This window comes from Protopterus annectens, chromosome 3.part1 (genome assembly GCF_019279795.1).
Source record: "Protopterus annectens isolate FY-2018-M chromosome 3.part1, PAN1.0, whole genome shotgun sequence".
NCBI classification, from domain to species: Eukaryota; Metazoa; Chordata; order Ceratodontiformes; family Protopteridae; genus Protopterus; species Protopterus annectens.
The window spans coordinates 1330493975-1330638153 of NC_056732.1; positions in this window are offsets into that span (position 1 = coordinate 1330493975).

Consider the following 144179-nt stretch of genomic DNA (forward strand, 5'->3'; position numbering starts at 1 on the left):
CCTGGGGTATTGTTTTTGAAGCCCAGTGGAGAATATGCTCTATAGTGGCCAGGTTATTACCAGGTGAGATATATGTTCCTACTATAACTAGGTATTTTTTGGAGTTGATTTTCATTTTAGTGTAGATTATTTCGGCATTATTAAAAACTGGGATGGTTTGTTGTAATGGTTGCAATGTGAGATTAGTTTTAAATAGTATGGCTATTCCTCCTCCTTTTTTGTTTTTTTCTATCTTCCCTGAGAATATTGTTTCCTGGAGAAATAATTGTGTTGTCATCGATATGTGATTTCAACCAGGATTCTGTTAGTAGTGCTATATCAGGTGAGTAGAGTTCCTGAATTTTATTGAGCACACTTCTAATATTTGTATTTAGGAGTAGCAGATCTGATCCCTTTCTGGGTTGGTTTAAGAGACTGTGAAATGGGGGGAGAATGTGTTTATCAGTTGTGGCGTGCAATGTGGTGTGGGGTTATGGGGCCAGGGTTTGGGTGGACATTGCTAGATCGCAAGTTGGGGTGCTATATTTACAAGGGTGTTAAGGAATTTGGTTATGAACTTATACAGTGGATATAAAACATTTACACACCCCTGTTAAAATGCCAGGTTTTTGTGATATAAAAAAAATGAGACCACAATAAATCATTTCAAAACTTTTCCCACCTTTAATGTAACCTATAACCTGTACAATTCAATTGAAAAACAAACAAATCTGTTAGGGGAAAAAATATAAAAAATAGAAAATGTACACTATGCTGGTTGCATAAGTGTGCACACCCTTAAACTATTACTTTGTTGCAGCACCTTTTGTTTTAGTTTTTTCTGTACTCCTATGCTGTAGCCAAAATCTGGAGCAAAGTACAACTGTCTATTACGCACAACAATACCTGCCATCCTTCAAACACGCACTCAGATTCCTTTCCAAATCTTTGCACATGCTGTAAGCAAGCAATAATACCCAACAGGGTGTATGTTACTGTGTAAATAATACCTGCTGAGGGTGGTTATGAGGCCCGGCGCAACAGGTGGAGGGCTTCTAAACCCCTGGAAGGACATTATTTACACAGTAATACACACCCTGGAGGGCATTATTGGCCTTAGAATATGGGCTATCTGTAAAACTGTTGTTTTACATATATTTTTATTACATTATTTTTTTTTTATATTTTTGATATTACATGTTTCAAACTTGTTTTGTATATGTGAATGGTGTTGGAGGAACTATTTTGCATCCAATATATAACATTTTCAAAAAATATCCAGATATTTACTTCACTTTTTGGTCCCTTACTCTTAAAATTTGTAGTTTGTTGCCAATTATTTGGGATGAAAGTCACTAAATAATGACATACATTTGGGTTAAAGACTTTGTTTCCTTTAGAAAATGCATGCTAACACAATTCCTGTTGTTCAAGCAACTTTCTAAAAGAGCAATATTTAAAATCTGTTTGTATTCTTTAGCCTTTGTTCCCCCTTTATTTTAGGCTTTATCCAGATTTCTTGAGCTAAGAGGTCAAGAGGTATGCAAACCACTTTGTTGCTGTTGCCACTGATCAATGAATCTCATTCTCTGTCTCGCACACGTTCGCACATACAGAAACACATTTCTGCTTTCATGCATGTAAACATGCATACACGCAGGCAGAAACATAAAAGCACACACATTCTTCCTTCTTTTTTGTTTCTTTTAATTTTAAACTCAATAAACAGCAAAATCACTGCTTAGCGAGTGTAAAATAATGGCTCATTCAATGTCAGTCTCACTTTTATACATGCATACACACATGCATTTCTATTTTTTTTTTTATTTTGTACTCGCTAAACTGCAAAAGCACTGCATATTGAGATAAAATAATGGTCGTGTTTTCTTTCAGTCCAAGCTCCATGGCAGCAGACTCTATTTCAGCTGGCATTACCTTAACATCCTGCTGAAAAGTGTTTGTTCTTCAGAGTGCAATGTCCAGGTTGCCAGTTCTTTAAACCAGGTTAAATCCCTTAACCCTAACCGTGTCTCTCTTTCCAGTCTAATTTCAACCCCACCCCAAATTAATTCTAGTAAACTCACTTCTATATCCATTTCTTCTTCACTTATTCCTACCTTAGCATTATTTAAGATTAGTACTGCATTTTATTTATTTACTGCGGTGGTGGTGCTGCGGTAGCATTGACGCCTCACAGTTAGATGTTGCCCGTTCGATTCTCAGTTAGAGCATCTTCTGTGTGGCGACATGCGTGAATGGGCATTCCTTCATTGAAGGTTGTGCGTTAGGCCCAGCAAGCCAGCACATAAAAATCTACTGCCAATCATTAGCGAACGGAGTTCCGCTGTGGTGACCCCTAACCGGGAAAAGACACAAACAAACTGCATTTTATTTATTTGTTTCATTGAATATTAATTGAATATTGTGGTCTCTATCTTTCTGCAGTTAGTTTGCCATAAGTGTGAAAATGTAGCAATCTGGATTAATTGGAGGTTTTCTCTTCTTTTGAAATTCTGTATTAACTCTTAGCCTGGGGGTTTCTGTTTGCTTTATAATCAGTGTTCGTGACATCTCTGTGAATCATTTCTGCTTAACATCTGAGCTGTTGGCTAGCTATGATTTACCTGCAATAATCAACTGGACACACAAGCTGATTTAAGTATACTTTTCTCTGCACTTGGCATTATTTAAGATTAGCACTGCATTTTATTTATTTGTTTCATTGAATATTAATTGAATATTGTGGTCTCTGTCTTTGTGCAGTTAGATGTTCTTCGTGTTTCACTGTTGCAGTCATAACTGTAGGGTGCTCCTGCCGGCAGGCAGCCCGAGGTCGGCCAGAATCCCAAAGTCTGGGTCCGGCGTTGGCTGTACCAGCAAGCACCCTGATGTCAGAACGCAGAGGTATAAAGCTGACAGCCGATGCCATCTTCTCCAGTCTTTCTTGCCGTGCGGTGGAAAGCAGCTTGCAAGTCGTTGGTTGGCGTTTTCAGACAACGTGCTTTGATTGTCGTCGGTCCAAAGTTTTTCTACTTCTCTTCTCAAGCTAAGTACCCCATTGGGGAAACTTTTTTCTTGCTCCTCCGATGTCAGAAAAAGTTAATACTTGTATATCGTGTGGAAAACAAATACCTCATAAAGATTTCCACTCTTACTGTCTACCTTGCTTAAGGCCTGACCACGACGTTTCTTGCTGTCAGTTCTGTGCCAGGTTTAATTCTCGCACTATCAAGCGTAGGTACGATTGGGCCTTGAATTATTTCGGTAGACGATTCAATTATAGGATGTCGTCGGATACTTTACCGACAACCGGAATTCAAAAGAAACGCAAAGACAAGGATAGGCCTCGGAGGTCCAAACATGATATTTTGCAGCCGGAGCCAGCTTCGGGTTCAGCGGTCGTCAGTGAGGCACTTTTGCAGCCCCTGTCGTCCGCCACTTCGGAACCGATGGCCGACATGGACTCCCATGGGGAGCCTTCTAGGCCTAGTATTTCAGCTGCTGCAGGACCTTCGGACGTCGCTCCTTCAGATGGCTCCGGAACCACTGTGCAGGTACCGGCTTCTGAGGGGGTTTTCAGGCCTTCTAATATCACTATTTCTACAAAGACAAAGGCAAAGTCAAAGACTCCTGTTAAACCAAGGGTTTCTTCTCAAGCTTCTTCGGATACAGCTCCCAAGTCCCAGAAGCAATTACGCCGGATGGCTGAAGATTTACTTACAATGATTAGGGGTTCTCACCCTCCTCCTGAAAAAAGGCCTAGACAGGATATTCCTTATGATTCTTCTGATCAGGCTTCTGTGTCTTCTGTCTCTTCCTCTGACCAGGATTATTCTTTTCCTCCTTATGAGGATTCTGATGCAGAGGACTCTATTCCCTCTGCTTCCCCCCCTGAAGATTTCTCTTTTGGGGAAACCTTACATGAGATGAGGGAGCATTTTCATTGGGAAGGTCAGGATTACTCTGCTTCCAAGAAGAGACTTGGGGAATTTCTCCTTCTCCCTCAACACAGACCTTTGGCTATTCCTCCTGTACTTGATATTGTGGATGATGCTTTTTCTGAAGCTAATCTAAGTCCTGATTCCTTGCCTCCTGCTCCTTCTAAGCCTGATAGATTTTACAGAGTCCCTGACTCCCATCAATTCCTATTCAAGAACCCTTCTGCTGATCCTGAAACCATTTCTCAGGGTTCTAGGGCTGCTAAGGCCGCTTCATCAAAAAATCCTATTCCCTCTGAAAAGGATTCTCGTGCCTTGGACAGGTGGGGCAAAAAGGTTTACACTTCTGCTACCCTTTCTATTAGAGCTTTAAATTGCCAGTTTCACATGTTCAAGTATCAGCAATTTCTTTTGTCTGTTCTAAAGCAAAAGCTTTCTACCTTTCCTGCTTGTGCAGAGGACAAGGAATTACAGGATGTATTGCATGCAACTGAACAAGTTAGCAAACATAGTTTACATTGCGGTTTTGATGCCTTAGAAGCTTCTTGCAGGGCCGCAGCCTCTGGTACTGTTATTAGAAGACATGCTTGGCTTTGTGAGCAGAATTTACCAGAACAGGTTAAGGCTAAACTGTCAGATGCCCCTGTTCAGCATGATGTTTTATTTGGAACCAAGGCTGAGGAGGTTATTAAAAAGATGGAAGAAAAAGCAAAGTCTATGCAGACTTAAAGATTTTTTACAAGTTCAGCCTCCTAGATTTTCTAGAAATTGGCCCTCCAAAAATTGGTCCTTTCCCACGTCTGACAGGCCTCAAAGGGGTAGATATAGATGCTCCAGAGATCGAGGGCAGGCTCAGACCTCTTACAGGTCCAGACAATGGAGTGCTTCTTCACCTAGAAGGGGAGAAGACAGACCTCAATCACAAAAGAAGCAGACCCAATGACTCTCTCCATTGGGCTACAGGTCCTCCGTGCCTGGAAGCCCCTCTCGGAGGAAAACTTTCTCTTTTCTACCAAAATTGGACTCATATTACCCAGGACAAATGGGTTTTAGACGTGATTTTAAGAGGCTACATATTCCACTTTCATACTCTGCCAAAGTCTTCGGGTTGGCCGGATCTGCCAAAACATCAATGGTCAGAGGCCTTAAATCAAGTGGACGCCTTATTGGCCATGAAAGCCATAGAACCTGTTCCACTTCCAGAGATGGGAAAAGGTTTTTACTCCAGACTATTTCTGGTCCCAAGGAAACAAAACTCATGGAGACCTATTCTGGACCTCTCAGTGTTAAATACCTTTCTGGAGATTCCAAAATTCAAGATGCTTACTCTTCAACAACTTCTTCCCATGCTCTCCCAGGATGTTTGGATGGTGACATTGGACTTGAAGGATGCTTATTTACACATTCCCATCAGACAGGAACGCAGAAAATACCTCAGATTCAAGGCAGGTTCGAGACACTTTCAATTCTCTGTACTGCCCTTTGGCTTATGTACTGCACCCAGAGTCTTTACCAAGTGCCTGGCTCCAGTAGTAGCTTTTTGCAGACTCCAAGGAATTCAAATTTACCCCTACCTGGACGACTGTCTTATTCAGGCAGACAGCAAGGATCTTTTACTTCAACATCTGCACTTTGTGCAGCGCCTTCTCCTACTTCTGGGATTTTCAGTGAACACAAAAAAGTCACATTTGATCCCCTCTCAACAAATGATCTTTTTGGGAGCTCTTCTAAACACAAGCTTACAAAGGGCCTTCCTTACTCCAGAAAAACAAGTACAGCTGGCATCAATTTTCAACACCTTGGCTACTTCAACTCAGCTCACTGCAAGGAAATTCCTGCAGGCTTTGGGCTATATGGTTTCTTGCATCCTGTTGATTCCAAATGCAAGGCTTCATATGAGAAAACTTCAATGGCACCTAAGCATTACCACAGCCTGGAAACAATGATACCTCTGATTCCCTGCCTCCAAAAGGAGTTCCTTTGGTGGTCCAGGGCTTGTGCTTTGAACGAAGGGAATCCCTTTCGTCTACCTCATCCTGCTCAGATCATAACCACAGACACCTCGGATTATGCTTGGGGAGCTCATTACCTAAACAATTGCCAGCAGGGCTATTGGACAAAGAAGCCTCTTCCCTGGCACATCAACTTGAAGGAAATGTTGGCAGTCCAAAATGCTCTTCTAGCCTTCCAGAATCTTTTGCAACCAGGACATCTTCTGATTCGCACAGACAATACCACAGTCATGTGGTATATAAACAAGCAGGGGGACTCTCACTCTTACCCCCTTTGCAGACTAGCCATGAGTTTATGGGACACAGCTCTAAATCTGAATCTGCATCTACAAGCTCAATTCATTCCAGGAAAACAGAATCTCTTAGCAGACAGCCTAAGCAGAAATCTTTTGGATCCTCACGAATGGATGCTAGACCCCAACTTATTCAGCAGGATTACGACAGTTTGGGGTTGCCCTCGGATAGATCTGTTTGCATCCCATCTCAATCATCAGCTGCCTCTCTTTTGCACCAGGTCCTTTCACAAAACAGCTTGGAAAGTGGATGCCCTGTCTTTCAGCTGGAGGAATCTTTCGGGATACGCCTTCCCTCCTCTTCCTCTTCTGCTTCGGGTGTTACTGAAAATAAAACAGGACAAACCCAAGGTTATCATCTTGATAGCTCCAAACTGGCCTCGGCAGTTTTGGTATCCAACTTTAAGACACCTGTTCTTGGATCCTCCATGGATTCTGCCTCTGTTTCCTTCTCTTCTGTCCCAGCATCAGGGTCAGATGCTACACTCTCAAATCAAGACTCTTTGCCTGGCAGCTTGGCTCTACAAGAGCCATTGATTCCTTCTGCTTTTCCCAAACAAGTTTTGGATGTTCTCTTAGAAGCTAGGCGTCCTAGCACCAGAAATTCTTATGCTTCAAAATGGAAAAGATTTTGTATTTGGATGCGGGATCGAGGTTCTGATCCTTTTTCACCTGACATTTCTTCCATTCTACTTTACCTCTCTGACCTTTTGCTTAAAGGCCTCTCCTTTTCTTCCATTAAAATCCATGCTTCTGCAATCTCGGCTCATTACAACACTGATCCCCCCATCTTCTCTCATCAGCTGATGAGACAATTCTTGAGAGGGGCTAAGAATTTAAGACCTCCTAGAACTCCTCCTGTTCCTGCTTGGGATCCTAATTATGTTTTGGAGAAGCTTACTTTACCTCCCTTTGAGCCTGCTGCTGCTTCAGATATCAAGTTCTTATCCTGGAAGACAGCTATTTTATTAGCATTGACTTCTGCCAGAAGGGTGTCAGAGTTGCAAGCTCTCATGGCTGTGGAACCATACCTTGTTTTCCACCAAGACAGAGTTGCCTTGAGGACCAATCCTACATTTATGCATAAGGTGATTTCTAAAGTGGCCTTAAATCAGACTATTCACCTTCCTACTTTCTTTCCAAATCCTCAAAACAAAGGGGGAAGGATTTTGCATTCATTGAACGTACACAGACAACTACAGTTTTACCTGGACAGGACTAAAGATTTCAGAAAATCTGATCAGTTGCTTATCTCTTTTGCCTCCAGTTCTCTAGGCAAGGCTATCTCTAAACAAACTGTTTCCAAATGGATTGCCCATGGAATAAGGTTTTGTTATTCTCACTTTGGGAAGCAGATTCCAGGTACTGTTAGAAGTCATTCTACTAGAGCAGCTGCCACTTCAGCAGCTTTTCTCAGAGGTGTTCCTACCAAGGACATTTTGGAAGCTGCCACCTGGAGTTCAGTGCATACTTTTTCTAAGCACTATAATCTCCCTTTATATTCTAAGTCTAGGGCAGGTTTTGCCTCTGCTGTCTTGCAGGGTCTTCTGGCTGCCCCTTCTTCTGCATAACCTCCTCCCTCTCCACAGCTTTGGGATTCCACCCTACAGTTATGACTGCAACAGTGAAACACGAAGAACATAGTACAGTTGTGTACACCTACCATAAATGTAGATGTTCGAGTGTCTTCACTGTTGCAGTCAGTGTTTCCCTCCCACCTATCCCCTCTTATCTTCCTCTTCTTTTGTGGTGTATTTGTGTTTTCCTTTTTGGACACCTTTTGGTTATTTTGGGGGACTTCTGACATCTGGGGCAAGAAAGACTGGAGAAGATGGCGTCGGCTGTCAGCTTTATACCTCTGCGTTCTGATGTCAGGGTGCTTGCTGGTACAGCCGACGCCGGACCCAGACTTTGGGATTCTGACCGACCTCGGGCTGCCTGCCGACAGGAGCACCCTACAGTTATGACTGCAACAGTGAAGACACTCGAACATCTACATTTATGGTAGGTGTACACAACTGTACTTTTCCCACCTTCCCTCCCTCCCTGTTCTTGTTGTGGTGTTAATCTTGGTGGCTTTGGAATTGCTCACCCCGTCTGTGAATTTGTTTTTGGATACTCCTCCTGAGACCATCTCATTTGCGCACTCAACTAAGTACAGTGAGATCATATTTTGATTTCAGGCACTCCTACCCGTCCCACCTCTTCTGCTGTGTACAGAGAGGGCACTTCGGAAGGGCAACCCTTATAGTCTCTTAAGCTGCTCTGTTCCCTCCCTCTCCACTAAAAAAAAAAAAAAAAAAAAAAAAAATATATATATTTTTATACTTTATTCAGCTGCTCTTACTTAACTGTCTTCTACCTTATTACCTTAGTTTGCTATTGTGTGTGCAAGTTCTTATTCTGCACTTATTACTGCTTGTTAGTAGCACTTATTACTGTCCGTTAATAGCCTGATTAATATTCTGAGAATCTTAGTTTTGGTTGTAGCACTTATGCTTCAGGCCATTTATTTTACATTTAGGGTTTTTGTAGACAAACCCTTATCAAACCCTGCTCTCCCTAAGTCTGCCAAGTACTCAGAGCACTATGTCTGGACAATTCTCATCAGTTTCTCCTGCCAGCTTGGTCAACATGGGCATACTGAGACAGTGTAGCAACTGCCTCATGTTCACAGACAGTCCCCTTCTCCTAGCACATAATTCTTCTACTTGCGAGAGATGCCTCTACATCAGTAAGCTGGAATCCATGCTCTCTTACACCACAGTCAGTACTCCTGACAAAGAGAAGATTGCCAGTACAACCACCACATCACCGAGCCACACACTCACCTATGCAGGGGTCCTCAACAAAAACTTACCTAAACAACAGAGACCCCCCCAAAACACAAACTCACAAACATTTGACACACAACACCAATCACATCACACATAGTAGTCAGTGCACCAGTGTCTCACAAACACAGCCCATTAAGCAAAACAAGGCATAACAATAAACCAAACATACTAGTCATTGGTGACTCAACAGTGAGACACACTAATGTCCACCTCACCAGGTTCAACAAGGAGAAGGTCACGGTCAGCTGTTTGTCAGGCGCTAGAATCCGCCACATCACACATGCACTCAAGTCTCTCCACAACAGGAACAAGTATGACTCTGTCATTGTCCATGTTGCTGTGAATGACTTGAGATGTACCTCCCTGGACTATATGAAGAGAGACATGATTGAGCTCTCAGAGTATCTGCTCCAGACAGGTATGACCCTAGCCATAAGCAGCATCCTACCTTCACCAACAATGATACCACAATACCAACAAAAAATGTTTGACTTCAACAATTGGCTTAGTTTCTGGTGTCTTTCTAAGGGGATCCACTATCTATCTGCCTGGGATGATATGGTTGACAGGCCACGATGCTTTGCAAGAGATGGCCTCCACCTGTCACCCCTGGGGGTTCTGGATCTTGGCCAAAACTCTTGCCTCCCCCATCATGCCTTTTTTTAGGCCATGTCCCAAAGACAAATCTTCCACCATAAATGATCTGTCAAAAAGCAAATCAAAGGTCATTGCTGCTAAATGCTAGGAACCTTAATCTGAAAATGCACTCACTAGAGGGCCTCCTCACACTAGAAGATGCTGATGTCTGTGCAGTCACGGAAACTGGGTTCAGGGCTGCAGAGAGCACCCCTGCCTTCCCAGGATATACCTCATTTTACACTTTCTGACCCCAAAATTAAGTCAGAAAGACTAAGAGTGGTGGAGTTTCTATCTTCATTAAGGACAGGCACACCTCCAGACTGGTTTGCCAACATGATACACTGGATGGCAAAACACCCATCCAAGTTTTAGCAAGCTATAGACCCTCCTCCATGTCTCAGGACAGCCACATCTCCTACCTGAACCTACTTGATTCCATCAAGGTACCCCCTAACACCCTGATCCTTGGTGACTTCAAATACCCCTCCATAGATTGGGTAAACTATTCCTGCACTAATGTGCTCACCCAACAATTCTTGACTTCATCACTTCTAACGCACTAGATCAGCTGGTCTTATCCCCTACAAGGGGAGATAATACTGCACTTGGTTCTCACCAACATGGGCGACTGCTGCACCACTGCTATAGTATGCTCTTCTCTGCTGAGATCAGATCATCGGTCTGTCTCACCCAACCCCTCCCCAGCCATTCTCAAAAGCTGACTGCAACCTCCTGTGGGAGGGTATCAGCAGCTTCACACCACTGCCCCTATCAGATGATCCAGACAACTATGCTGAACAGTATGCCAGTGCAGTATACAAGCACCTATATAACTGCATGGATTCAGCCGTACCAAACAGAACTAAAATTTGCACCTCAAGGAAACACAAACCTGTCTGGTGGACATCTTCTGTCAACAGGCTTTACAACAAAAGGAAGAAACTGTTGTCCAAGGGTAAAAAGGAACAAATTCCAAATCAGAAAAACTCTGTTCTCTGCCTCAACAAGCAAATTAGATCACTAGTTAAAACCTCCAAAGCCAATTATGAGTTGAAACTAGCTTCCAAAACAAAGGGAAACCACAAGTCCTTATTCAGTTACGTTGGGAACCTCCATGGCAAAGCTCACGTTTGTTCTGAACTAGTACTTAATGGTACCACTTACACTGATCCTGATGACTTAGTCAACCTTCTGGCTGATAGGTTCAGTCCAAGCTTCACTCCCTTATCGTCCCCCAAAGACCCATTTTACATCCCTGATACTTGGCCTACACCTCGCATCTCTGTAGATCAAGTGTTGAAGGCCATATCCAAGGCAAAAAACACAGCTTCCATGGGACATGATAGTATCACAGGCCATATTCTGCACCATCTCCCGCAAGAACTAGCTTTGCCATTGAGCACACAATTCAACCACAGCCTAACTACAGGCTTCATTCCAGCAGAGTGGAGAGCTGCCATTGTCATCCCTTTGCACAAAGGTGGTGCCACTACTGACCTGGGAAGCTATCACCCCATCAGCTTGACAAGTCTGATCTGTAAATTCATGGAGCATATTATTATGGAGCTCATAAACAAGGGCATAGGCAATCTCCAAGCACTTGACCCCACCCAATTCGAATTCGTCAAAGGCGGATCTTGCCTATTGAACCTAGTTGACTTTGAGACTATCACCAAGGCCCTGGTTGAGGGGAAAGTCAGTACATACAGCTTACCTTGACTTGGCCAAGGCCTTTGACACAATCCCTCACTCGGGCATCATCAAAAAACTAACACAACTTGGTGTTAATCCCTATCTAGTCAGATGGGTGGCCAACTGGCTCACAGATAGGACCCACAAAGTCAAAATAGGTGCTGCCACCTCTGACAGTAGACCCATCAGTAGTGGTGTTCTCCAGGGATCTGTCCTGGGAACCCCTACTGTTTGACATATACTTCTCAGAGGTGCTGGCAAAGACAAAGGGCCTGTGGCTGACCAAGTTTGCAGATGACTGCAAGCTGGGTACTGTCATTGACTCCCCAGTTGATGTTATACTGCAAGAGGGTCTCACAGCTACAAATAACTGGTACCAAAGTCATGGACTTAAGTTAAATGCAAAATAAATCGGTTATTGTACCATTCGGCAAAAACACGGCCCCTCCTGATTACCACATCAACGGCAACCCCCTAAGCACACAACCTGTGGTGAGAGACCTGGGTACTCAGGTTGACAGCAATCACACATTCGACCATCATGTGGCGGCGGTGGTCAGGAAAGCCTTTTACTTGGTTTATCTCATAAGTAAAAGGATTGCATCCAGAAAAAAGGAGGTTATTACCTCTCTGTATTCCTCCCTTATTAGACCTATAATTGAGTATAATGCCCCATTTGGTATGTACCTCTCCAAACACCTGCACCAACTGGAAAGGCCACAGAAATACCTGACAACGAGAATCCATGGTCTCCAACACTTATCCTATGTGGACAGCCTTAAATCACTATCACGCTATTCGGTATCATACAGATTGCACAGAGGTGATCTGTGTCTCGCCTACAAGGCAATGTCAGACGCTACCCTACTGGAGATGCTCCATATCTGTAAGTCTAATTCCTTGAGCATTAACCGCTCTATAGGCCTTAATATAGTATGCAACATCAACAAAACCTGCTGGAGAGACAGGTTTTCTCCCAGAGGCTGCCCCATCTCTGGAATAGACTTCCCATACATGTCAAACAGAGTACCTCACTGATCCTCTTCAAACGCAACCTTGGTGAGTGGATGGGAAACCATAAATCTGTCCCAGGGGATCCACCTTTTTCCCTCATTGACAGGGGGTGATAGGTGCTGACTGAGGTTTCTTTTTTTCGGGGATAAACTCTTGGCTAGGCTTGTAATGGCCCCAGGGCCATTAGCCATGTAATCTCCTATGATCCTATGACATTACCCATCTTATGATAATGCCTCTGTTACTTATGTCCTCTCTTCCCCTTTTCTTCTCCCAACTTCACTCTACTCAATCCCGTCACCCTTCTCTATATTCACTTCTCACTTCTGTTCTCTGTCTTTGCCTCCTTTCTTTCCTCTTCCCTTACCCTTTCTGACTTCATTACCTGTATCCCTTCTTGTCTCTCTTTCTGACTTTACCCCTTAAAGCATCACCATGCATCTTTTCTAGAAGTATAAATATAAAACTGATTGCTATTCATATACTGTTTTGTGTTATGTTCTGTTCTTATGCAGCAACGTATATTGTAACCATAGTTTCCTAGATGTGAAAAAATGTATTGTGTAGTAACTATTGTCAGATTTTTTTAAATTATTTATTAATTATTTCTTCATTTTGTATTACATTTCTATGTATCTGGAGCTTTTCTCCCCAGGCCTCTCCTAAAAATGTCAGACTTTCCTGGTAAACGAATGCCTATATGGTTTGATACATGAGCAGTACTGCTAGCAAATGTTCCCTGCTCTATTTGTCTTTTAACTACAGAAAACCCTAAAATGTTATCAAGGCCCTCTGCAGGCAACAGCAGTGTTCAAAATCCTGTTTTTGGCTCTGTCTAGTAGACTGTTAAGATCATTCATGAGGGAAGGTAATTTGTCTCTCCTCCTTCCATCTTGTAGACCTGTAGGTTGGACCCTCTCAGTGCTGCTTTTATGGGTTCTGTGGAAAGGAAGCTGTTGTGTTGCTTTCCTCTTTTCGCTTCATAAGTCATGGATCGCTTCACTGTGAGCTTGTTACTGCATATAATATAAATGGTCATGTGTGCATACTCATAAACACAACTGTTCTAGTAAAGATGTATAGAGTGTTTGGTGTACTTGCACACTTCAAATGTGGTAGGTGGGTAAAACGACGAAGAAAATTCAAACAAGAATGTTAGAACAATTCCATTATATTAAGAGCAAGTTTTTGTCAGCCCAATTGCTTCCAGTCCAAGTAAACATGAAGAGAATACTACATAGGTGAGATATCTTGTTTTAAAATCCATGACTTCTTGCAGTAGCGGTAATATAGATTTTTTTTCTAATGTAGGAAGAACCATGACTAATTTTAAAATGTGATAAATTATTACCAGCTGGCTTAAATGAAGAATTTGGCCTTATTTAATATGAAATGTACTTCAGTGACTTATGTTATCATCATTGAAATGTGGTTCTTTAAAACTTTTGGTGCACATTAATTGGTAGCATTTTAAAAGTGCTTTGCTCACTCTGTTCTTTAAAATCCTTGAAGATATTTCTAGCATAGATGTCAAAGACATTACTGCTACAAAAACTGAGACTGTAACTCGTTGGTTTTGCTGTAGTGATCTTTACTTAATCTATATTTACACGTTTCCCCCCTTTACATTGCTTAAATGTGTTAACAGCTTGCTGTATTTTCTGTGTGTTGAAGTAATGGTGATCTGTTTCCCATTTTGTGTAATCACATGAATGAGGAGACATTTTTCAATGTGGAATTTCATCATTCTACTTCTGATACCTCTACACCCCGGACATTTTTCAATGGATTTTCTGCAAATCAAACTATTAGGTTGATACTGGGCTATCTGCCCTAGGGCATTTATAAGCCTAGCCAGAGTGTGTTTGGCTTTCGCCACCCTTTTAGATTAGTTGACTGTGTCTCTGTATAGTAGGTCAAAGAAGATAGCCCTTTTAAGGTTAGTTTACTTTGCCTCTGTCTAGTAGGGACACAGAAGAGATCCCAGGGGTAAACCTACGATCTCCCATCCACTCGGCAAGATTTCTCTTGAAGAGGGTCATTGATGGGCTCTGCCTAACATGGATTGGGATTTTGTTCGAGTGAGGGGAGCCTCTGGGATATGAATCTGTCCCTCCAGCATGTCCTATTTATTTCTGTGCTGAGGTTTAAGTCCCTGGAGCATGTAGCTCTAAGGGATTTGGATTTCCTGAGGTGGAGCATGTCCATTAATTCTGGTTTGGACATGGCTTTATACATCAGGCACAGATCGCCTCTGAGTAGGCGGTAAGCAACTGAGTAGAGCTGGAGTTTCTTTAGCCTAACTGCGTAGGGCATCTGTTTGAGTCCCTTGATCCTCTTGGTGAGGTACTTTTGGGGTCTTTCCAGTTGCTGCAGGTGTCAGGTAAGGTACATCCCAAATTGGGCATTGTATTCAATTATGGGCCTGATGAGTGATGAGTAGTGGGGCACAATGACCTCTCTTGATCTAGATGTGAACCCTTTCGTGATAAGGTGGGCTATATAGAAGGTCTTTCTAACCACTTTGGCAACGTGATTGTCAAAGGAGAGATTGCTATCTACTTGGGTCCCCAAATCCCTAATTACTTCTTCCGTATTTAATGGATTACCACCTATGTGGTAATTTGTGGGCACTTTGTTTTTCCCAAAGGGGATGACAATGCACTTTTTGGCATTTAGCTTTAGGCCATGGCTCTGGCACCAGTTATCCATCTCTGTGAGACCCTTTTGGAGGATGCTTGTGTCAGTCGGCGAGTCGATTATGGCACCCAGTTTTCAGTCACCTGCGAACGTGGTCAGCCATAGTCCTCCCGTGTTAGCCTGTACCTCAGAAAAATATATACTGAACAAGAGAGGTCCCAGGACTGAGCCTTGTGGGACGCCACTTGTAACTGGTTTAGAGTCTGACATGACACCTGCAATTCTGACCAGGTGGGTTCTATCCCTGAGCCAGTTTGCAACCCATCTTATGACATAGGGGTTGATATTTAAGCTGGTGAGCTTATTTATGATGCCTGAGTGGGGTATTGTGTCAAAGGCTTTTACGAGGTCCAGGTAGGCTGTGTGGACTACCTTCCCTTCATCTATGGCCGTCGATCAGGTTCAAGAGGCAAGATCTGCCCTTAACAAAGCTGAATTGGGTAGGATCCAGTGTTTGGAGGTTCCCAATGTCTTTGTTTATGAGTTCCATGATAATACGCTCCATAGCTTTGCAGACCAGGCTAGTCAGGCTTATAGGGCGATAGTTTCCGGGGTCTGTTGTGGCACCACCTTTGTGGAGTGGGACCACTGTTGCTATACACCATCCTTGGGTACATATCCTGTAGTAAGGCTGAGACTGAACAGTGACTTTATGTGAGAGTTCAGTTCTTCTTGGAGCTCATGTAAGATGCAGCCCGGGACACCGTCCGGTCCCATTGATGCTGTGTTTTTTGCTTTGGAGAGGGCAGCTCTCACCTGTGCATCTGTGATGTCAGGGAGGCTACACTCTGTTGGGCTAGACATTTGCTCTTTTGGGGGGGAAGGGGGGGAGTTTGCATTGAACCTGTCTGCCAGGATGTTGGCAGTGTCTGTGGGTTCAGTGTATTTTTTGGCATTTTGCATTAACTCAGAGCATATCTGGGAGTTGCCACCCAGGTTCCTGACATAACTAAAGAAGGCCTTGTGATTGTCTTTAGCGTCTTGTGCAATTTTTCTTTCAAAGCTGGCCTTAGATAATTTTATGAGGGATCGTAGTTTCTTGCTAGTACTGATCAGAGATGCCTTCCCTTTTTGGAATTTTGCTGTATCATGTAGTAGCTTCCTCCTTCTGTTGTATAGCTTATTTATTTCTGGGGTCCACCAGACAGGTCTCCTGCCTTTGGAGGAGTGAGTCTTGGTTTTATTTGGGATAGCACGATCCGTGCATTACTGTAGGTGTCCATGGAATGCGTTTGTAAAGGATTCTGCGGTTTTGGGCCTTATTTTCCACTGGCCTGGGGGCTTTGAAGGATTCCACCTCAGTTTTGAGAAGTGTGAAGTTTGCTTTTGAGAAGTTCTTCACAGTGGTTTCCGTGGCTGGGGGGGGGACGGGATATGGATGTCCAGTGAGATTAATTTATGGTCAGATCTTGCCAATGAGGGGTATACCTCTGGTATGGAACATAGAGTTCCCATGTTGGTGATGATCAGGTCCAATATGCTTTCCCCTCTTGTGGGAGTGGTGACCAGTTGTTCCATCGCATTTGAGTTTATAAATTCTAGGAAGCATTGGGTGAGGATGTTGGGGCTTGAGTAGTGCTCCCAGTTTACATTTGGGTAGTTGAAGTCACCCAATATGATGATGTTTGGAGAGACCTTCATATTCTCCAGTGTTCTCAGGAAACCTGAGTGGGGTTCCTGAGTTTGGGAGGGTGGTCTGTAGCAGGCTACAAACTGAAAGGCAGTTTTTCCCACTGTTAGTTGCACATGGATGGTCTCCGATGCTTAGTGCAGTGCCACTAACCTGGAGGTGTGGGTATCTTTGATGAATATGGAGACTCCCCCCTACTTTTGTGGTTCAGTCCGAGTTTTGAGGCCAAAAAGCATGGTATGAGGTATAACCTAGTAATGCTGGGCTGCTCTTGGGAGCCTTGAACCAGGTTTCTGTTACTGCACAGATATCAATATTCTCCATACTGAGGAGAGCCTTGAGTGCGTGCATCTTGAGGTTTAGACTTCTGGCGTTGAGCAGCATTACCCTTAGTTTCTTTTTCCTTGTGTTGTCTATGGAGGTGGGTTTGTCTTTTGAGCCTTGCCTAAAAAAGGCACTATGGGGGTGGCAATATTCGAAAGCCCAGGGGTGACAGGTGCAAGCTGTCCCTAGCGAAGCAACGTGGCTTGTCGAGCATGTCATCCCAGGCTGACAGACACTGGATCCCCTTTGAATGACACCAATACTTTAGCCAATTGTTAAAATTGATCATTTTGTCTTTATACTGTGGCATCATTCTTGGTGAGGGTAAGATGCTACTCAAGGTCAGGGTCATACTGGCCTGGGCCACATGATCAGAGAGCTCCTCTATGTCTCTTTTCATGTAGTCCAGGGAGGTACATCTCAGGTTATTCACACCAGCATGGACAATGACGGAGTCATATCTGTCCTTGCTTTGGAGTGACCTGAGTGCTTGTGTTATGTGGTGGATCCTGGCACCCGACTGCAGCTTACAGTGACCTTCTCCTTGTTCAGCCTGGTGAGTGGGACGTCAGTGTGTCTGACAATAGAGTCACCTATTACAAGTGTATTAGGTGTGTTGTTAAGCCTTAAAGGCTGTGACTCTGTAGCACACTGAAATTTGTGAACTATGTAATACGTGGGTATTGTTGTGGGATAGCAGTTGCTTGGATGTCTGCTTTGGAGGTCTCTGCTGCTTGGGAAGATTTTTATTTAGAGCCTCCGAGTATGTTTTTGTGTGTTTATGTGTTTGGTTTGCTGTTGCGATAGGTCTATGTGAGACTGGATTTGTGGTGTGTATGGTTACTTTCTCCACCTGACTGACTGCGCCAGTACTGGGTTGAGAGAGTTCAACCTCCAGTTTGGCTATATAGTTGCATCTCTGACATATATTTGAGCTTGTTGGGAGGAGGAGAGGGTGGTCTGTGTACATAAGGCAGTGGTAACATTGCCTCAAGATTCCCAGATTCACCAGCTGGACTGGAGAGTAAACCCGAAACTGACTTTTGGACATGCTAGAATAGCATAAGGAACTACTTTTTGACTGATCAAAAAGGACCAATAAGGAGCCAAGTACTTTAAGGGAGTATAAGAGGGTGTAGTGCTTTAGTTTATCAGTGCTTACTTATAAGATTACTTATACGAGCAACTGCAGGGCTTTAGAATGAAAATAGAGTGCTTACTTTGAGATTTAGAACAGTTCTAAGGGAAAAAGTGAAGAGCACACTTTGTGGAGCTGGAATAGTTTAAACCCGTTTAAGCGGCGCTGTCCGATGCTGCTCTATTCGCAAAATCGTGCAAAACTGCGCAAATGCAGGTTTTAAAGCAGGGAAACTGAGAGAGATAGGAATTGACCCAAAACGGCCAATAAGCTACTAGTTTCAGGGCTGAGACCACTCCTCCAGGGACAGATAGGCTGCTCAAAGCTCCCCACTCTCACTGGTGAACAGAGAAGCTTCCTCCTATCCAAGTAAGGATATGGGCAACACAGGAAACTATACCACAGTCCAGAATTCAGCAAAACCTGAAATTTGGACTAATCTATTTCAGCAAATGTGGGAAAATAGAATATATATATATATTTTTTTTCAGGAAACAGCAGAAAAACACACAGAAAACACTGTAAATGCTATAAACAGGCTAGCACACTTTAGTGTTTAGCCTACAACAGTTATACAATACAAAAATGACTTAAATTGATATAAAACATGTGCAAAAACTGTAAAAAGCAGAAGGCAAATGCAATTTAAACTTTTTAAAGCACAGATCAGTTAGAAATTCACTTTTTAGGTGGGAAAAGGCAGTTGGAGCAAAAAAACAGAGAAAAAAATACTTAAATCTGGAAAAGTCTCTCTCGGATCTCTCTGTTGCCTGTATCACTCTGCAGGACACCATGAGGAGCTGTGCAGAGTTGTATACTGGCGCAAGACCATGCAAATGCGGGTTTTAAAGCAGGGAAACTGAAAGGGATAGGAATTGACCCAAAATGGCCAATAAGCTACTAGTTTCAGGGCTGAGACCACTCCTTCAGGGACAGATAGGCTGCTCAAAGCTCCCCACTCTCACTGGTGAACAGAGAAGCTTCTTCCTATCCAAGTAAGGATATGGGCAACACAGGAAACTATACCACTATATTCTGAAGGCACTTGTAATTGCCTTTCTTTTGGTTTGTTTAAAATTTCTTTTGACCTTACATTATGTAACTCTACCTGCTGTGCTGTGCTGTGGATAATGACTATTTTTATTATTGCTAGCTTATACATATTATTTTTGTTTGATAGGATTGCATAATTGTAGACTGAGGACAAGCATTAAATGCTTTAGTATGGAGGGTATAATACTGTAGTAGGACAGTTGGATCCTATATATCTTGTTTGTTAAGCTTTTTAATGCCGTTGCATACCCTTCTGTTTTATGCATAACCACCTTCCAGGCTGCTATGTTTTTTGTCTGTCTGTGACTAGACTGACTCTGTTATTGCCTAGTGCCTGACTGCCTCGGCGTCCACCCACACTAAGACACAAAACCACACTTATTGAATCGGCAACTTTCTTCTTGCTTCCTAGTTACTCATAGCTCCTACTGCCCCCTGCCCCCCCCCAAAAAAATAATTAGTATTGGAGAGCTATGTTGTGTTACTTTCTATACCTGACTTGCAGCACTGCCTTCCTGCCTTCTTACCAACACCCTTGTATTACCTACTGCACTCCAGGAGTCCTGTCATCCCACTAGGGACCATAACCACTTTTCTTGATCATTAGTGTCGACATGAAAGATATCAAAGTAGCAAATATTAATTTGGGTAATATAAGAAATATATTTTTAAAGGCATGGCTTAAACCGCATGAGCTGCAAATCACTTAATTGAAACTGAGCTGGAGATTTTGATGACATTCTACAATCATTTCAAAGGCATTACACTCTACTAAGGTTAGTGGCCAGGGAGGGAAAGTATTGTTATTGGTCAAGGACAACATCAGTTGCATGCTTGTTCAACCTCTCCAAACGTGTCACAGCAGGAAACAAGCTGGCTTGTCTGCGAATGCCACCCAGATAGTGCATTCACTTAAATAGTATCCGTCTGCCCACTACCTCTCACATCACAGTCGGTGAAGTTATCATGGCTGTAACCTACATTTTAACAATTCAATAATTATGTAAGGTTTCAGCTTTTTCTGGGATACTTAGACTGTTTCTCCCTCGTTCATCCTTATATGATCTTTTCTTGGAACATACAAGACCTTACTCTTCTCCTGGTAAGTACTTGTACCCTTGGTTGGCTCTGTTCCAATAACCTGTCCAGACGCTTCAGTTATTTGATCAGCCATTGCATTATTGTCTTCAGGCAGAGTAAGATGAAGGTAACAGCATCAAAGCAAAACAATGTCATACAGATCCTTTCACCATGATATTTTATCACTGCTTTGGTTTGACTTTGCGTATATTGACTAATCATGTCATATTACAGTCTGACTGCAACGTAGCCCTGCACTACCTTATGCTCATCGCGCTACTGTTGCAGGATGGATACTCTCTTTTTAAAAAGAAAGTCACTGGAAATCTAGCACCCTGGATCAACCTTGAATTAAGCAAACCTTCACCTCTCACAAATCAACTAGCAGAAGTAAAAACACAATTTTCAGAAGTCTGATGATGAGTAGAACTTGTTAATTCAAGAACAATGTTAAAAAATGTTTTTCCTAACACAGCATCAGCTTTCCCTGCTTGGCATTTCAGAGAGGCCCTGGAGAGACATGGCAGGAAGATGAAACATTCTGAAATCTGCACTGTTAATGTGAATGGTTTCCAGTTCCTGAACCATAACACCTAGCTGATGTATTTACCCAGCATTTTGTTTCTTATTTCTTTGAAAGCAGCCAGCCCCTCTGGAGTATACCTATATGCACAACAGAGTATGTCTTTGTTTTCTTCACCATTGTCATATTGTCAGAGGCTTCGTTGGTGAAGGTAAAAAGATGTCTACATGAAATTCCTAATTGCAGCAATCACGCTGAATCTGATTGCATTTAACATAGATTTTTGAGGACATGCATGTTTATTGAAAGTCTAATATAGCATATTAGCTAATCTGTTTCTTCAGACATGGATCCCAAGTTGTGAGCAATATCCAGCATCATTCCCATCCTAAAACATAGCTCTGATCCACTTTCTCATCCAGGATCCTGCAGGCCAATAATTCTCATTCTGGAAAAAGCAGCTGTCTTGCAATTAGAGGCACAGAGTGAAGGTTATGGATTTTTCTCAAGCCAAAATGGATTTGAGGAAAGAGCAGTGTGAACATTTTTTACCCACACAAACTGTCTTATGCCATGGAAACTGATACGAGTTGTAGGAGCTGTCTTTATAGAGTTGTCATAGCCCTTTAATATAAGGGTTGCCACCTTTTCAAATGCCCAATGTGGGACATTTTTGGTACAAATGTCAGATTTTGCAGGGCAAAACATACCCACAGCCAGTACAAAAGACAGAACTTCACTTTTTTGCCTAAATAAGAGCTTATTCTTGTATCATTTTAGTTGCTTATTCTGTTTCTTATAACATTTAGGTGTTTCAGATACAGAATAACTGTGCTATGCAAGTATTACATACAATGTAGGAAATATTTTTGTCCTAAAATCTCAGGACATTTGCCATTTTTTCAATTTTTATGCAGGACACAACTGCCCAAAGAGGGACTCTCCCTCGCAAAGTGGGACAGGTGGTAACCCTATTTAATATGGTGGAACCCTTTCTCCTAGTTAGAGCTGTTAAAGGACTGATGACCTCTGCTCTGAAATAGTTTATGTACTGTTTCCAGCACATAGGCTTTTTAGATAATTGAGCAGAGCTAGTCCTCATTTTATCTAATAATGTCAGGAGTTCCGGCTCAGTAGTTGGAGTGTTGAATTATTTATTTTTATTATGTATTTATTTGCATATTGACATTATGCATGAATTCTTGTACCATTCCACTTGGCATGTGAAAGTGCTTTTTTTGTGCTGACAATACGGTTATATCAGCATCTGGGAAGTCTTCATAGTTTGAACAACAGCTACTTGGTTATTCTGTCTGTCTCTTGAGCAGCTGAGTTGGAAAGTTAATTTAGGTGAGAAAAAATTAGGATGTGGGACACCTGACAAAGTGGCTTTATGCTAAACACATTCTGTAAAAGTCTGTTTTCACAACACAAATGCATGCAGTCATCAGGGTCCCCAACAAATGTATAAACAGTAACATGTTCTCTGTGTTCATTAGGAGAATCAATATTATCTTTTTGACTATGGTACTTTGCACCATCTCATGTCTGTAATTTCGTAAGTGTTTTCTTCCTATAGTTTACAGATAATCAATTTGAACTTCATTTTTCCAGTCTAATCTTCTTCAGCTGTCAAACTAGATCCATGCTCTGCTAGTGTAGTTCTAAGTTTGAAAATATTTTCATTTTGAAGACTGTTCCTGTGCTAATGGGGCCTCCATTTGGACCAAGAAAAGTTCTGGATTATTTCATTTCACTCAGGATGCAATGGCACAGTTAAGTGTAAGGACAGTCCTCACTCCATGCTACTCCAAATGTAAAATGTTAATTACAGTCGCAAAAGGTATTTACAGTAGTGTCAGAAAAATATGTATTAATGTGTGTGCTTAATGCTAATTAGAAACTAAATGAGTTAACACGTTTTTCATTCTATTTTATATGCACAATTTTATATACAGCTTAATTTCATATGAGACTAAAAGATGCTTTTGAAACTGCAGTATGCTTTCTGAAACTTGCAAGATGCCCTCTGACCTAATAATTGCTAGCACAGCAATATTCATGTTTATGCCTTTTGGAAATGTACTTGAGAAGCAGGTGATTATCTGCTAGGTCAGGAAGCAATGAATGAACAATGCCATATTCTATAATGTAATGATTTTGAACAATTAGCTCTGTTCGAAGTATGAGAACACACACAGCTGCAGAAGAAAGAGATAAAACAGACAAAGGACTGTTGGAGAAATGAACTGCAATCTATACTTGCTTTGTGCTCAAATTAGCCATAGTACCTTGAATGGTAACATTGCATATATCTAACCGGTGGTAGCCAAGGCCACTTTGTTTTTCTTAGGAAGTTTCTCACAAAAATTGATAGTACAAGCAGAAATTCATGAAAACAACTGCTATCTAATGATGATGTTAAAACTTGTGATTTACTACGTCAGCTTGGTAGGCAATGTCTTATTAGAAAATGTATAAAAAATGCTTGCATTTCCTGATTCTAGTCAGACAAACTCTGTATTAGCATGTTTTTGTCTCCTTGCAGCAAGATTAAAGTGCCTTAACCTGAACCTACCGTGTATTGATCATTTTTAAAGTATATTTTTCCTTTGACAAGTAGAAACCAAAGCATTGCTTTTCCACACTAAATCCATTCATTTTTGGCAAACATGACAACCTGCAAAGGCAACCATACCATTCATTTGGTCTCAGCTTTTGGTTATGATGGAAATGCATCTTAAAAAGCTTCCAGAGACAGACACCACTTAATTTTAAGACTTGTTTGGCTGTCAGTAAGCTTTCACACTGTAGTCCCCACATGAAAGTGAAATTTAATTGAGCAGCTGGCTTAGAATAATGTTTTATGTTTGAGTTGCACTTTTTCATCAAAACTTTGTGGTCTGAAAAAAAAGTACTTCTAATATATTGACCACTTGCAGGTTGCATTTCTGCAAAACTGTATCTTGTGAGGTCTGCAAGCCAGCATTATGAGACCTCTGGGTAGAGCATTAAACTGCTTGGTTTATATGGTTTCATATTACAGCTCCATCTTGGACAAATTAAGAATATTCTACACTCTCTTCCTAATAGTAATATCTGTCATGAAACATGCAACAGTAGACAAATGGAATTGGACTATATATCCTGAAATGCTCTCACAATGCTGTGGATTGTTCTTGAAATGCTGCTTTCTCAGGGTTGGTTTTGAGAAAACTGCATTGGTTTAGAACAAAATTTTATGACAGAAGCTTTAAATCAAGACTTCTGAATGCTGCTGTATCTCAAGAATTTTTTGGTCAACCAACAATGATGCTTTCATTGACTTAGAAAATAATTTAAAACTAATTCCTCATTTAAAGGTATACATGTATCTCCTTCACCTCAGCCTCCAAATACTTTCAGTACAGCTAAGGACAATTTTGTAAGAAAGGAATTCATTTTCAGCACAGCAGAAGCAAAAAGCAGTCCAGCTATAACTTGGGTGTACCAGAGAAAGTGTAGATACAACCAGGTCCTTAAAATGACTGCTACCTTCCCTTTATCCCTTCATCAAGTACCCTATGAGGATTTTTTTTTTATTTTTATTTATTTTTTTGTCTTTCTGCCAAGTAGTCAATGATATGACATGAATTTCTTTGAAAACCTGAAGACTGTTTGGACTCACTAACCTTTAAGGTATATCTAGCCCTTCAACTGAATGACCTTGGTCTCATTTGACAAAGAAAACTGAACTGGCCAATGAGTTCCATCTTTTCAGGCTGTCTTGATGAGGCACACTTCTTGCATTTGTTGAATTTCCACAACCAACGTAGATATCATACAAGAAGGGCTAATATATCAGCAAAATGTATACGCTCTCTTTATTTTTCAAAGTCATTATTGGAAGCAAATGATAGCTAAAATAGAGAATAAGGACACATGCTTTTATTTTAGGCAAAATACACTACAGATGGGAAGTGCTTTTACCCATTTGCACAGAATTCTTCACTGCAAATTAAGTGGTGTCTTTTTTAATTTTATATTTCATACTTGACTACCTGTAAGAGCACTCAGTAGTACATATTTAAGAGCCTACAGACCATGGAAAGGACTATGATTAGTAAGTGTTCACCTATGTTTTTTTCAAAGGACAGTAAAGCTAGAAATTATAATAAGGACTAATTGTGCAGAAAGAATATTTAACTAAGTACTGGGGTACACTCTGCACAGAGGGGTACTGTGTTTAATGTAGCTGATATATCTGTTTATTTAGTTGTACAGGTAGGTGGTTAGTTCTGTAGAACAAATAATTGGGACAGAATCCAGTTCTGCTGCATTTTACAGATATGCAGACATGGCAAGAGTGTTGAGTAAGCCAACACTGTTCAAAGTGAACATTAAAAGAAGGACTGATATTGGATTTTGCCCTTAAAAGGAGGTCAAATGCTGTATGGTTTTGATATTATCACCATCAGAAACTTCTTAATGAACTTTCTACCCTAAAACTTAGACAACCTTCCCTTGCATGATTCCATAGTTACTTAACTGACTGGCAAAAGGTGGTCAAATGGCAATAAGACCTCTCATCCCTATTGCCTGTCAACATGGGTGTGCCCCAAGATTCAGTTCTAGAACCTCTACTTTTTAATATTTTTACCAACAGACTACATACTCTAGTCTCCATCGTTCAGTATGTAGATGATTCTGTTGTTATCTGTACTGCATCTTCTCTAAAACATCTTGAAGCTATGATACAACAGTCCTTCTTAGCTGTTAAATCCTGGTTATCAGCCTCACAACTAATACTGAACCCATCCAAAACTAAACTGATACTCGTTCACCCCAGTAAATCATGAGATCACCCAACTCCATTCCAAATTTATTCTTCCAATAATACCATAATAACAGCCATATCCCAAACAAAACTATTACGCATTCTAATTGACAATGTGAAGTTCAACAAAAGCCTATCTCAGACTATCAAAAAGACATATCAAACTAGGTTTACTCTACAGAATCAAGCCTTTTCTTATTGACTGTACAAGACGCAATTGCCAGAAATCATCTTCTCTTCACACTGCTATATGCCTCTCCCATCTTTGGTAACGTAAAGAACAACCTACACTTAGCTCACTACTACTCAGAGACTGGTACACCAACCTCAAAAAAACCCTGCTGTTCAACTAATGCTTCAACCTTATAGTAACACTCGTATACTCAGGTCCACAAATAAATCTTTATTACAGGTCACCAAATACAACAATAATGCTGGAGATTCTCTGTACTCTTCATCTCCAAAATATGGAATACTTTCCCTCAGGCCATCATAACTACTACTGAAGCTGCTCATGGTCTTCCTCAGTAATAACTGGCTCTGCCCATGTACTAGTTCTGGCTAAATCCTATTCCCTTGTCTAGCATCTCATCCACCTACTTTTCTACCATCTGCCTACCATACGTAACTTAACATGTTAAGTTGTCTCTCTCGCCTTCATTCTTACTGGTTGGGTTCGGAGCCGATCTTCGGCTCCGACTCGGCCATTTTCTAAAGCTTGAAAGCTATTTACTGGTTCAAGGCCTCCCTATATCCCACAATACCTGGCGCTAGATCCCCAGATCTCGTTTACCACTTCAGCTACGAGGTTGCACTTTACTGGCTCAGGTCGTATTCATCTTTCATTAGTTGTTAAATTTTAGTACTTATTTCAAGCTTTTTTGTTCTTAGTAGTGTAGTACTATTAGATTAGTTGTAGTACCTGTGTTTTCTGCCTTTTAGGAAACTCGTTTTAATTAGAGAGTTTCTCCCCTCCCCCCCATCTCCCTAAAGTAGGCCGTTTAAATTAGAGGCTATCCCCTTCCCTTTTATAAACCTTTTTTCCAGTAGGAAGTAGCATTTAGCCTTTGTAGTTTAAAGATAATTTTCTTTTTATTTTTGCTAGTATTGTTACTCTCTCTAATTTTTTTGTGTGAAGGTGTGGGACTAGTGTGTGTGTGTGTGTGTGTGTGAGCATGTGTTTATTTACACTAGTCTAATATTATTCAGTTGGTATCCCTTTTTCTTTAGCATGTCAAAGGATACCAAGGTATCAGGGTTCAAGAAGTGTGACTCGTGCTGTCAGAAAATGTTTCTGACAGACGGTCACACTTCTTGTGTTTATTGTTTGGGCGCCCTACACCTGCAGGACTCTTGCTCGGTATGTCATGCCTTTAGTCCGAGAGTCCTGCAGGAGCGTAGGAACAAGTTGATTCTCAGGGGGTTACTTAAACCCGAGGGGTCTCCAGCGAAGTCTCAGCCAGTGAAAACCCCTAAGCCCACCAAGCCATCTGCTCCCAGTACGGAGCCATCGCCAGGTGGAGCATCTGCTTCTATTTCGGTTCCGACCACAACCGAAGTATCTAAATCTCACTCGGCTCCGACCTTGGTGTCGGAACCATCAGGGAGCCATAAGCGATCTAGGTCACCATCCCTAGAGTCGATTTGCTCGGCTCCGGGGTCACCCTTACTACAATCTGAATGGAGCTATCGGTCCCACTCTTCTTGGTCCTCGAGACTATCAGATCATGACTTGGAGAGAGTGGTTAGTAGACTCCTCAAATCGCAGGCTCTGGCTAAAATGTTAACTAGCCCTCCTCATCAGGCTGTGGCTATTCCTGTTTCTGAAGTAGTTCCTCCTCCGACTCCTCCTGCCAGTTCAGAGCTGGAGTTTGTTGGGGCTCGGATCTTGGAAATATCGGCGCCGATGCTTCCCCTTTTGGCTCTGTCGTCTGCTCCGATTTCTTCAATGGTTCCGTCCTTGGAGGGATCTGGGTGCCGAGACTCCCTTGTCAGCTCCGAGGGGGTGAGTGGCATCAGACCCTTGTCCGACCCGACCCCGTTCTCCCTCTCGGAGCCTCGGCACAGCTAAACTCGGCTCCTACATCAGCCTCGGAGCCGTCCCTTTTGGTGCCGGGGAGGATTCCTGTCTCTTCGGAGCGGGGCCACTCTTCTCTGCCGGACAGGGGCACCTTCAAGGTCATGAGGAGCGTGCTGACTTCTGAGTCTGTACCTCAATCAACCCCTTCAGTTCCTCCCCCCAGGGTGCCTGCTTCGGTCTCTGCCCCTCCTCCAGACCCCAAGCGAGGGGATCAAACGCTCCAGGTCACTCCACTGGGTGTATCTTCATCTTCAGAGGCCTCCCCTGAGATTTCAGAGGAGCCCCCTCGTAAGAGGAAATGTAAGAGGAAACATGTTGACTCCCCCGAGTCTGTCACGTCAGATACCGACTTGGAGGATTTGAAAGGGTCCCCAAGATCCCCCTCTGAAGATGTCTCTTTCACAGACATCCTTGAGATCCTTAGGCAGAGGGGGAACTGGACTGCCCTTAACCCTTCTGAGGATGAGTCGGTATTCCTGGACGCGTTTGGTTCTCACCCCTCCACCTCCTGGGTGTCTCCGCCTTTCGATCCATTGATGGAAGTAGTGGCTTAAAAGGTGTGGTCAGCCCCGGACACACTGGAACCAACCCACCGCAGGCCCACTAAGTTTATTGCAGCCCCTCAAGATAAACAGGTTTTGACAAAGGGTGTCCCCGTTGATGCCATGGTGGTAGCAGCGGCCACGAAAAAGGAGTTGGCTGACACTTTTGTACCTGTCCATCCCCCTAATAAAGAGTCTAGGATGATGGACAGATACGGGAAGCAGATGTTTTCTTCAGCGACCTTCTCCATGTGGTCGCTGAATTACTTGTGCCACTTCACCCGCCTCCAGAGGGATCTCCTCAAGGAGCTAAGTGATACCCTTCAAGATCCATCAGCTGCGGGGGCTCAAGACAAGATTAACTCCCAGCTGGTGACTCTTAATTCTGTCGTCAACTCCTCCATGTGACTCATTTCATATGCGGCTGATGGGGCGAGTAGGGCTGCAGGCACAGGCATGGCTTTGAGAAGACATGCCTGGATGCAGTTATGTAACTTTGCTGATACCTTCAAGGCGTCTTTCACCAATACCCCTTTTGATGGTTTGGCTCTGTTTGGACCTCAGGTGAAAGATACCCTTACCAGGTGTGAGCAGGAAGGCAAGACTCTCTCTGCCATGGGAGTCCGTTTTTTCCACTCCCTCTAGACCATACCGTAAAGGTCAGAAGTGTGGAAAAATGTGGTTCCAGAAACCCGTGCCTGACACACGTGGCAAGTTTCCCTCCAGAGGCAGAGGAGGGAACAACAATAGATGCTGCCCGCGGGGCAGAGGGGGACTGCAGAATCAGGGCAGCAGAGAATCTTTCTCTGACAAGCCCTTCCAGTACCCCTGAGGGGCTGCCCGGCTGTCTGCCTTCGGAGGCAGCCGGGGGTAGGTTGTCTCTGTACCCAGAAGCCTGGTGTCTCATCACACGAGACAGATGGGTACGGTCTATCATATCCGGAGGTTACAAAATCTCTTTTGTCCACACCCCCTTAAAATCAAACAATCCCATCCCAGATGTTCCACCCGGTCTAAGGGAACATGCAGTACAAGAAATTTCGAAACTGCTAAAAAAACGGGCCATCCAACAAGTCCCAGCAGACCAGCAAGGATCTGGAATTTACTCAAAGTTCTTTTTGGTACCAAAAAAGACAGGGGAGTGGAGAGTCATTTTGGATCTCAGCAGGCTAAACAAGTCTGTTCAAAGAACGAAGTTCTAGATGGTCACGCTTCAGTCCATTCTACCCTTTTTGGGTCAGGACAATTGGATGTGCTCCATAGGTCTTCAGGATGCGTACTACCATATCAAAATGGACAGACATTCCAGAAGGTTTCTCCGCTTCCGGCTGGGAGCCAGTCATTACCAGTTCAGAGCCCTGCCCTTTGGTCTCACCACAGCCCCCAGGGTGTTCACCAAATGCATGGCAGTGGTTACCGCTCACCTGAGATGGCAAGGATTCCAGGTGTTTCCATATCTAGATGACTGGCTCCTTACTGCTACCACCAGACATCAGTTGCTGAGACCAGGGACTATACCATCCAAACATGCTCCAACCTCGGTATCTCAATAAATTTTGAAAAGTCTGCATTGTCGCCTTGTCAGTCTTTAACCTTTATAGGCACAAGATTAAATGTGAAAGATCTGTCTGCAAGACTTCCAATAGACAGAGTGGCAGACATTTGCCGACACGTACAGGTATTATTAGGATGCAGATAGATTCAGGCCAGATTAGTCCTAAAAATCTCATGGCAGCAACGATCATATTAGTTTCCCTGGCTCATTTTCACATGAGGATTCTCCAGTGGATGCTTTTCACCCAATGGTCCTTTCAACAACTTCCTATGTCTCACAAGATAATAATCACGCAGTCATGCAAAGACCATTTGGCGTGGTGGATGGTCTCCCCATCAGTACCCCAGGGCAGACCATTTGTCCTTCCTCCTCCAGTTGCCACGGTGACCACAGATGCTTCCCTGATCGGGTGGGGGGGGGGGGCATTTTCAGGGCAGGACTGTCCAGGGCACCTGGCAACCCCACGAGTACCACTTGCACATAAATGTCTTGGAGATGAGGGTGGTGCTTTTAGCGTTGCAAGCTCTTCAGAACTCTCTACCCACTGGGACCATTGCAATTCACACAGACAATATGTCTGTAGTGTGGTACATCAACAAGCAGGGTGGAACCAAGTCCTCTCCCTTATGTCAAGAAGCACTCAGGCTATGGCAGTGGGCGATCTCCTCTCAACAGTTTCTGACAGCAATGCACATCCCTGGGAAGTCCAACGTCATAGCGGACAAGCTAAGCAGAGCTATTTTCATGCCTCATGAGTGGTCTCTCAATTGGACAGTAGCAGACAAGATCTTCCACAAATGGGGTCAGCCTTGCTGCAACCTTTTCGCAACTCCTCTCAACAGCAAGTGCGACAGTTTCTTCACTCTCTTCCCTCTTCCCGGACACTCCCCCAGAGACACTGTAGTTCACAATTGGCCCCAGGGACTTCTGTATGCATTCCTACCCTTTCCTCTAATTCCCAAACTAATTCAGAAAGCTACCGTGCTGGGTTGCAAGATGATCCTCATTGCCCCCTACTGGCCTCGACAAATGTGGTTCCCATTCCTGCATCACCTTCTAGAGCAGCCTTGGAATCTGGACCCAGTTCCGGACCTCCTGATCCATCAGTCGGGCAGGCTGCATCAGTCTCTTCAGTCTCTCAACCTCACCGCTTGGTTGCTCCACATCCAACCTTAGCCAGGCTTCCCAGTATTTCCCATTCTGTGCATGAGATTATCCTTTCTTCGCACAAACCTACCACCAGGAAGACTTATGCTAGTAAATGGAAACGTTTCTCTTTCTGGGCAGAGGCTAGAACTATAGATCCTTTTACGGCCCCTGTCCATAACTTTCTAGACTTTTTAGCAGAACTTTTTCAAGCAGGCTCATCTTCTGCCACCATTAGAGTTCAATTAGCGGTAATCTCAAATTTCCATACTGGCCTGTCAGAAACTAGCATCATGTCTCATAAGCTTTGCAAAGCTTTTCTTAAAGGAACAATTTTGCTCAGGTCTCCAGTGAGAGATATCAAAAGTCAAAAAACAGATAGGGCTCACCACGGCTAATAAAAACTCTTTTATTCCTGCAGTGCAAGTAAGCGCTTTCGCATTCTCTCAACGCTTCATCAGACTTCAAAACAGTTACATTTCAAAAAAACATTCTTAAATATGGACACCAATACAAAGCACCCAATCAGCATCATCATAGCATCATCACATGTTTAAATCACTTAAAAAATAAAGGCATACATCATAAAATATATCTCTATCATAATAAACATAATGTGCCTTCCTAAAACATAAAAACAAACATAACATTTCAACAAACACATATATATATATATATATATATATATATATATATATATATATATATTTATATATATAAACTATATCAATAAAAATAGCAGAATCAAGGAAATTCACAAAATCAATGTTTATAAGGACGTGCTGCTAGAAAAGGTTTTAAACTAACCTTCTCATTAAGCCCTCGTCCTCTATATGCCTGTAATCTGATGATCCATCTATTCTCACATTCTTCCGTTTGATTTTTTATATTCCCTAATCTTTTCATTCTTTTCATTAACTGTAGTACACTGAACTTAAAAGAGTGTGATGTCCCTACACTTAATATGTGTCTATCTAAGGCATTGTGATCATCCTCCTTGTTGATGGCATATACATGTTCCCTCACACGTTCCCTGAGACTTCTGTTCGTCTTACCTACATAAAAACACGAACATGCCTGGCAAACAGCCAGATAGACTAAATCTCTTGACTTACAATCAGCATAGAAGTCAAAATTAAAAGAATTTCCCGTATCTGGGTGTATAAAGACATTATTTCCTGACATATATGTGCATTGATGACACCCTCTACAGGGAAATGTACCCTTCCTGTTTGATATAGTCACTCCCTTGTCATTGTCCTCATAACAAAGTAACCTCTTCAGAGATTTCATATTCCTATAGTTTATTGCCTACTATTTCAGAAACAGTATCATCAGTAGTAAGGATACTCCAGTTCTTATTTATAATATCCTTTATCTTCATACTCTTATTGGAATAAGGAATTATAATCCTATTAATAGCTGTATGATGTCCTCTGTTAACTTCAGCAGTATCACAGCCTTGGTGTCTATATAAATATGGTTTGCCCTTGCCTCTCCTCATCGAGTCGGTATTACTATAGATGTTTTCTACTTCTTTCTCATTATAACCTCTTGCTAAGAGATTGCCGACTAGCATCCCTTGTTTGCAATTAAAAACCTCATTTTCTGTAGTCAAACGAGAGACTCGCAGGGTTTGGCTCTCTGCTATATTACCATAAATATGTTGTGGTTGCATGCTACTACGATGTAGAATACCATTCCTCCAACAAGATTTCCTGTATATTTCTGAATGTACCACCCCATTTCTCTTTGATATCTGTACATCTAGGAAATCAATCACATCATTAGAGCATTTATGTTCAAAACTCAAGAAATTTGTCGTACCATTTATATATTCAATGAATTCAGTTAACCCATCCATAGTCCCATCCCATACAAAAAACACATCGTCCACAAAACGCCTGTAGAACTTGATGTTGTTAGCATAGTTCATGTTGGATGTGACATATGTATTCTCCCAGTATGCCAACACAAGGTTGGCATACGAGTTGGCACAAGGGGTGCCCATTGCAACCCCTTTTCTTTGTAGGTAATAGTTGTCATTATACATGAATACATTATTATTAAGTACCAAATCAAGTAGCATACTGATTTTAATAACCAGATCCCTGTGCACTCCTTTCTCGATAAGGTATAACCTTAGATATTCCATCCCTACATCATTAGGTATGGTAGTAAACAAAGATACCACATCTATTGTGACCAACAACTCATCATCAGTTGTATTGTGTGCAGAAAGATATGCACCATAATCCTAGGCAAGGGCAAACCATATTTATATGGACACCAAGGCTGTGATGCCGCTGAAGTTAACAGAGGACATCATACAGCTATTAATAGGATTTTAATTCCTTATTCCAATAAGAATATGAAGATAAAGGATATTATAAATAAGAACTAGAGTATCCTTACTACTGATGATACTATTTCTGAAATAGTAGGCAATAAACCTAGGTTCAGTTATAGGAATATGAAATCTCTGAAGAGGTTACTTTGTTATGAGGACAATGACAAGGGAGTGACTATATCAAACAGGAAGGGTACATTTCCCTGTAGAGGGTGTCATCAATGCACATATATGTCAGGAAATAATGTCTTTATACACCCAGATACAGGAAATTCTTTTAATTTTGACTTCTATGCTGATTGTAAGTCAAGAGATTTAGTCTATCTGGCTGTTTGCCAGGCATGGTGCATATCTTTCTCCACATCCCGCCCCCACCCCAAACAAAAAAGACCACAGTGAAGAACTTCTCTAAAGCAAACTTCACACTACTCAAGACTGGTGTGGTATCCTTCAAGGCTCCCGAGCCAGTGGAAACCACAACCCAAGCTGCAGAAGCCCTTACAAATGCCTTCTACGAACACCTCCAGGACTGCATGGATCAGGCAATCCCTAATAAAACCAAGACTATTTCCACCAAGGGCAAACGTCCAGTCTGGTGGACCCCAGCCATAAACAAACTTTACAATAAGAGGAGAATGCTGTTACATGATAGAGCAAAATCCATAAAAGAGAAGACACCCTTGATCATTATTAGTAAAAAAATACGAGCACTCATAAAATCATCCAAGGCCAAATTTGAGAGAAAAATTGCAATAGATTCAAAAGGCAATCATAAGGCCTTCTTCAGCTATGTTAGAAACCTGGGTGGAAACTCCCAGATATGTGTAGAATTAGTCCAAAATGATACAAAAATCACTGAACCCACAGACATTGCCAACATACTGGCAGACAGGTTCAGTGCAAACTTCATCCCCCTCTCCCCCCCCAAAAGGAGAGATAACTATCCCAGCGGAGTGTAGCCTTCCAGACATCCCTAATGCGCAGGTGAAAGCTGCTCTCTCTCAAGCTAAAAACACAGCATCAATGGGACCGGATGGTGTCCCCGGCTGTGTGCTACACGAACTCAACGAGGAACTAAACCCGCATATAAGGCAGCTGTTTAATCTTAGCCTTACCACAGGATACGTGCCCAAGGAGTGGCGTACGGCAACTGTGGTCCCACTCCACAAAGGCGGTACCTCTATGGACCCTGGAAATTACCGCCCCATAAGCTTAACAAGCCTGGTCTGCAAAGCTATGGAGAGGATCATAATGGAACTCATAAACAAAGACACAGGGGACTTGCAGACATTGGACCCGACCCAGTTTGGCTTTGTCAAGGGCAGATCATGCCTTTTGAACTTGGTCGACTTCTTCGAAACAGTCACCAAGGCCATCGATGAGGGAAAGGCAGTCCATACAGCCTACTTTGACCTTGCAAAAGCTTTCGACACAATACCCCACTCGGGTGTTATAGAGAAACTTACCAGCTTAAATGTAAACCCATATGTCACAAGATGGGTTGCAAACTGGCTTAAGGACAGAACCCACAGGGTTAGAGTTGCTGGCGCCATGTCAGACTCCAAGCCGGTCACAAGTGGGGTCCCACAGGGCTCAGTCCTTGGCCCCCTGTTGTTCGGCATCTACTTCTCAGAAGTACAGGCAAACATAGGAGGACTATGGCTGACAAAGTTTGCAGATGACTGCAAACTGGGCGCCATAGTGGAAAGTACATCGGACACAGATATCCTTCAGAGGGGTCTCACGGAAACTGATAACTGGTGCCAGAGCCATGGCCTGAAGTTAAATGCCAAAAAATGTATAGTCATACCCTTCGGGAAAAACAAGGTAACCCCAAGCTACCATATAGGTGGGAATCCATTAAGCACAGAAGAGGTTATCAGGGACCTGGGGACCCAGGTTGACAGTGGCCTTTCTTTTGACACTCACATTGCTAAAGTGGTTAGAAAGACCTTCTACATTGCCCACCTGATCATGAAGGGATTCACATCCAGATCAAGTGAGGTCATTGTTCCCCTGTACTCTTCACTTATCAGACCAATGATCGAGTACAATGCCCCATTCGGGATGTATCTCACCCGACACCTGCAGCAATTGGAGAGACCCCAAATGTTCCTCAACAAAAGGATAAAGGGACTCTAATATCTGTCATATACTGCCAGACTGAAGAAACTCCAGCTCTATTCAGTCACATACCACCTGCTCAGAGGTGACCTGTGCCTGACATACAAGGCCATGTCCAACCCGGAATTAATGGACATGCTCCACCTCAAAAAATCCAAATCTACCAGATCCACTAGAGCAAGCGACTTAAACCTTAGCACGGATATAAATAGGACATGCTGGAGGGATAGATTTGTCACCCAGAGACTCCCTATGCTGTGGAATAGAATCCCAGTCCATGTGAGGCAGAGCACCTCGCTGGCTCTGTTCAAGAGAAATCTTGACCGGTGGATGGGAGATCGTAGGTTTACCCCAGGAATCATCTCTGTGTCACTGCTGGACAGAGGCACAACAAACTAATGGGCACAGTATTTTTTAACATAAGGGGTGGTGTAAGCCACAAAACTTTGGGCTAGGCTTATAAATGCCTTAGGGCAGATAGCCTAGTATAAACCTATGAACCTATGTTCGTGTTTTTATGTAGGTAAGACTAACAGAAGTCTCAGGGAACGTGTGAGGGAACATGTATATGCCATCAACAAGGAGGATGATCACAATGCCTTAGATAGACACATATTAAGTGTAGGGACATCACACTCTTTTAAGTTCAATGTACTACAGTTAATGAAAAGATCGAAAAGATTAGGGAATATAAAAAAATCAAACGGAAGAATGTGAGAATAGATGGATCATCAGATTACAGGCATATAGAGGACGAGGGCTTAATGAGAAGGTTAGTTTAAAACCTTTTCTAGCAGCACGTCCTTATAAACATTGATTTTTTTTAATTTCCTTGATTCTGCTATTTTTATTGATATAGTTTATATATATATATATATATATATATATATATATATATAGATATATGTTTGTTGAAATGTTATGTTTGTTTTTATGTTTTAGGAAGGCACATTATGTTTATTATGATAGAGATATATTTTATGATGTATGCCTTTATTTTTTAAGTGATCTAAACATGTGATGATGCTATGATGATGCTGATTGGGTGCTTTGTATTGGTGTCCATATTTAAGAATGTTTTTTTGAAATGTAACTGTTTTGAAGTCTGATGAAGCGTTGAGAGAACGTGAAAGCGCTTACTTGCACTGCAGGAATAAAAGAGTTTTTATTAGCCGTGGTGAGCCCTATCTGTTTTTTTACTTTTGATATTGGATCTCAGAGGGCTCCTTATCCAGGACTGTTTGTTGTGTTTTCTCCAGTGAGAGATCCCCCGCCTCCATGGGACTTGAATTTGATCCTAGCTTCCTTGATACTGCCTCCTTTTGAACCGGCAGCTTCCTGTTCCTTGAAATTGCTTTCTTGGAAAACCCTCTTTTTGGTGGCCATTACTTCAGCGAGGAGAGTTTCTGAACTTCAAGCCCTATGTGTTCATCCTCCTTACCTAATTTTCCATAAGGATAGGGTTTCACTCAGGACTAATCCTTCATTCCTTCCTAAGGTGTACTCTGAAAATAATTTGAATCAATCCATTGATCTACCAGTTTTTTTCCAAATTATTCCAACAAAGCTGAACACAAATTACACCAGTTGGACATTCATAGATAATTACGTTTCTATTTGCATAGGACTGAGCAAATAAGGAAATCAGACCAACTCTTCCTGTCCTATCCGGAGGGTAAGCAGGGTCGACCAGTGTCTAAAGTAACCTTATCCAGGTGGTTGTCCTCTATTATTACCTTTATTTATCAGTTGAGGAATAAAGAACTCCCTGCTAAACCTAAAGGCCACTCTACTAGGGCTTTAGCTACGTCGGTAGCCTTTCAAGCAAGACTACCAATGGAAGCCATTTGTGTGGCGGCCACATGGGCCACCCCTCATATCTTCATTTCACATTATAAATTGGATGTGGCCTCTAGGAGTAGAGCTGATTTTGGTTCCACTGTGCTCAAGAGTCTGTTCTGATGAGCCACCAGGACTAAGGTGCTAGGGACGCTGTCCCAACCAGCAAGAATGAAGGTGAGAGAGACAACTTAACATTAAGAAGTTATGTACCTACCATAACATTCCATGTTAGTTGTCTTCTTCTCGCCTTCTTTCTTGCGTCCCACCCTCCATCCCCCTAGCCTAGATAGACCAAGAAGAGTCCTCTTACAAGTCTTGTCTCTGGCTGAGTCTTACCCGATTTATGTCCTATATCTTTTCTTTAGCCCTATAGCTGAAGTCTTGGTATTGGGACAGTTGTCCTCTTGTATTGTTATGGTGTTAGGTTCATAGGTTCATACTAGGCTATCTGCCCAAGGGCATTTATAAGCCTAGCCCAGAATTTTGTGGCTTTCGCCACCCCTTTAGTTTGGAGGATACTATGCCCATTATTTTGCTGTGCCTCTGTCAAGCAGTGACACTGAGATAATCCCTGGGGTATATCTGCAATCTCCCATCCATTGGTCAAGATTTCTCTTGAACAAAGCCAGCGAGGTGCTCTGCCTCACATGTACCGGGATTTTGTTCCACAGCATAGGGAGTCTCTGGGTGATGAATCTGTCCCTCCAGCACGTCCTATTAATAACCGTGTCAAGGTTTAAGTCTCCCACCCTTGTAGTTCTGAGGGATCTAGATTTTTGAGGTGAAGCATGTTCATCAATTCTGGGTTGGACATGGCCTTGTATGTCAGGCACAGGTCACCTCTGAGCAGACGGTGGCGACTGAATAGAGCTGGAGTTCCTTCAGTCGGGCAGCATAGGACATATTTTTGAGACCCTTTATCCTTTTGGTAAGGAACTTTTGGGGCCTTTCCAGTTGCTGCAGGTGTCGTGTCAGATACATTCGAATGGGGCATTGTACTCAATCATTGGTCTGATGAGTGATGAGTACAGGGGATGATGACTTCCCTTGATCTAGATGTGAATCCCTTCATGATCAGGTGGGCAATGTAGAAGGTCTTCCTAACTACTTTGGCAACGTGAGTGTCAAACGAAGGTTACTGTCAACCTGGGTCCCCAGATCCCTGATAACCTCTTCTGTGCTTAGTGGGTTGCCGCCTATATGGTAGCTAGGGGTAACCTTGTTTTTCCCGAAGGGTATGACTATGCATTTTTTGGCGTTTAACTTTAGGCCATGGCTCTGGCACCAGTTATCCATTTCTATAAGACCCTTCTGAAGGATATCTGTGTCAGATGTGTTCTCAACTATGGCACCCAGTTTGCAGTCATCTGCAAATTTTGTCAGCCATAATCCTCCTGTGTTTGCTTGTACTTCTGAAAAGTAGATGCCGAACAGGAGTGGGCCCAGGACTGAGCCCTGTGGGACACCACTTGTGACAGGCTTTGAGTCTGACATGGCGCCAGCAACTCTGACCCTGTGGGTTCTCTCACTTAGCCAGTTTGCAACCCATCTTGTGACGTATGGGTTTACATTTAAGCTGATGAGTTTTTCAATGATACCTGAGTGGGGTATTGTGTCGAAAGCCTTTGCCAGGTCGAGGTAGGCTGTGTGGACTGCCTTCCCTCATCAATGGCCTTGGTGACTGTTTCGAAAAAGTCAACCAAGTTTAAAAGGCATGATCTGCCTTTGACAAAGCCAAACTGGGTCGGATCCAAAGTCTGCAAGTCCCCTATGTCTTTATTTATGAGTTCCATTATGATCCTCTCCATAGCTTTGCAGATCAGGCTTGTCAAGCTGATGGGATGGTAATTTCCAGGGTCGGTGGAGGCACCGCCTTTGGGAAGTGGGACCACAGTTGCCATACGCCACTCCTTAGGCACGTATCCTGAGGTGAGGCTAAGATTAAACAGCTGCCCTAACTGCGGGTTTAATTCCTCATTGAGTTCGTGGAGCACACAACCGGGGACACCATCTGGTCCCATGGATGCTGTGTTTTTTGCCTTGGAGAGAGCAGTTCTCACCTGAGCATTAGAGATGTTTGGGGGGTTACAATCCTCTGGTATAGATATCTCACCTTTTGGGGGGGGGGGAGTTTGCACTGAACCTGTCAGCCAGTATGTTGGCAATGTCTGTAGGTTCAGTAATTTTTACATCATTTTGAACTAATTCTGAGCATATCTGGGAGTTTCCTCCCAGGTTTCTAACATAGCTAAAGAAGGCCTTATGATTGTCTTTTGAGTCCTTAGCGACTTTTCTCTCAAAATTTGTCTTGGATGATTTTATGAGAGCTCTTAGTTTTTTACTTATAATGATCAAAGGTGTTTTCCCTTTTAAGGATTTTGCTCTATCTTGTTGTAGCTTCCTCCTTTTGTTGTAGAGTTTGTTTATGGCTGGGGTCCACCAGACTGGATGCTTGCCTTTGGTACAAAGAGTCTTTGTTTTGTTTGGGATTGCCTGATCCATGCAGTCCTGTAGGTGCTGGTAGAAGGCATTTGTAAGTGATTCAGCGGCTTGAGTAATGGTTTCCGCAGGCTCGGGGGCCTTAAAATAGACCACACCAGTCTTTAGAAGTGTGAAGTCGGCTTTTGAGAAGTTCTTCACTGTGGTCTTTTTTATCTCCGGTGGGGGCGGGATGTGGACTTCCAGTGAGATTAGTTTATGGTCTGATCTCACCAGTGAGGGGTATACTTCTGGTGTTGAACATTGTGACATTGTTAGGTCTTTCAAACGAGATATGGGGATGTAGCGCCAGGCATTGTGGGATATAGGGAGGCCTCGAGCCAGTAAATAGCTCTCGAGCTTTAGAAAATGGCCGAGTCGGAGCCGAAGATTGGCTCCAAACCCAACCAGCAAGAAAGAAGGCGAGAAGAAGACAACTAACATGGAACATTATGGTAGGTACATAACTTCTTATTACTTGTTACTTTTCCTCCTATCCCCCTTCTTCTTTTCACTGTTAATTTAATCATTAACTTCTCTTCCCAATACTCTCTTACTAATACATACTAACTCTCACTGTCCTCTCACCTATGTCTTAACATTCACTCACTTCTCTTCCTCTCCCCTATTAATCCTTCCTCCCTCCTCTGTTCTTTTCTCACCTCTCTCTTCTTCCATATTCTACTTAACTTCTCTTGTTTATCTCACTTCATCAATATTTACTCAATTTACTTTGTGTATATTTGAGAGATTATACCACTCAATTATCTTAGGTCCATTTCAATACCCTTTGTTTATTGAATTATTGATTGTGTACTTATCGGACTTCATTTACAACCTGTAAAATTGTCATATTCTAGTCAATGTACCTCAATGTAACTTCTGTGATATGTGTAACTTGTGTAACCTATGTGATTTATTTGTTATTTATATATTACTTGTAAATTTGTATTTTTGTAATTTAATTGCCTCTGGAGCTTTTCTCCTCGGGCTTCCGCTGAAAATCAGCTCTTGCCCAGTCGGACTATCCCAGTAAACAAATGTTAAATAAATAAAGAAAGAATGTGGCAAAGAACTATGCACACCAGATGTGGTTCATTGTACAGCACTTGTATGAATAATACAAGAAGGATCAGCAGTTATTCACTTTCATGTCAACACTGTAAGAACAATTCTGTCACAAAAGTAGATGAAATGTGTTCAGTATAAAGGTTAGTTCTTGGGCAAACTTGTTTTAAAAGTATATGTATTTAGTGGTTTATTTGCATAGGAAACTTGTGGCAGTGATTGTATCAGCTCTTACAGACCTAAAACTAACATTTTGTATGAGTGAAATGTGCTTTGATGTTGTGCATTAATATTTTATAGAAATCACTCAGCAGTGGGCAGATGAAAATGTTAAATATCTGGTCCTGTTCTGGGTTATTTTGAGTACTCCAAAATCAAATGATAAATATATATATGTATGTATGTATATATATATATATATATATATATATATATATATATATATATATATGTGGATTAATATCAATTATTTTTCTGCAAGTGAATATGTGGATATGCACTTCTGTGCATTTAGTTTTGACTAAGGAATCTTCATTGAATAGTAAGAGTCTGTTGGGATGTGCCCATGAAAGGAACAATGTTTTATTTGCTTGACAATATGCACATAGTGCAAACTGCTGTACTTCTACAATGTGGCTAACATCACAGAGCATGTAACATTCTCAGTGTTACACCTCTGCAGCCTATCACTGCAGTACTAGTCATGTATGACAGCTTTTAAGTTTTGTGTTCACATAACTGAATGCTGCTCTGTCAATCCACTAATAGTCTACAAAGGTTTGACTGTTATGTGATTTTATTTGTATACATATTTGAGCATTTCTTTGTAATAAACTGAATATTTTGTTACCACACACAAAGATCTCTGTGGGTCTCTATTACATGTATAATCTATTATTCAAGACCGCTTTATTCTATCACAAAATATTTTTTACTTAATTTGGGATGCCATTCTTTATCTTTGTTTACTGTTTATTTATTTAGTTATATATTCATAGATGTCTGAGCTATAAACAGAAATACACAATAAATGGCATTAGGTAATGTTGGGAATTAAAACATTCACACATAATATTATCAATAAACTACAGAAAGACATTTTAGAGCCTCACCGAAATAATGACTTACGGAAACATTTTGAATGCAGTAGCCCCATTAAGTAACACCACCCATGCAACACTATTTTGCCTTCCTTTGCAAGACTAGTTTGAGCTGAAAACAGAATGCAGTTAGAATGCAATGCTGTTTGATGTCACTAAAAAGTTCCACTATGTTGTATCTTTGATGGCGAAGGCATTGGTTGAGTAAATGAGAGAGTGCTGTGGTATTATAAAAGTGGGATACAAAAGATTAGTAAATTTAATTATTCTTGAGTGCTGTTTACATACATATATATATATATATATATATATATATATATATATATATATATATATATATATATATTTATTTATTTTTATGGGCTGAATTCCAAATTGCCTTTGTAGTGGGGTAACTTGATACTCTGAGCAGTTACTCCATTTCCTGTCCAAAACCTCATATGCTAATGGGGACTGCTGGAGCTATGCAGTAGGTTCCAAAAGGAGAATTGGGTGAAAAATTTCAGCAATGCTACCAGTTTACAATGTAGTGGAGTAGCTCATTGAATTTAATAGGCAGAGTCAACAAAGCAGTTTGTCTACCTGTATTTAGGAACAGGTAATGCAGGTAGTACCTGGTGTGACATCAGACTACTTGCAAGTACCAAGTTTCTCATAAAGGTGGAGCTGTGCTGCTCAGTCTAGAAGCCATGGGGTAAAGACCTGACAGCTCTGATGTGGAGGTGGTTGATGTTTAAGCCATTTCTGTACCTCAGTGGGGATCACTTCTACAGAATTCTAAGTTAAAAATGTTGGCGAGAATAATAAAAAATAACCAGAGAGCTCCTAGAATTACACTCTTACACTTCCAAAACAAAATCTACAAATCGGATCTAGAAATAGTGCAGCTATACTCACGTCTTTATACTCAGAGATTTACTCCAAGAAAGAAGATCCATTTATTAGCAAACATATGGATTGCTTCTTGAATTCTATTAAATTTCCCTCCTTAAATGATTCTCACCGCTGTATGCTTTCTGCTCCCTTGAGTCTTCAGGAAATCTTGGATGTTATTGCTAATCTCAAGTCAGGTAAATCTCCTGGTCCAGATGGTTTTACATCTGAATTCTTTAAAACTTTTAACTTGCTAGTATCCCCCATTCTTTTGAAGGTATTTAACTATATAATAAAAAATGGTATATCAGATCTACACTGGTATACCTTGAAAACCATTCTAATCTTGAAAAATGATAAAGACAAAACTGACCCCCATAACTACCGACCCATCTCATTAATAAATATTGATATTAAGATATTGGCATCTCTCTTGGCTAAAAGATTGAAGAAAGTTATGCCCTCTTTAATCTCTGTGGAACAGGCTGGCTTTATGTCTTGTAGACATTCATGGGACAATACACTAACTTTAGACTCTCTAATTCATCTCACCAAAAAGGAGAAAAACCCGATTTATGCATTAATTTTAGATGCTTCTAAAGCCTTTGACAGGGTAAATTGGAATTTTTTATTCCAAACCATGACCCATCTCAGCATACCTAGCGCTTTCTCTGATATGATTAAAGTTCTATATAAAAACACATGCACCCACCTATGGATCAACAAAAATCTATCCAAACCCTTAAAGATCATGAATGGCACAAGACAAGGCTGTCCCTTATCCCCTTTTCTTTTTAACATATTTATAGAACCGTTCTTGCTGTTTATCGCTCAAAATACCTTCCATGCAATTCCTAAAGTCCTAAACACAAAAATACTACTGTCTGCCTTTGCAGATGATCTAAACCTTCATTTTCAATTTCCTAATACTGATCTCAGCAAAATAATCAACTCTATTAACATGTTTTCTAAGGCTTCAGATTACCAGATTAACTTCAAGAAATCACACATTTTCTCTATAAACCCTATGGGTCACAAACCTAACTACTTCCCTGATTCTCCCTTTCAGACGACCTTTGACACTAAATATCTTGGGGTTCATTTTGACCATAATCAACTATCTATGTTCCAAAATAACATGCTTAAAACTTGGTCAAAAATACTACAGGATTTACACAGATGGGAACTAATGAATCTATCTCTTCTGTCTAAATCAGGGATAATAAAGATGAATATACTGCCTAGACTTCTTTTTCAATTTAGTGCCTCGGATCAGATAGTATCTAAAACTTTCTTATCAATGATTAATAAAGAATTAGCCAAATTCATTTGGTTTCCCAAATCAGTCAGAATCTCATACTCTAAATTAATATCTCCTAAGAATAAGGGCAGCCTTGGTTTGCCAAATTTTCAGCTCTATTATACAATCATTTGTGCTAATAGAATTTTGTCCATCTCGAAACTCAGTCAGGAAGAATACAACTCCCACCCTACCTGGACCAAGTTATGGTACCAACACATTCTAACTAATAAAATCAACCCTGCCGCTCTCCCCTTTCTCTCGCCGGATGTTCTCGAGAGTTCTAAATTATCTATTAATTTAAAACATAAAATTAGATCCCTTCAAAATCTACTAAAACTTATCAAACTTGACAGTATTTTTCCACTACTCCAACCCCTTCACTTAAACCCGAATATCAAAATGAATAATATGTCAATTAATCTTTCTAACTTCCCTCTTATTAAAAATATTGTGGTCTGGGATATTCTTAAGCACAGAAATGTTTCACTCACTAATCTTCGTATAATCCTCAAAGTTAATAACAAATATGCAACTATTCTCTGACAATTACGAGAATTGGTAATTTCAAAATTTACTCACCTTACAGCTAACAGTCAAGATATCATCAAGATAGAGACAATTATTCAAACTCTGTTGAGCTCGGAGAATATGCTCTCCAAATCATATAAGCTCCTGTCCTTCATAATACAGGAGTCGAATTGTCTTTTCTCTAGCTATTGGGACAATTACAACTCTCATCTGTCAGAGAAACAAAAACTCTCTGCTATAAAAAATATATTAGATTTCGCCCCCTTTTTACACCCAACTAATGATTAATAACAACGCTTACTACACTCCCTCTATTTTAAACAAATTTGACTCAAAGAAATCCCCTTTTTGTCCATGTTGCTCCACTTCAAAAGCTGACCTGTTTCATGTCCTATGGTCCTGCAACCACACACATAAACTTTGGTCTTCCCTGAAAGTCCGTCTTGAGAAAATGGGCTACCATAAATCGACCCTCTACTGGGAAATAGTAATCCCCCATATTCCTACTACTAATCTTTCCAAACCTGACATACACATATTGATTATCCTCTGCTCACTTATGAAACTATATATCACTAAACATTGGACAGATCGTACTAAACTTTGTTGGAAAAATTTTAAGGACATGGCTCTCACACATATTGCTGCGCAGAAACTTATCATGAAAGGTCCCAAGAAAGTTGCCCTCTTTAAAAAAGTCTGAGATAAGACTCTAGACCTCATCCTTAGTGAGTAACAGCCCTAACACTCTTAACTTGATTTGAGACATATATTATACCTCATCTTCATTTTATTTGTACTCTCTCAATGGTAGCATTTTTGTTAACTCCCGGTCAACAAATGTAAAATAAAATAAATAAAATAAAAATAAAATAAATTATGTTGTAAATATTGTATATACTTCGTTAGGTTTTGTTATATGTTCAGCCTATACGCTTGTATATGTATCAACATTACGTTACTGGCTGTGTACTTTCTTGTTGTTATATTGCTTAAATAAATAAAAAGTTTTTTGAGAAAAAAAAGTTAAAAAAGGGATATAATTCCACGGTGCACTATTGGTCACCCATGCCCATACCATGACTTGGACAGGGCGAATGCAGACATGGCAGTCAGGTAGTGTGTCATTCCTGCATTCTTCCATCTGCACTACTTTGAAGAAGGGTCTTCTGACAGTGCAGCTCAAGCTGTGTGGCAAACCTTCTACTGCATGCAGGTTCCCTGTCTGTAATACCACTTTTGCCATACAGGTGGAGCTGGGAGCTGGACAACTTTGGCTGGACTTTGCAAACCTGCCAAGTCCATGAGTAAGTTCATGGTGAAGTACATCAACATAGCATGTTATAGCATACCTATCAACTGTCCAGATTTTCACAGAATGTCCAGATTTTTGGCTCATATTTTTGGTCTTTTCCTCATAAAATCCGTGATTTTTCTGGGAAATCACTAGGATGATCTGAGGATTAAAGTCACTAAATAATAACATACATTTGAGTTTCAGACTTCATATCCTTCAGAAAATTTATGTTAAAACAAACCCTGTTACTGTAACAACTTTCTAAGTTTATAAGAGCAATATTTAAAATGTGTCCCTATTTTTGGTCCTTTGTCTCCCTATTTTGTCAGGCTTTGTCCAGATTTCTTGCCCTAAGAGTTTGAGAGGTATGTATAGAATCTCATTACCTGCTCTCAGCACAATAGGGCTTTCATCTATTTAGTACCTTGGCATTGCACAGTACTGAATTGAGTGAACACTTTGCCTTAGGATGATGATAGCCCTGGAGGCAGGTTAGACAAGCCATTTAAGAATAGGATGACAGAGACTGTCTTTAATACTACTACACAGCTTTTATAATCTGTCCCTATATTTATGAGCAATCACAGTTAGGATTAAGAATGAGATTGTGTTAAATTCTAGAAAACTGTTTTTTTATGTAAGATACTTTGGATAGAATAATACAAAATATAAGAAATGATAAAAAATTAATTAGAAAGTTACAATTCTCTTTAGACATGCAATTATTTTTATAGGGTCTGTCAATTATGTAATCCGCTTGGGTGCATGGATGTCTGCAGTATCCATTTTTACTGATGAGAATAACTGCATGTTTGTCTAACCCTGATGCTAACTCATGAATTTAAACTTAATTATAAGTGTATCCTAAAAGTTGAGCTGGTTAAGTTGTTAAAAAGATGTGTGCCTGAAATAAGGCCACATTTTATTTATTTATTTAACATTTGTTTGCTGGGAAAGTCCGACTTGGAATGAGCCAATTTTCAGTGGAGGTCTAGGGAGAAATGCTCCAGATGCATGTTTTTATTTGTGCCACCCTTCTAAGACCATCCCAGCTGTTAGAGTTCAGATAAACTAACTACATCTTTGGCACTAATCAAAGACATTGTTTCAATAACCAAGCTTTGGCTGCTGACTAGGGTTATGCCTGAAATAAGCCTGTATATGCGTTCACATTGAAGGCTGGGATAGTCCTTCGCAAAGTCCAGATGAAACTAATACCAGCCTTAATCCTAAACAACCTAAAACTTTGAGAGCTTCAGTTAGACTGTGAACTAAGCCCAGATATATTGTTGAACTGCCACCCAGAGTCAATAATAACTCTACTCACTAGCCTAGTGTTACAACTCTGGCGGGGTTATGATGACACCAGGCTGTTAAGTATTTATCTTAGTTATAACTTAACCTTCACTTGTACTGCTGTTTACATCTAATTTTGCTTTCACTTTCAAAGTAAGTCCTATCCTCAGTCCTCAGCATAACCACAAGGGCTTCAATTACTGTTATCTTTGGGGTTATGCTTAAGATTAAGAGTAAAATTAGAGTTAAGTGCTTGCTTCAGAATGTTCAGTGTTAAAAAAGTTAGGACAACTGAGTGGCAAACCCCTCAGATAGTGGATGGGAATAATTATGCTTGTGTAGTATTTGAGACTCATATACAACTGTGCTCTAGAGAGGAAGGGAATGAAGGTCAGCAAGGCTAAGACAGAATATATGTGTGTGAATGAGAGGGAGGATAGAGGAATGGTGAGGATACAGGGAGTAGAGCTGACAAAGGTGGATGAGTTTAAATACTTGGGATCAACAGTTCAGAGTAATGGTGAGTGTGGAAGAGAAGTGAAGAAGAGAGTACAGGCAGGATGGAATAGGTGGAGAAGAGTGTCAGGAATGATTTGTTACAGATGGGTACCAGAGTGATAGGGAAGGTCTACAAGAGGATAGTGAGACCAGCTATGTTATATGGGTTGGAGATGGTGGCATTGACAAAAAGGCAGAAGTCAGAGCTGGATGTGGCAGAGTTAAAGATGTTAAGATTTGCACTGGGTGTGACGAGGAAGAACAGGATTAGGAATGAGTATATTAGAGGGTCAGCTCAGGTTGGACAATTTGGAGACAAAGCCAGAGAGGCAAGATTGCGTTGATTTGGACATGTGCTGAGGAGGGATGCTGGGGATATTGGGAAAAGGATGCTAAGGATGAAGCTGCCAGGTAAGAGGAAAAGAGGAAGGCCTAAGATAAGGTTTATGGACATGGTTAGAGAGGACAGGCAGGTGGTTGGTGTGACAGAGCAATATGCAGAGGATAGGAAGAAATGGAAACGGATGATTTGCTGTGTCGACCCCTAATGGAACAGCCCGAAAGAAAAAGAAGAAGAAGATACAACTGTGCACTTTCCTTGGATGTTTGTAAAACTCTGTGTGAGCTGTAGCTCTTGTGGTGCAGTGTTTGATTCCCTCAGACCTCATTTGCCTATTTAGTGACCTTGAGAAAGTCTCTAAACCAGCCATTGCTCCAGGTCACCCCTGGAAAGGGACTTTGTGTCCAGTGGGCCTATCTGGTTAACAAATTGTTATTTTTATTATTTAAAGTTCACCAGGTAATTTAATTTTGTAACGTTATAGTGTTTCACATTTGAAGTTGTAGGTTTGCTCATGGCAGTGTTACTAATTTAACCAGAAGAAGTATACATGCATACAAATATTTCAAGCTTGGGCATTAATGTCTTTCTAGCTTGTCAATACACCAAAACACTTGTTCCCATAATAAGCATGCAGGCTGTTCTAAAAAATATATTTAAACTAATGCTTGCTTTAATGTAATTTTGGTAGTCTACTCCAGCCATCAGCTGCTCTCTCAGAGAACTAATTAGTACAATTCTCATTCCTATAGAATCTTACATAGCTTGTCTGATTCTCTACTACTTTTTGATAACCCCAAACATTTCCAGAGGGAGTTGTTTCTAGATCCCCTATATACCTGAATAAGGTCTCCTCTTAAATATCTATAGGAGATGCTGCAGAAGTTCAGGTATTTTAGCCTTTCATAATAACTTAAGTTTTCTCATCCATTGATGCCCTTGGTATATTTCTGCCATATCATTTCCAGTTTATTCATGCTTGTTTTCTTTTAAGGTTTCCATATTGTTATTCCATACTCCAATTTTGGTCTAATGTAACTAACAAACAATGACTTCATCCTTTCTGATTTCCTAGATTGTATAAATCTTTTTTATACAACTTATCATTCTATAGCTATCACTACCCAATTGGTTGATATGATTAGAAAACTCAAAGCTGGATTTCAATATACCCAGGCCCTTAAATGAATCTACAGTTGCAGTCACTGTGTGCTGTATTAAATATTCTCCTTTCAATTTATATCTGCCAAATCTCAATGCTTTGTTTTTCATGTATTTATCAGCACATTATTCTTCCTTGCCTAAATGGTCAATTTAGTCACATTCTTTTGCAGACATGTCCTGTCTGTAACACATATAATCAATTTACTGAATCTCAAGGCATCTGCATGCGGACTGTAGAACACCTCAGAAAAAAAATAGATCTGAAAGATACAATCCAAATAAGTATGGGTGTAGGACAAAGCCCTTTGGGACACCCTGACTGCAACCAATAATTTCACCTGAACAGGTACTGTGCAGCCATCCGTCTTATCAAGGGTACAACAATAACTAGTTCTAATTTATTGATTAGTGTTTGTGTAATGACCCTGCCAAATTCTGAAGTTAAATCTGTATAAACTACATTACAGCAATTTTTTTCATTCATAGCTGTTATTATATTGTTATGGAACATCATGTTACAGGTGGTAATAGATCTATTTTAAACATATGCATGCTGATATATGGTTTCAAATCTGAGCTTTTCCAGTTCTGACAGTAACTTATCCAACATCACCTTCTCCATTATTTTTCTACAACATGAAAGCAGACTTAAGGGTCTGTATGACTGTGGGTTTGTCCTACTCCCCTTTCCCTTAAAGACAGATTTAATAAATGCATGTCTCCAATATAGAGGAACCTCTCCTTGTTTATATGACTTAGTAAATAATAAATATCATGGTACTATAAGTTCTTGCTGAAGTGTTCTCAGGTCATTATTACTAATTCCATCTCCTCCCTGTGCTTTGTTTGGATCTAGTTTGCATAGTTCTTTTTTAATATAATCTAATTTGATTTCAGTATCGGAGGTAACCTGGATGCTACTAGGACAACTTATCACCCCATTTGTGGAGCCAAACTGTTTTCTATCAAATTTTGCAAATGTATCTATAATCTGTTGTGTCTGAGAATACATTTTAGAATCTACACACAGTTTATCAATTTGTATATCTTTACTCCTTCTGCATCTTATGTATCTACAAAATGTTTTCTTATTATGCTCAATATCTTTTTTTTTTTTTTTCAATTTTTTCTTGACCTTGTCTCACACTATGCTTAATTTATTTGTCCGGCTTGTTTATTTCACTTTTCAAAGTTGTAGCTCTGACCTCTTTTCCATTTCTTATATTTGTGTCTCTCACCTTAATCAAGTATCTCAGTCTTACAGAAATACATCCTCCTGACTTTGTGTGCCTAGATCGTGATGTTAAACATGTTTTTGATTTTTTACATACAACCTCTCTTTCAAAACTTTGCACATTGCTTCTGCAGTTTTTCCACTGAACGCATCACTCCAGTTAGTTTTACATTGTGACTGTTTTGCTTTGATGTAATATGTTATTAATCTTATGTGCATTGTCTTAGATTTCAGTAGAATTCTCTAGCAACAAATTAACATTTATAACCCCATGATCATGGCAGATCAATGGTGGTAAAAGTTGACATGAAGTAACAGTAATTTCTTTAGGAATACAAACGATGCCTAGTATGTTCTTTACCCTGGTAATTTTTTTTTTTTACAGTCTGAAGCAATTGTTGTTTCTGAATATAGGTTGTGAATAATTTCCTTACTAATGTTGGTGAATCAATATTATTCCAGTCTGTTTCTGGTAAATTTAAGTCCCCACTCATTATTATTCTTACTTCTTTTGTTTTATGCAAGAAATGTATGAATTCCCCAAGTCATCAGCCCTTGACTTTGGTGGTCTACATACTCCAACTGTTATATCTTCCAGGGCTGTCTTTACTGTCACAGTTACACAATCTGTAGTATTGGTGTTATCACTGAACATGTAATAATCACAGGTCTCATAGCTATCATAAATCCCTGTTATAAGACCTCCACTTGATTTTTGTTAGAATGTCTGTTACAGTAAAAATATTTGTACCCTGAGAAAACTGGTTTCCACTCATTGTTCTTTAACTGTTTTACAAACAATAACAGCATCAGTCTTGTGGGAACATAACAAATTTTCCAACAAAAACATTTTTGTTAATGCTCCCAGCATTAACAACCATCAAAGATGCATCAAATGTTTCTTTGAACTGTTACCTTTTTGATCTGGCAAAAATACCGCCTTGTGTTTGCTAAGTATTGCAAAATGCCTGCTGCAGAAATTGTCTTCCTTGATCTCGACAAGTGCACACCATCCTGTCTGAACACGTGCTCCCAAAATTAGATCTTGGGTGCTCTACACATTTTCATTTTTTAAAACAACATTTTTCTCATGTAGGTATTTACCCCAAAAATCTTTTCATTCATGGTGATGTGACTCTTCTTTCTGTATGTGATTTGTGAAACATGCATCTTAACACAGTACAAGCTATGCTAAGAGGGCTATACGGTCCCTACTAGCAGTCAGAGAGTCCCTGTGGATGAGATCATGTAATTCCTTATGTTAAGGCATTCTAAGGCCTGCCTGACATCCTCTATTTTTGCTCCTGGCAAGCATAACAGTATTCAATGTTCATTATCTTTTGTGCTAATGTAAGTATCATTTCCTCTAATAATTGAATCTCTATTTACAAGAATGTTTTTTCTGACCAGATCTGAAGAGTCTTCAGCTTCTAATTTAGTAATACCTTCTCTGTCAGTGGTTGCAAAGGAATGATCTTCATCACTATTAACCTTATTAGTCACACTATTTTGATTGCTTATTACATTTGCAAGCATACAGTTCTCATCCAGCTGGTTTTCTTACAAAAATGTTCTTCAGTCCTTCTATGTTCAGTTTGATCGCTTCCTTTTCACATACTGCTTGCCTTTTTTCCTACCTTCTCATTTGGATAAAGTATGCCTTTTTCTGTAGACTGAAGGATTTCAAATAGAAAAAATGTTATCATCCGCAGTGATGTGTGTGTTATATAACAAAGACGTGCCTTTTTTATTATGTATTCTGTTTGCTTTACATTTATCAGTTTCTTTTTCTTCCTTATTTGTTGTGAACTTCTTCCTTCCTTTATTTTTTTATTTCCTTCTATATGCTGTGATTCTCAGATTGCAAAATACGTGTATCCATAATTTCACAATTGTCAGTTGCATTACCTTGTTTCATAGGGGTTTAGTGATCTTTACAGACAATAGACACATATTTTCCTAAATGTGTTCTGTTTGCTCTTTGCCTAACATTATTTCATCAGTCCAGTCATTAACATATGTAACAACAGTTCTCCAAGCCATGCCAATTGCACAAGTGCAGTCATTGGCAAGTCTAGATTTACAACTTATAATATATATGTAGATAAAGATATATAGATAGGTAGATAGATCAATAGATATAGATACAGGTATAACTACAGATATAGATATACATTATATATATTTTTTTTCTGGGGCAGGGTCTTTTGCTAAGGTGATTCTAAGGAGGTTATTGTACTATTAATTATTATAACGTGTTGCTATTAAACTACATCCATACACTGAAGCCTGATCCCCATTTTGATCCAAGTGTCTAAGCAATACCTATTTTAATGTTTCTCTTTTGGTCACTTGTAAAATGTTGTGTAGATCATAGAAGTCCCACATTGAAATGGGGCTACATAGACTAAACTCAGAAGAGTTAACAGAGGCAAATGTGATAGAGAAGAATATACAGTGCTATGTATAACACACACAGCTTTTTAACTTTATGTGTAGAGAGGAATTGCATGCTATATCACATGAAATGTGGGCAGCTATGCAAAACTGTCCTTGTTCATTGCTAAGTACTAGGCTAGCTGCCCTTCTGGACCATTTTAAGCCTGGCCAATTTCCTCCAAAGGTGATAATCAAACCCTGTACACTGTGTCCATGAGGTAAGCATCATAACCGTTGTGCCAGTTCTTCTTCTTCCTGGGTATGTAAAACAGCACAGATTCTTTGAGCTTTGCTCTTGAGGCTTAAAAGATGTTATCCCAACCCTTTACTGGAAACAAGGGCTTATTATGCATTAGCATTAATGGTTCACTAATTTATAATATTTTCTGTTGTAGTTCTTGTTATGTTGATGAGATAACCCACAAATGAAAGCCTTATTTTTAAACTCCAGTCTCTTAAAATCAGACTCACAAAATGAAATCCGGCAGCAATGGAGTTCAATAAATGTGATCTGTGTTCATCTAGCATTTTGTTTTTTCATATCAAGTTGCAGAATAACTGCAGATTAAATGTAAAGTTAACTGATGTTACCATTTGTATTAATTCAAAATAGCTTATGTCACTGAAGGGAAACCAGTCTGGCTCATAAAAGGGTAGTAACAATTGTGTGAGTGGTACAATAATTCATGATATTTGATATTTTTGACCCTATTATAGAACCTTGCCCTTTTGTTATTTCACATTACCATTTAACCCTTTTACTGTTTTGCACATTTCTGAATCAAGTACATCAAATCAGATGTGTGCGAAGGAAAGGTTTAGACTAATAGAAAACTTTAGAGCTGTCATTGTAAAACATCGTGTCTAATGCTGACTGTTTTCTATTCCACACCTACAGACATTGAGTTAAATACCTAATGGGGTTCTTACTGCCTTCTGTACCACTGGGGTACCTGCCAGTCCCTTAGTATAGCTATGCTTACATGAAGATCTGTGCTTAATACATAGTATAAACCTACATGTAAGGTATGCTACAGATGCTAAGCAACACTGCGGCTAAAACCATGTTATGTAATGTTATGTCAAGCAGTACCCCCTTGCTACACTAGCTTTACTTGGATTAATATTTACAGCTGCCTGCCAAGTGAAGCATGAGAGCAGGTACTTTTTTTTTCTTGTTTGACTAGGGCACTGAGAATGTTGGCAAAAGACATCAAGCCTGTCACCCACCTTCCCTGATGAAGAATGCCTGCACATAGAAAGTATGCTGAAGAGTCACATTACAAACCTCTGTTCACAGGCATGCAGAGTTCACATTCTTTCTATATTCAGTATGCATGACAACTGTTACATTTTTCAAGTGAAATTCATTTAGCACTTGTACATACTAGTACAGTGATGGTTAACTTAAGGTAACAGCTTTTCTTTCTGTGTCCTTTATGGGGGGATCTATTGGTTTGCACATCAGATAAACTAAATATGTGTGTCTTTTTAGTTCTGAGACATCTTGTAGATGTATTTCTGCACTCTTTAATCAGGTTAAAAGTGTGCTACATGCTTGTATTTATTTCTTTTTAGAAATGGTATTCACTCATTGCTAGTCATCTGAAGAGCAAAATAAATACAGGTCCTCAAAATACACGCTGGAAAACACAACATGGGAATATAATAGATATCTTTATTTACAATATTATAGAAAGTACATAAGGTATGGAATAAAAAATATTTTCCTGGGACAAAGCTGAACAAAACAAGGGGGGGGACCAGCTGTGTCACCTTCCAAAATATCTGGTCGCATTGACTTCAATATACTTTCTCTCTATATATACATATACATATATATATATATATATATATATATAGACGCACGCACACACACACACACACATATATATGTATGGGTTCACTAGACAATCTCAAAGTACTGAAATGTCGAATTTCAATATTTCGAGACTGAATAGTTGAAAGTGCAGTTACGCGAAACTACTATCTCGAATGCGGAAATGTCGAATCTGCTGTCGTGGTGTCGCATTCGTGACGTGCGGTGCAGTTTGTGGATTTAGCTGGGAATTCAGGTAAGTGGTGTTTTACGTAAGGGTATTGGGTAGGGATTTTAGTGTGTGTGTGTGTGTGTGTGTGTGTATAGTGGTGTTTTTTGTGTGTTTAGTGCGACCTCAGAGTTAGTATATATAGGTAGGGGTGTGTGGGGGGCTTGCCTCCCACATGGGAGGTGCAGGGGGGGCTTGCCCCCCTGCTTATAGGTAGGGTAGGTGTGTATGTATGTTATGTTGTGTTTGTGTGTTTTGTTTTGCTTGTTGCAGTGTAGTTAGGTAGGTGTATATGTGTTTCTTTATGTGGTGGTGGTGGTGGTGTGTGTGTGTGTGTGTGTGTGTGTGTGTGTGTGTGTGTGTGTGTGTGTGTGTGTGTATGTGGTCACGGTTTTGGTTTTCGCAGTTGTGGGTTTTCGGGTATGTGGAATTTCGACTATACAGTCTTGAAATACTGAAATTCGACATTTCAGTATTTCGAGATTGTCTAGTGAATCCATATATATAATATATATATATATATATATATATATATATATATATATATATACACACACATATATAGAGAGAGAAAGAGCTTGATGGATACAGACACACACACACACACACACACACACACACACACAGACATATATATATATATATATATATATATATATATATATATATATATATATATATATATGAACAGAGACTGACAGACAGATATAAACAGTCAGATAAATGCACAAAAACAAAAATAGCTTGATAGTTAAATAAAGGATCATAACTGAAAAAGTTGTGAAGTTTTTGGACCAATTTACTTATCTGATTAATGTATAAATTACATTTGTTAGAATGTTAATTAATAACTATAAGTACATTAAGAAAATACTTTTTCAACCATATAAAACAAGCAAAGTAGGGGTAAATGCTCTAATAACTATACCAAATAAATGTAAAACAAAGAAACAGCACCAGAGCACTCCATGGCGATCGGACCATACACAGAGAAAACTAGTAGCACTACAAGTAATAATTCAAGCATGTAGTATAAAATCCAAGGTTTATTGGAATTCCAGGTTAGTGCTTTCACCTTCATGGGCTTCTTCAGACCTTTTACATCTCATAAAAGTAATGGTAACATTTATACTAAAGCATCTATGGCATCATTCTTTAATTAAGTAAAATAGTGTTCACTTGTGAGGCTTCATTCAAGAACAGTTTATAAATACTCAGCCACAAAGCCACTTCTAAAGTTAGAGTAAACACATATTAATATATGTACTATGTTTATAAAAGTATATATAAAGAAATATATAAAAATACTTAAACATAACATATATAAATATAAAAAATATAAAAAACAAATATATTTAAAAATACATTAAGAAAAGACTGCTGGACTGATAAAATGTTTTCCACTAGAAGCAATGATAGTAAGAATACAGTACTTCATGACTGTATGGAATAATTCATTGTTTCCTAATAGAAGACGGGGATACAGAAAAATAATGGTAGGCTTAACATATGTCTGAAAATGCAGAGAAGTAAATGAAAAATATTCAAAGCCCATAAAGTCCATCATAATGTTACAGTGAACTGATTTGTGAATGTGCTGCCCTTCTTTTTTTCATATTCCTCTCCTACAGTTCCCAGGCGTCCTTATATCCTTCCAACGATGAACACTTTTTCAATTATCTAGCAGTATATTCTCCAGCCTACAATATTCTCTATGTAGCACCTTAAATCATTATTGAATCTGCCTTCTAACTGCTACATTTGCTCTATTCATAGATTTGTTTCTCTGTAGACAGACACAGACATTTGGTGTGTATTATCTGTCTGTCTATATATATCTACGCCCAGTCATCCATCCTAACAACTTACACTGAAAAGGGATGTGATAAAAATATTTATCATTTTCAGGATGTGTCTTTTTTTTATTTAGCCTAACAGCAGATACTGATAAAGAGGTGTGATAAAAGCAGTTATCTGGCCCACGATGAGATGCAACAAACTTACTTGCAAAACTACTGATTATGACAATTTTCTACCAACTTTGAGCAAATATAAGCCCAACACAACACCTGGAATAAGTACATTTTTGACTCTAAATGGGTTTGCTGTCATAACTGTAGAACCTTGAAGAGTATGATTTGATGTTGGTAAGTGGGCTTATTTGAATTCTTTCAGCTTCTGTGTTGGTATAAATTGTCTGTGTTTGCACAGCTTTGCTCACCACTTCTCCATGTTTAACTGTGCACTATAGAGACCTTGGTACTTGGATTGATAACTTCTTCTTTGATCATCATCTAATGACAGCATTCAGGAAGAAATCCTTCTACTCGCTGATCACCAAGGAGAAATCTTCTAGATCCAGACAGAGTGTTGTCCCATTATATTCAGCATTGATTAGGCCAGTCATTGAATACAGTGCCCCCTTTGGGATGTATATCACCACACATATCAAACAAAAGTTCCTAAGAAAATTGTGGGCTTAAAAACCCTAAGCTACCAGTAAAGACTGGAAATACTGTTCCTTTATTCAATGTCTTATAGACTCCAGAGAAAAGATTTATGCCTTTCCTTTTGAGTCATTAGAGACCTAGTGGTCTAGGATCTATTGTATCTCCACAAATCAAATAGTTCCACAAATACCGGAAACAGAGATCTAAAATAAGCAAAGTGGAGAGAGAGGTTAATTACACAGTGGAGTGCCCCCTTCCCCACCTCTGGAATAGACTATCTGCATATTAAGCAGTGTGATTAATTATTTTTCTTCAGATGGGAGCTGGACAAGTGGGTGGGTATTCAAAAAAATTTACCCCCACTTTAACTAGACTGATTCTCCTCAAGACAGGAGGTTATGTCAGAGGCTGGGTCCTAGCAAAGTGTAAATGGTCACAAGTGTCTTCTTGTGTTTCCTATTATTCCTAAGAAATAAGAAGTGTTTATTACCATCACTGATGTATCCCCAAATGTATATTACTATCTTCAAAGCATTATCATAAATTTAATACCATCCTTGGGGTATCATTACTTTTATGAAAAATTCCAACTATACTTGCTAAAGACTAAAGTAAATGTTCACATGCTGAACATTGACACACATATAATATTAAACAACACAGCCCACCTAAAACGAGTCCCCAAATCCAGACCTGCACTTAGAAAAAAGTGTAAAGCAATAAATAATTAAAATAAATAAATAAACAAACAAACAAACAAAACAAAACATGGGCAACCTAAGCCATTTATTTCACTGTTGGATTTCAAAACAAGTTACAGAGATCTCAGGCATTTGCATTATGCCCAAGTCCACAAAATCTGATAAAAAGGTCCTAGGGTTCTCTAAGACACTGGCTAATGGGGATTGCTGAACCCTACATTCATTTCATAGAGACTTGCCAGGTGCACTGCACCATGGGGCTTTGAAATTTTAAACTGGCATTGAATGCAAGTGTAAAATGTCAGTATAACTGCATGGCACATTTAAAAGAATTAGCTTTGGTGATATGTGAGCTGCTCCACCAGTCTGATGGTACTGTTACTGCAGGTATTATATGGTGAAAATACCCTATACTACAGTATCAGAACTGACAGGTATACCATAAAACATTGCAGAAACACATAACTAAATTGCATATACAGTCAATCAGTAAATGAATCAATCACACATGTAGTCACTCATGCAAGCAAACTGAAACACTCCATTGTCCACATGTAACACAAAGTACCTCCAACACCTAGCTAAAACTAACACACCATCTGATTTTCAAAATGCACACAGCTGTGCACATGCACATAGGCACAAACACATCCATCCACAACAAACACAGCAAACATGTTTAGGAAGCCAAAAAAAACGATGACGTATCAGTTTCTTAAACCTATACCGCATCAATGAAAACACACACACACACACCAATCAAACAAAAGTATAAACAAGTAATTTATTTGGAGGCTTCTCCCCCCACATCCCCCAACATAGGGGCTTTGTACCCACATACCACTGCCACCTCTAATTTTACCTGATCCATGACTGCAGAAACTTGACAACAATTAATCTCCAACTTTGGTATTACATTTGATTAAACCCTATACCTCTATTGTAGCAGTGATGCATCAACCCATATTTGACCAAAATTCATGCTGTGCAGCATATTGACTACCTGTGAAATCAATAAACTGCATGGTAAGTGAACAGACATACAGGCAGAGTTGTACAGCAGCTGACTTGTTATTCTTAGAAATCTGTAGTGCCAGTTTGCAAACAGGGCCAGCTTTAGGTGAAATGGAGCTCTAGGCAAAGAAGTCTATCATACCTCCTTGCTGCTCACTGCCCCCCATGAACCACCATACTCCCCTAGCTCTCCACATACTATCCTCTCTGCAGCATCCAATTACCTTTTTCTTCTATTTTTCTCATTTTGGGATGGATTCATAAAGGTACTGTGATGTGTACATGGCTATGTTCACTTTGCAGTACCTTTATGGTATTCAGTAGGCACCCTTACATAGCTGTGCATAGTCCCCTAACATGAAGACATGCAGCACCACAAAGGGCATGCCTCATGGCCATGCTAAATGCTAATCATGCATTCTGGGAAGAGGCATATACTAATTAGCCATGTGCTGTCTCCCCAGAACCACCTCCATCCCCATCACATGCAGCAGTAAACATGACAAAAAGGCTGTGTTGAACTGCTAAACATGAGTGTGGTGGGTGGGGTGAACCACTAGACACCAGGGTTTACATTAAAAGTGTCATAATGGCATCAACATCAAAATAGGGATGGGGTATGTGGGCGAAACCACCTAACACTGGGAGAAAATTGCAAAGTGCTCTACCTGCACCATTACAATGGGGATTGGGGTTGGGGGATACAGTGCCATAATGGCAACATTTTACAACTGTGATGGGGGTGGAGGGTGGGAGGGATACACTAGACTCCAGAGATTACTCCATAAAGTGCCATAAGGAACAGGCCAGCCTAATTATGATGGGGGGACCACGGATGCACTCTAAAGTGCTGTAATGGCACCAACAGCAGTACAGGGATGGGGGACCACTGGACACCAGGGATAAGTTCTGTACACACTTCAAATGGGTGGTGGGTGGAGGTAAAAACCATCAGACTACCAGGGATGACACTTTAAAGTGCCATAATGATACCGACAGTGTAATGGGGATCAGGGTGGGGGAATACTTTAATCACCAGGACCTCGTACATATGTGTTGTAATGGCACTAAAGTATGATGGGGTTGGAGAAACTCAGGATGGCAGGGATAGGTACAGGGAGTGTGTGTGTGTGTGTGTGTGTGTGTGTGTGTGTGTGTGTGTGTGTGTGTGTGTGTGTGTGTGTGTGTACGCATGCGTGCGTGTGTGTGTGTGTGTGTGTGTGTGTGTGCGTGCGTGCATGCGTGCATGCGTGTGTGTGTGTGTGTGTGTGTGTGTGTGTGTGTGTGTGTGTGTGTGTGTGTGTGTGTGTGTGTGTGTGTGCATGCGTGCATGTGTGTGTTTGTGTGTGTGTGTGTGTGTGTGTGTGTGTGTGTGTGTGTGTGTGTGTGTGTGTGAAAGACAGTGGCTGGAGGTGGGATTCCACTGCCTACATGAGCAGCAAGTACTAACTGCAATTCAGGAAACATGCAAATTAGCCTAGAATGAGATCTGCCCTCATTCCTTAATTGCAAATGGGCACATCACTCTGGAGGGGCATATCTAGAGTGAGCCATGTGGCTCCTGCTAGGACCCTTAATGAATTCCTGTGCTAGTCTTACTCATCATATTTTTTCTGCATCCTTTCAACATACCCTAACTGGCCAAGACAGCACTGCAATAACTGTAAAGGAAATAATAAAATTAAGTCAGGGTTCGGGAGACTACTAGGTCCTAGACGTTATGGGTTTCTAGATGTTGTGAGGTACATTTTACAGCTTTTTTACAACATTTTGATTTGGTGATGGGCTAAAGAAAAATACTATCTACGGAAAGAAATTCAGTCTTATTTTATTCTTTCAGAGAAGAAAGTTTAGTCTGAAGCTTAATGTTCTACGCTGGCAAAATGTAGTACCCAATAAACTGAGAAGCAAGTACTTGTCAAGGTACATAAATTGTATTTGAGAATAGTGCCTTTCTCTCTACCCCCTATAAAAAGATAGTCACCTTCTGTGTACCCCTTCGGTTCTATATAGGGATGAAAAATGAAAGAACAAATGGCCACAATCATATATTACAAGTTGCTGTTTTCATACATTTATATAGCATGCGTCCTCACCCTTATCCTCAAAAACACAACTACCTTCCTTATATCCCCTAATGTCACACTGGGATGAAAGAAAAAGAACAAATAGAACACGGTAAGATTTCAACTATTTGCTGTTACTTCCAAAAGACAGCCAGCTGTATAGATTAACATTTAATTGTTAGGAAGGTGAAGCAAGGACTACAGTAGTGTATTTCAAGTTGTTCTTCCTAGAGAGTACACTGCTCATAGACTAGCTTTAGTGACTTTCTGATCACACCTGTGAAATTTAATTTTAAGGAAAGTTAAAGAAATAATGACTGCACTTTCCCTCAGCTTATACATACGTATAGTGAATTTCTGTACACACAGTTTGAGTGTGAAGAAAACTAAAGAAATAATGCCTACATATCCCTATTCCACACTTAAGCTATAGCACTCTCCTGTGCACACCTCTGTACAGGGCAGTTTTAGACCAGGTGGAGCCCAAGGCAGAGGTTCCCACAAATAATGTATCAAACTCACTTATATTGCTGGGTTGTGGGGACCCTGTCCCCCAGAAACTTTAGGGTGTAGATATTCTGTGATGCATTTCATGCCTTAATTTTGAAATACAGTGACTTAAAATGCTATTTTTATTGCTACCCAGAAGAGTTATGTATCCACCAGTATTAGGTGTGCCCACAGATAAAAAATGGTGATATTGTTTCAGACAGATATGCATATTAACACTGCTCCTGACAAGTCAGGTATATCCCAAGATGCACAGACTCACACACACTGCACACTTACCTACAGGCAAAGCTGAGGAATGCTAGTTCACCTATGGCACAACTTTTGAGTGCTGGAGGAAACTACAGCATCTGGATAAAAACACACAGAGACAGGAAGGACATGCAGATTCCATACAGAAAGAGTCACAGCTAATACCTCAATTAGTGAAGCAGTTGCTGTGAGATGGCAGCAGTACTCAGTGTGAATATGTGCTGGTAAGTTGCTTTCACGCACATCCTATCCAAACTACCAAAGATAGCCACTTATTGTGCACAGTGGTGAGGTCTGTTATGGAAAATGAAATAAATTTAGGCCAACTTGTTACTCTTAAATACACTGCAATCCCCCCTTCCCCCATGCACACATATGCATAAACACATACAAGAATAAGCTATAACAATGATCATATTACACTGATTTTAGCAAATACATTACATTGTATGACATTTCTCCTGCCATACCAGATTAGTGACTGTTTAATAGTTATCAAACAACAGCAGGAGTAAGTGACATTTATCTACTGACTGCCTAAGTACCCCTCAATTATAGCCACTTTATTTACTGTGTACACATCAGATGTCTGGCTTTGATTGAAAATGGCCAAAGTGAAATATTCCAACATGCTTTAAACAAATGCACTCTGGTCCTGCAATGAACTATAATGCCTAGAAGAAATAATGCTAGAAAAGTACCTCCAGGTAAGTGGCATTCTGGATGGCCATCTAGTTTGCCTAGTGGTTAAGCCAGCCATGTTTACAAATCATCCCCTTTCTATATTTGGATGACTTCAAACACATTTTTCTTGCCAGGTTTGCAGTGTGTTATAGTGCAACTCCACTGCATTGTGAATATCATTATCTTACCTGTTCATGGAGCAGCATGTATTGTGCAGAGAAGTGATCCTGGTGTAGCATCAGTAGCATAGTAGATATACTATGACAGATCTATTTTTTACAGTTAGGGTAGTGTAGCAGGGTCAAGGGCTTTCCATAGTCATATCATCATCATCAACCCCCTTTTCCCCATTTTTCTACATGTGGTCAGGGTGTCATGTCAACTGTCACCATCACTATTTCTATTCAATGCCACTCTCCTGCTTTCTTTGACACTCATACCGGACTGTCACAGGTCTTTTCTCATACAATCCATCCACCTCTTTGCTGGACACCCTTATTTCCTCTTACCTAATAACCACTGGTCCCAAATTACTCCTAATAGTTAAGGTCTTTGCTTCCCATGCACAAAGTACAAGGTTCGATACCGACTTCCGGCCAACATCTGTTTAGAGTTTGCATGTTCTCCCTGTGCCTCTGTGAGGGTCTTCCCACCTCTGAAAAACATACTGAGTGTTTCCATCTCAAACTCACCAAAAGAAAGGAGCTGTGTGCAGCAGCACAGACTCTACATGCTGCACAACAGGGGGAAGAGTTGTATAGACAGATTTAGACATTTTCTGTGGTGCACAGTATGCTCAAGATAGGAGAACACAAATCACAGACTGCATGCTGTGACAGGGCTAACCACACAGTCTAAAATATGGCCTTAGGTGATTCAGTCATGTTTCTGTAGTGCTAAGCCATATTTCATGGAATCTTGCCCACAGTGATACAAAGTAGCATTATACATTGCATACACACAAAACATAAAAAAAAAAAAAAAAAAACTATACTGCACACTTAAATCCATCCCCTAGAATTGAAGTGCATTAAGATTAACATAACTATTATTTTAATATTATTTAATATTATACATTTCATACAGACTCCTCAGAGGTGACCTCTGTCTGGCATACAAGGTTAATCATGGACCCCACCTTGATGGGACTGCTGTATATCCACAAGTCAAGCTCCACTCGAGTAAGCCACATGCGCGGCCTCAACCTGGTCTGTGACATCAACAGAACTTGGTGGGACAGATTTGTGTCCCAGAGACTCCCTTGTCTATGGAATAGACTCCATCTCCACATCAAGCAGAGTATCTCTTTGCCCCTTTTTAAGCACAACCTGGCTAACTGGATGCGAAACAGAAAATATACCCCTGGGATTCCAACCATGTTCCTGCTGGACAGGGGCGTTGCATGCTGATTTGTCTACACATGGGCCAAACTCTTGACTAAGCTTATAAGGGCCTCAGGGCCAAGAGCCTAGTAACCTGCTATGATCCTATGATTAATATTAAAATAATATTAAAATAATCCACCATATTCTCTTTTCTCTATGTTCCCGCTTTTTCCTGTTTTCCCTCCTCTCCTAACTCTAACACCCTAGTGTAAACATACTTCTCCCCTTCACTCTACTTCACATATATAAAAAAACTGACACTACAAAAAAAAAAAAAGAATTAAGAAGTGAAAAAAAATACCTCAGTACTATTGTAGAAAACCACTCTAAGGGCACTCCTGTATAGCATCTTTTCGAGTACAATAAACTGTGTTTAGACTTGTACTGATAATGTTGGAGCTTTTCTCCATAGGCCTCCCCTGAAAAGGGGTCTGTCAGTGCTTAGTCTTATTTTCCCAGTAAATAAATAAATAAAACATGTGGAAGCTATCTCAAGCCCTTTTCAACACAGAACTTGTACAATTACTTTAGCACATTGAAGTCATTAGGATACAGTAAATCAAGCATAAACAACAGTGAGATGAATAAATTGAATTTGTGAGGGTCAGGCTTGTGTCATAAATTAAATATATTGCATTGTATGATTAAATAATTTGGTTCAGGATTCATAATTTTACCACTCCTCCTGATACTCATTACATAACCCTGCAGTACACAATACTTTATTTATGACACATCAGACTACTCCATATTCAATACTTATCTACATTCTTTGTGTATGATCAAAACATTGTCTACATGTTGTCATAGCCGGTCAAAGGACACTAATTAGCCCGAGTTAAGACAGGCACTGGGAGGCAATAAAGAGTTACCGAATAGCTGGGTAACTACAGCAGAGCTAGTAAGGGAGACTGCTAGGAAGGTGCTTGGTGTGACATCTGGACAGAGGAAGGAGGACAAGGAGACATGGTGGTGGAATGAGGAAGTACAGGAGAGTATACAGAGGAAGAGGCTGGCGAAGAAGAAGTGGGATTGTCAAAGAGATGAAGAAAGTAGACATGAGTATAAGGAGATGAGGCGCATGGCAAAGAGAGAGGTGGCGAAGGCTAAGGCATATAGAGAGTTGTATGAGAGATTGGACACTAAAGAGGGAGAAAAGGACATGTACCGATTGGCTAGACAGAGGGACAGAGCTGGGAAAGATGTGCAGCAGGTAAGGGTGATAAAGGACAGTGAGGAAAATGTACTCACAAGTGAGGAGAGTGTGTTGAGTAGATGGAAAGAGTACTTTGAAGGGCTGATGATTGAAGAGAATGAGAGAGAGAGAAGGTTGGATGATGTGGGGATAGTGAATCAGGAAGTGAAGCAGATTAGCAAGGAAGAAGTAAGGACAGCTATGAAGAGGATGAAGAATGGAAAGGCTGTTGGCCCAGATGACATACCAGTGGAAGCATGGAGGTGCTTAGGAGAAATGGGAGTGGAATTTTTAACCAGATAGTTTAATGAAATTTTGGAAAGTCAGATGATGCCTGAGGAGCGGAGAAAAAGTGTTTTGGTACCTATCTTTAAGAATAAGGGTGATGTGCAGAGCTGCAGTAACTACAGAGGGATAAAATTGATCAGTCACAGCTTGAAGTTATGGGAAAGAGTAGTGGAAGCTAGGTTAAGAAGGGAGGTGATGATAAGTGATCAGCAGTATGGTTTCATGCCAGGAAAGAGCACTACAGATGCAATATTTGCTCTGAGAGTGTTGCTGGAGAAATACAGAGAAGGTCAAAAGGAGTTGCATTGTGTCTTTGTGGACTTAGAGAAAGCATATGACAGGGTGCCTAGAGAGGAGTTGTGGTATTGCATGAGGAAGTCGGGAGTGGCAGAGAAGTATCTAAGAGTGGTACAGGATATGTACAAGGGTAGTGTGACATTGGTGAGGACTGCGGTAGGAGTGACAGATACGTTTAAGGTGGAGGTGGGATTACATCAAGGATCAGCTCTGAGCCCTTTCTTATTTGCAGTGGTGATGGACAGGTTGACAGATGGGATTAGACAGGAGGCCCCGTGGACTATGATGTTTGCAGATGACATTGTGATATGTAGTGAGAGTACGGACCAGGTTGAGGAGACCTGGGAGAGGTGGAGATATGCTTTAGAGAGGAGAGGAATGAAGGTCAGCAGGGCTAAAACAGAATATATGTGTGTAAATGAGAGGGAGGGTAGAGGAATGGTGAGGATGCAGGGAGTAGAGTTGGTAAAGGTGGATGAGTTTAAGTACTTGGGATCAACAGTTCAGAGTAATGGTGACTGTGGAAGAGAGGTGAAGAAGAGAGTACAGGCAGGGTGGAATGGGTGGAGAAGAGTGTCAGGAGTGATTTGTGACAGATGGGTATCAATAAGAGTGAAAGGGAAGGTCTACAAGAGGGTAGTGAGACCAGCTAAGTTATATGGGTTGGAGACGGTAGCATTGTCGAAAAGGCAGGAGTCAGAGCTGGATGTGGCAGAGTTAAAGATATTAAGATTTGCAATGGGTGTGACTACGATGGACAGGATTAGGAATCAGTATATTAGAGGGTCAGCTCAGGTTGGACAGTTTGGAGACAAAGCAAGAGAGGCGAGATTGCGTTGGTTTGGACATTTGTTGAGGAGGGATGCTGGGTATATTGGGAAAAGGATGCTAAGGATGGAGCTACCAGGTAAGAGGAAAAGAGGAAGGCCTAAGATGAGGTTTATGGATGTGGTGAGAGAGGACATGCAGGCGGTTGGTGTGAAAGAGCATGATGCAGAGGACAGAAAGAAATGGAAACAGATGATCCGCTGTGGCGACCTCTAATGGGAACAGCCGAAAGAAGAAGAAGAAGAAACTAAATGTAAACACTAAAAATATACAGTACCCTAACAACCACCCCTGCTTAAAGAGACCTTCTAGGGCTGGATTCAAACAGAATTGATTGTTGTACAGACTATCCTCTTGCAAGACACCCCTTCTCAAATATACATGAGTTGGGGTGTGGAAAGGTGAAAGTTCATGTAGGGAGAAACTCCACTTTTAATATATGAATGTGTTCCTCTACCGGAATCCCATCTCATTAGATTCATGAACATGCAGTGTTACGGAGCCACATTATGTATGTGCAATGTGTATTGCAATGTTAGCCAATATTCATCCAGCATTTATCAATGAAACATATTTTTTAGAATAAGTAGTGGGAAAGCAATAGCACAGAAATGTGAAACAGAAGGTAGTGTTCAATGTGCTTCCAGCATTCAACAAAAACAAATGGATATAGCATATTTTGGGGTGAGTGGGTGAAAACAGTAGCATAGAACTTTGAAACAGAATGTAGTAGATGCATAATCGTAAGTTGGTAAGAAATTAGCACCGACCTAACAAAAACAAGTGAATATACAGGCAAAACAACATTTCAGCTGACTTTTAACAAAGAATACATACCCATTTGAAGCATAACTGCACTCAATGGGCTGATATACCAGAGCAAACAATATCCCCTGCATGTTGGAACCAGCATTTCAACCAGTAGGTAATGTGTAGCCTAAGTCTGCAGTATCAGTAATCAGATACAGGTGGAGCTGTACTACAGGCAACAAAAGCTAGTGAGAGGACAGCTACGCTCCATGAGTGTATGCAATTGTGTCCATTCATCCATTGTCCTCTTTGGACTCTGAGGTTGACTGCAATTTAAAAATACATGATGTGGATTAGGACTGAGCTTCACTAACACTGTTCTATAGTAGATAAAAGATGTTAGTCAACAGAATGGTTGATTGTACCACATGCAAAAATATATAATAAGTAAATCTGTTTTAGAGGGATGCAGTCTGGGATTACGAATGAAGTGCGTGTGTGTGTGTGTGTGTGTGTGTGTGTGTGTGTGTGTGTGTGTGTGTGTGTGTGTGTGTGTGTGTGTGTGTGTGTGTGTGTGTGTGTGTGTGTGTGTGTGTGTGTGTGTGTGTGTGTGTGTGTGTGTGTGTGTGTGTGTGTGTGTGTGTGTGTGTGTGTGTGTCATGCTTGGGATACTGGAAAAAGAGATCTAAAAGTAACTATTACCCAAAGGCTGCACTATCCATTGGCAAATGAGGTGATAGTAATAAGAGCTAAAAGAATGTTTGCTTATTTTCTAGACAATTTGTTAACTGGGGTACAACACTGATCTCATTAGCCAGAAGTGTAGCTGTCTTGATTCTGTTTTCAACCATCTTTTCATTCTTCCATATATTTTTTCTGCATTAATTGTCATATGAATTACTCAGTATTGTCTCATTTACTTCTTTTTAGTATGTTTTCTCTCTGGGTCATACCTGATAAATGAGTTCTCTTGTATCCTGGTCTTCTGGTACTCTAAGGGAATATGCTACCTGTATGGGCATTCTATCTGTCCATGCTGGAAGTAGTGAGACTTAGCCCCCACTCCTTGTATGTTTTTCCTCTTGCTTATTGATATCCTGGTAATATCTAACATGCATGTACCACATACTTTGGAATGCCTGTTTGTGCATTGAGACTAATGACATTTTACTTTATATTGTGACAGTGTGTGATAATGGGTTGCTTTACTCTAGAATAGCAGAATTATAAGTGACTGATTTATATTTCCTTTGTTTATTTTTTAATCCTCCTAGTTCAAGTCTTTTCCCATATTTAGGGCACAGGTTTGGAGAGACACAAGGCAAACAATTAACCTCACAAGAACAGCATAAACTCTAGATGCCATTTCTAAAGGGTTTTCTAAATGCTGCTGTTTCCCCCTCCACCTGTTGACATCAAGCATCTATCCCATATTGATCTTCATGCGAAGTAGGAGAGTAACTCCATCTTTCAGTTGGCTGGGGGCTTTAACAGTCTGCTTGCCACTTGTTCAAGACTTCATACATAATCAAATCACAGATGTACATGCAAAGTTCTTGGGATACGACAAGGTAGAGCTGCTTCCTTTATTACTGCCCTGCTTACAGCACATCAGGCTTCACTAGAGGCAACAGTTGTAACAATTTATACCTTCCCATGGCCTCAGGAAAGGAATCTTGATCTTAGTCACTCACCTTTTCTCAGCTGGGCAATTATCCTTAGACACTCTGGTCATTAACTGAACCTTTGTTGCTGATGAAATAAGTAGATGCCTTGTACCATTGTCACTGGGCAAGTTAACTTGGTAGACATTTCATTTAAGATAAGCAACACAAATTTAGAATGGCAGACTGTCACTGAGACACCAATCCACACTAGGAATTGGTAGTTTATGGCTGTCACCTTAGGTTTATTTTATCAAAAGATGCTCAAGATCTATTTCCCTGTTTTCCATTTTTTTTTCTCTGAGCAGATTAATACTGTGATTGAATAGAATTATGTGTAAGAGACACGCATCAACAAAATCCATCAAAGATAGAATTGTCCTTTGAATACCACTGATATTCATTAATTTTGCAGAAATTTACTTAAATACTGTAGTCATTTGCAAAAGGGACTATGTGAAGGAAATAGAAAGTGATTCCCCTGGATTCATGAAGCTCGGCGCAAGGCCGGCGGTAGGCTTGCACCGACAGTGCGGCGTGAAGATGGCACAGTAGCGCCAAATGCATATTAATGAAGGCTCGCTGCCGCCACAGCCACGTGCATAGGAAAGGAGCACGAGTGCATAGGGCATGTTGAAGTGCCGCAGGGAGGCATGGAAATGCCAGCTGTTGACGTGCAACCTAAAATGCTTGCATATAACAACTTGCAAGATAGTAATCACATCTGTCAGTGTCCGTGGATACTGAAACTTATGCAAAGCATGCAAGATAGTTCCTGCGAACACAAAATGAAGAAGCAAACACAAATGCATGGTAGGGAATAACGGTTCCCTATCCCGTGAACAAATGACATGGAAAACCGTGTACCCGTAGTCCAACGCAGTGTAGATAGCTATACCAAGTGGAATTGAAACGCATCATATGTTAGCGTGCCGCCAGTAGGTACGTCCAGCCCAATGGTTAGGGTCACCAGCTGACCCATAATGTGAGGGAGGGTACACAGCTGGGCAGATGTGTCCATAACAAAATACATGATAATGTACATATCTAGCGACCGTATGACCGAATCATATCCCACAAGGCATGTAATAGTCACATACAAAAGGTAAGTCCGTATTTCACATACCAAATGTGACAGGAAATAGAATAAGCATGTAAACAAAACAGAAGGAGCATATAAACTGCTACAACAATAAGGCAACATGTAGGCTGAAAGGAACAGTATTATCCATACTGTTGACTGTGGGTACGTGTTGTCCAGTACATTCGGATATGTGTCTGGAATATATCCCATCCTGGACATAGGAAAAGGTGGCATCCTACCAATGATTAGAACTGTCTGCCAAAATCCGCACATCAGCGGTACAAGCCAAACTTGTCAGGATGTGTCACAGTTGAACGGGTATTACCCAGGTATACCAACCATGTAATGAAAGATAAGTATGGGCGTGTACCTATGTGTGTGAGGTATAGCATGTGGAAAGCAAACATGGCAGGGTAGTCCACACAACCATACAGGTACCTGACATATGTAGGGCATTCAATGTGTTACTCTGGCCGTGTCATGGGCTAACAACCAAAGCAGTGATGTATGGGGTGTGAGGAATATGTGTATGTGGGGGGATGGGTAATGGTACAATCTTCCTAGGCAATACTGTGTCATATGCAAAATAGGTGAACCGGAGGTGTATGAGGGAGCAGCGGGTGAAGCAGAAAGAAACACAAAAACATGTATAAACATCTGCAATACAACCAGACGGGCCATGCTGTAGAACACAATCCCACAAACATATGAATATTAAAATGTGCGATACAAATGTATAGACATGTCACCGGCACATACCCACAGATTGGTCCTGATGGAACTGGCCATATCAAATGCAACACACCTGGATGCATAATGGACTACCCAGCATTCCCTCCACATCACACAACCCGCTCCCTTACCTGAACATCCACCAAATCCAGCCATACTTGGCCTACTGGTTTGGTGCAGCCACATCTACACATAGTGACCACTACGCATATGTAGTAGGTAGTGTCACCCTAGGCAGTTTCAGGATTGCACACTATGTATCCCTTGCATGTAAAACCCCCCAGCACATTTTCATAATGCCAGAAGAATGTTTGGTATTTGTCTTGTTAAATTTTTGGGATATCCCTCATGGGATAAGTAACCTGCGTAAACATTAGAATGGAAGACACAAAGTCCAGTCCTGTAGATATCTGGACACAAGTTTGAATGTGCAGTAGTAGTGCACGACACTGTCCAGCCCTAGATGGCCATGCATAACCTACTACCCAGGATCAAACACCTGCCCGTAACGCATGTGTCCCGACACAAATAAGCGAGAGAATATATTGCACACATTCGCATGGTGGCACATGGTATAAGGGCGATGAAGGCACTGACATAAACAGGATACCCCTGATCCACTGTGTGAGGGACAATTAATGTGTATGTAGGTGTGACCTGACCAACAATGATACAATGCCAAATGTCCTGTGATTGTAGGAAATAACTATGTACCATACTGCATGTAACAGTTGCCTAAAGCGGTCACGTCAGGATAGAATAAACGTAATTCGTACAAGAAACAGGCAAACAACAAACGTGCCAAAGGTATAAGGCTCACAGCTAGGAAACAAATGAATGTTCTAAACCTGCACTGACCGTGGCTATGTGTTGGCCCAAACAATCTGGTGTCCACAGTAGGGTTATCATCTGCCCCACTTTGCGAGGGACAGTCCCTCTTTGGACAGTTGGTCCTGACAAAATACATTACAAATGGCAAATGTCCTGGGATTGTAGGACATAATTATGTCCCATATGTTATTTAATAGTTGCATAAAATAATTATTGCAGTATCTACAATACCTAAATGTTGCAAGAAACAGAATAAGCAACTAAACCGCTACAGCAATAGGCTTTTATGTAGGCAAATAAGTAAAGTTCTAGCCATTGTATTGACTGTGGGTATGTGTCGGCTTGCAAAATCTGATGTGTGTTCTGAAAATGTCCCATCTTGGCCATTTGAAAAGATGCCAACCCTAGTCCCCAGAATACATCCCAACCTGTACATATGACAATGTCAATGATACCAATGGTCAGAGCATTCGCACAATAACTGGCCAGACTCTTAAACACTCACAAAGCCAGTGACCTTTGGGGGAAAGGTGTTGAATGAGAATGACTACTTACAACAATGAAGAATAATAGACGCATTTAACTGCAGAAAATTAGTAGTATTACGAATCTGTCAACACGTTCCAAGTTAATAGTACTAATATGGTAGAAGTGTCCGTGTTTGTCCCTGAGTTGTCATAGCCTTGTCCCTGTCACTGTAGAAACGAGTCCCTGAGTATCAGAGAGGTCCGTACACAGAAGTACACCAACCGTCACATCTGTTGACAGGACTATTGCATACCTGTAGTGAATTTATAACAGATGTCCAGAATAATATTCATTGTATGTATAAATGAATGAAATAGTCAAATGGGAAGGGAAACACGTGGAAACCACCCCCCAACCTGCATTATGTAGTGGAACCACTCCCCACCCTAAATTATGTAGCACTGACCCAATAATGTGGTCAGAGGTGCCCAAACACCTGCGTCTGTAAACACAGGTAGAATGTTAAACTCTGGACTAACTCTGTACATGTGCTACGTCTGATCTTTGAACAGTGCCAGGGCAGTGCTAGTCACCAGTCAGCCGAGCCTAAACCCGGACCAGCACATGAACACCCTGACAATCAAACACGCGTATGTGCGAGGACTATAAGCATAGGAGTTTTGAATATCCTTGGAATTAGTAGACTTGCAGCACGGGTCCAGAGCAGTAGGAAACAGGGAATGTCCTAATTGTAGTACTGCAGTTTTCCCAGCAGGAGAATGGATGCCTGTAGTGTAAGGGAAACGGTGAGGCGTATGTCAGAGTAGCTATGAACCATGGGTATACATATAAATGAGCCAGAACACCAATAGTGTAGTGGTTACAGCATCCGCCCAACGTAAAGGCATTCCCGGTTCAAGTACGACTATAACACATATTAATTGTGTAATGAATGCCTCTGTGCTGTAAAGCCAACATTTATACATGTAAAGGTGACCGAGTTTGCATGGGTCCATTAACTGGATTCCATCAAAGTGGTACTGTCATAAGGAATAAAGCACATGTAATCCCAAAGACGTGCCTGTAAACATATGTAACTCAGAATAAGTAGATGCAATTGGGCCTGCGCGGGTGTACGCAGCTATTAGCATAGCAAATGTATGTTGTCTTGTACAGCTGTAACTTTTATATATAGATAGATAGATGTGTGTATAGATAAATATCCACAGACATAACAGAAATATGTAATTATATATCTACATATTTATCTATATGTACACACATATATAAATATATATATATATATATATATATATACATACACACACACACACACACACACATATATATATATATATATATATATATATATATATATATATATATATATATATATATAGCTATATGTATATAGATATGTTAGGAACGCCGAAAGACGAAAGCAAACTTAAGGGTTATGAAGTGAATACAGAGCAAGTTAGGAATTATGAAGTGCTCGCAGGGTATGTCACATAAAGCTGCACAAGTGTGAGTAGAGCACCGCTCTTCACACCAGAGGCAGGGCTATACCTGTGGCCATAACATCGTTGAAGTGCTACGTCAACATTGTAAACAGACGGAATGTAATACATGTTGCGACCACCTACACTTGTAACCCGCAAATCCTTCATAATCCATAACACCAGGAAAGGCACGTATGTGCAAATATGAATGGATGGTGAGCCTGTGAATACACGAGGTGGTACAAAATGTGTGTAGGGCCCCAACGCTCATGAGAGGGCAATGTGTAAAGGTGTGTCATGGCTGCGATATCAGGTGTATAATGGCTGTTATGCGTGGAAACTCAACACGGGTGTGCAGGAGAAACTATGGATATGCGAGTATGGACACAGGAGTGATAGGGTATGTTGCGCCGGGTGCAATGGAGCGGTCCGTGGAGGTCAGCAAGTACATAGGTGCGATTCTCAGATAGAGCGTCATTTGCGTGGAGACATGTGTGAATGGGCGTATCGTTGTCAGACGTTGTGTGTCAGGTCTGGCAGCCCGACACATAAAACCTATACGCCACCCATGAGCGGAACGGAGTTCTGCTGTGACAACCCCAAACCGGGAAAAGCAGAAAGATGCAACAACATGAAGACAACAATTTGTTGACGTACAGTCACAGTAACACAAACACACATCCCATCAACAGTAATAATATGAATGTGCACAGAAACAAACACAGTAGCAGGAAAAATAGGTTGCGCATACGAGTAATAGGTCGAATGACACTATCACATACCAGTTAGCAGCAGCACCCCAGACATGAAAAACGTGCAACATCTGTCCACTGCATAACGTGCAATATACTGAGCACAAGTTCACCGGAGTGAAGTGTTGGTGTCAGAATGACTAAGGCAATAGTATGCTGTTGAAGCAGGGATAAAACCAATACGCATGTGTAAGTGTCCATGTCCGGGAAATGTATAGGTTAACGGACACACAGATGTAAATATAGATAAAAACGTATATACATATATATATATATATATATATATATATATATATATATATATATATACATATAGCTATATTAATTTACATACACATATATATCCATACACATATATATCTATATATATATATATATATATATATATATATATACACACACACATACACACACACACACACAAGGATATACTACGGATATATATAGATAGATATATATACACAAACAACAGGTAGTGATATATACACATACACACAAAACAAAATATATATGTCAGTGTAGATATACACATGTACATAAATAGGTTACTTTACAGCAATTAAGGGTAACATATTTACAGCCCAGGCATATGTGACTGGGTGGTCCAATAAAGAAACATTGTACCCCCCACATCGCCCAGCTAGGCCGGAGAAACATACAGAAAGGCAATACAGATCAATACACTGCCGCTGTCCAAAACACCAGTAGGAAAGGACCAGTGGGAGAGTTCTGCAAGGTCTACACTTTAAACATGGATAACGTTGTCCCTTGCGGGACCCCAAAAATTCGGGGTACGTGTGAATCTGCTGACATTAATACGAGCAGGATGTAGGTGTACATGGAACAGTAGGTTGTGCAAGTGTGATAATACATGGGTTGACAAAACGTACAATATGTGTCCCGAGATGGGGAGAGTGTGCCCTGCGTAGGGGTGTGCTCATACCCCAGCTGCGCTCGCAGTAAGTATTTGTCATGACTGCTGTAGAGGGGTGCCAGGTAGGTGGACCATGGGTATGCATTAATGGGCTTAAGTGTGCAGGTGCTGGTTGGCAGAGATGTAGTAGGCCCACCCAGTGGAAGTCATTAATATTCCTATGTAGGCATAACATATGCCTGCACCTCCCAAACCTGAAGAGCACATCTACCGGATAGTCTGTAAACCATCGGGGGAATACATAGAGACCAAATCAGTGCCGTGTACCTGATTAGCATGGACGTCCATAGTTATGTATCAGAATGTAACAAAGTCCAACTAAACACTGCCAGAACTAGTGATATTAGGTAAACAGGTGGTGGAATACAGGTAATGACAGATGACAACATGTATGAGTCATAAGCGGCATGTACCTTGACAAACGTGAATGAATACATATGCTCTGTATCTGTGAATGTGTCTGGTTAATAGAACCAATCATCTAAATGTGTCCCACAGGGTGTTATGCATTGTTCCTGATACAGTGTTCATTCACACCCATTGGCATGTGAGTTCTGCTACTGACGGAAAGTCCATAAGTTGATGACCTTTTCAGGTAGATGATATCATAATAGAAGAGGTTCATTACCCATACGCCTGCGAGGGACACATCCGTTTGGGCAGTTGTGTCTTGCAAAATGACAGTTATGGCACATGGCCTGTGAGTTCGGGAATGGAGGCTATATAGAGTGTGTAGTGGTGTCAGACATCAATTTGTTGTATCAGTAACAGCTACATGTAATAGGAAACAGTATTATCAATTATAATGCTACATGAATAACCTTAACGTATGCAAACCGTGGAAGTCGCCCGTTTACTACTGGCTGTGGGTATGTGTTGCCTTGACACATGTGATAGCTCTACATATAGGGTCTATAGGGCTGCCACCAGTCTGAATGGCCAAAGTGGAACCTGCTCTGTAGAACTGTCACATGTACCAGGGCAGAACATGCCTACAGCCATGCATAGTACAGAAATATACATATCGGAACAAATCAAAGCATAGTCTAGCAGTAGTATAGTTGCTTATGCTACTACATATGACATATCGACGTGTCAGGTATACAAGACCTGTAACAACCAACCAGTACAGACACCTACAACATGAGAAGGTCCCCTAATCAGGACAGTTGCAATGGCTAGAGTATTGTCCATACCACTGAACTGTCCCTGAATGTCAGGTACGTCCCTGAGTTTGACTGAAAGTCTAACTGTGTCCTTCTTAATCCCTCCTAAAATTAGTGGCTGTTGAAGGAAAGGTGGTGAATTACACTTACTGACTAATGACAATAAGTAAGAGTTATAAACAACTGTTACTTCAGAATATGTGTATTAAGTCATATGCTCTGATTCTGTCAATGTGTCAAGTTAATAGCACTACTTTTGTAAAAGTGTCCCTGTCTTTCTTGACCTGTCCCTGATTCTGCAGAAATGTGTCCCCAATTGGTGGAGAGTTCTGGTATTGTCACATGTGATACGTGTGATGAGGGACTGTCCCATGCAAAGTGGGAAAGGTGTCACTCCTACAGTCTCCTGTTGTGCAATCTGAAAGGTGGTCAACGTGCAGTAGGTATGCGGTAGCATGACTCGTCAGACAGCTGCGTTAACAAACTTAAGTCACATGTCAACATTGCAGAGTATCGGTTCCCATGTATCAGGCAGATGGGAGCAGATCATATGAGGAACACGCATATAATATGATTACATCACTGGAAAGGCCGCTGAGTCCGTACAGTCAAACGCCTGCCATCGCAAAATGGTTACACATACCCGATACTGTAGTCATGTATTCTGATGTAATACACATCACAAGGGATCGCACACACCCAGCGTGAGTGACAAATGTAAGCGGAAATGTTGGAGAGCGAGCGGCTGTAAGCGTGGTTGTCTACCAGTATGCCAGTAGTGCACTGTCAAAGAAATGTGGAGTGTAAATGTGTATAAGGTGCTGTGACCAGAGGTCAGCAGTGCTTAACACTGTGCAAACCCACGCACAACAGCTCCCACCTGCTGGACTGTGCCTTACCCGGACTGTATCCAAAGGCGTCGGCCTGTCCGCAAACAAAGAACCGCCCTATACACGTGATGGTAGAAGTACCCTGCGCACATAGCTCATGTGAATTAACAGTAGACCATGGCATATGTACAGACAATAGACCACAAACACCATACAGTGCAGACATCCAACAGTATAGCAATGTACTGGCAGATATGTCCAGACCACTGGTGTGTGCATGCCTGGCCGTTCTGTGTTTCAGTGTGTGAGCATGCCCAGTATGACTGTTATGCATGTTGTCGACCGACAATACCGTCATACCGTCATGTGTCTGAGCATGCAAAGTATGGTCAACTGTATTGCATGTGTCACATGTCCAGATAGTTAGTACTGTATTGCTGACCCCTCCATTCTACACAGACAGGTGTCATGCTGTGTCGGCAGGGTAGCTAATGGTCATGTGGCATTGACAGTTGCTACATGTCTGCATAGTGTGGGGGACATGCAACCACAACCACAGTCCTACACAGCACCGTGGGTGGTGCACATGACTCTCACATGTGTAGGTGTGATGGGGGCACAGCCAACAGTTGTACACATCTGCCACTACTGTACCGGTATGCCGGGTACTCCATGTCAGTGTGTGGACCTACCTAAATTGCTGGTTGGAGGGATACCAGGGTACATCAGTTCCCAGCTTTAATTACCAACACAATGGTGTTGGACGTCCTAGCTTACACAACCTACATCAAACTGCCTGGCCTGCTGTCATCTGTGTGTGTCATAGGGGGTTGGGGTCAGTCATTGGGCATATCCATAGGCCATCGTATATCATTTGTCTGTATTGGTCCACATCTGTCCAGCTGCATGGAATATGTGTGGGCTGTACGGACACACATGATGGTCAGCCCATAATCTGCAGTGGGTTAGGACACCCTGTGTACTACAGGGCTACCATTGTGACCCCCATATTCTACAGAGGTCATGGTGCCACTATGGATGTGTACTGTCTGCTGCCCTAACATTTGGCCACCACAGTCACTTGTATGCTCACATACATACCATAGCAATGGGTAAGTGCACATTCTAATACAACTGCCACTTGTTAGGTCAATAGACATACCCTGGGTGTGTTCTGGACTTGAGGACAGTGCTGTAGTGCTGCCTATGTTGGATGCACACAGTGCACCTCCTATACATGGCCGAGCACAGGTACTGTCATGTTTGGCATCCATTGTACTGTGTGCGGGTCAGAGAGGGGAAATCCATGGGTATCTACTGTGTCAGTGCATATGCCTTGTGTTGCCTTTTTGCCAACAACAGGTCATACTGTGCACCGGCTTTCGCTGACTGTGCCCTACTCAGGTAATTCCTTCACCAAGTCACACTGTGCCTGTACAGGCCTTGGCAGTGGTGTTCGGCTGTGTGGCCCTGCCCCATGCTGTTCCTGCTTCAACTGTTACTGCAGGATAACATTGTGTAGCATAGCAAATACCATAGCAACTTGTATGCATGTAGCTTGTGAATACTACAGAGCTCTAACGGATGTGTCCGGATACCAGAACTGTGAACCGAGCATCCCAAACACATGCACAAGTATATATCTTGCCTGTGCATCCGTCTCAGTATGGTGCGAGTGTTCAGGTGTGTGTGCATTGCTGATGGGTGTCATCAGCCACTACACCAGTGTTTGCCTAGCATCCCCCACTAGGAGACTGTAGGGGATGTCCATATAGGCATTGGTGTGCTACAGCTGTATCAGAAGCCATATATCGGACACATCATAGCTTCCAGAGCAGACAGCACACACATTCAATCTCATGCCCTGGCCATCGCATATGGCCTAGCTGTTGGAGGGTATGCCCCTGCACTGACTGTAGGCCCTACCCTGCTCCCCGGGTGGTGCTGCTTGTGCAGGCTATAGCACCTAGTACCCCAGGGTAATCATCCATGTGGTTGAACAGATGCATATTGCTGGTCCACTAATCACGTGTGTTGAGGACATGTACATGCTCACTAGCATGTGTTGACATGGCATCTGTTAACTGGTGCAATACTCTGGATGCAGATGCCTGTGAGATATGCATGATATCCCCAGTTGTGCTGTGTGAGGTACCTGTGGCTAGTACACCTAGGCCAACACATCCCATGGTATCCACTGTGATGCATTTCCCTCGGCCTGTTTGATGAGTCAGGCACAGGTCAACAAGCTGCTGTAGGAGGTCTCTGTCCACCCCATAGTGCATCAACATCCCCAGCCCATGTAGCCCCTGGTAAGTCACCCTCGGTCTATAAAGTCTTATATCACCCCAGTAAGGGTTGTTTGGCAGCATACAAATCCTCACTGCCCCAGCCTCCTGCACATGTTGGTATATGTTGCCTGCTGCAGCCCGTGTCATTTGGTTGGACTGTGTCGTGAAATGTCCCTGCAGGTATACACCGGTGGTGTAGAGTGTGGACAAAACCTGTGTGTATGCTGCTTGCTCGTATTAACGTACTGTTCATGTGCGGGCTGGCCATGTCATCTGCTGATTATGCTGATCAACACCTGTTTGTGCAGCCTGTACACCCTGACTACCCCACCACTGCTGTCATCCCTCCCAACGTCACCAGGCAGGTATAGACACACCCCTAGCTTAGGTGTGCTAAGGCAGGAGCACTCCCGAGGCACAGTTCTGCAATGTAAGTACAGTATGCCTGACCCCCCCCTCCCATGCTGTCAACTATATTCGAGACCTGCACCCGGCTGACTACACACATACACTCCAAGGACCAGCAGCACACCCTGGTGATAAATGTGATACACCATAGTCAACCTCATCTGCATAGTATAGTCTTCTAATGAATAGTTATATAACCCATACCAAACCTCCAAATTATTAACCACTGCTCAGTGTCACTCAGATCCATACACAACTGGCAACAGGTGCCTTACCATCACCATATTCGATGTCCCATGGTCCTCCCAGCAACAAAATGACCGGTGTCTACACAACGACAACCAGTGGCCCTGCACACTACAGACGATGTGCATTACCACCACGCCATGGCAGATATTCATAGATCCCAGGTTATCACATACAGATCATCCGGCACAAGCATTCAATAGTGCTAATGTCCCCAGACATATGTTCACATCTATATCCACCTCTACATCTACATATATCATATATATTATGTGTATACATATATACATGGACATATATATATATATATATATATATATATATATACATATATTTTATATATATATATATATATATATATATATATATATATATATATACATACACACATATACATGTACACACATATGTAGATATGGCATTTATATCACAACAGCGGACCACATGACAGCAATGCATTAGACAGGAATGAAAATGAAACTACATGTGCCACCTGCATCATGTAGTGTTGTTACTATCAAGGCACCTGTGTTATGTTGCATCACATGGGTCGGACAGTATCAAGGGTAAGAGTAGGGCTGCTGACAGTTACTCACCAGACCTATTGGCAAATGTATGTGTTGACAACCCAGTGTCTTGGCAGAATATGCGGGCTGTGGACACTATATAGGTCAGCAATATAACAAACTGAACACATCCCGCAGCTAGCCACCCACAGATACCAACACATATGGTATAACTGCCAAACACACACACTTACCATGCCCTGGAATCTAGCACCTACCTGTCTAGTCTACCACACTACAGCATTATGCAGTAACAGAACGTGCTACTGAGTTCCGGCATCACCGCACTCCCACAGGCATACATCTAGGTGGATGACATCATCCGCAAAGGAAAAGACGCCGATAGGGAATGTATGTGGAGTGAGCCATCTAAAAGCATTACTCTATCCCCAGGCAGCTGGAAACACACACACACACACACACACACACACACACACACACACACACACACACACACACACACACACACACACACACACACACACACACACACACACACACACACACACGCACAGAGGCACACACTTGGCAGGGCTGGGAGTCAAACATACACCTAACTACCTCATCACACTACAGCATTACGCAGTTACAGAACGTGCTACCGAGATTACTGGAACACAGCACTCCCAGAGGCATACTTCTAGGTGGATGACATCATCCGCAAAGGCAAAGACGCGGACAGGGAATGTATGTGGAGTGAGCCATCTAAAAGCATTACTCTGACCCTAGGCAGCTGGAAACACGCACACACAGGCACACACTTGGCAGGGCTGGGAGTTGAACATTCACCTAATTACCTTATCACACTACAGCATTACGCAGTTACAGAATGCGCTACCGAGATTACTGGAACACAGTACTCCCAGAGGCATACTTCTAGGTGGATAACATCATCCGCAACGGCAAAGATGCCGATAGGGAACGTATGTGGAGTGAGCCATCTAAAAGCATTACTCTGTCCCCAGGCAGCTGGAAACACACACACACTTGGCAGGGCTGGGAGTCGAGCATACACCTAACTACTTTATCACACTACAGCATTACGTAGTTACAGAACATGCTACCGAGATTACTGGAACACAGCACTCCCAGAGGCATACTTCTAGGTGGATGACATCATCTGCAAAGACGCCAATAGGGAATGTATGTTGAGTGAGCTGTCTAAAAGCATTACTCTATCCCCAGGCAGCTGGAAACACACACACACACACACACACACACACACACACACACACACACACACACACACACACACACACACACACACACAGAGACACACCATGCATGTGATTTGACAGACGGCATGCAGCATGCATGTGATACAGCAGACGGCATGCAGCTCAGACATTAATAGTGTTAGTTAGCATACCTCCCTGTGTTGCACACAACAGCAAGCAGGTGTCATATCAGTAGCCATGCAGTTCACATAATCATGGTAGTAAGCATGCATCCCCGTGATGCACCATGTGGACCAGAACAGGTTAACAGTACACATGGCTGAAGTGACCTTGATATGTAATCTGCTGATGTGTACATTAACATGGATACATGTCTGACACAATGGTGTCCTGACACATGTACACCATTGTAATGGGCATCACATTGCAGTGTTGTCTGTATGCCCTACAGATAGAATGCATGTTTAGCAAATGTGCATGAGCATGGACGGGTAGTGTGAGCCGTCTACATTGCTATACAGTGTGAAGTACAGACACTGTGCCATTGCATGGCATCATGAGGCGTCTATATTGCTATACAGTGCATAATATGCACACATTGCATAGCCATAACTGCATGAATACCCATGACATAACTGTGGATTGTGACCCATGATGCTGAGGTGTATACACACCAAACCATGCTGTGTCATGTGACAGGTCACTGGAAGACCTACGGATGACACCCCTGCACAACTACTACAGAGTCTTAGCTGCCTGGCAACCAAGTCCACACATGGCAGACTTGTCAATTCACCATGTCCCACATGACATTGATGTACCACACACACAAGATGCACAGCTAACGGTGATGTCCTACAGCAGCAAGGGAAATGTACAGTATCTGTGGCCTGATGTGGTGTCAATGTCTGTGGAAGCTGCACAGGTGACTACTGTCATGCTATGGCACAGTTGCGATGTTCAACCCATCTTATATGGTAGACTTAAGTGACACCTCCACTAGCTGTGCACAGGCTTTTAGGATGTCCAGTGTACCACATCAACTGTATAATTAGTCAACTAAGGCTATAATTGGACCATGTGTGGACAATGTGCAACAGGGTGTATACACATCATGTCTACTGTGTGGCTACATGTCTCTGGCCATCCCCCATGTCCATGTGTGAACATGTGTTGGCCAAATGTTTGTGATGGCCATCTATCTCACATGTCTGTGTTGTCCCATATGACATACACCCATAGATGTCAGATATGTCTCCATCCACAGGGCTATGCAGACAGCGGGTTGTATGTTTGGTATGTGGGGTATGTGTTATGGGATAGTGTGACAATATTGCAGCCAGAACACTACATGTCTGGGACATGTCAGATGGCACATCACAATGTGTGCACCCATTGCTGGGGCATATAACACAATGGTGACTCCTGTGGGCTGCCCATATCCCAGCTCACTGTGTGGTACTGTTTGTGTACCACACATGTGTTGTTCCAATGTATAGTACATATGCCTGCATTGTACAACACCTCCACCATTGTATGCACAGCTGTCCACACATGTAGCAATGACAGATACTGTGGTTTCATGTCAGTGTATCATTTCGTTTGTATATATTGCACATGGGTAGCCAGTATGAATGATGGGAGATGCGACCTGTATATCGTGACTGGACCAAACATCAAGTGTACAAGTGTTAACTGGCCACATGGTGAATAGATCTATGCTTTAACATGCCTGATACTGATGACAGTCTCACCTGCAACGGACCGAAGTCTGTGCTGCACACCAGAGGTACATGTATAGGGGTGACACAGCAGTTTGAACATTATCCATGACTGTATGACAGCCACAGGGTGCACTGTGCATGTTAACACATTCGCCTGTACAATAGTATATAGTATGCACATGTGTGCATACACAGGGTAGCATACTGTACTATGCAGCATGTGTGTAAACATAACTTGCATATGATGTTACATTACATAATGTACAGTGACACATGCAACTAAATGGGATATAATAGTCATATGTGCAGTACTGACTTACCAGGCAAGTCCAGGCTCATTGGTTGGGAGACACCCACCTCCACAATGGCAGCTAGTGTTTGTGGATGCTGTTTTGAGGGTGTCCCCAGACTCGCAGTAGCTCCTCGGTGGGTGTGAGTGGGGGCTGGGTTGGTGGCCCACCACCTGTTCCACCTTGTTCTCTGGTGATTGCAGTGGCACGCTGTTTCACATGTCGTATCAAGTCCGTGCAGTGTCTGCGCACCTGCTGGTGGGTGCGGTTATGGCCACCCACATCATTAACCCTCCTGTTAAGATCCTGCCACAGGTCATCACTCTGCTGGGCATGCTGTGGCACATGGCTGAATAACACCTCGTAGTTCTCATGGAGGTACGGGATGAGGACATCATCCTCCTGGTGGCTGTACGCTGGCAGGTGTGAACGAGACATTATCTGTAAGACATAATGATGGTGACAGGTCACAGTATCACAGAGATGTACAGAGATACTGCTGCACATACATTTGTAGTAAATCTAGTACATCTGCACAGTTATCTTTGCAAATCATCATGACACTGACACGACTGACATGTTTGTGTCACACACATGTAACACCCGTTATGCATTGGATATCATCACCATATATGTGTGTCACTTCATTACATTGTTCATACTCCATGTGAATGCTGTCTTGATGTGGGCATGTCTGTTTGCCTGCACTGGTGTTCTTACCTATCAGCACATGCCTGGATGTGTCCACAGTAATGCTGTTGACCTTGATGCTGTGTATATGTCACATATCAACACATACACTGCCTTAATGGACTTGAGCAGTGACAATGCACACATACACATGGAAACCTTTACATGCATGTGTTTTGCCATATACATCTACACGGCACTGTACAGCAGTCCAACTTCCTGCCATGGATCGCCTATGTTGCACATGTGATAGACATGGGACAATGGTTAGTCGGACGTCATTCGCAGGGATGGTTATCAACTATAGCATGTACGGGCAAGGTTTCCTAGCTGTATCCGGCAACCATTTTGCCACCGCGAGGTGCATTAGTGCCACATTATTGATCCAGACAGTTGATAATACATCTACCATGCGGTCATCACACCATGTATGACAGCGATGACATGTGCAGCTTTGATGGACAGGGTTGCATGGTATGGCGGGAGTATGTCACATGTATGGCACAGGGATCTGTCCAGCATGTGGAGATCCTAGTAGTAGGATGGGGGCTGTCCATGATGTATGTCTTTCAGATCAGGATATGTACGTGTAGCATGTCCAACATCATAGTGTAGCACATGTCTTTATGCAAGGTAGCCAGCATGCTGCATAGTGGAGGTGAGGATTGTGAAGGCTGGTATCGCCCATCCACGCATGGCCAATACCCCTTAAAGGTGATATGTGATCCAATATTGGTCACCTGAGTGCTGAGTATGCCTATCCAATGATCTCCATGCTCATGGATGGCACCCTGTCATGACATGGGTGCCTCGTATGACTACCTAAGAGGCCTGGAGACATCACCAACTCAGGGAGGTGAACTGCACAGCACCATCCCTTACACAGTGTCCATAATGTTGACCGCAGCCTAGGTTGTAGTTAATGGGTACAGGGATATTCACCTAGCGGTGACAATGCTAATATCATCTGTCAGATTGTGCACATATGTCACACACCTCACCCATGAAGCCCATTCTGTATGTTGTTCACAACACTGAGACAGCTATTGCTCATAGGTCATGGCCATTCACATCCTTATATACACAGATGCCTCACATTTGTCTGTGTGGTATGGGCAACAATGAGGGGGGAGTACAATACATTAACCCTGTTTTACTGTAGCTGCCACTGGTGTGATATGCACATGTCACTCTGACACCTTTTGTAGTGTTGATTCTGTCAACAGGCCACTGGTAGAACACTCCTGTAACATACGAAGGTACATATAGTCAAACATCCGTACTGTCATCTACATCTGTACTGCTAACATCTACGTTGATAATGGTTCATGGACTTGCAGACCATACTCAGCAGGGTAATAGTGCAGTGCCTCCAATTATGACTGTTGTTACCACTTGTGGATTAATATTATCCAACACCCTATCTGTATTGCATTTTCATGCTCAGCACTTGATCAGAACTTGTGAGCACTTCATGAGCTACTAATTAATATAGCACCCATTCCAAATCATTTCTCACAAGTACACTGTCTGTCCTTACATTTCCAGCTTGCTTACAGTACAACAGCTGTTGCACACACATAACTCACATATCTTGTGAGACATGGTTGAATATACAGGCATGTCCAACTGTCACGTACCAGTGCTATTGCCTGTCTATATGATGAATATAGCGTACATGTGGCAATAGAGCAATTGTCTCATGTACACAGTCAATGCTCACCTCCCAACATATGACACTACAGCCTGTGGGAGATGCACATATGTAGCCATGCTGGGGCTAATGCTCTCACCAACCCTGACTGAACTTGACAGTCATGTGGGGACGTGTAACATTTGCAACACACCCCACTCATCACATAGTCTCACAAGATCTCCACCACCACAGGCCACACATATGAGTACAACTTGTGCAGTACCTCTCCATACTCTGTGTAGGCACCAAAGGCAGCCCCCATCACCAAACACAATAACAATAACTTATAGCCCACAGACTCATGTGTGCCCATCACATACAGCCAATAGGGTGTTATAACATACACAACACACCAGTCATAAGTGACTCTGTAGGCGGTCACACTGATGTCCCACTCAGCAGGCTACACAAGGCGATAGTCGCTTACATCTACCTGTTGGGTAACTGGTTCTGAAACATAACCTATGCACCCATGCCACACCTCACCAGGTACAATTTGACTGTCATTCTCCATGTTAGTGTGACTGCCCTGAGATGCAACTTCACAGACTACATGTGCAGGGATATGCAATAGCTCACCGGTATTGTAGCCCTATGCTTCTGCTGTCATTCCACAGGCATCCGGTATCTGTCTGCTTTGACTGACATGGTCAACAAAACATGATGCTTTGGCACAGATGACCTGCACCTGTCAGCCCTGGGAGTACAGATAACATGTAAGGCTCTTGCTGCTCCTATACTGCCTGTCTTGCACAGTTTCCAATAACATTCACCACCAGAACAGGAACAGGCAAGCAAAACATGGGGTCATGTGACTCGATGCTTGACATCTTCATCTCTGATGCACACAGGCAAGGCACTCCTTATAATGGACCACTTCAATATCTCTGCAGTGACTGGGACCTGCCTCTAGGCTCCGCAAAGCACACCTGCAATGACAGGTTATACGCAGACCACACCTTTCAGTCATGTATACGCAGACCACACCTTTCAGTCATGTAACTTGGACCAGAACACCCACGGTTGAGGTGTTCCCATATTCCACTATGTTGTATACACCTCCTGGCTAGTTACTTAGCACAATGCATCAGAGATGCTCCACGTGCAACTAACGTTGGCCAGAACTGCTATACACATTGTAACATGCTACGGATTCAACAACATACCCCACGGTTACCAGACCTCATTTCTTGGTGTACTGGACAGTAGAGTTCAGACAGGTACTACTGATGTGAGACTGACACTACCCCACACTTAACTGGGATAGCCACTCATGTACCAACACATTAGGCCAATGCTGTCCGAGATTCATAACCTCCACTCGGCTGGATCAACCCATACACACCATCTCCAAGTTCAACAATATCCTAGACATGGACACTGCCAACATGTGACTGGTGTTCCACACCTGGGGTTATCCCCTCATTGGTGGATTCTGAACATATGCTAATCACCCTTGTTATCCACATCCCGGCACCACACCCTTCACGGCATACACAGTACAAGAGTACTACAACGCCTACTACAGACGTCTTATGACAGCAGTAGTTAACATCATGACACCCGTGCAGATGGACAATGCACATACAAATGCTGAAACATACCCCAGTGCACTTCATTAGCACTTACATGACTGCATGGATCATGCTATTCCAAACAGAGCCATGATGGTACCCACCAGATAATGGACGCCACTCTGGGGGTTCAGTTCCATGGACATAATTTACAACAAAAGGTGGAGGCTGTTGCAAAGTGGAGAACAATCCCATGGGTGGGGTAGCTCACTGGTTAGCCTCAGTAGGGCTACGGGATCCCTCATCACATACTCCGAACCTAACTACATAAACATTACTGCAACACATTCCAGGGTGTACCACAAGGCATTATGGAGGTATGTCAGTAGTCAATGGCAATACCCACATCTGCTCTGACATACAACAGTTACTCAGGAACATTACAGAACCGAGTGATGATGGCAACATCCTGGCAGATGGGTTCAATGCTAACATTACACCCTCTCACTCCCTACAGGGCCACAATCCATGCAGGAACACTGCGGTGTCCCTGCGGTCAGAACTGCACAGTACTAACCTGCACTCTCTAAGGCCTGGAACACTGACTCCATGTGACCGTCCAACATCCCAGGCTGTGATTTACACAAACCTCTGAATGACATGTCTCCCCACTTGGCCACCAGATTCAGTAATAGCCTTGTATCAGACACTGTGGCCCCTGAATGGCACACAGCAACAGGTATCACACTCCACACAGGGGGCGCCACAATGAACCAGAGGGATTATTGCCCTATACGCCTGACTGGACTGTTCTGCAAGGCTATGGGGCACATCATCATGGAAGTCATTCACAGAGACATTGGTGGGCTCCAGTCCTTTGATGCCACCCAGATTGGACTTGTTAGGGCCAGAGCATGGCTCCTACACCTAGTGGACTCCTTTGATACAGTTACCAGGGTAGTTGATGATGGTAAGGGGGTCCACACAGCCTATATTGTCCTCTCATTGGCTTTCAGCACCGTTCTCCATTCTGGTATTGACAACATACAAATCCACCTGCACATCGACCCCTATGTCTCAGGATGTTATGCAAAGTGGTTCACGGACAGGACCCACACAATGAAGGTAGCATACCATAGTACCTACTGTATTTCAGTTACACTTGGCGTACCAAAGTCCTCAGTCATAGGGCCCCTCATGTTCGGTATATGCTTCCCTGAGGTACAGGCTAGCACAGAGGGACTTTCCCTGACTAGCTTTCCAGACAACTGCATACAAAGAGCCATGATTGATCCACCAGCTGATACTGACGCTCTCCATAAGGGTGTCACTGTGACGGATACCTGATATCAATATCATGGCCTCAAGCTGCATGACACAAGGTGCATGAACATCCCCTTTGCATTACACCAGTCACCCACTGACTATCACATAGGTGGTAGTCCCCTGCATACATGTCACATTGTACGTGATCGTAGTACACACGTATGTAGCACCCACTCCATTGATAACCATATTGCCACTGTGGTGTGGATACGTGGCCACCCTTATCTGTACTGGGTTTGTAGCTGGAACATAGGCACCCATTGTATCTCTGAACTCCTGATGTATACACACATTCAAGGGTACAACACCCTGTTTAGGGTGTACCTTACAGAACAGCTACGGCTTTACATACCACAACATTAACACACCATGAGGATTATTGAGCTCCGAAGGTTGACATATGTGGCAGAACTACGGACACCACGACTGTACACATTTGCATACTGCATACTCAGGGGTGACCTATGCTGAACAGACAGGACCCATGTCCACAACAATATTCATGGATATACTCCACATAAATGACATAAGCAAAAGCCACTGAGAGCAACATGCTCATGGATATGTGCACACACGCAACAATGAGTGGGATGTGCTTGGGGGTTACATTCCCAAACCAGACACTCACCATGCTTTGGAACATGATTCCTATGTACATCACGCAGGGACACTCAGTAGCACTGTTCATGTGATACCTCACTTGGTGGATGGGAGACACACATGTATGCCAGGGATCACTGCAGTGGCTGTACTGTGCAGAGGTGCAGGTAACACATGGCTCTGCTGTTCACAGACAGGACACTACCCTAGAGAGGTGCCGCTGGTGTAAACACTGTAGTTGGGCTTACACATAGACTTGCCAGACTGCATAGTACCCCACTATGAACCTGTGAAGCTATTACATGTCCTTTGTGCATGGTTAATTGAGTAGCTCTTCCATTTCAATTAGCTATCATGCTGTTACAGTGTCCCATGACTACAAGCCATATGTATCCTGTTATTGTATATTGTACATGCCAATAGATGATACCTTTGGTATGAATGATATGACTGTTATGCTGTGTAAAATATCTGACATATCTACCTGCAATACTGTACATTACACATATTTCACATATTATCCCATAATGCAAAACATACTTGCACAGCAGGACCACCTTAGGCATGTCATTGTCGTTATATGCCCATACACATGCCTACTGTGACAGTATATGAACATATACTATCCCCTGCTATGGCACGTACTTGTTGGACATACCCTACCACTGACGGCGGGTGGTATGGAATTGTTCTGTTTAAAGCCCTCATGTAGCATCCCTTGTGGTGTCTGTGATGTTTACCTTGTGGCCCACTGCAGGACACACACTTTCTACAAGCATTACTATGCTCAGCAAGACATCACTACATAATACCTTTTCCCACTTTATGCATTGCGGACACTTTTAATTAATACAGAACAGGCTATACATACACTAACATACTGAGTGTTCTACATACCTTGTTAGTGTTCTGAACTTTCGTAACTATCTCTCTTACACTGTTTAAACAGTTCTATGGTATGAGCATACGGTTTGAATGTCTGGCAAGTCATCCTTATATACGTCGATACCTGTAACATGTGGTTTCCTGCCACCAATTGGTGTTCCTGAGTGAATTATTACTTGGACATCAGCTGTGCAGCTACTCCATTCACCAATTACGCAGCAACAGTGGGGTATAATTGAATTCTTCACTTGGGCATTGCCCATTTGCCCTACCTTCAGGGAGACGGCCTGTATTGTGTTTTGTTGTGTGTACTTGCAACTGCTATGTGTAGAGACATGGATATTTTGGATTCATGTCCCCCGTGGATTGTGTGTGATGGCTAGAGTATGTGGTTCTACATGTGAGTGTATCTGTCATCTCAACCGTCTGATAAGGGACTATTGCAAACAAACCCTGTAAAATCGCCGTCTGTTCCATTATACAATGGCTACGATTTCACATGGTGCCTTTAAAAATGTGTCTCTCACAAGGTATGTTAATGCTTCTGCAGATGTAATTGAGTGACTGGATGTTTGTGCTGTTATTACAGTCTATATTGCTTTAGTTTTGTGTGTGGGGAATGTAGGTGGGTGTACGTAGCATATACAGGTTTGTGGGGCTTGCATTTCTACATATTCCATATATGTGTGTGGGCTCCTTCCCTAATTAAAGACCTATCAGTTAGTAGACTTTTGTTACGGGCATATACATTGGGCCATTGTTAATTGGTTTCTATATAGTATGCAGGTGAGGTTGATACTTCCATACCTCCGGAAATACAGCGATATGTAAAGGAATGTTACTAAATGACAGCTGTCCCGTGTATTTCTGTCCCAGATATTTGCACTCATTGCAGTTGTGTTGGTAACTGAACCTCTTTGGCATGGGTTGCCACCTTTTCAAATGGCCATAGTGGGACACTTGTGGGACACACATCGGTGTTTACAGGCCGACACATACCCACGGTCAGTACACAGGATAGCACATACTTTTATCCTGAATACATACTCATTCTTGTAGGACTTTGGCTACTTATCATATTGCATGTAACATTTATGTTTCTTACATACAGGCATAACTATTTAATGCAACTATTACATAATATATGGGACATAATAATGTCCTACAATCTCGGACATTTGCCCTTTTTAATGTTTTATGTCAGGACACAACTGCCCAGGGAGGGGCTGTCCCTCCTAATGTGGGACAGGTGGTAACCGTATGCCTACGGCTAGCTATAACCACACCTACCATAATGATCTACCTCCGAGTTGGCACTAACAGACACATGATGCAGACACACACACACACACACACACATTACAGTCACATGGAAATGCACACGGCACCCTCAACACACACATACACAGACTACAGCAATCACAAACACAGTTGAACACAGTACCTACGTGGACCGCAACACCGGCAGCGGTAACTAAATGTCCCTTCATATCGTGATAATATTACTCGCGGTTCTAGTGTTCCGGTACTGTGTTCTTTTGGTCTTTCAGCCTCGTGGTTACGCGTGTCGGTATGTGACACATTCCATAGTTGGCGGCATCCTATTTATTTGTACCTCCATGGTTGTGTACATGTCGTTGACCTATCTATATATTTGCAGATATCGGTGAATCCGTATATATCAACATATATCTTTCTATCACAATTTCTATCTGTATTATCTATATATATATATATATATATATATATATATATATATATATATATATATATATATATATATATATCTGACAGAGAGAGTGACAGGCAGAATACACCTTTCATTGTGTACTTCTCGGTGTATACTGTTTCCTGGACTCCGCACATTTGTATTTGAACCTGTCACATTACACACCTGCCGTAGGTACATCTTGGCTACCATAATGTTAGGTGATTGTGTACATGATTGTGTGTTCTACTCCTGGCAGTGGTCGTTTTACCCTTCAGAGCAGCCACTATTAGTACAGGGGTGAATAATGCTGGTTTCACCTGTTCTGGACATCAATCACCGTGATCTGCGCGATATTCAGAGAAGCTTAGCCCTGTTTCACGCATATCCATATAGTCATATTTAAACGATGCTTACCAGCACTGGGCAATGCATATTCCCGCTAATGTGTGCTAAACATAATCTGATGACCTGCATCTGACATGCATTATTCATGCCTTCGGGATTACGTTACATCCCTTGCAGGACATGGGACTGGGAACATGCACGATGGTCACTGCATTTACCACTTGGGCATCTGGGATTTGTACACGTGTTATGGCATTTTGTATGTGGACTATACTACAGCTGTTACTCCATACTGCAATCACATGGGTAACTCAGTTAGTTTACATATGGATGAGTCCTATTAATGGTATGTCCATGTGATGTTTAATGGATGTGCTCCAGCATTGGGTATGTATATCACAGTGAGCCACACACTATAATATGCTACACCTTCAAACGACCATAGGTGGAGCATGCTGGGGTGACAGATACCTGCCATGGGTACACCCCATGCCTTGACATGACATCCATGATTACATTATGTGGAGCCCCTCATTAACGCACCAGGGAATCCGTGCAGAGTGTGTGGAGAACAGTGATTACACACATGGGATCCCACAATTGCCTCTGCTCCACTGAGCGACAGTTGGTTACTCGAGGTTGTGGCGACAGCAGACACTGTTTGGCTCGATTGATGTATGGCCTTTGACAATCGGGTGTGTACTTACCGATGTACCTAGGAACCTATACACACAGTACCAACATATGCTGATAGGTGCGTGTACTGTTCAGGTGTTGACATTCCTTGTTCCAATAGCTGTTGTGTGTACAATGGTTGAGGGATGCCTATGTAGGATTCACACAGTAGCCCACCTATACATTACAATTTACAGGTGGTCGTGTGTGTGTGCCATCCATTTTACTGTGTGTGCAGGTGGAGAGGTGTGTCAGTCCATAGGGGCCTACACTGTCAGAGTATGTGCTCTATGTTCCCTCTTTGCCAAGGCATAGGCATATTGGGCATGCCTCCGTCTGCCTACTGGGGCTGGCACAGGGTGTTTGTGGTCTGAATCCCTCTGTGCCTGTGATGGCCTTGGCAATTGCGGTGGGCTATGAGGGCCTTCGCCATTTTGTCCCTGCTGCAGCTGTTTCCGCAGGATCATATTATGTAGCATGGCACATACTATGAAGATGTGGGCACACGTGCCTGGAGAGTACTGCAAGGCTCTACCAGATGTGTCCAAGCAATGTTACCATGATTTCAGCATCCCAAACACACGCTCTATGATGATTCTGGTTTGTGCGTGTGCTTCATTATGGCGTTCTTGAATGGGTGTTAGTGCATTTCTGATGGGAGTCATCATCCATGGTTCCAGTGCATAGCCAGCATCCCCCACAAGGTGGCCATGAGGGATGTCCCCCCTGACAAATACCTGATACAGCTGTAAGGCATGCCAGATATGGGAGTCATGGTAGCTTTCAGGGCTGCCAGCGCACACATCCATTATAATGCCCTGGGCATTGCACATGACCTGGCAGTTGATGGAGTGGAATCCCTTGCAGTTTATGTAGAGCCTACCATGCTCACCTGGTGGTGACTTGATATGTATGTGCGTTCAGTCTATTGCACCCAGTACCTCCGGGTAGTGTGCCACATGGTGGAAGTGATGCATATTGCTGGCCAACTCCTCTTGAGTTTGGGGGAAGTATATATGCTCATTGGCATGTGGTAACATGGCATCCAGGAACTAGTGTAGTACCCTGGATGCTGATGCCTGTGAGATCCCCATTATATCTCCAGCTGGCCTTTGAAAGGTACCTGTGGCTAGTATTCACAAGCTTACACATACCTTCGTGTCCACTGGGATGGGTTCCCCTCTGTTGTTTCTGGATCTCAGGCGTGGCCGGCACAGCTCAACTATTTGCTGTAAGATGTCCCTGTCCACCCTGTAATGATCTACTATCTCCAGATCATGTAGCCCCTGGTAGGTTACCCTTGGTCTGAACACTCTTCTCCTCCTCCGGGGCCTGTGGTGGTTGTCAGCATCATCCTCCACAACACCGTCAGTCTCTAACACATGGTGATGAATCACAGCTATGGCAGCTCCCAACATGTACATTTTAAAAGTTCCCCGTGTGTTTACACCTATGGTGCAGTGTTTGGGAATACACAGGTGTGTGTGGGGTGCTTTCACACTTTATACTATTGTGCTGTGAACACCGATGATGTCATAGGGTGTGTATGTACGATCATAGCTACAAGGTAACTTATATGTTTTACTGCAGGAACTGGTATTGTGGTGCCTTTGGTGTTGAATTACATTTGGCTGCCATGGATTACCTCTTGCCCTTCCCTTTACATTTCTTCACATTTCACCTACCATTTTCTGGCATGCATCCAGCAGCCTGCTTTCATTTGTACTTTCCCAGACCTGGCTTATCTTGCGTAATGTGTTCTATTGCCGGTCTACTGTAGGTTTGCTTTCCTCTGCTATGACAGTTCTCCTTTCTTTGCAATCCGACACCTCCCCTATCCTGTTTTGCAGGTTTCTGCGAGCAGACTTGTCAGCTGCTGTTGATTGCCCGCTGTGAGTTAATAGGTGTTAATTGCTCAGTTGTACTCCAATTACCCTACTGCAGCATTTCCATCTTTTCTTCCCCTGACCTTCCTGTTTGTGCTATGGTGTGCGGCGTGTGCATCCACTTACCGGGTTTTGGGCACGTTTTCATCCCCGTACACATGTGCTTTCGGGCACCATATGTGCTCTCAGCTAAACGATGCTATACCTACCTCCCCACCCCTGTCCTGCAGCTTTGCTTAGCAACGGCCAGGCCAGATTTGCATTGCTCCAATGTTTTTACAGCTACGGTGGCACACCCCACTGCTGATGTCATGTATACCTCTGAGCCACTCCTCAGTGTTGTAGCGCTGCGCCGTATGGTACATCCTTAATCCGGCGGGACGTTTGCGATTCAGTATTACCTGCCTCATTTGCATGGCATTGACTACTAATTCATAGTTACCATGCCGAACACTGTCACAAACCCTTAGCAACCCTTGCAGCTTGGTTGTGGTGTACCATGCATACCACTGAGTATTATGGTAAAATCCTGATTTGTATTACTTTGCGATTTTATGACATTTGTATATATTTTCTTTGTGTTCCCGTTTGCGCACACATGCCCTGCGGTTGTACTTTGCGTTACTGTGGACATGACATTAAATGTTGTTTTTTAGGTGTTCTGCATCTTTTCTTATGCCATTGGCTGTATATTTAGCCAATGGCATATGTTAACTTTGTAATACATGAGTCTGGTCTGCTTTCATAGCTCCGATGTTCTGTTTGGAAAAATGTAAACCGTGTTTTTTGGTTTACATTTCCGTGGAACGCCTTCGCCTGCACCACTTCATGAATCGCTATGTACCTTCATTTGCATGGTGCGGCACTGCGCATGGGGTGATTAGCATACCTAAGCTGAGGGCTGCACATTCTGGCATACGCTGGTAATGCACGTGGAATTGGATCATACCTGAATCACTCGGTGGCCATATTTGGCGTTATACTGCCTACGCTACACCTGCACCTGGTGCAAGCTTCATGAATCCCGGGGATTTACTTTATAAGAGAAAAAGCAGTGCCACATTGTAGAGAGAGCTATTGTCCAGCAAAGATTTATGGTCTCCAGGAAGGTTTTGTAATAATCACTCTACCCTCAATGTGCTGTTTTACCTCAGTTAATCCTTGTAATGGCAGTACTCTTGTACTTGTGTGTTTTACTTTAGGAAAGTGAGCTAGATATAAATCCTTCACTGTATTGCCTTACTGCCAACAGGGTTGCCTCCCTTCAATGACTGATAGATTTATACTGACCAGTCAGTTTCTGTATATGTGCATATACATGCATGTATGTAAATGAGATGCAACAATAATTAAATGGAAATAATTATGAAACTTTTGTCTAAAAATGTTTTATTTTCCATTGACAAGATGTCCTTAAAGAATGTAAGGAAAATATATGAAATGTATTGTACAATCAGCAACATTGTTCTTCCCTAATGAACCATTTAATGGGTGTAATAAGCTAACGGATAAGTACATGTCAGATGGATTCAGTAGATTAGCTGTATAGAAATATATTGAACATTGTAGGAGTTCAATCAATGTTAGACTAGAACAGCTTAGAGAGCAAAACAACTCAGACTGAAGAAAAGTTCTTTTTAGCAAGGTATGTGAACTTTCCAAGAAGTACAAAACTTACCTGTTTAACTTAATATTGTATGATTATTTTCAGTAAATGTGTAGGTTCCCGCTTACTATAAATATACCCTATTTATCAACACGATCCTATTCATTCAGTCTACTCGATCTAACGTATGGATCCTCGAGTCCCAGCTCAGATCCAGTCCAGCCAATCTAGTGCTCCAGCATCGAACCCTTCCAATCTGTCTCACCCACAATACCCTACTCCTCCCTAAGTAACTTAGATCTTGTCTGCTGCCTCTTGTCAGATAAGTGCTCTGCCTCTTATTTGTGCAGTTATTTGTAAGAAAGTAGTGATTTTTGGCCTGTGGCTATTTATTATTTAGGAGTTTATTTTCTAGATAGTTTTTCTAGCTTTTAGGAGTTTGCTTGATAGTTACTACTTTATTCAGCCCTCCCTCTCGTGGCCTTACACCAATTTGTCTTTATTTCAGTCAGCATAGTTATTAGAGTAGTATAGGAAGTTACGTGTGCCTTGCTATATAATTGATAATTTTATTAGTACTATAGATAATTCTGTTCTTAAAATGGAGTGCAGTGTTGTTTTAGCATGTGTATATTACATAATGCAATCTTCATTTTTAGTTATGAATCAGAAAACAAGCTTCAAAAAGTGCTCAAAACATGGGTGTAAAATTGTAACCCAGGACCTCCACGAGTTATGACTGGCCTGTTTGGAGGCGGAGCATATTAACACATCTTGTGACATCTGTGCTGTCTTCAGGCCAAGATCTCTCTCTGAGAAGAGGAATAAGCATCCTCAAAGGACTTTTTCCTCTGGATCTGTAGCCAGTTAAAACCAAAAAAATATTTTGAGAAAGCTCCAAAATCTAAGGACTCAGAGCCAAAGAAACATCCAGCTGAATATTTTGAGTCCTGCTTCAGCACCTAAAAAACTCAAAGAAAATATGGCCTGCAACTCCAACCTTACCACCCCACCTCCAGATCCAGAGGCAACAGCTTGGATTATGATTCATGACTCTCTCAAGAGAGTGGAGAAGTCTGTATCCAGACCAGCTTCAGCCCTGTCAACAAGCTCATTTAAACCTTACTGAAGTGCCTCTGAAGTGGATTCAGATCTCCTGTTGTAGAAGTTTCTCTGAACCCAAATTGAAATGAAGGTCATCATAACTCCATTGACTCCAAAGGTGATTAGATCCATGCACTTCACCCCACTCTAGGCTCCCTCAGCAGTCCGTGTTTGGTCATCTGGATCCTGTGGCTTGAGAGTAGTTGATCCAGGGCTCTTCAGTTCCTGAGGGTTTGGATTTGAATCAACCATTACAGCTCTCATTGGATCCATTTTTATTTATTTTTATTTTATTTAACATTTGTTTACTGGGAAAGTCTGACTTGGAATGAAGCCAATTTTCAGCAGAGGCCTGGGGAGAAACGCTCCAGATGCATGTGTTTGTAATATGGGAGGAAACCGGAGTACCTGGAGAAAACCCACACAAATGCAGGGAGGACATGCAGACTCCACACAGAGGGCACTCCAGCCAATAATCAAACCGGAGAATCTCTTGGTGTGAGGCAACAATGCTACCGCTGCACCACTGCTGCATCCATTTATGGAGTCTTGTAGATGAAGAATTGGTGGATGGCTCCTCTGGTATTGTTTGAGACATCAGCCCTTGAGACCTCAGCTCTGATCCCCTTCTTGGTGCCATCTGCTCAGTTGGATCTGAGGAACCCACTCAAGCCATTTGCTCTCTCCCCATTTATGGTATTGAATCCCACCATGGGTGCTATATCTTTAGATCCCACAGAGGATGAAATGGCTTTTCAAGTGCTGAGGAAAATAATCTTGCCTCACAAAGTCGATCCACAGAGCCCCCCCCCCCAACCATGGTTCTTTTCTATAACCCTCACTTTTTTTGGGTTTGTCTTCCTAACAGACGTCATTCAGGAGATTCATTCCATTCATCCCAAGCCTTCTGTGTTAAAGCTGAGATTGTCCTCTGAAGAGTCAGGAGAATCATCCCCTGAGCCACCTAAGAAGTGGGCATGGAAGAGGAAGCACATTGACTCACTGGATGAATCTATCACTTTGGATAACTAATTTGAATGATAGAGAGGGTTCCCACAATCCCCTCCTGTGGACATGTCCTTCAGAGAGATCCTGGTGCTCATGAGGCAGAGGAGATCCTGGCTAACTGAATCTTCTTCTCTGGAAGAAGCAATACTGTTTGAGGCATATGGAATGCCCCCCCTTGTGCTTCATGGGTAGTACCCCCAGTGGACAAATAGGAGATGTAGCTGTAAGTAAAATATGGCCGTAACAGGTAGAAACACAGATTGTGTGAGTCAGTTCCCAGGAAGCCAGACAAGATACTTCAACCCCCCCCCCCCCGGGACAAAATCTTTTGGGTCAAAACATCTACAGTGGATGCTGTTATAATTGCAGCAGCCACCAAAAAAGAGTTGTCTACAGTCTCTTCATGTATCATTCTCCTTGGGCTATGGATAGACTGAAGAAGCAGGCATGTGAGTCTGGTAACTTTGCTCTCAGGGCTGTGAACTGTCTCTCTTACATGACTACGTTCCAGAGGGACCTAACTCAGGAGGCTGTATTCAGTCTGAAGAACCCCATTATGCCAGAGTCACAGAAGCAACTCAAGGCTACTCTGTCCACAATGTCCAATATTATCAATCTGTCCATATGTCTACTGCATAATGCAGTGGATGGAGCAGTGAGAGCAGCTGAAGCAGGCATCATCATAAGGTACCACACTTGGCTATGTTTGTTCGATGTTGCAGACAACTTTAAAGCACTCTTAAAAAACACTCCATTTGAAGGGACCACCTTGTTTGTTAAAATAGTTAAATAGCACATGCAGAAGAATGAGCAGGCTGACAAGATACTCTGTGGTAGAAGAGAGGTTTGAAATGATTTACTATCAAAATACGGAACGGCACTTACATGCATCTGGGGATGGTTGAATGCATCTTTTCCAGTTTCCATATTGCAGTTCTGAAAATGTTGGAATGCACATTAGCACATAGTAGTGTACATTTGCTAATGTGTATTTGATGTTCTGATAACAGATCACACTGCAGTGTGGATCAGGAAATTTACACTTTTCCTCACTGTAGTGCAATCTCAGAGTTGGAATATATAATTTGCACGGGGTGTGGGGGGCACAGACAGAGCCCTGCAAAACTGTGAAAACTTGTGCTGTAGACGTACAATTTGTACAACAGCTTCAGCACAACTTCTTGAGGGCCTGACGTCACCTCCTGACATTCTGAATTTGTTTGAATGCTGACATCAGAGTGATGATTTTAGACATTCCATACAAGTAAGTGCCAAGTTTGGAATGTCAGTTCAATCAAGTGAATATATATATATATATTTTTTTACTTTCAACTTTTTAATAGTAAACCATTTGAAAAAAAACAGTGCACCTTTAGTAGGAACCAAAAGGGTGCTTGGTCACTCCAATTTTATACGTTTTGCCATAAGTATGACTCCTCTTCTGACAGAGATGGCCAAGGCAGAGGGGGCCACTTCAATGGATGCAGGCTCAGAGGTCGATGAGATCTGCAGCACCATGTATTCTGTGGGCTCTTCTCTGACAGGAGACTTCAGAATCCCTGAAGGCTTGTCTGACTGGCCCACTCTGAAGGCAGTTGGGGAAAGTGTGTCCCTCTACCTTCACTTGCAGTTCACCATCACATAGGACAGCTGGATAAGAGGGATAATATCCAGAAGTTATCAAATTCCATTTTTGGATCCCCCCCAACCCCATTGCCAAATATTTTACCTAATCAGGCAAAGGCCACTATATCAGAGGTTTTCTCTGTATTATAAAAAGGAGCCATCCAGGATGTCCTACCAGACCAGCAAGGGACAGGATTCTACTCAAACTTCTTTTTGGTTCCAGAGAAAATGAAGGACCTCCACCCCATTCCAGACCTAAGCCTCCTAATCACTTGTATAAAAAGGCTCACTTTCTAATGGTCACAGTGCAATCTTTTCTTCCATGTCTTTAGGAGAACAAATGGATGTGCTCTATAGATCTCTTACCTTCATATAAAGATAGAGGAGGAGTCCAGAAGATTTCTGTTTTCGCTTGGGATCAATCATCTTCAGTTCAGAGCCTTGCCATTTGGTCTCAGCACAGCCCCCAGGGTGTTCATCAAATGCTTAACTAGTAGCCTCATCTATGATTTCAGGGATTCAAACTTTTCCCATATCTAGATGTCTGGCTCCTGGCTGCCTCATCCAAGGAGACCTTTCTTCAGACACTGGACTATTTTCTTCATCTTTGTACTTCTCTGGGCAGCACTGTAAATCAAGCAAAATCCAACCTAGTCCCTTCTCAGTGCATACTTTTACTGGGTTGCCTTTTGAGCATGACACTACCCCGATCTCTCCCACAAGACAAAATCATATCATTGAAGCATGTGGTTTAGGTTCTTCTAGATGCTGACCACCCTCCAGCAAGATTAATTTTAATAGCCTTATGATTAATGGCAGCATCCTTTCTCATGGTGCAGTTAACCATGTGAGAATTCTACAATGGTTACTCCAGTCACAGTGGTCAGGAAAGTATGATCCTCTGTCTCTCCCATAAGGTTAACTCAGTCATGCTGAACACATCTAAACTAGTGGCTTCATTCATCTCTGGTAGTGAAGGCAGTGCTTTCCATGTTCCCCTTCCTGTAGCTATTGTAACCACAGATAACATCATCCCTCAGGTGGGGGTGGGGGGGGTGGCATGGTGAAGGGAGAGTGGTCCAAGGCTCATGGTCAGATTCAGTGGCCCAAGGCTCATGGTCAGATTCAGAAGCTTGTCTTCACATAAATGTCCTAGAGATGAGGGCAGTTGTCCTTGTGTTGTGGGAACTACAGGACTACTCTGTTGCCAAACCATGATGGTTTGGCAATGAGTGATAGCCTCACACATTTTTTGATTGCAACACAATTCCTTGGGAGGTTCAATGATCTTGTGGACAGGTTAAGCAGGAATCTCTTTCTTCCTCATGAGTGGTCCCGGAATCCAGCTGTAGCAAAGTAGATTTTCAAATGCTGTAGTGAAGGAGATTTTTGACGCCTGGGTGAATCATGCTGTGAACTGCTTGTAACCCCACATTAGGGATGGAACTTCATGAACACCTTGTTCAGTCTCTGGCCTCCAGGGCTACTCTACACATATCCCCCTCATCCCACCCATGGCTAAGTTCATACAGAAAGCCATTCAGTGCAAGGCCAAAGTCAGCCTCATTGCCCCATTCTGGCCCAGACAGATTTGGTTACCACTCCTAAATCCCTACTACAAAGGAATCCTCCCTTAGTTTCTGGATCTGACTCTGGATCTAATCTCTCACTCGTCTGGGGAACCTCATCCAAATTTTCCCAACCTGAGACTAACCTCTTGGTTTCTCCATTTCCATTGATGGCACAGGATTGTTCCCTTTCCTTGGATGTTTTACAAATACTCACAGCTTCTCAGAAATCTTGTACATGTAAAGTGTCCAATAGTAAATGGAAAAGATTTGTGTTATGGGCTGAATCTCATGACATTGATCCACTTCAGCCTCTGTGACAGATATTTTACATATCTTACCTTTCATATTTTGGCTAGTTCCAGCTTCTCTACCATCAAAGTATAGTTAGTGGACAATTCTTCCTACTATATTGGGTTTCAGGACTACTTCTTGGCCTCTCACAAACTATACAAAGCCTTTCTTAAGGGAATATTTCATTTGAGGCATCCTATAAAAGATCTGGCTCCCCCATGTGACTTAAATTTCATTTAGAAGCCTTGACCAAACTTCCATTTGAACCAGCTGCTTCTGCATAATTGAAATTCTTACCATGGAAAACCATGCTGTTAGTAGCTGTCACTTCTGTTAGGAGGGTGTCAGAACTCCATGACCCGTTTCTCAGTTTCTCCGTACATAGTTTTTCATAAGGATAGAAGTACCCTCAGAACCAGTCCTTTCTTTCTTACAAAGATAGTTTCTGAGACCAAGTGTTCACAGCCCATACATTTTCCAGTGTTCCTTCTGAAAGATCAGAACAGGAGAGAATACATCTTGCATAAGTTAGATGTACATAAACAGCTCCACTTCTTTCTTCATAGAACAGCTTCTTTCAGAAAATATAAGCAATTGTTTCCTTCACACACAACAAACTAGGCAAGAAAGTGTCTAAGATTTGTCTATCCAGATGTTTGTCAGACTGCATCTCCTTTTATCCGCACCTCCAGAAATAAACCCTTGCCAATCAAGTCTAAAGCTTACTCCACTAGAACAGTTGTTATATCAACAGCCTTTTCAGAGCCCTGTTCTTAGATGAAATTTGTCAGACTGCCACTTGGTCTTCAACTCATACATTTGCCAAATACTATAAATCAATCTGTACCTGCAGAGCCAGAGCTTCTTTTGGCGCTTCCATCCTGAATGGTCTTCTGTCCTGAGGCGACATGTGAGTCTAGTAGTTGGGGATTTTGACCTATACGTCAAATCGAAGAGACTGAATAAATAGGATAAAAAGTTATGTACTTACTATAATGATAGATCCTTTCATTCCAGTCCACCCGATATGACAACCCGTTCTCCTTCCTCCTGCCATTATATGTATCTAAGGATCTTAATCCCAAGTCAATGACGGTACAAATTCACTTAGAGATCACTGTCAAACTTGATCTGATTTATTCAGGGAGGAGCAGGGCAGGGCATTTTGAGTGAAAAACTTTGGAAGGGCTCGAGTCAAGTCTGGAGCACTAAATTGGCGGGATTGGATATGAACTGGGGCTTGAGGACCCATGTGTCATATTGGACAGACAGAAAGGATCTGTCTTTATGGTAAGCACATGACTTACATTTTCACAGCTGTATAGCAAACAGTATATTTTTATAGTGTGTTAGTGGCTGTTGTACTTTTTTTTTTTAAAGGTTATTCTATTTTGGTTTATTTCTACTGTAATCTATTTATAAGAGTGCAGTCTATGTACAACTAACATACCAGTGTTGTGGAACTTTTGCAAATGAGCAGTCAGAAGCAGGTCACGTACCTGCTGAAAAGCACAAGCAATGCTGGTGACATGATGGCTTCTAGGGAGAGGGATGTGATTCATAACAGTGTCAGTGTGGTCACAGTCACATGGAATAGCTGTATAATGATATCTAATGACACCTGTGGTGTTGCTGAGGCAACAGTCATCAGACATTATAGCTCATCCTTATGCAGAGTGTTTTATTTTGCGGATAGTTTATTTGCATTATAGCTATGGTAGATGAGTTCCTCAGAGTATAAACACTTACAGACTACAGAGTAAGCATGCTATGAAATGTATATAGTAAGAAGTGCTAAATGTGAAGACATTGCAAAGCATATATTTGTAGCACACAACCAGTTGCCGGACTTAAATAAGTTCTCAGATATGTAAAGTGCACTATTCTATCAATATCATATCTCTTAGCACAAAAAATCTGAAGAAAACCAAAAATAATGGGAGATAAAGGCTCAAAATGAGGGGCAGATGTTAATTATTTCTCTCACAAACCTAGAAAGTTGATAGAATAAAATGTTTTTCATTAGCATGCATTTTTCTGAAGGATATGAAGTCTGAAACTTAATTTCTGTCATTATTTAGTGGATTCAGTTTTCCATGCTGTGTCAGAAAGCTAAAAATTTTATTGGAGCAGACCAAAAGTAAGATGCAAACATCTGGATATTCTGTGAAAATCAGGGCAGCTGAGAGTTATGATTAGTTTGTCATATACTACTATGACTGTGATAGTGAGACTCTAATGTTGAGGTTGTCATGTAGTCCACTCACTTTTCTTTTGATGCCCTGAAAGCAGATTCTGCTGGGAGGGAAGCAGTCAGTGGACCATCATGCACCCACAAGACTACAACAGTCACAACACACCACTAAGGCCATAAATTATGCCATAGTTATAAAGAAATAAACTGCCAAAGTCTTCTAGAGCATTCTCTAAAAGATCTCAGTCTTCCGCACACCAGGCATCACCTACTCCTTCTCCAGTCCCTCATACTGCAACTTCACACAGATTACTCAGGAGCCATCAGAAAAGCAGGTGCAAGCTCGTAAGGCCCACTGAGTCTTTTGCCATACAGGAACATGTCTTACTCGTAGATGACTCTGTAGTTCAGTATATATGCATTCACCAGAATGGACAAGAAGAGGGTGACTGTAAGCTGTTTGTCCAGTGCCAGAATCCACAATGACACAAGGGTCCTAAGTCCCTTAAACCAGTCAAGTATGACTATGACCTACTGGTGGCCCATGTAGAAGCAAATGATTTGAGATGCTCCACCCAGGTGGAGATCCAGAGAGACAAGGTGGAACTTACTACACAGCTATTAGAGGCAGGAAAGGCACTGGTCTTGAGTAATATCCTGTCTTTATCAAGAATGATGTTTAGATACCAAGGCAAGGTAATAGGTGTTAACAATCAGCAAAGTAGTTGGTGTAATTCTAAGGGGATATATGCTGGCCTGACATGAGATGGCAAATAAGACTTCCTGTTTCACCAGGGATGGCTTACATTTACACCTCTCATACCATGGTTCTTCATACTGGCTAAAGCCTTTGCTACCCCTACAGTACCTTTTTTTAAGTAGAGTCTCCCCCTACTGACATATTTATTCATGGCAAACTCAAATCAAAATCTGGACAACATCCTTGAGACACTACTCGGGGTTAGGATTCTAAATAGAAAGATGCCAGAACCTGTCCCCCTGCAACTCAAATACATTCATATCTGTGTAGTTACTCAGACATGGTTTCAGTACAATGATAGCACTCTCTCTCTACCAAGGTTTAGTAACTATCATGCCTTCAGGCCTGTGGGTAACAGTGGGGTGAGTATCTGCATTTACCAGAAATACCATTACCTCATGTGAAATTACCTACAACTGTACCGTAGATCTCCTAAAGTTTTAAATCAGCATTAACAAATCCAACAATTACTTCCTGCTAGCTACAGATCCCACCTTCTTGCTAGGGGACTTCAATTACTCAAAGGACTGACTGGCATACTTACACCTCTAAAAATGGATATACACAGCATTTCCTAGACTTTGTTAATACCAATGCACTGGAGCAAATTACAACATTGCCCACTAGGGTTTCTAATATCCTTGACACAGTCCTCACCAACCTAGACCATGCCTGTGCACTGCCATATACCTCCTTATCCCTGGTTAAATCTGACTAAAGATCAGTTGTCTTCTCTGTCAGGCTTAGTGCTACCACTCCATCACCAAATAAAATCATCTTTAGGAACCTCTCCAGGGCGAACCTACTTAAATTTGTAGCAGACCTATTTAAAATTTCTAAGAATCCCCTACAATGGACTGCTATGTTCACCTCCAATTTTTTACCTGCCTCTAACAACTGCATAGAAAAATCTGTACTCGCCCATCTTAAATGTTGTGTATTTTGGCTTTTCCCGTTTGGGGTCACCACAGAGGAACTCCGGTCCGCTAATGATTGGCAGTCGATTTTTACTTGCCAAGTTGCCAGCCCTGATGCACAGCCTTCAACGAAGGTACGCCCATCTTAAATAAAATGGTAAATTGAGAAATAAACTTTTTGGTAGAACTCCCATATTAATAATCTGCATAACAAGTAAGGAAAATAAGGAAAAGCTGTAAGAAATCACCACTCCCTACCTCAAGACCACACTGAAACATGTCAGCAAGTAACTTAAGAGCACTGCTAGAAAGTGTAAAGGCAGAGTACAAATGTTAGGTCAGTAAAGATTCCAAAGGAGACTTCACATCTTTCTTCAGTTATACCAGGAAATGAAGGAATAATGTTCAACAACACCAAATCCATTATAATATCATACAATCAGATCCCAAAGATATAAAGGCTAACATATATGTTTCTATGAGACTATATAACATACCAGGCTGCATTCTCATCAGCTCCAAGTATGCACTGTCTGAGCCTCTACTTAAACTGTTCAACCTCCACCTGTACACAGAGTTTGGCCTGATGCCTAGAGAGCAACTACTGTGATCCCATTACACAAGGCAGGCCCTTCTACAGACTCAGGTAATTAGAGGCCCATCAGCCTCACCAGCTTTTATATTCAAAGCCATGGAATATGTTATAGCAGATGTAATTTATGCAGACAAAGACAATTTGCTAATCAAGACCCCACTCATTTTGATTTAATATCAGGTAGGTCTGGTCTCCAGAATCTAATAAACCTCTTTGAAAAGGTCACAGAGGATGTGGACAGTGGTCACTCTGTACAAACTGCATATCTTGATCTGGCCAAGTCTTTTGACACTATCCCTCATGCTGGTATTATTGAAAAGTCTGACAAGCTTAATGTAAACCCCTCATGTTTTCTGCTGGATCTCCAACTGTCTGTTCAACAGATCTCAGGTAGTGAATATTGCTGGTACCTTCTGTGATATAAAATTGCAACTAATGGGGTACCACAGGAATTGGTACAGGGCCCTCTCCTCTTTGACATGTAGTTTGCAGACATCCAAAACAATATCCTTGGATTGTGGTCGACCAGGTTTGCAGATGCCTTCAAGCTGTGCATTTTTATCTGCTTATTTACTGATACTAAACTGTTCTAAAAAGGGCTGGAATATGCACATACCTGGCACACTGAGAGGGATTTCTAACTAAATGCAAAATTGTGCAGTATAGTAGTGTTTGAAAAAAATCTGTTCCAACTTCATATGTTATAAGAGGTACTCCTCTTCAAACACATATGATCATAAGAGATCTGGGTACTTAATGTGACCAGCTCTGTGCTATTCGATCATCATATTTCCACCAGGACAACCTTCTATCTGGTCCAGTTAATTTCCAAGGGAATATTTTCAAGATACAAAGATGTCATATTAACACTGCTCCCTTACCTTATCAGACCCATCATCGAAAACAGTGCTCTCTTTGGTATGTTCAAATCCAAGCATATCATTCAATTGTACAGGTATCAACAATTTTTAACCAACAAAATTAATGTCCCTAAATCCCTCAACTATCCCTATAGAGTAGCACACCTCTTATACCTGGTACCATACCAGCTGCTCTAATGTGACCAGTATCTTATGTTCTGAAACATGAAAAACCCAAAACTATTTAAACTCCTATTTCTTTGCAAAACCAGTGGCTCTGCAAGCACCTACACTAGAGACTTAAACTTGAATTCATTCATTGGAGGGATAGGTTCCTAACTCAACATATTTCCAGCCTGTGGAATAAGTTACCACTACAGATCAAGCAAAGTACTACACTGTCTGCATTTAAGGCTAGTTTGATGATTGGATGGATAAACATAAATTTGCACCAGGGTTATCATGTATGACCCTGCTTAGCTGGAGCGGTGGACATTATTAAGTCCCTATGATCTCTTGCCTGGTATTGTTGCTATGTTCCTAAATCAAGTTGCACTCTGTTTCTGACATCTCACCATTGATATGATTGACTGGCCTCAAAAAGTGATGGACCAGAAAGACAGGAAAACAAGAAAACGGATCCATACATATCAAACGATCTACAAAAAGCAGTGCTTTCCAAGATTATATACCTCTGAATCTAAAAGAGACATGGGCCTCCTTGAAACTGACTACATGTGTAGGTTAGTGACTGTGGGGCTATTTGTGTGTGTGTGTGTGTGTGTGTGTGTGTGTGTGTGTGTGTGTGTATATATATATATATATATATATATATATATATATATATATATATATATAAAAATTTAAACTCTAAGGCAAGTCGAGGAGCAAGACTCAAGAAGTAAGAAATATAATCCAAGAAAATTTATTGTACAAATGGTGAGCGCTTTCACAAATAAATTGCTTTATCAGACCAAATTCAAACAATTATGTCACATCCTTTTATACCCAATAAAATTCAAATGAACCAATCATTCATAGGCATCACCTTTAAAGCTACAATGTAGTAAAAGTATATATATATATATATATATATATATATATATATATATATATATATATATATATATATGGGTCTACTTCATTTCACCTAACTTCCAATTCACTGACTCCCATTTGACTGAGACCAAATGACTGAAATTTAATTTCACTGGCACTTCATTTCACTGACAGTTCATTTGACTGACAAGTATTATTAGCAAGAAAATGGAATATGCCCCCTTCCCCACTGTAGTGCGACCCTGGAGTTAGAATATATAGTTGGGGGTGTGGGGCGAGGCCCCCCACTTACTTTTCTTTTACTAAGCAATATTATATCAAAACTTAACAATATCATATGAAATGAAGTGGGGGGCTGCACCCCCCACACCCCCCAATGTGGGGGGCTGTGCCCCCCACACCCCCCCAACTATATATTCTAACTCCAGGGTCGCACTACAGTGGGGAAGGGGGCATATTCCATTTTCTTGCTAATAATACTTGTCAGTCAAATGAAATGTCAGTGAAATGAAGTGTCAGTCAAATGAAATTTCAGTGAAATGGGGTCAGTGAAATGAAAGTCAGTGAATTGGAAGTTAGGTGAAATGAAGTAGACCCATATATATATATATATATATATATATATATATATATATATATATATATATATACACACAATATATAATACATAATATATACAAGTATTAAAACTTATATAACTTAAAAAGTAAACAATATATCTTGCAAAATATATAATATATATAACAAATATAAAAATAACATTGTAAAAACATATCAGACATTTAATACATCTATATTTATTTCCTAAGTTTCCTACTTCTCAGTTTGGCTGTAATGGCTATATGGTCATTGAGCCCTTTACCTAAATGGGCTCTTAACATCACAATCCAAGTAAGCTCTCTAGTGTCTGTTTTATTAGAAACATCCCCCCAACCTAGCATCTTCATATACAAGCTCTAACACCTTGAATCTAAACTGATGGCTAACCCCATTTTCTATAGTGTGCTTAGCTAATGCACTATATGTATGTCCTCGCCTATAACAATAAAAGTGAACTGAATGAACGATATCCAAACTGCCCAAGATGTAATTACAGGTTTATTCCAAACACATAAAAACAGTGAACACTCCAAAGTAGCAGCACCAAAATCACCAATAACCCAGGTTTCGTCCCAAGGAAATGACTTCATCAGATTGGTGATGCAGTACCACTAATTTATATTAAAATAAATTAAACAATTACACTTAATTAAATCATATTTATACATACATAATACATATATTCTTAGAGTAAGTAATCAAATACACAAGTGGAGGATGCAATATTTCACACTTATGTATATTAATTTTATACAAGTTTATGTAGTACACATTAACTTTGTATAGGTAAATTGAACAAGCAAGTTCAGATACTAGTTGGTGCACTTAAAGTTTGTCTTGAAACTAATCAATTGGTAATTAAGTGTAATTGTTTAATTTATTTTAATATAAATTAGTGGTACTGCATCACCAATCTGATGAAGTCATTTCCTTGGGACGAAACCTGGGTTATTGGTGATTTTGGTGCTGCTACTTTGGAGTGTTCTCTGTTTTTATGTGTTTGGAATAAACCTGTAATTACATCTTGGGCAGTTTGGATATCGTTCATTCAGTTCACTTTTGAAGTTAGTACTATCTAGTACGGTTTTTGGTTCTCAGTTGGTTCTTCATGGAGGACGGTACTCCTACTGCTGACATCATGGGTATGCTCCAACGCATTCATGAACAGTTGGGTGAGCACACGGTTCAAATACAAAAATTGATGGAAAGGGGAAACTCTGGACATTTACCAGTTTCTGGCAGCAGTTTGGGTCTGCCTTTAACACAATGTACCCCAGAAATTGTGTCTACTAACATGGGGAGGACAGGCACCAGTGAGACTTGTGATTTGGACTGTGTAGATATGGGTAAATCTAATACCATCTCAAACAATTCACAGTTAATGCAAATTAAGGAAAAATGGAAAGAAAATCAATATGAGTTCCAAAAAGACAGTGTCCCTCTGTTCAAAAGGAAAAATGTGCAAGTAAGAACTTTAACAGAATCAATGTCAACCTTTGAGAAAAAACTATTTAAGTTAAAGAGAACACACATTGAAAATAGTTATCTTAAAAGAAATATAGAATTAAGGATGGTACCTAAGGGCTTACGGGTCTGGCGTTACCCCAATGGATGTGTTCAAAATCCGGATATGTTAAATGATTTACATCAAGTATTTGACGAAACTGGTATCAAAATAATGGGGTTAATGATAAAATACAACAACAAGAAAGTAGATCAACTGTTAGAAGAACTTGATGACCTAAACACTAAAATTACTCAAGATTTGTTGTTTGTGCATCATTACGATGATTATGTCCATTCAATTGCAGACATTGACAAAAGCTGTGAAGCAATTTACAACAAAAAGCTTTCGAAAATACAACGAGACATCAAAGTGTATGAGGAAGGGCATATATATCCGTTACAAGACAAGGATACAGCTGGGTTTACTGAATCAGATACTACAGGCCACCGGAAGCGGAGGCGTGATGATGCCATCGAGCGTGGTCAACCATCTGAGAATAATTACAGTCATGAAAGTGAGGAGGACCCTTTGGGAGAGGGCCTAAGGCGTTCGGAACGCCTATGAAACCAGGACACAAACCACGAGGATCCTCAATCGGTTTGGATGGGGGCGCGAGCAAAATACAAGTCCGCGAGTGGCCAACCAAAGGGATGGACAAAAACTGCCAACAGACAGTAAGTACGCCTTATGAGATAACTGTTGCCAATGAATGTGAAACCGCTTTCGTAACTGAAACAGTTTCCACGACAACCAAAGTAGACGTATTATTTAAAACTTCTGGCGATTATGGCAATGTACTGTTTTGCAATGATTTTGAATCACTTAAAAAGACAAAATATAACTTTAATCGCAATGGAACGATTACCACATTGGACACACATAATGATGCATTCGACAATGTTGCAGCATACAAATCTGTAATTTTAGGTGATATTATGTTTGTCAATGGGGAAGGTGGGGGCAACTGTTTGGAATGTTACAATGAAGTTAACGGTCCTTATAACCATGCGTGCAATGATACACGAGACAGCACGGAAATAATGAATGTTATAAATGATAGTAATAATACTTGTGAATCTGTTTTATTGAATTTAAGCACACATTTGCTACCTAATGATCCTGAGTTGCATGAAAAGTATGCAAATAGTGACAGTATAGGGTCTGATATTCATATAGATGAAGAATTGGTATCTGAATTTGATAATCAAGAATTTATTAACACAGAATTAACAATAGTGGACCAATTTTTGAGTCCAACAAAGAATATGTCTGAGGTAGACATAGGTCAATATTCAGATGTAGAGAGTATTGTGAATTTTTATGAGCAGCTATTACATGAAGACACAATTTCAACCATCACAGTTTATAATGAAGGCATATTAAGCAAGCCTAAGATAATAACAAATACAAAGAAAGATTTTAAGGTGTATAATTATTCAAACACCGAACTTAGTATTAAACATGCTGATTTTTTATAAAAAGGATTTAACTTTGTGCCAAGTAGAAGGGGGAATATTGTTGATTCACTAATAGATTTAAAACTCTTTACCCGTAAGATGAATCTTAAGTTGAATGCTGGGATGGACTTAATCAACAGAAGTCATGGAAAGGATGATAGAATTTTAAAAAAATCCAGCTTATTTAATCCTGTTATGAACCAAGTTGTGGCAACTTTTGAACACATCTGCGAACACGAATATAGGGAGCATTACAGGCATAGGGAGTATGAAAGTAAATTCAACCTTACAAAAGATGAGTACAATATATTGAAGTTTATTAGCAACAAGGACTGTATACGTATAATGAAACCAGACAAGGGCAACGGGGTTGTGGTGGCTAACAAACAAGATTATTATAGTATTATGATGTCCATGTTACTAGAAGAGAATTATAGTGAAGTCAGCATAAATGAAATTAATATAGCTAAAAAAAAGGATAGATATGGTTTTGGATGATATGGTATTCCAAGGAGAGATTATTGAAAGTGAGTATGAGTTCATGCTTAATCAATATCCTGTTGTAAGTTCCATCTTTGGAATACCTAAAATTCACAAAGGACTCAGTAATGTTAAATTCAGACCAATAGTTGATGGGAAACGTAGTAAAGTGAGTTTTATTAGCCAGTTCTTGGACCAGAAATTAAAGAAGGGTCTTGAAGTTACACCACATATAGTTAAAGATTCGTGGCACTTTCTGGAAACTATTAAACACTGGGATACACCAAAAGAGTTTTATTTCATAACTATAGATGTTTGTAATCTATTTAGTGTGATTCCACATGATGTGGGCCTAGAATGGCTGGAGGAACAGCTTTATGTTACTGGAGTCTATGAACAGGATAAAGTTAACACATATGTTAGATTAATGGAACTAGTATTAAAAAACAATTTCCTATATTTTGACGGCCATTATTTCAAACAATCTCATGGCGTAGCTATGGGGGCAGCTTGTGCCCCCATCTACGCCAATTACATTATGGCCTATTGGGAAAGAGAATATGTACACAAAAGTGAATATAGTCCATATATTAATATGTATTTGCGATTCCTGGATGATATTTTTATCATTTGGACAGGAAATAAACCATTATTGGACAATTTTCTTCATTACATTAACAACACTGTGTGGTTTTTGAAGTTCACACATGTAAGTAACACTGAGAAGGTAGATTATTTGGACGTAAGTTTAATTTACGATAAAAAAGAAAATAGAGTAAAACCAACTATATATAGGAAATCTACCTTCTCAAACTTGTATTTACATTACGACAGTTGGCATCCCAAACATCAAAAGAAAGCCATAGTGAAAGGCCAGATGGTTCGAGTAGCGCGTATGGTTAGTGATAATGTGGACTTTGAGAACGAACTAGATTTTGTAATAGGAATGTTTCTAAATAGAGGGTACCCAAATAGATTGTGTGAAGACCTGAAAAAAGAAATTGTTTTCAAAAGGAACAACAAGATAATGGTTCCAATTATATTATCGGAAGCAGATCAGTTTGGGTATTCCACATATAATAGAGAACAAAACACATTTGGTAATGACACCATTTTATACATTTTAAAGTATAATAGGGATACTGAGTTTATAGTCAACATTGTTACGAAATATTGGGAAATTTTTCAAAAAAATAAGGAGGAACAAAGGCTTTTCATACACAAGCCAAAATTTGTATTTAGGAAGGATTTGTCACTGAAAGATATTTTTGAGAAGAGTATGGCTGATGGTAAGATTATTAGTAATAAACCCAAAGGCAATTACAAGTGTGGTAGATGTACCACATGTAAATACATTTGGACATCGGGACACAAAATTTCTGTAAATAACTGTGATATTGTAATCAATGGTCATTTTGATTGTTTTACAAAAAATTTGGTTTATTTGGCCAAGTGTCAACAATGCAGGGCATTTTATGTTGGAAAAACCTGTAGAAGGTTTAGGGATAGAATAAAAGAACATATTCTAGATATACAACATAAAAAACCAACAAATGCCCTAGCCAGACACATTATGACCAATGGTAGTCACAATTTTAAGTTTTGTGTCATACAGCAGGTGATCTTTGACCCACAAGGTAGAATTACCCAGTTCCATTTAGACATGAGCGAGTTTATCTGGCAACTCAGACTTGATGCTTGCAACAATCCAGGCTTGAATGAATTTATTTCAATCAAGCCTTGGCTTAAAATAAAAAATATTCAAAATATATAACTTTTTAAATAATAGCATTGAGTGAATAGGACAATATTTAAGATGTGTATATGTTTATTGAGACATTTGATGTTCATTTTTATTGATTTTAAATCATATTTATACATACATAATACATATATTCTTAGAGTAAGTAATCAAATACACAAGTGGAGGATGCAATATTTCACACTTATGTATATTAATTTTATACAAGTTTATGTAGTACACATTAACTTTGTATAGGTAAATTGAACAAGCAAGTTCAGATACTAGTTGGTGCACTTAAAGTTTGTCTTGAAACTAATCAATTGGTAATTAAATGTAATTGTTTAATTTATTTTAATATAAATTAGTGGTACTGCATCACCAATCTGATGAAGTCATTTCCTTGGGACGAAACCTGGGTTATTGGTGATTTTGGTGCTGCTACTTTGGAGTGTTCACTGTTTTTATGTGTTTGGAATAAACCTGTAATTACATCTTGGGCAGTTTGGATATCGTTCATTCAGTTCACTTTTGAAGTTAGTACTATCTAGTACGGTTTTTGGTTCTCGCCTATAACAATAGTTGTGGTCCCTAATGCGTTCACGAAGACGTCTATTCATCTTTCCAATATAGAATGAAGAACAGACTATGGATTGTGCTAAGTAGACGAGGTTCTTACTATTACAGTCAGCATTAACATCAAATCTATGCTCTCTGCTAGTATCCAGATGCCTAAATTCAGTGTCTTCTTGTATGAAAGTGCAAAGATTGCAACCACCACATCTAGTTGTTCCGACCCCTATATCAGTTCTCATTTCTTGTCTAATCCCCTTAGGGTAACACAACCTACGTTTCAAGTTCCTAGTGTTCTTAAAGGTAATGTAGGCTTTATCCTCCATCACTTGAATAATTTGTTCCTTAGTGCATAATATTTTCCAATTACAGAAATGTTCAGGAAGGGAACAGGCATGGGAACCAAACCAGAAGTGGGCCAAAGGACAGGTAGCAAAAGAAAATGCAGAAAAACAAAAGAAAACATATAAAGAATGTGGCCAGAAAAAAGAAAGCCTGCAATTACAGCACAAAATACAGAGAACTGCTGAAACAACCACATTTTGATCAAGAGTTGATGTATGAATGACTTAGGTAAGCTGAGGTTATATCAGATCATGAAAGGTTAATAATAGCAGCTCAATGCTTAAGACAGTGGACTATATAAAAGATAATTTACAAAATCTATGTTAAAAGCAAGAGATACCAAAAATGTAGGTTCTGTACTACAGGTAGGACATACAAATATAGAATCTGCAGTACAGAACTAGAAAGAGTTGCACATCAAGTGTCTGGCTATGATATATTCATATAGCAAGGTTGTCAGACTGGAGATTGTGTAAACATTATAACATACAGCTGAGAGACATGCAAACCATAAACCACAAAGAATTACTGAAAATGAAGTAGTAATGATCAAATGGGATCATCTAATGCCAGCAGTTAAGTAGAAGCAAGAAGAGCAGATATTGTAGTTAAACAGAGAGTCAAATACAGCATTAATTATCACAATTGCTGCACCAAGCAACTATATTGTCTTATGTGATGAAATATCAAGACATGCAAGCAGAAACTAGACCAGTGTGGAATAAGCAGACTCGAATAGTTTCAATGGTAGTAGGAGGAATGGGGCTAATGAAAAAATAATTTCCACCATACTTAAATAAACTATCAGTACAGGTAACTCCATATAAGCTACTGAAGGAGGCATCTCAGGAACACTGCAGGTGCTGAGACGAGCACTCTTGGCAAACATCAGACTGAAGCAAAACTGATTTTATGAACTATGTTTATACCCTGACTTAGAAATGGGGTCCTTTCCTGTCACAGTATTACAAAACCTAAAAGGTTTTGAGAGATTAAACAAAGCAGCAGATGTTTTCCTTTAAACAACTTTCACCAGCCAGTCAGGTAAAACAACATAAGGTCGGTTCCTCAGCTTCAAGCTCACATGAAAAACAAAAATTATAAGGGAAGAATACACAAAGTAGAAATTCATCTCGCAGAGTCACTCCGCAAAAAAGGGTATACAATTCACTCTTGAAAAACAGAAGATTGGTGAAGGATGGACAGGCCAAATCTGTAAAGGAGATAAAACAAAACAAAGGGCATTTTATACCTTGATTAAACAATCAAGGAATACATTTTGGGGGGCTGAATGCCATATTCAGCCCCCAAACCTATTCCTTGATGGGGGACTGAATGCCAGCCATAAATATGGCATGAAAGTTAGTTAATTAACATCATAGGTAGTTGTGCAAGGCTGTTTAGCAATACATTCAGGAAAATCTTCCTTTCAACCCAAGATGGTTAACTTTTGATTGCTCATAGATAATCTACGTATTGGTAAGGTTACAGGACTGTATTGTTTTTTTTTTAATGCAGACCTAATGGTGCTCCTTCAGAACTCATTAACTCCCTCTCCCTGTTATTTCAGAAAATCTATTGTTAAACGTATAGTCTCACAGGACTGGAAAACTGTTATTCCAAAATCAAAGAATTAATGGTAAAGGAATGACATGAAGGCTTGCATAGCCATCAGCCTTTTGTCTGTCTAACAACTGTAAAATCATGGAATAACTCAAATTAAATAGCTCACAGAAGCACTTGAAAGCCCATGTATTACAATAATGCCCATCAACCTGCTTATGATTTTGAGAGCTACACAACTACTGAAACCCCCTTTTTCCTGTGTCATCTTTATAGATTTGTTTAAGAAAACTTGTAATATTGTGGATAATGAGGTTCTATCTGAGAAGCTTTACAATCTGATAAGCTTATCCAATGGGACAGGGATGATGACCAAGATGAAGGCTGTAGTGTGCTGAGTTGGAATGGCATTGCAATGGTTGAAATTATGTTGCTAAGGTGTCCCACAGACTTCATTTACAGATCACACTTTTTTAATATCAACTTTTTGGAAATTGCAAACCACATCAAAATAAGCAAAACTTATAAGTGGTCTAAGTGACAGGGGGCTGTTACAAGAGGTGCTTAATGCAATCATCATATGGGCATATAATAAGCATCCATATATAAATGTAAAAGGAAGAAATGAGCACATACATTTAAGCAATAAGAACATACAGAGTAGTTATGCTGAAGGGTCCAGTACACTTGAAAAGGTAGCAGTCATAAAACGCTTTTATCATTGTATATTTTCCTTCAAAGTCTGTGTAGATAATATTCGCAAAAACAGCTGTAGGGTCTTAGGGTGTATGCTTACACATATGAACTCAGTGAATGCTGAGGTAAGTTCAGATTTATATTTTATTCCAATAAGAACTAAATTAGAGAAATCAAAGATCAGGTGCAGAATACTGTAACAAGGAAGGTATGGGGGCACATAAGAGCTAATTGTATAGCATATGGGTTAGCAGGAAGATCTCTGTCTCTTAACTCAAAAGTTGAGTGTTCAGTCCTAATCTCTGGCCAGTGTCTGTGCAAAGTTTGCATGCTTTTCTCATGCCTGTGTGGGTTTTCCTTGGGTATCCTGTTTTCTTCCCACATCCCAAAAACATGCTAGTTGATTATGTACTGCAAAATGTCCATAGATTTTATATTTACACCCTACCCCAGTAGCATAGTTGATAGCTTAAAAAGGCTATCAGGACCAGTTTATTTACCAGGTTAACAAATGGATACATTAAATTAATTAAATTGAACTTCTGGAAAAAAAAAGCTTAGTTTTAAAATGTCTCTTTTCACTGAACTAAAGGAGAGCTAGGGGCAATATAATGAATACAAAGCATCTATCAATGTCCTGTTAATTTATTTCTACATAATAAATATATCCACCAAACTCTGATTAATCAGGTTCCTTAGCAAAAAAAAAGTTGGCTTCTTGTTTTTCTGGGATGGTAGTCAGCTTGTGGAATGCAAGCGTTCATTGCTATACTGCAGAAGAATACTGATATAACTTTCTTTAAATGTAATCTAGATAAATATTTATGAGAGAAATGTTTGAGTGTTTGTTTGATTTGTTTTATATTGCTAAACTTATTTTATGTAATAAGTGCTTAGAGAAGGATGTGGATGTATTACACATCATGTGTTTTTCAGATGATTTACAGTTGTTTCACCTGCAGCTATTGGCTATCACAACATAATAACTCTTAAGACCTGACCCTCTTGATGTGAGTTGTCATATCTCAATGTTATAATCAGCTTGCATTTGCCATGTCTGTCCATAATTGGTCCTCTAACTAAAGAACACTAACATAGATAGGCAGGTGACTTTCCCAGAATGCTCATGTTTAAGCAACATCCGCATCAGGATCCTTTTTCTAACTTGTAAAAATAAATGATTTATTAAATATATTTCATAACTGTCCTGTATGCTTCACTAAACCTTCCCAGTGAGCACGGGGAGCACATCATTTTGTCACTGGCCCTTTGATCAGGTGTCATTTCATCAAACACTAGTACTGGACATTAAGGTAAGTGACTATTCTCTTGCTGTCAATATTGAATGACTGCAGAGTTAGTATATTTCACACTATGGGGTTGCAGGTGGGCATGCTACCAGTAAAACTGCTTGCTTTATGAATTTTGTTAAAGTTGACACCACTTTTTCTCCATTGTGATTCTCATGTACTCATTGTATTAGTATGAATTCTTAAGCATTCATGTCTCTACAACTCACAACAAATAAATGCCTCACCAGAGCCTTGTCTTTCCAGTGGTTTATCTAAGATGTTTATTCTTCCCTAGTTAAAAAAGAAGACTCCACACCTTTGTCTTCGGATCTGTTCTTGTATCTAATCCGGTCCAGTCACTCAATACCTTTTACCCTATGCCCTTGCTTATTTACTGGTAAACTGGCCATGGGATACGGTTCTTCATCCAGAAAAACACAGCTACACACTCACACATACACACAGACAAAAACACAACCACATGTAATTTTTCTCTTTCTCTGTAGCACATTTGCATGTGAGCACACACACACCAGTAGTGGAATGGTGAGAGAATGTTGTTTTTCCTGAAAAAAAAAAAAAAGTTGCATACACATACACAGACCTGGACTGAAAGGGAGGGAGATACACACACACACACACACACACACACACACACACACACACACACACACACACACACACACACACACACACACACACCACACTGGAATGGTGAGGGACTGTTGTTTCTAATGAAAGAAACAGTCACATACATATACATAGACTCATACATACAGACAGACCAAAAGAATGAGACACACACACAAAGACATTCAGATATTCTCAAAGACACATATGCTGTTATTGTTTGAATCTGATCACAAACAAGTAATATGGAGGGATATAATACAATATATTTCAAGTAGCTTAGCATATCTGCCTGTCTGCAGCAGCATTCTCTGAATCCTACTGTGGAATATGGTGGACAGTCAAAAACAGTCCTAGAATGAATTAGATCTACTTCAGGTTGCTATGATCTCAGAATCAACTTTAGGTTTTTGGAGATGTGATCCTTATTTATAGATCAGGGACCTACCTTCACAAAGAACAGTTTTCTGTGACCTAGATTTGGTGAATGTTTTGATTTTTGTTTATTACAACGACCCCTTCATGTGAATTTCAAACATATTCCCAAAACATGGTGAACATTGTCAAATTGCATATTTTAATATTTTTATTTTATCTAAGATCCCTTCTCAGAAACAAAGTGTAATTTTGTGCAAGATTACATAGAACTGATGAACACTCAGAAGTAATATTTCCATGAGCTAAGGTCCTTTGAAATACATTTTGACAATATGATATGTACATAATTGGAAAAACATTATACTGAAATATACAGATGCAGTTTTGTATTTTTGTCTGTTTTGAACATTTTAGCTTCAGATATTCAATGCCATTTTGTAGAATACTGCACAAATGTAAATGCCACTTTTCTGAACCTGATCATTTTTTTTCATTTTTGTGTTTTGAAAGGTTATTTTACAGTGAAGTTTAATCAGATTCCAGTGTGTATATGTGTGTGTGTGTGTGTGTGTGTGTGTGTGTGTGTGTGTGTGTGTGTGTGTGTGTGTGTGTTAGTGGATGCATGTGTGTGTGTGTGTGTGTGTGTGTGTGTGTGTGTGTGTGCGTGTGTGTGTGTGTCTGAGTGGATGCGTGTGTGCATGTGTGTGTGTGTGTGTGTGTGTGTGTGTGTGTGTATCTGCACATACAGCCTTGAAACTTCCCTATAATTTGACATGTGACTGTTATCTTTCAATTCTCTGACAATGGATTTTCACTTATCACAGTACAAATTTCATGTTTATTATTCTGGATCACCTTTGGACCATGACTTGAATGACTCAGTGCTTTGGAGAATGCATAACATCACCCCTTGTCTTCAACATTACAGTTTCATTTGCCCTTAAATGCGAGTGCAACTGAAATGGTTCCTTGAAAGTTTACCAAGCCAGGTTTTTATTATTTTTAACTTTATTTTTGCATTACATTTGATCTGATGAAGTTAGCTCTTGGCAGACATTGCTCCTTTGGTCTCAGCCTTTCAGTTTCTGTTTAAGAATCATATTCCACTCCTACAACATCTTAGCTTTTTCCAAGACTGGTATTTTTAGGCCTGCAGCAGGCAATGGTTTGCAGACTTTTTGGCATGGGTGAGTGATTTTGCATTCTATGCATTTTTTTCATTAGTGAACTTGTTAGGAATTGACTACAGCTGCTATCACAGCTGTTGGTCAGTCCACTCTGATCATATGCTATTTTCATTCCACCACCTTCCATTTCCCTCCTAGTAACAGTTCGACTGAACACAATCACACAGGCAAGGTTAGAAATATATTAGGACAGCAAGCTAAATGAAATATTCTACAACACTTGCACCAAGCATAAGAGACAAATAGGTTATCTAATATTAGGCAGTAGTCATGGCAAAATACTGCACTGTCTGCTGCCTTCTAGATAGTCATTAAGTAACACTATATATGTACTATTTTTTTTCCAGCAAAACACAACATTCAATAACTGAAACAATGTAACCATCAATAGCTTTATGATTGCTATACACATTCAAACTAAATTATTCTAGTTAAGATATCCATATCAGAGGCTTACAACATAAAACATAGAACACTTGTCACAATCTCTGTCTCATAGAAGCACCCATCAATATCTAGAAGCTATAGCCCACAGTAATACTGTGAAATAATGTGACAAGTCTTTACTGATAGTACACCAGACTTGTATTCTTTTCCCGCATCATCCTCTTTTGCTGAAAACAACTGAATATATTGCTGTAGAAAGAGATGGTATTTTGCAGCAGGTAATTGACAGGTGACTGAGGCAAACTGAAACAATCGCACCCTTTTAAATAACAGCATTGTCCCCAGAGAAGCAGTATTCAGAAGCACCCAGTTTGACGTTTTACTGGGATATGCAACCCCCAGTACCTCAGACACCAAATGGGATGCAAATGATCAGTGTTTTTCATAAAAATACACTTCAGGAACTTATGTAACACACACACCACATCTTCCTCACAATAAGGACAGAGATCATTAAGGAAGTATCCATGCAGTTTGGTTTTAACCAGGGACCAATACCTATAAGAAATGAACAGCAACATATACTCACACTGAAGCATTTAATAAAATGTATACACTTCACTATCTCTGTGAGAGAAGAAGAGGAGCCCACCCTAGAAGAAGTAAGAATAGTGCGAAGGAAAATGAAGTCAAGGAAGGCAGCAGGCTCAAATAAGGTCACAGCAGATATGATAAAGATGCTGAATGAGATAGGGAAGAAATGGCTCCTGTGGTTTCTAATAGCAGTGTGGAAAGAAAGGTGTATCCCAGATGACTGCAGAATAAGCACACTTGTGCCAGTGTACAAGAACAAATGGGACATCCACAACTGTGAGCAGTACAGAAGTATCAAACTCCTGTCATACTGCATAATGGTTCTGAGAGGGCGATCAATAAATGGATATGTAGAATAGTAGAAAGTAAGATGGGAGATGAGCAGTTCAGATTCAGATCATGATGTAGCACAACTGACCCAATGTTTGCAGTGAGATAGGTGAGAAGAAGCTAGACATGAGGAAAGAGTCCAACTGGGCATTTCTAAACTTTGAGAAAGTATATGATAAGGTCCCAAGAAAGCTGATTTGGGCAGCACTGTGGTAGTTTGAAGTCCCAGAAACATTGGTAGAATTAGTGAAGTCTATCTGCAAGGACCCAATGACTCAAGTACGAATAGTGCTTGGTCTCACAGAGGGGTTCCCAGTGGGAGTAGGGTGTGCTTGAGGGTTCAACTCTAAGCCCACTGCTGTTCATACTGGTGATGGACTACATTAGCAAACAGGTTGGAGGTGCACAGATGAACAAAGTTGCTATATGGAGACAATGTGGCATTACAGGCATACTCTGAGCAAGAACTTCAGCAAAGGATAGGGGAATGGAATGCAAACTTAAGGCACATGGCATGAAACTAAGTACAGATAAGACAGTGGTAATGGCAGCAAATTTGGGGAATTCAGAAGAAGCTTAGAATTGAGATAGAAGGGAAGATAGTGGAACAGGTTAACAGCTTCAAGTATCTGGGAGGGGTGGTTAAGGAGAAGGAAAGTTTGAATGAAAAGGTCAAAGCTAGTATCAGAGAGGCTGCAGCCAGCTGGCATAGAGACTCAGGTGTAGTATATGACAGAAGAATGCCAAAGAAGCTGAAAAGTAAGGTGCACAAAACAGTGGTGTAACCAGTTCTACTGTATTATACAGAAACCTGGGCAGTAAAGGCACAGCAGATGAGAAAGCTACAGGTGATGGAAATGAAATGCTTGAGAAGGGTGGTAGGATGCACACTGTGGGACAGACAAAGAAATGAGGACATGCAGCCACCTGGCACGGATTGTCAGGTGTAGTGTATGACAGAAGAATGCCAAAGAAGCTGAAAAGTAAGGTGTAGAAAACAGTGATGCAACCAGTTCTACTGTATGGCACAGAAACCTGGGCAGTAAAGGCACAGCAGATGAGAAAGCTAGAGGTGATGGAAATGAAGTGCTTGAGAAGGCTGGTAGGATGCACACTCTGGGACAGACAAAGAAATGAGGACATAGGAGCAGAAGCCAAAGTAGCTCCAATTACAGAAAAGACCAAAGAGAACAGATTACAGTGGTTCAGATACATGTGCAGAAAAGCAGAAGATGATCTAGGGAAGACAATTTGGGACAGATAGAAAGAAGGTAAGAGAAAATGAAGGCATCCAGCAAAGAGGTGGATGGATTGTGTGAGAGAAGATCTATGACAGTCAGGCATGAGTGTCAAAGAAGGCAGAAGAGTGGCATTGAACTGAGTAAGATGGTGACAGTTAACATGACACCCCAACCCCATGTAGAAAAAAGGAAGAAGGAAGATGATGATGATAACTTGGCTATCTCTTCTGTTGACAAGGGAGGACAGGGGAGTTATACTATCTCAAATGTTTCTCAATTATCTGGGCTGTAAGTACCTCATCAGGTTGGAGATTGGCCTAACAAGGTGTTTATCTCACAGAAACAATGTACACTGATTTTCATCTCTGGCCACTTTTACAGGCATATACAAAACTGTTCTAGTCCTTGGGCATTGATAATTGTGGAAACTGGCTTGAATGGCTAAGCTTAAAAAAGCTCAGGGTCTGTTAGCCTAGTAACCTCCTATGATCCAATGGTAATAAATATGCATTGCTTTTATATCTGCTTCAGTTATCCCTTTCATATCTTCTTTCTTTTATGTCAAGGACAAAAGCCTAGTGGGCCATACGTTTTCTCATAAGGACCTGTAGAAAGCATAATTAAGTTATATGTACTTCCAGGCATCAGTCACTGATAATTGATATTTCTCTTTGAGGTCTTCAAAGATCATTAAGGGGCATTTGTTATCCTTCTGCTGCATGATTTGGGTCACCACTCTTGACACCCCTCATCAACCATTACTCCTAGAAGATTAGCTACTCTTTTATCTTAAAGATTATGTTATAACATTAAGTCTTGCGTGTTAGTAGAACAATGTACCACTTGTGTCATTTTTGAGGTAGAATATGGGTAAACCAGCATCTGGCCATCACTATTGTGAATAAATAGGGATTGATGCAGCAAAAACGTTTGTGCATATGTTCTAATGCAGTAAAGTCCTGCATCTCCATCTTGGGTAAGGGTTATGGTAACATCATCTGAGATTATGTAACATTGCCCTTTCAAGATAATCTGCATCATAAGCTTACAAATTTTATGAAGACATATATATATTTTTGGTCCACTGGAATGTACTTGAGGAGGTAGTCCATTTTCATTGGAGAAGAGCGTTTTAATTGCAGTAATTTTTTTCTACCAACGATAGGCAGAGCATTGTCCATGAATGTACCTTAACAAAATGTTGTTCCTGTAAGAGCTTGTAGTTAATCTCAGGCATTTTAGGAATAGTGTAGTGAAAACTAACTCTTAAATACTTGGGTGGTAAATTATATAAGTTGAAGGGAAACTGTTAGACACTATGACCATTTGCCTGGCTGAGACTATGATGATGTGAAGTAGTGCCAATTGTGCCAGGGGGAGTAGGGCAGTGCATGTGTAACTTATGCCAGCATAGCTAGCTGGAGTTTTGTAAAGAATTATATGCCAATTGAATATCAAACTGATTTGTAGTGATGATTGTATTAAAAATGTATTTGTAAAGTTGCTTGTGTTAAAAATGTATCAACAGTAGGTCTTGCTGGACAAAAAATGTACATGTATGTCAGACTGTATTGTTGTAACTGATGTAATGTATATATTTTAATAGAGGATACTGGGAAGGGAGGAGTTAAGCTCAGCCCAGCTAACCTTAAGAAAAATAGCCTGGAATTAAATGACTTGGTTTAGGCTATAAAGATTTTATCTCACAGGTCTGAATGTAGCCAGAGACACAATGTCTGTAAAAAGCCAGGCTGGGATCCTGCTCTATTGTCCTTAGTGTGAACTAATTGCTACACTGGGATGCCAGAGAATGGCTTGTTAGCTTCTGCAGGAAATGTGGAAATGTTGGAATTGTTTTGCAGTTTCCAGATGCTGTACTAAACCTTAGCTAAAGTTCTATGCATGTTTTCTGACACATCAGTGCCAGATCCTGGCTCAGTTTATAGTGAGAGGGTAGTGTGGGAACCACAGAATCAGGCAACCAGATGTGATGTCATTCTGTAGCCAAAACTGAAATTGTATTTGAATACTAGTGAGAGATGTGAGGTGTGCACTCTGTTTATGGACCTGACAAAGACACTCATCCACTTTCATCTTGCCTTGCTTTAGCAAGTAACTAGGGAACAGTAATTCTTCAGTCAATTAAAAAAATATAGTGAGATTATCTAAATGTTATTTTTTTCTGTATCTGTCTGAGTCTTTCCATCTGTGTTGTTTTTTTTTTTTACTTCCTATGATTGAAATGTTGGTGTTTATTGTAAATAGATATCCAGTATTTTCATTTTTTTTATTATTTATTATTAAATATATCTAAACCTCCTTTCATTGCATTTAAGTTAACACCTGAAGCTTAGAGGAAAAAAAATTGTGAGAATAGACATAGGGCAAATGAAAGTGTATGCAATTATATTGCTGAGCTAAGCACTTATTTTCATAGGTGGGTAAGTATGTGTCAGGTCAGATTCACTTTAGAAGCCTGAAATATCACAAGCCTGAATTTCATAATTTGGAAGACCAAAAGCCTGAAAATTCAAAATCCTGAAAACTCAAAAGACTGAATTCTAAAATATACAGAACACAAAGAATAACAATATTCCAGTACAAGGACACACAAAAACACATACAAAACAAAGGATAGCACTTTTCACCAAGTATGGGCAGGGGGGCAAGCCCCCCTGCATCCCCCATGTGGGGGGCTGCACCCCCACACCCCCTGCTAATTAAATATATCAACTCCAAGATTGCACTTCACAGAAAAAAATGGCAAACATACCATCACATGTTTCATGACTGCCTGTTGTAACCTTAGTAATGTTCCTTTTTAACTTGCTATACTACAACACAACCCATGAAAGTGTAGTGAAGTGCAATCTTGGAGTTGATATATTTAAGTAGCAGGGGGTGTGGGGCACATCCTCCCACATGGGGGGTGCAGGGGGGCTTGCACCCCTGCTTATATTTGGTGGAATGTAATTTGGTTTGTGTTGTCTTCAGTCAGTATATGTATCCTATGTGTTTTCAGTCTTATTGGATTCAGGCTTTTGAGTTTTCAGGATTTTGAATTTTAAGGCTTTTGGTCTTCCGGATTATGAAATTCAGGCTTGTGATATTTCAGGCTTCTGAAGTGAATCCATCAGGCCACCACTTTTGAAAGGGTAGCAGATCTTTTAGTGAGGGAACAAGCCCTTAGCACTTTGCCTGAGGACATGAGAATCTGGTTGGCAGACAGTGAGTATAACTCTGCAGATGAGGTGGGGAGAAAAGGGGATCTCTACTTGGCAAGCAGGGCACCACTGCAGAAGTAGGGAATACCCAGTACTGCATATGGATGTAAGGGAACCCTTGGTAGGCAGCCTAACCACCCAAACAAAGTTCATCAGTTAAAGGGGAAGCCATTAGTTCAGGTACATGACCAGAATCAGGGTTTAGATGCTTTAAATGTAACCAGAGGGGCCATGTAACATGCAAATGTCCACTGAAGCAAGGTGGGGAAGAAAAGATGAGGGAGCCAGCAAGTGGGAATAACAGCATGCCAGTGGTAAGTTGTCTGGAGGCAACAGGGGTACCAAACTATCACTGGAGTTTATATCCTATCTTAGTGGATGGAAAACAGGCCACTGCCAAGAGAGACACAGCCTGTGACATAACCACTGTAAAGCCTGCAGTGATTAAAGAGGAGGGAGCAGTACTTGCTTGGGCAATTCACTCCAGTCAGAGCTTTAGGAGGGACCCCATTCCAAATACCTTTGGCCAGGGCTCACCTTGATTGGGAAGATGGAAAAGGAAGGAAGTGAGTAGGTGTGTTTCAGGACATCCCTGCAGATGTCTTGCTAGGGAATGATTTTGATAATGCAATACACTGTGTGGATGCAGTTACACAGCATCTGTATTACATAATCAAACTTTTAAAAGTTCGAACATCATATGGTCGACACCATATGACTGAACTTTTAAAAGTTCGAAAATGTAATAAAAAAAACAAAGAAAAAAACCTACCTGAATGGTTTAAGCAGAGGGGCAAGCCCCCTTGCAACCCCCACACCCCCCACTCTTTAACTATACCAACTCCAAGATTGCACTACAGTGCAGAAAAGGGAAATCTTCCCATTCCACACTGTACGGAGATCTCCGTTGAAATGTTTGAACTTTTAAAAGTTCGATCATACGGTGTCAACCATATGACGTTCAAAATTTTAAGAGTTCGACAACGTGATATAGACCTGTTACACACAGTCAGGCTTGAAGACAAGCATGTGGGTCTGGTAGCCTGGGGGAAACCCAGACAGACCCCACACCTGAAGCCAGGGCTGTTGATGTGGCTATTTCAGGGAGGTAGCTACCCTGTAGCAGTGAGCCTGAAGGTGAGCCACAACTGTTGATAGGTACTGATGTTCCCTTGGACAGAGTGACTGGAAGGGCAGAGGTGAGTGGTAGTACCCATGCTGATAGTGAGGCACCGCTATCAGAAAATACCAGACTTCCTGTGGAAGGGGATCTGGGAAGGGTCACAAATGTAGAGTTGAGTCATGCTCAGCTCTTGGTCCCTACTTTACGAGGCTTGAGGGAGGTAGCTAAGGAGGCACCTGATTCTCAAGGAAAAGAGGAGTCTGTATACTGGAACAAAGGATTACTGTATAGAGACTGGACCCCTGAGGGAAGGCTGGAGGGTGAGGTAATACAGCAGTTGGTAATGCCCAGAGCTTACCGTCTGGCACTTCTAGCTGTAGCCCATGACATTCCTTTTGCAGATCATATGGGCATAAAGTGTACCAAGAAGCATATTATGCAGAACTTTTATTGACCTGGGATTGCAAGGGATATAACAGGGTGCTGCAGAACCTGTGAGCAGTGCCAAAAAGTAGCAAGGCAGGAGACAAGGGCAATGCTCCTTTGATGCCTTTGCCTGTGATTGAGGAGCCATTTCAGAGAGTAGCTATGGATATTGCGGGGCCTCTGCATACCCCAAGTTCCACAGGGAAGAACTATATCCTAGTGGTAGTAGATTATGCTACTAGATACCCTGAGTCGGTAGCTCTGTCCTCCATCGAGGCAGAGAAGGTGGCAAATGCTTTGTTAGATATTTTCTGCAGGGTAGATTTCCCAGAGAAATACTGACTGACAGAAGTGCCAATTTCATGTCAGACCTACTGGCTTATATGTGGGAGTGCTTTGGGGTGAAGCACCTAAACACTACCCCTACCACCCCCAGATTAATGGTCTTGTGGAAAGGTTAAACTCTACACTGAAGAACATGCTAAGAACATTTGCCGACAAGTTTAAGAGAGAGTAGGACAAAATATTTGCCTCATCTGCTGTTTGCATACAGAGAGGTACCCCAGGAACCCACAGGTATTTCACCCTTTGAATTGCTGTATGGGCATAGGGTGAGGCAGTCCTTGGATTTGAATTTTGATGAGTGGAAGAGTGAGTGTGAATCCCACAAAGGAATCTGTTGTGGAATATGTCTTAAACCTCAAGACATGGCTTAGGGAGCTCATGGGCTTGGCCCAGGAGAACCTTGCAGGATCCCAACAGCAGTAAAAGGTCTGGTGTGATAAGAATGCTTGAGCCTGGGAGTATGCTGTGGGACAATATGGTGCTCATTCTTGTCAGACACAATAGCTTGCAGGCAGCTTGGGGAGGACCCTTCAAAGTAGTAAGGAAGGTCAGTGATGTTACCTACATGGTAAAACTGTTAGGCAGAAGGCAAGGGCACAAACTGTACCATGTTAACAAGATGAAGCCTTACCATGATAGGGAGACCCTTGTGCTGAGTATTTACAATGAGTGGCAGGAGGAGTCTGAGGGGGGATCTGGTAACTGATCTTCTCAGCGAGGCTTGGACTGACACCTCAATGAATGGGGGTAGCAATGTCCCAGTGTCTATCCCTTACCCAGGTTTGAGAAATCTGAGCAGTGTTACAGGAGTTTGGGGACATGTTCACTGGGAAACCTGGGTGCACCCACCTGGTACAGCACCATGTGGATACAGGACCATGAAAACCTATCATGCAGGCCCCTTACAGGGTGCCTGAGCAAGTCAGACAGATTCTGTGGGGATAGGTACATGAAATGTTGAAACTGGGAGTAATCCAAGAGTCTGGCAGTCCCTGGGCCTTCCCAGTGGTGCTGGTATCAAAGAAGGATGGCAGTACCATGTTCAGTGTGGACTACAGAAAACTATATGGTCACACAGAGTCAGATGCTTACCCCATGTCTAGGACAGATGACGCCTTAGAGAATCTGGGTGTGGCTAAGTATCTGACTACTACTGATCTGATGAAGGGCTACAGGCAGGTGCCATGGACTCCCACCACTAGAGATAGGTCAGCCTTTGTGACTTCTTTCAGATTATAAGATGCTCTTTGGGATGAAAAATTCCCCTTTGACCTTCCAGAGGCTGGTAGATTGTATCCTAGTAGGAGTAGGAGATTATACCCTTGCTTATCTGTCATCTACAGCCATTCCTGGCAAGAGCACCCTCAGCATATCATGAAGGTCCTGGGCTGACTGCAAAGGGCAGGGTTGACCATTAAGCCCAGTAAGTGTCAGGTGGTATGGCAGAGGTATCCTACCTGAACATAGAATGGGAAGTGATAAGATCAGGCCAGAACCTGCCAACATGGAAGCTATTCAGGCATGTACTGCCCTGTTAACAAAAAGCTGATGAGGGCATTGTTGGAGAAAGCAGGGTACCGTAGAAAATTAATTCCCAATGATAGTACAATAGCTGCTTCCCTCACAGACCTGATGAGGAAAAAACAAGCCAGATAAGGTTGTGTGGACCCCAGCCTGTGAGCTAAAGCTTAAAGGGGCTTTGGGAGGACACCCTTTGCTAGCCAGTCCAGATTACAGCAAATACTTTGTTGTGTAGGTGGATGCTTCAAACCATGGGGTGGGGGCTGTACTCGGCCAGGTTTCCTCAGAGGAAGAAGAGCACCCTGTTGTATATCTCAGTCATGGACTCCAAACCAGGGAGTGTTATGCAGCTGTAAAAAAGGAATGTTTAGCCATAGTATGGGCACTGCAAAAATGTCAGCCCTATCTGTATGGAGAAAAATTCACTGTAGTTACAGACCACAATCCCTTAACATGGCTACATCGAGCTAGCCAGTACAATTCCAAGTTATTAAAGCGGAGCCTTGGGTTGCAGGCATACGACATGACAGTGCAGCACTATAGTGGGGTCAGCAATGCCAATGCACATAGGCTCTCAAGACAGGGTATGGGTTAATGTGTTCCCAGACAGGGTCATTTCTGGCAAGCAACATTTCTCCAGGGTCACTTGAAAAAACAGTTTGAGTCTTCAAAGGGGGGAGAGATGTGATTATGTGAGGTAGTGCCAGCTGTGCCAGGAGGAGTAGGGCACTGCATGTGTAGCATATGCCAGCATAGCAAGCTGGAGTTTTGTAAAGAATTATATGTCATTTGAATATCAAACTGATTTATGCAGTTGATTGTGTTAAACATGTATCAACAGTGGGTCCTGCTGGACAGAAAAGAGATATACATGTATGTCAGACTGTATTGTTGTAACTGATGAAATGTATGTATTTTAACAGAGGTACTGGAAGGGAAGGGGTTAAGCTCAGCCCAGCTAGCCTTACGAAAAATAGCCTGAAATTAAATTACTTGGTTTAGTCTGTGATGGTCTCTCTACCCTGGGCCAGTAATCAATGAGCTTCAATCCTCACGACTGATACTGGTGAGAGATGGTCACTAAAATCAGGAATGGATTTGCACACTATTTTCAAATGCAGCTCTCTGCATCAAGCACAATATGCTCCAGACCTGGGACTGGACTCTCTGTCTCTCCAAATTCCAAACAATACTCACTTTGGAGCACTGTGTCCCAGTTCCAAGTAGCTGGCACACCCACACCTGAGTATTTGATGTTCACACACACACACACACACACACACACACACACACACACACACACACACACACACACACACACACACACACACACTCCTGGGAAAGGCTGGCCCAGATTTACTAGCTGTATCCCCTCTGCCTAGACCATAAGGTAACCACACTGCCACCAGTAAACCACTAAGGCTCTTACAAGTAAAACAATACTAATACAAATGGTAGAGTGTAACCAAAGCAGCAAGGCTTTTCAGAGTGGCCAATTCATCACTAAAATAAGCACAAGTACTCTCAAGATGTTAAAAGTATTCTGCAAAAGACCACCCACAGTGAAATGTATAAACTATTTAATAAATAATAAAATAGAAAACATGAGAATACTAAATATCTAAGTACAATAAACACCGGAGTTTCAGTCACAGGAGATATAAAAATAACACAGTTGGACAGATTCACATAGATGCAAAAAAAGAATACTTAACTAATCTCAGTGTATTTCCTGGGTGTCTAAAGAATGACTGTTCCCTAGCTAACTTAATTAATTCAGCAAGATGAGATGCTAACTTCCACAAGGCAAGGTGATGAGCATCAAACTAAACTGAACTGCACTACTGAACTCAACTGCCTAACTGTGATAACTGTCATAGATCTTTATATTAGGTTCCAAAGAAAACAAAACAAACTGCTTTAAGAGTTCCATCCTCTCAGTGCTAGTTATGGAATGACATCACATTTGATCAACTGTCTCTGGTATAATACACACTCAGAGCTTTGCTAAGATCTGTTGCAGTATCTGAAAGCTATAGAACAATTTCCAAAACTTATATTCTTCCATTCCAGAATTCTTTGTTTAAAAATAAACATTTAGTCAGTTATAATAACATTGTTGATACATTTTTAACACAAGCATCTGTAGAAGTCAGTGCGATAGTCAAATGACACAAAATTATTTACATAACTCTAGCTAACTATGCTGGTATATGTTACACATGCACTGCCATATTCTCCCTGGCACAGATGGTGATACCTCACATCGTCACATAGGCCATAAAGATTTTATCTCACTGGTCTGACTGCAGCCTGGGCTTGAATTCTGCTCTATTGTCCTTAGTGATGAACTAATTGCTATACTGGGGTGCCAAAGAATGGCTTGTTAGTTACTGCAGGAAGGGTGGAAGTGTTGGAATTGTTTTGCATTTTCTAGATGCTGTAATATCTAAAGTTCTATATGTGTATTGTGACACATCAGTGCCAGATCCTGGCTCAGTTTCTAGTGAGAGGGTAGTGTGGGAACCACAGAGTCACGTGGCCAAGATGTGATATTCTGTAGCCAGCACTGAAATTGTATTTGAATATAAGTGAGAGATGTGAGGTATGCACTCTGTTTGTGGACCTGACAAAACACTCATCCACTTTCATCTTGCATTGCTTTCATAAGTAACTAGGGAACAGTAATTCTTCAGTCAGTTAAAAAATTAAAGTGACGTTAGCTAAATGTTTTTTTTTCTTTATCTGTCTGAGTCTTTCCATCTGTGTTTTTGGAACACCCGGCTAAGGACTCCGCTCTGTAGTGGTCAGTGGGGAGTCTTATTTGGGGCCTGGAGAGAAAGCCCAGCCCCAGGACTGGAGTGTGCATTCTCTGTGTGCTCTTAAGTGAAATTGTACTTGGTGCAGAGGGCTGCATCTAAAAATACTCTATGTGTCTATTTTTTGCACAGTGAACGTTCCCCACCAGTGGCAGTGGTAAGGATTGAGGCTCCTTGATCACTGGCCCAGATGAGGGACATCACAGAGGCTACCACTAGAAATATTTCAGTCTTGCTTGCACTGGCCTTAAGACCAGAGACCAAAGTAAACTGCTCATACAAATGCTGTAAATAAAACATTTCACAGTCAGGACCTTTTCCTAAAAGTTAAGCAGTCATTCACAAAGAGTAAAGTGCAGACCACTACATCTACAAATTTCCATTTAGTAAACCCCTCTACTTTGCCCTAAGTAGCACCTGTGCTAGGGTCTTGTTAGCCAATAAGAATAGAATAGGAGACAGAGAACATCTCTACCCTTCAAAGGGGGAATGGATCAGATAGTGATGTAGTTGTTAATATGCTTGCAAATGGATACTGATACAAGGCTTGAGATACTAAGATCAGCTGCTAAGGGAAACCAAAGTGCTCCAAATGGAATGAATCAACTGCTCTTTCAAATTTTACTGAGTCACTACTAAATTAGCCAAACTGTTCTGTATCTGCATAAAATCAGTTAAGATTCTTATGTGATCTTTTATGAACCCTGGCTGATTAGAGTGCAATAGTTGCAGAAGCACAGGCTGCAGGAGTCAAACAAGTGTACTTGCACACAACTTAACGTCAGGCTTTATTAATGAAATTGGGTAATATGTGTCCATCTTCATGGGATCACTGACTGGCTTGTGGAGTACTACAATTCCCAGCTCCTTCATAGGAGGTTTTGAGCTTCCTGAGGTGAATATCTATTGACAAAAACAAGATCAGACTGAACGATTATTGCCTGGAAAAGCTCATTTACACTGTATTTTGATATTTTAAAATGCTGTTGTTAAACTGTGCTGTTTTCAAAAAATGTTTTTGCACTTTAAATCTGCTTTTTACAACTGTTTGCTGGGCTGCACTGAGACCCAGTCAGAAATGAGTATTTACTGCTGAGTACTAAACTGTGCTTTATTTTATAATCTATCAGTGCTGTTTCACCAACTGTGCATTATTTGCTATGATCTTGTTCATGGTTTGAATTTATCAGTGCTCTGGACTTTTGCTACATCCATTTTCTTTGCAGTCCAGTACTTTCTGTTTGACTCCTAGGCTTACTTAATCTATTTAGTTTCTGCATTCTGGGTGCCCCCAGACATTGTTTTTTTTTAGTGCAAAGTCCTAGGTCTACTCCTTATTCATAGTAGAGGGTGGGCAGGTAAATTCTGAGCAGGGATTCACTGTTTGAAATCTTCATGTGTCAGTTTGCTGTTGGCTAGAAGGCTAGTTTGTTTTAGTTTTGTTTCTGCCTGTATAAATCCATTGCATTTGTATGATGTTGCTCACAAAAGTCAAATTTGAAGTAAAAATAGCACCCCAAATCCAAGGGCAATCACAATACTTTCTTCAGCTATGTCTAAAACCTCAGTGGCAATATACAGCAATGTACTGAATTAATTGTAAATGGTGCAACCCATATGGAATCAGTAGATATAGCTTATCTGGCCAACACATTTAAATCTGATTTTGACCCCCTCTTCACTAGATACTCCTCAGGAAATTCCCACATCCATTCCTTTCCCAACCATCACTAGAAAACACATCTTCAAGGCATTCTTCAAGGCCAAGAACACTGCATTGATAGGTCATGAATATATCCCAGGATGCCTGCTCAATAGCATGAAACATGAATTATTGGTCCCGGTAGAATCTCACAGTTTCCAAACAGGTTTCGCACCAAATGAATGGAGGACTGCTTCAGTTATACTGATGCACAAGGGAAGCCCAGCCACAGACCTGGGGAATTAATCTGACTACCATGATATTTAAAGCTATGGAAAGGATAATCATGAATATCATAAATGATGATATATGTAACACACAGATGCTGGACCCAAATAAGTTCTGATTTATCAAGGCCAGGTCTCACCTGTTCAGCCTGGTGGGCTTCTTTGAGAAGGTCACCACAGCGATGGATAAGGGCAAATCTGTGCATACTGCTTACTTCAACCTGACCGAGGCATTTGACACAATACCTCCATTGTTAACAAGCTCACTAATAATGCCTGGCCCTCAATGTCCTATTTGGATAAAATACATCATTATTCTCTCTGGAAAACTTAGTTAGGCTTAGAAAGTACCCTCCCCACCGGGTCATTAGCTTAGTAACAATCTATGATATCTTTCTCTGTCCATCTCTGGATTATTCATGCACAAAATTTAAGGGCTAAAAACTATCATGGGAATGTGAGGCTAGGCTTCTTAAGATCCTCACAGATTAATAGTCTAGTAAATCTATCTGTTGCTGACAAATTATTGTATTTGCTATTCTTGTTTTATTTTATTTTATTGTTGCTGAAACTTAATTCTATATGCTAAGTCTTGTTTTATTATATTATTACCTACTTAATTTGATGCTGTAACTTAGTCAATCAATGCTGAAACTTAATTGTAATTTTCATCATTGTGTACTTAACTAACTTTGTTATATATTTGGAGCTTTTTCCCACGGGCTTCCACTGAAAATGAGTTTTTGCCCATTTGGACTTTTCCCGGTCAACAAATGTCAAATAAATAAATAAATAAAATATAAAACGTCTAAAATGACACGAGTGAATGGAAACAGTGGATATGGTGGAGCAACAGCTGGTGTCTCGAATTTACATAAAACAGGTACTTTTAATCAATTTAAAGACATTCTTAACCTCAAATTAGATTTTGAAGAGTCACCTAGACCCCAACCTGGTAACTTTAATGGAAGTTATTCCAATTTAATATCTGACCTGGACAATATGCTTTTTAAATTTAAAGCCTGGGAATTGGACAATGTCTGTTTAAAACATTGTTTACAACTAAATATTATTCCGAAAGGTCTACAGGTGTGCAAATACCCTAACAATGTGGTTGAAGGGTCGGATTTCCACAAAGATTTAATCAAGGCATTTGACAAATGTGGCATGGAAATCATGAAGGCTATTATAACAAACAATGAACTGGAAATGGACAAAATGTTTTCCCAGATAGAGACTATTAACAACAAAATTGTTCCTGATTTGATATTTGCCATTGAATGTGAAAAAGTCAAATATTATGATATGCTTAAAAAATGTTGAAGTAAAATGTATTAAAGTTCACGAAAGAAAATTTAGAAAGATAGAAAAGGACATTAAAGAGTACAATAGTAACACATACTACCATAAACCTAAATGTGTAGGGGGCAACACATCCTTTAGACCCCATTTTATAGGGGTGACAAGGACAATGGACAAGAAAATTTATTATTCAATGAAAATTATTCTGAGAGTTACGATATACATGACCCTTTAGAGTTTCCTTCTCCGAGGAGATAGGAAAGACTCAAGAACAAGGATCCGGTGGACTACAGGTATGCCACCAGAACCAGAGAGGTTGGAAAACATTTTGGAAATAGTCCCTTCTGAAGATATTACAGTTAACAACTGTATATCTTGTTACAAAGGTTTTAAAATATTTCATTATACATCTACTTTTATTTCCAAAGGACATTTTAGTTTATTTACAAAAAGTTTTACTTTCATTCCCAGGGTTAAGGCTAACATAGTGAATTTACTCATAGATTTAAAACTATTTATTAGGCAGAAGAATTTGGAAGTGTTTTTTAATGGTAATATTAGAAAGAATGCTCTGGATTTGTCTAAAAGGAGCACCTTTAACCCTCCCTTGCACCCACAACTAAAACATTTTTAAGCTGTTGTTGAGAAAAAACTTAGAAGCCAGCATAGGTATAACAAGGTTACTTCTAACCTTTCTAAAGAAGAAATGGATATTTTAAGAGTTTGTAAGGAAGATAAAAACCTAAGAATTATGAAGCCTGATAAAGGGGGTGGGTAGTTTTTATGGATCAAATTAACTATGAAGCAAAGCTGTTTGAATTACTAAATGATGAAATTACCTATGGGAGAGTCTCTTTGAATGAGATTCATATTGCTTACAAAAAACTAGCACTATATTTAAATGATTTATTGATGGAGGGGCTTATTGATTTAGACACTTGAGAAACCAAAAGTTCCTTCAATTTTTGGTATACCCAAGGTCCACAAAAACATCGTGGACCCACCACTTAGGCCTATCGTCTCTGCTCAAGGTTCTATTATGGTCCCCTTGGCTAAATATATTGATGTGCATCTTAAAAAGCTAGTAATTGATCATTGTAATGTGTTGAAGGATTCCTGGGATTTTTTGAGACATATTCATAACTCAAACCAGGGAAATACATCATGTTTTATTACAATGGATGTTGTGGATTTATTTACATGTTTTCCACATGACACAGGCTTGACATGGTTTGAAGAATTTTTAGAAAACAAGCCCAACATTCCTTTTAAGGTGTTTTGTTCTTGCTTGATTTTAATGGATTTAGTTTTAAATAACAATGTTATCTTCTTCCAGGGGGAGTATTTTAGACAATTAAAAGGTGTTGCTATGGGTGCACACTGCACACCCACTTATGCTAATATTATTTTATTGTACTGGGAAGAAAGATTTGTTTTTAATTCTGATTTTAAATGTTATTGGAATTTCTATGGGCGTTTTCTGGATGATGTGTGCCTTTTTTGGAACAGTTCTGTTGACAAATTTGTTGAATGTTTTGATTATATTTCCAACACTATGAATTTTTTAAGGTTTACCTACAACATTGATGAGAGTGACCTATGCTTTCTTGATGTTAATATTCAGAGACATGGCAATGGTTTTAATCAAAACTTTTTAGAAAGGAGGCATTCTCCAATGCCTATCTGCATTATACTAGCTCCCACCCTCCCTATCAGAAAAGGGCAATTATTAAAGGCCAGTTGGTGCGAGCTAGTAGGATGACTTCTGAAGACAATATTTTAGAATTGAATGTGATTGTATTATTGACATATTCAAAGCAAGAGTTTATCCCGTTGACCTGTTAACATCTGTGACCACTGAGGTAATGGAGGGTAGAAATGGTAGATTTGCCCTGATTTTATTAAGAACGTCAACCATTTCTGAACTGTTAAATCAACAGGAGAATTCAGTAGATGTTTCAGCCCAAAACAAAAGGTACCAATCTGCCATGGTTACCACCTTTGATGGTGAAAGCAACTTAGTAAGGAGGATTGTTACTAAAGAATGGAAAAAAATTGCCAGTCTGTCAGACCTGAACAACATATTTGAAAAACCTTTCAAATGTGTATACAGAAAGGGAAGAAACATTAAGAACATTTTGGAAGGGGCCAATAGTAGAATTTTCTTTAGTAACAAAAAAGGGACCCACAAATGTGGCAATTGTCCACAGTGTTCCAACATTAAAGAAGGTGATGGCATTTTTTTGAAATGTAGGGGTAAACACCTTACTACCAAAGGCTTTGCTAATTGCAACACCACCGGGGTGGTATATATTGCTTTATGTGAAATGTGTGATTCATTCTACATTGGTAAAACCGAAAGGAGATTGAGGCAGAGAATGTATGAGCATGGTTATGACATCAGAAAAAGAAAGGACAATAACGCCTTGTATAAACATCATGAAAATTGTGAAAATGCTGAATTCAAGTTTTTTGTAATTGAAGTCGTCCCTCTCGATCCCAGGAGAGGTCCATGGGAGACCCGCCTGGAATACAGGGAGTTATACTGGCAAATGTTTTAGATGCCAGTACTCTTCCAGGTCTTAATGAGTTTTTAACTATAAAACCTGTTTTGAAATTAAGGTCTGCTAAACTATGATATGGTTTAACTTCATACAATTTTTATTCAAGTTTATATATTAATTTTATACATATTAATTTTACACACAACTTTTATTAGGCATCTATTTATGTAATGTCATTCTTAAGGGCCATGTATTTTGAATTTTACATGTAATGTGAATTTAAGTGTAGTATATGTTTTTTTCCATCAGGTGGTGCTAGTGTAGTTTTATTCATGATTTTTTATCAGTACACATCAATGCTTTTGAATTTTAACTAAGGTTTTATTATATATTGGAGTATGTATATATATATTTAGGTCTATATATGTACATATTTATTTATTACACATTTTTATGTCCTTTTATGCATTTCAACAGTGTTTTTATGTCTTTCATGATTGACTATTTCACATACACACTTTTACATTTTTAATTAATGTTGTTTTTTCATTGGTTCATTCAAACATGACAGGTTATATATTTAATTGTGTAATGAGGTCAATTTTATCTGATGAAGTAGTTGTTGACGAAATTTAAGAGGGACTGGTTACACAGCATTATTATTTGTGTTTCGTTGGAATAAAGTGAAGTTTTGTCCTGTAGCCAAATTCTCTGTGCCTTTTTTCGGTTTAGAAATAAATAAAATATCTTAAATATAAACCCGTACATCACTAGGTCACAAGCTGGATAGCCAGCTGGCTCACAGACAGGACCCAAGAAGTCTGAATAGAGGAGTCTACTTCCACACAAAAGCTGTTTACTAGTGGAGTACCTTAGGTCTCAGTGCTGGAGCTGCTACTGTTTGGCATCTTATTCTCTGAAGTCAAGGCTAGCATCAAGGTTCCCTAGCTGACCAAGTCTGCAGATGACTGGAAATTGGGAGCAGTCATCAATTTCCCACAAGATACTAATATTCTCTAAGAAGGCCTGACAGAGGCTGATAACTGGTGCCAGAGTCATGGCCTAAAAGTCAGTGCCAAGGGGTGACATTGATAATACACCCCTGAGAATAGACCATATGGTCATGGACTTTGGAACACATTTAGACAGAGATTTAGCATTTGACCTACATGTGTCTAATGCAGTAAGGAAATCATCCCATGATGCACAACTTATAATAAAGGTAGGGCATCTTGGTCCAAAGAAGTCACTGTATCATTGTACTCTGCCTTCATAAGATCAATCATTGAGTACAATACCCTCTTTGGTACTCACCTCAGAAGGCATATGCAACAAATGGACTTTTCACAGGGATTTCTCAGAAAAAAATACATGGGGTAGAAAAGACGTCATTTGCAGACTGCCTCAAAGCTCTGTCCCTATGTTCATTCTCCTACAGGCTGCTGAGAGGTGACCTATGTCTAGCTTAAAACGCATCCTCAGATCTAGCCCTAATGGAGCCATTGCACATCCATAAAACAACAAGCATCAGAAACACCCAATCTAAGGATCTAAACTCATCAGCAGCTTAAAAATGACATGCTGGAGGGACAGGTATGTGTCTCAGAGGCTCCCCCTTCTTTAGACCAGGTTTCTAATCTATGTGAAGCAGAGTTCTTTCCTGCATTTATTTAGCTAGAACCTGAACCAGCAGATGGAGAACTGCAAATATACCTCTGGTCTGCCTTCTATGACTACACTAGAGAGCAGAAGCTTGTAAATGTTCGACTACCCATACCCATATGCATTCCCCACAAAACATTTTAGAACCATTACTTATTACATTTTATTGGGAATCTTGTCTAGGCTTAAAAGTGCTCCTTGAGTCATTAGGTTTGTATTCTACTATGATACTATGACACTACGGGAGGGTCAGCAACAGAAGCATAGTTGTCTCAACCAGTGGCTTGTGCCGGTTCCATGAACCAGCGCCCAACCCTCAGCACTTTGAGTGAAGAACCAAAAAAAAAAAACACACTTCATTGTAATTAGCTGATTATTACAGTTACATTTAACATTCAATCCCCCCCGCTCTTCCATTCAAGGGGAAAAAACATGTCACTGTAATAAGCCAATGGCTATATTGTAACAATCTGCTTGCTACAGATGTCATACTTGACATTTGCCATCTTTTTCCCCAGACTGTGTGATCTAGATTTAAGTCTGGCAAGACATAAATTGAATGTCTTTTGTCATAAAATATTTGTATATGGATCAGTCTTTGGGACACTTTGACAGTCTTATGTGGATAGTCTTTGACAGTAACTTTGTCTCAAGCATTGGAATAGTAGATTGAATCTAGCAGCTCAGTATTAGCTGTGAGGGCTGTGCCTCAGGGACACCATATGGTGTGCCTCCATAGGACATTAGAGGTAGGTTCAGATAAGGCTGGTTATGGATTTTCTTAGCCATTTGTATTGCTGTCTCAACAGCACCATTCATTAGCAGGTAATGCAGTCTTGATGTTGTATAGATAAACCCATACCATCTTTAGAAATTTCTGATACTCCATTGACATGAAATGAATCTGATTTTCAGCGACAAGTTCATAAGAACTTCCCATCTAGAAAACATGGTCTTGAAATAAGCTACGACTTGCTGCCTGGTTATTGCAGGTGAGCGACTTGCTGCCTGGTTATTGCAGGTGAGCTGACTATCTCATTATCTGTGAATAGTCATCTGTTGCTACTAGGTAATTATTTCCATTGTTTTCACATATGTCTGTCATAATTCTGTGCCAATACCTTGCGCATAACAGAGTCACAATCAGTGATTCCCTCCTTTAAGATGGTTTGTGTCTATTGCAGAATTGACACACAGGCATAATTTTGGGTATATCAGCATTGATACTGGGTTAGACCATGGGCATTTTTGCTAAGTCTGTCCATTTGATCAACCATTGATAACCTTCATGGATTAGTCTCAGGACTTCTATTTGCGAATTGGCATAGCAGTCCTATCCTGGTGCAACAAGTGACCCTTGTACCCTGGCAAGTGAACTCTCACAATGAAATATTTGTACAATGAATGAATTGTTTGTGCCCCTTTACTTGGCCACCCATTATGAACATCGACAGCTACAGTCTGAAGTCTCCATCTTGTTTACTTGCTTAATCGAGGATGTTTCTTCCATGGGACGTCACCAGTCTGCTAGGCATTATGACTTGTACTTACACACTCATATCTTCTTCAATATCTGATTGGACTATCTCAGTGACTGCATTTTTTGACAAAGTATCTGCCATTATGCATTTACATTAAATTGTCTGAGCTTCATCAACAGCGGTTGGCATCTTGGTTGATCTTTACCAAGTTATAAGAGTTAATCAGTGATATCAGCAGTTTATGATCCATCTGTAACTGAAAACTGTCCCAACTTAACAGGCAATGGAGAAAACACTCACATGTTCACAATCCTGCTAGGGATTCTTTTTCAGTTTGAGAATATCTCCTCCCAGTTTCAATATTTTAGAATATAAAGCAAAAGGCTTCACTTTTCCATCTATCTTTTACAATAAAGCTGGTCCACCCATAACTGCTAGCATCTGTACTAAATATGGTTGGTTTATGACATTGTAAGAGAGAAGTACTGGTATGGATACTAACATGTACTTTCCCCTTTGGAAAGCCTATATTGAGTGTCACCCCATGTCCATGCTCTATCTTTCTTTAGCAGTTCTGTTTGAGATGGAAGTATCATTGACAGTTTTCTAGAACGTTTACCATGCAAAACATTTATTAGAGATCAATGATATTACCTGGATCTGGCAGTTCCGTCACAGCTTTTACTTTATTTGTTTCTGGTTTGATGCAATCTCCACTGACTTAATGTTCAAAATGCTGAATTCCACTCTTGCGAAAGCAGCACATAACCTTGCTGAGCTGGAGACCTAACTCTTCAATAGTCTGAATTGCAGTATTCAGCCTCTTACCAGGTAATTCATTAGCAATCTGAAACACTAACCTGTCACCCATAATAACCACTATGCCCTTGTCATCTTTAAGAAGCGTGCACATTTCATGCCGAAGGATTTCAGGCAGTGAAATAATTCGTAGAGTTAACCATCAAAATTAAATTCTTCCAACCAGAATGATGAAGATCATTACCTTTCTGTTGTTTGAATCACATGGTATGTGCCAGAACACACTGGATGTACCTAACATAGTTAACTTCCTTACTTCAATTAACTTGGGTACTATATCTTCAACAATGTCCTCCCCGCGGTTGGGTGGGTGTTCGAAAGACATGCGTAAATGGGCGTGCCTTCATTGAAGGTTGAACGTTGAGCTGGCACCTCAGCGTTCGTCAAAATCTACTGTCAATCATTAGCGGACTGGAGTTCCGCTGTGGCGACCCCTAACCGGGAAAAGCTGAAAGACAACAACAGCTATATCTTCAACAAGATAAACCCCTTTATGACTACTTCATTCAGACATTTTAAGTGAACACAAATTCTTGTTTTGCCATTTTTCTTTATTACTGGCATCATAGGAGCACAGATGTCTGCAGGCTCTTTAATCTTTTCTTTATCCCAACGTACTGACTCCATTCATTTTAGCTCAGCCTCTACTTTTGAGAGAATGGAAAACTATATCTTTTGTGGTGTAATGAATGCATAATGGACTGTACCTGCTTTCAGGCAAATCATTACTAGCTCACATTTAAGGAATCCTGTGCCACCAACCACATTAGCACTGATTTCTTCATTTCTGGCAGTTAAATTCAATTTACATTTAGTGGCTGTACTCAGCAGATTATTCACATAAGGATCTAATAAAACATAGATACAAAACTCAAATTTGTACTGGAAAGAGTATAGCGGAAATATACCAAAGGCATCCACGGATATGAAAATTTAAGTTATTTTGAATTACATTCAGTCATGGCTTGGAGCTTCATTTTACATCAGAGCTTCCCACATAGGCTCCATACTACCATTTCTACCTTTCCAGCTGCAGACAGTTTCA